The sequence below is a fragment of the Eptesicus fuscus genome, chromosome 22 (assembly GCF_027574615.1).
Source record: "Eptesicus fuscus isolate TK198812 chromosome 22, DD_ASM_mEF_20220401, whole genome shotgun sequence".
Lineage (NCBI taxonomy): Eukaryota > Metazoa > Chordata > Mammalia > Chiroptera > Vespertilionidae > Eptesicus > Eptesicus fuscus.
In genome coordinates, this window is record NC_072494.1 from 9,631,957 (window position 1) to 9,774,246 (window position 142,290).

The 142,290-nt window shown below is 50.1% G+C and overlaps 2 protein-coding genes and 1 long non-coding RNA gene across 4 annotated transcripts; 2 read left to right on the forward strand and 1 right to left on the reverse strand.

Moving 5' to 3' along the window:
* Positions 1 to 17,331: 17,331 nt before the first annotated feature.
* On the reverse strand, positions 17,332 to 19,416 carry LOC114233620 (uncharacterized). The gene is made up of 3 exons (XR_008555142.1): positions 19,228 to 19,416; positions 18,619 to 18,729; positions 17,332 to 18,263 (listed from the first exon to the last, which is right to left on the reverse strand). It is a non-coding gene; the product is annotated as an uncharacterized LOC114233620 (long non-coding RNA).
* Positions 19,417 to 22,265: 2,849 nt separating this feature from the next.
* SLC22A15 (solute carrier family 22 member 15) lies at positions 22,266 to 63,488 on the forward strand. Of its 2 annotated transcripts, XM_054711681.1 has the most exons (12): positions 22,266 to 22,567; positions 31,761 to 31,973; positions 38,917 to 39,049; positions 40,333 to 40,497; positions 42,865 to 42,994; positions 45,473 to 45,688; positions 49,649 to 49,789; positions 51,592 to 51,677; positions 56,630 to 56,750; positions 58,356 to 58,428; positions 60,908 to 61,096; positions 61,635 to 63,488. In XM_054711681.1, the coding sequence occupies exons 1-12, from the start codon at positions 22,481 to 22,483 to the stop codon at positions 61,719 to 61,721; spliced, it is 1,641 nt and encodes a 546-aa protein (XP_054567656.1). In that variant the 5' UTR covers positions 22,266 to 22,480; the 3' UTR covers positions 61,722 to 63,488. The 2 variants fall into 2 exon arrangements, with proteins under 2 accessions (XP_054567656.1, XP_054567657.1); XM_054711682.1 differs by lacking the exon at positions 49,649 to 49,789.
* Positions 63,489 to 67,611: 4,123 nt separating this feature from the next.
* On the forward strand, positions 67,612 to 96,797 carry MAB21L3 (mab-21 like 3). The gene is made up of 9 exons (XM_008147217.3): positions 67,612 to 67,771; positions 76,034 to 76,224; positions 80,264 to 80,374; positions 81,772 to 82,008; positions 86,505 to 86,645; positions 88,049 to 88,340; positions 90,637 to 90,815; positions 91,271 to 91,465; positions 96,030 to 96,797. Exons 4-9 carry the CDS (start codon positions 81,928 to 81,930, stop codon positions 96,384 to 96,386), a joined length of 1,245 nt encoding a protein of 414 aa, XP_008145439.2. The 5' UTR covers positions 67,612 to 67,771; positions 76,034 to 76,224; positions 80,264 to 80,374; positions 81,772 to 81,927; the 3' UTR covers positions 96,387 to 96,797.
* The last annotated feature ends 45,493 nt before the right edge of the window (positions 96,798 to 142,290 follow it).

Sequence of the window (142,290 nt, forward strand, 5' to 3'; positions counted from 1 at the left end):
AGGAAGGGGCGGCTGACGGCCTGGCCGGCGTTCACTGGCAGGAAGGAGATAAAGCCTCCGGATTGCGCTAAGCGCCGGCTCCGACTGCACTGAGCGCCAGTTCCGGGCGAAACCCTGGGAAGCCAGGCGCAGGCTGGGGGAATGAATCTGGGCTGTGGGGCGCAGGCACAGAGGAGCGGGGGAAGGCAGAGCTCCAGAGGCGCGCACGGGAAGGGGCGCAAAGGACGGACTGTTGCCTGCGCCACTGAACTGCCCTAGCGGGAAGGAGACATAAGCTCAGGACCGTGCTGAACCCCAGTTCCGACTGCACTGAACCCCAGTTCCGGGCGAAACCCTGGGAAGCCAGGCGCACGCTGGGGGAATGAATTTGGGCTGTGGTGGCGGAGGCACAGAGAAGCGGCGGCTCCAGACGCGCGCACTGGAAGGTGCGCAGAGGACGGACTTTTGCCTGCGCCACTGGGTGGCCCTGCTGGGAAGGAGACAGGGACGCCAGACTGCGCTGAGACCCAGTTCCAACTACACTGAAACCCAGTTCCAGGCGAGAATCTGGGAGTCCAGATTCATTAGGGGAGGGACTGGACTGTTTGGCAGTGGGCGAAACTCCAGGGCGCGTTTCTCTCAGAGGTGTTTGCAAGGAATACAGAGGGACACAGACACAGGAGCCTCATAGGGCGGGGCTGACAGGAAGCCAAGGTTGTAGGCTCCACCCTGTAGCTCCGCCCCAGCCAAGCTGAGCAGAAGCTTTTTCCTGCTGAGCGCCTCAGGTAGTGGCTGACCCACACTACATTGGAGACCCAGAAACGAGGGCATCTAGTGGTTGGTGGGAGATGACACCAGATTTCAATCACTTGCATAAGGGAGGCATTCTAGAGGCAGACTCAGTGAGCGCCAAGGCATTGCTGCATCAAGACCCGGCCCACAAACATGTCTCCTGCACAGCAACTCTTCCTATATAGACAAAGAGGGTCCTCACGGCCAATTGGCCTGGAGGACAATTCCTCCCAGTGACACCAACAACAATCAAGACTTAACTGTACAAAGGAGGACCAAGATGGAGACATAGGGCGGCAGCCTGATTGTTGCCTACCACAACAATATTGAGACTACGACGGGAGAGCAGAACAGACACCAGCCAGAAAGACCGGGGGGCTGGCTGAGCAGATGCTCTACAACTAGAATAAAAGAGAGGGGTACGCAGGATGATGCTGATGCCGGTGACCCAAAGTCCACACTTTAAGAACTATGGCTCAGGCGACACAATGGTGGCCTGGAACGTGCTCGGCGCAGTTCCCCCGGCGGTCTCCGGCTGAGGGGACGGCTCCACTCGCTGCCGAGCATGGACAGACGAGCCCCTGGGAGACAGGGGGTGGGAGACTCCGTGCTTGCTGACCTCCGAGTCCTTCAAGAATCTCAATGCCCCGAAGTGGCCAGGTGCGCACGCTCAGCGACTGGCCACCGTTGCAGACCCAAGGGCCGATGCAGCGACACCGGACCAGCCCACCGCCGGGCACCGGGCACACCGGAGCCTTGCCGAGCCCGCCGCCCAACGAGTTCTGCGGCAGCCGCCCTGGAGCTCTGAGAAAATGACCGAAGGAATTGCTGAGAGGGAATTGACCAACAGGAATTGGGATCAAGAAGACGAAACCCCGCTGAGACCCGAGTCCAGGCGAGCCTGCGAGCCTCTGGGCTCAGATGTGGTCACACGCCTCTGGGTCTAGGTGAGGCCTCATGCCCCTGGGTTTGGGTGAGGCCACGCGCCCCTGGGTCCAGGTGAAGCTGGATGCCGGGTTCGGGTGAGGCCATGTGCCCCTGGGTCCGGGCGAATCTGAACCCTGGGTCCGGGTGAGGCCGTGGGCCCCTGGATCCGGGTAAGGCTGGGTCCCGAGTACGGGTGAGGCCGTGAACCCCTGGATCCGGGTGAGACCACGCGACCAGGGGTCTGAGAGAGGTAACGCGCCCCTGGGTCCGGGTGGCTTCGTGCACCTAGGTCCAGGTGAGGCCATGTGCCCCTGGGTCTGAGAGAGGCCACGCACCCCTAGGTCCGGGCGAGACCATGTGTCCCTGGATCCGGGTGGGGCCTCATGCACCTAGGCCCGGGTGGGGCCGCGTGCCCCTGGGTCTGGGGGAGGCCAGGCGTCCCTGGGTCCGGGTGAGACCGTGTGTCCCTGGATCCGGGTGAGGCCTCGTGCGCCTAGGCCCGGGTGAGGCCACGTGCCCCTGGGTCTGGGGGAGGCCAGGCGTCCCTGGGTCCGGGTGAGACCGTGTGTCCCTGGATCCGGGTGAGGCCTCGTGCGCCTAGGCCCGGGTGAGGCCACGTGCCCCTGGGTCTGGGGGAGGCCAGGCGTCCCTGGGTCCGGGTGAGACCGTGTGTCCCTGGATCCGGGTGAGACCTCGTGCACCTAGGCATGGATGAGGTCACGTGCCCCGGGGTCTGAGAGGCCAAGCATCCCTGGGTCCGGGTGAGACCATGTGTCCCTGGATCCGGATGAGGCCTCGTGCACCTAGGCCCGGGTGAGCCCAAGTGGCCCTGGGTCTGGGAGAGGCCAAGCGTCCCTGGGTCCGGGTGCGACCATGTGTCCCTGGAGCCGGATGAGGCCTCGTGCACCTAGGCCCGGGTGAGGCCACGTGCCCCTGGGTCTGGGAGAGGCCAAGCGTCCCTGGGTCCGGGTGAGACCATGTGTCCCTGGATCCGGGTGAGGCCTCGTGCACCTAGGCCCGGGTGAGCCCAAGTGGCCCTGGGTCTGGAAGAGGCCAAGCGTCCCTGGGTCCGGGTGATACCATGTGTCCCTGGATCCGGGTGAGGCCTCGTGCACCTAGGCCCGGGTGAGGCCACGTGCCCCTGGGTCTGGGAGAGGCCAAGCGTCCCTGGGTCCGGGTGAGACCATGCGTCCCTGGATCCGGATGAGGCCTCGTGCACCTAGGCCCGGGTGAGCCCAAGTGGCCCTGGGTCTGGGAGAGGCCAAGCGTCCCTGGATCCGGGTGAGACCATGTGTCCCTGGATCCGGGTGAGGCCTCGTGCACCTAGGCCCGGGTGAGCCCAAGTGGCCCTGGGTCTGGGAGAGGCCAAGCGTCCCTGGATCCAGGTGAGACCATGTGTCCCTGGATCCGGGTGAGGCCTCGTGCACCTAGGCCCGGGTGAGCCCAAGTGGCCCTGGGTCTGGGAGAGGCCAAGCGTCCCTGGGTCCGGGAGAGACCATGTGTCCCTGGAACCAGGTGAGGCCTTGTGCAACTAAGCCCGGGTGAGGCCACGTGCCCCTGGGTCTGGGAGAGGCCAAGTGTCCCTGGGTACAGGTGAAGCCAGATCCTGGGTCCGGGTGAGGCCGTGCGCCCCTGGATCCATCCGGGTGAGGCTGGGTCCCAGACCCGGGTTAGACCACGCGCCCCTTGGGTATGGGTGAGGCCATGTGCCCCTTAGTCCGGGTGACGCCGTGCCCCTGGGTTCGGCCGAGACCAAACCAGAGGGAGTCGGACCTCCATTACCACCATTTGTCCACCATCCAGAGCTGAGGGGTCAGTGCTGACATGTACACATAAGGAACTACTGGACATTGAAATTGGGTCTCAAAAGAACTGTTGGTCCAGGGGGAAGCTCGCTACAGATTGATTCATTTGCCTGTCAGCATAACTATTATTGCTCATCTCACATTCAGTTCTTATTAGTATATATCTAGTGACATATGATCTCGCTCATCTAGGGGAAATGATGAACAACATAGACTGAGGAACAAGAACAGAACCAGAAGCAAGGAGGCATCGATCGGACTATCAGGCCTCAGAGGGAGGATAGGGGAGGGTAGGGGGAGGGTGGGGGGAGGGGGAGAGTTCAACCAAAGGACCTGTATGCATGCATATAAGCCTATCCAACGGTTAAGTTCAACAGGGGATTGGGGCATGCGTGGGGAGAGGGGTGGGATGGGAATGGGGGGATGAGGACAAATATGTGACACCTTAATCAATAAAGAAATTTAAAAAAACAAATTGAGGTTTCTCTCTCTCTCTCAAATCAATAAATAAAAATTGTTTTAAAAATAACATAACTACCTAATAAATGAATAGATGCATGATTTTTTCCCTCCAAGTTTGAGAAAAAAGAAAATGTTATATTCATAAATATTACTGAAAATAGTACCTGTTACAGACTGAATGTTTATGTCCCTCCAAAATTTATATGTTGAAGCCCCAACCCCTGAGAGTGATGGGATTTGGAGAATGGCCTTTGGGAGATTATGGCTAGATGAGGTTATGAGGGTGGGGCCCTGGTCTGATGGGATTAGTGCCTTATAAAAAGAGACAACATAGAATGTACAGCATCAAGAGTGAACCCTAATCTCAACTATGGGCTTTGGGGCATAATGATACACCAGTGTAGGCTCATCAGTTGTAACAAATGTACCTACCATTCTGTAGGGGATGTTGATAGTGGGGGAGGCTATGCATGTGTGAGGGCAGCAGGTAATTGGAGAACCTCTTTATCTTCTCAATTTTTCTGTAAACCTAAAACCACTCAAAAACATAAAAATAAAGTCTTTAAAAAGAAGAAGCAGGGGCAGTGGAGAAAGGATTTTTGCAGCAGCCCCAGCGGTTCCCAAGCCAGCAATGCTGGGGGTAGGACGGCCCGGACACCACTATTCACAGCGCAGCAGTGGGTTCCCCATAGGCAGTTCCAGGGGTGCAATCGCTCGTGGTGGTGGCTCTCACTGCCTCACCCATTTATTTGTTCCTGGTCATTTCTGACCAGATTCTCCAGCTCTCCCAGTGAGTCAGCAAGCAGCCCAACATCTGTTCCGTATCATTTTCTCTCCTGTATCTGCAAGAACTGAGTTTTGTTGTTCGTACCTAAGCCGTCTGACCGAAACATGGTTGTTAAATTGATTCATTGAGAATGAGTTTTTCTCTTTTTCCGTTGTTCTTGTTGGGATTGAGGGTATCAAAAGATGGCCCAAGAGTAAATAGTTAGTAGAATGCAGACCATACTTCCCAAGTCTCTATTTTAATGGCCTCCTCTCCCTAAAATGTATACACCCTGAAGGATATCCTGGGAAAAGGGGTCTAGCTGCTCACAAATCCCATTGATGGAGAGCTTACCATGAGCCCGGTGCTAGGAGAAGCGCTCCAGTGCAGATCTAGCTCTCACGTCTTACTGTGAGGAAGACATTGCTGTGTGAGTGTGTCTCTGGATAAGGAAGCTGGTCTGCAGACCGGTCACACATGGTGAGACGTCCCTTTACTTACACCACCAGAAATGAAAGGGGCAGGTTTTCCCTACAAAACCTCCATCAGCCTGCTCAGCCGTGGTTGAGGCCAAGATCAAAGCATCTACCTTGGAGCCCATCCAAAGGATGTTGTTCTGGACGGACCGTAGGACATTGATTACTTTTTAATGTGGAGTGAGGTCAGTGACACAAACTCGGAGGTTGCACTTAAAGTGTGGCTCCGGGCAGTGAGCTTCCCCGCCTGGCACTGGGCTCGGTTGTGGAGCTTGTCCACCCACATGCTTTCTTCTTCTTCTTTTTTTTAAAATATATTTTATTGATTTTTTACAGAGAGAAGGGAGAGGGATAGAGAGTTAAAAACATCGATGAGAGAGAAACATCAACCAACTGCCTCCTGCACACTCCCTCCTGGGGATGTGCCTGCAACCAAGGTACATGCCCTTGACTGGAATCGAACCAGGGACCCTTGAGTCCGCAGGCCGATGCTCTATCCACTGAGCCAAACCGATTAGGGCCACCCACATGCCTTCTAAGAGAAAGTCCCGCCTCCACCCAGTCCCTGTAGCTGAGGCACACATTTTCTATACTGACTGGGCAGCTGATGAGTGACGGACAGCTTGCCCACAGGCCACCAGTGTATAGACCAGCCTGTGGCCTGTGCAGCCTGTGCTGTAAAGGTGGGCCGTTCGGGTAGATCTTTGAGGAACTAGGAATTGGGAGCCTGAGAGCGTGAGCGGGTTTGCAGTGCAGCTGAAGGTAGGGGAGGCTCTGATGTCAACCTGATTCGAAATCACACAAAAGCTAATGCTCCGAGGAGGTAAAGTTTATGCTCCATGAGACAGAGGGCAAGGAAGTGATTGGTAGAGCGAAGAGGTGCAGCGAGACACAGACACCGAGAGAGAGAAAACGGAAGGGGAGGGCTGAGGGGAGAGAGGAGGGCAGCAGAGATGCCAAGAGAGAGACCCAGCCCTGGGGCTTCTGGGATTTGGGGGATTTTCCAGGAAACTGGTGGATTTCTGTTCCTTACAACCATGTGATCCTGTCTGAAACTCTCTCATTAACCTTTGAAAAAAAACGTGTGAACTAATCTGTCATCATCTCTTTGGTTTTACTCCCTTCTTCCTCTTGCGAACTAACTAATCCTCAGGCCGGAACCAAGAGGAAGTGGAAATGGAGGGGAGAACTGGAGTAGACTGTGCTGAGCCTGGGGCCTTTGTAACCCTCTGCTCCCCTCTGTGGACAAAAGCAGAATTGAGGGTATTTTTCATGCTCTGAACTAAACACAGAAGCAAAATGCATTTCTTTTTTTCTCTTTCCATTTCATAACTACAAACGAGACACATCAATCCACTTCCTTATGAAATAGTTTTTTCCCGATTTAACAACCTGCTCCAGTTCTAAACACACACAGCCGGATCCTTTCTGCGGCCAGAGAAGGGTCTCCTGACCCCTCCCTGTTTCTATCCCTTCTTCTGTGCTATGGTTTTGCTTTGCTCAGCACAGCACAGAGCACGAGTTAGCAAAGAAGGAACGGTGGTGTAGTGCTTATACCCCGGCCTTGACACACGCTTCTAGGGCTCAAGTCTTGCTTGTGCCACTTACAAATCTCAGTCTCCTCGTCTGTAAGATGTAGGTAACATATAATCAGTTTCTACTATGGGACCAAGGGAGCTATTATTTGTAAAGGGTCCGATAAATGTCTGCTAAATCACATAGCGGCTGCCAGCCTGGTGGAAATTTGTTTGAAACGAACTGAATTGTAATTGTTTGTTATAAAGTGATTTTTTTTTTTTTTCCTGGCAAAAGAATTCCATTTGCTAATTAATCTCTACCAGGCCACTGAATATGCTAAGGTCAGAAAGAGTTTCCAATGATAAGTAACTTGTTTTTAGAAAAAAAGGAAATCAAGTACCATTTAAACAGAGGTTAATTAACTGGCAATTTAGAGCCCGCAATTCAGCAACAACAAAAGGAACAGAGGACTGGGCAGAAGTTGTGCCAAAAGGCCCGGCTCGATCCCAGCTCCGCATCCTTTTAATTGTTTGACCTTTGGCAAGGCCCTCCCTGGCCCCGAGTTGTGTCTGCATAATGGGGACACTTTTGCCCACGCGCAGGGTGGTCCTGGGGATGAGGTAAGAAACACAGCACAGTGCAGGCCAGTGTGGCACCTCATGCCTCAACACACATTTGAATTTAAATTTAAAAATAGTTTGCACGGTGCTCATGAATCCTGTGCTTGGCGCAGGACCTGCTGACTTCTTCAGGCACAGTTGGTCCTACCAAGACGGGCCATCGGATCTGTGGCAGGCAGTTGAGAACGCTGCAAAGGGGGACATGTGCTGAGAGACAAACCTGAAAGAGACAAGAATTATCAGGGTATCCCAAAAAAATGTGTGTGCACACTTTAACAGCTGATAGCTCAATTTTGAAAATGAAATGTATTTTGATAAACACTGCCTTTAGAATTATTCAATGTGTGTGTATACATTTTTTGGGACACCCTATATAAATTAGGAGAAGATAGGAACTTTTATAAAAATAAGAAAAACAACCCCAGAGTTTAGTTGTCTGGGATCTCAGCGCAGGTCAGACCTGAGTCCTCAGCCCAGTGCAATGACCGACACTCACGTGCTCTACAGCCGGCTGGCAGACCGACATGCACCACGCGTGTCTCTGACGGGTCCTGTCAGGACTGGGTGCCTGCACGGCAGGGGAAAGGGACGCACAGGAGGGACCCACCAGACTGTCTTGGGTTATTTGAAAACGAACCTCAAGAGACTAGGGAAGAGGCTGCTTGAGGCCCCAGGTCCTCACAGCAGGACCTTGAAGGCCTGAGTGGCCGGGAGGACACCCTCTCACTGACTATAGGGTAAGAATCATGCAGAGCCCAGGTAACGTGTGTTTCCATCCACTAGACAAGAAGCTGTCTCCCCCTGAAGAGGAAAAGAAGGCCCATAGCAGAAGGGACTGGCTGGGAAGGTGGGAATGAATGGTCAGACCAAGGGCAGGTCTCGGGAAGAGACAGTACAGAAGGCAGGCAGCCCTGTGCCACAGGCGGTTCAGTGCTTGGCTGCTGCAGCCAGATGCCTGGGTTCAAGTCCAGCCCTGCCTCCTTAGTGTCTGCACAAGCTCTGCCTTAATCTGAATCTCTTCTGCATAAGATAAATACCATGTAGCATTGCCCGGAGGGTAATTGTGTTAATACACACCAGGTACTTAGAAGACATCCTGGCACACTGCAATCATTTGACCAAGGTTAGCATCCCTCACGTAAATTTTACTGGCCTGTAGTTCCAGTAATGGATGATTGCGTTGCCTCAGACTCACTTGCCAAAAACAATGCTGTGCCTTGGCTGGTGTGGCTCCGTTGGTTGAGTGTTGTTCTGTGCACTGTAAGGTCACCATTTCAATTCCCGGTCAGGGCACATGCTCAGGTTGTGGGTTCAATCCCTGGTCAGGATGCGTGCAGGAAGCAACCATCGATGTTTTTTTCTCTCTCCCTCTCCCTTCCTCTCTCTCTGGAATCAATGAAAAAAATGTCCTCTGGTGAGGAATGAAAAATAAATAAATAAAAAGCATGTAAAATCTCTCAATAATTATTTATTTACTCACATTGAAATGATATTTTGGATATATGAGATTAAATAAGCTATATCATTAAAATGAACTTCACTGTTCTTTCTGCTGTTTTTAATGTGGCTACTAAAAAAATTAAGTTATATATGTATTTTTTTAAATATATTTTATTGATTTTTTACAGAGAGGAAGGAAGAGAGATAGAGAGTTAGAAACATTGATGAGAAACATCAATCAGCTGCCTCCTGCACACCTCCCACTGGGGATGTGCCTGCAACCAAGGTACATGCCCTTGACCAGAATCGAACCTGGGACCCTTGAGTCCGCAGGACAACGCTCTATCCACTGAGCCAAACCGGCTAGGGCTAAGTGATGTATTTAAACATAACATTTGAACAGCGCTGGGCTGAAAGTTGCCATGTCTGTGGCAACTGAGCTGAGAAGACTGGGTTCTTTCCAGAACCTAAGGTCTCCTTCAAAGAGCAGACTCTGGAATCAGGCTCCTAATTATGTGCCTTCAGGGAGTGGTCATGGAAGTTCTTTCCTTAAGAGTAAGTACTTTGGGGGGTCTGGGGGGGGGGACAGGTAACTTAACAGGTTTTCAGGTAGATAAAGGCCTAAAGGCAAATTCCATCTAAGTTGATCGTCTAGCACCAGTTCTGTTGAGTCAAAGCAGAAAAGCAGAAACTCCCTCCAGTGAATTTCTTCTTCGTCTGGATCTGTTTAGATCAGAAACATATTAAAACATGTCGCTCAGCACTTTGCCGAACGGAAATCTCTCCACATTTTGTTTCCGACATCTCTAGAAAAACTTGAATCAGATAAATATTTCAGTTTAGTTTCACAGGAGGGGCTTTCAAAAGAGAGGCCAGATGTGAAACAAAACTACAGTTGTTTTGTTGTTTTACAACATACTTTCTTTTTCTTGTAAAAACAAAGTTTGGGCCTGTGAGACATGAGAGGCACTACACTCAGAGTTGAGGTTTGATTAGCATTGGAAATTGTGAGAGCTCTTAAGAAAAAACAACAAAAAACCTTCTAGGGTGCCAAAAATAAACCAAACCAAAACCAAACAAATAAACTTTTTTTTAAAAGAGGCAGTATGATAGACATTCAAATTTGAAATGGACCCAGGATAGGCTAAGTAATGGCCCTCAGGGAAATCCACATCCTAGTCCCTGGAACCCGTGAATGCTACCTTCTATCATAACCTTCTATCAAAAAAGGGACTTCGCAGATGCGATTGAGTTAAGGATCCTAATACAGAAAGATTAGCCTCCATGCAGGCAGGTTATCCTGTGTTACAGGCAGGCCCTAAATACAATCCCAGTGTCTTTCTAAGAGGAAAGAAGGGGGAGACCCGACTACGGAAGCAGAAAAGGCGATGGAGAGATGTGACACAAGCCAAGGGATGTCAGCAGCCACCGGAAACCAGAAGAGGCAGCGAACGGACTCTCCCTGGAGCCTCCAGAAGGACCCAGCCCTGCTGCCACCTGGAGGGCAGCCTCCTGGGACTCCTTTCGGACTGTGCCCTCTAGAGCTGTAACAGAGCAGTTTCTCTGTGAAGTTGTTTCAGCCACTGCATTTGTGACAATTTATTATGGCAGCAAAAGGAAACCAAGACAGGATCCCAGTGACATGTCAAATTTAACCTAGAGGCTGCATTTCCCCCTTCAGTCACATTAGTTTTTACAGGTTTAAGGCATGAAAATAGAAATCTCTAAGACAGAAGCCTGAAGGGAACACAAATCAAAGGGTTAGGTGCTGTAAATGGCATTTGCTCCCTCACCTTTCCTCTCCTACCTTTTACCCCACTCTCTAGCCTTGGATTCTCCACCCCCTTGCCCTTCCGTGACCTCCCAATATCCCTCCACCTCTAGTTTAGCAATCCATCCTGATGTGACTTCAGATTTACTTCTATGTCTGACTTACCAAGCCCCCATAATGTTAACCAAAGCATTCCAATTTTCCTTGTCAAGCTATGTATGATATGATAGTTAGGAACTATAATGATCAGCTCATGGCTATTATAAACATTAATTCATTTACTCAACAAATATTTGTTGAGTACCAACAATGCCCTAGGCACTGTGCTAGATCTGGCAAAACACAATGAACAAGACAGCTGCCTTCATTTATAGATTCTTAGTAAAGGAGATAAACTAAAGCCAGTAAATAAATGACCATGTGTGACTAAATGCTATGACGAGACAGAGCGTGCAGTGACAGGGAATAGCAGAGCTGGTCTCTCTTGGGAAGTGGCATTTGTGTTGCAAAGGAGCTCACCTTGTAAAGAGCAAGGTGGAGGTGCAGGGAGCATCCCACAGAGAAGGACAGCACTCAAAGGACCCAGGTGGGCAAGAGCTCAGTGTGCTCCACGGATGGAAACAAAACCCACTGGTTGAGCACAGTGGGCGGGGAGGAGAGATGAAACAGGATGAAGTCAGAGAGACAGGCAGGGGGCAGATGGCCTAGGGATTCAATGGTAACGGCAGACTTTTCTATTCCCTTTTCTCCAGGTGGACAGCCTGAGGTGTCAGGAGCTGGAAAGCTTCCGGCTAAGAATATGTCAGTCATTGGAGCTTTACCAGGACAGTGCACTTCTTTAGGTTTGTGAACTGTATCTGGATATCCTCCACCCTCCAGGGAGCACTTTAGACCTTGATCACAGAATCCTTTGGTGGGAATGAGTTTTCTGGACTCCTTTCCTTCACCCAACATTTACTGCATGCCCTCTCTATGCCAGACAGCCCCATTGGGGGGCGAGGGGAGGCTTTGTCCTGCGTATGGAGGCTAGGAGAGACCCTGGCCATGCCCTCATAGAGCACAGTGGTGGTGAAGTGCTATGACATGGGGCAAATGAGAGTGGCTCCCAAGAGGACTCAGACTGAAATGGACAAGGGAAGGTGATTTCGAAGAGGAAATGGCAATTGAGCAAGGAACTGAAGGATGACTAGGAGCTGGTCAGGTTGGTGTGTGTGTGGAGAGGGACTGAAGGGTGTGATCCAGGCAGAAGGCGTCCTGTGGAATTAGCTGGAGGTGAGAGAAGTCCAGGGCATAGAGAGCAAAAGGAGAATGAAGGAGAGAGCACCGGAGGGGAACTAGCCAGATCGCATAGGGCCTTCGCGGGCTGGTAAATGGATTTGGACTCTGTGGGCAAAGACAAGCTGTTAATGGATTATAAACAGAGGAGTGATAGGACAAAATTTGCATTTCAAAAAGATCACTCATGTTTTGGTGTGGAGTGGTTATTGGAAGTAAATGTGAGAACATTTAGGGGGTGATTCAGGCAAGACATGATTGTGGCTTGGGTGAGGTGGTGGCAATAGAGATTCCCTCATTACAGAACCTACTTAATCTTTGCATTTGCCCTTGTTCACAATTTAGGTTAAATATCGTCTTTATCAATGATGTAGTTCATATATTGGGTATGATTTTTTATTCCTCTACAAAGAAACAGAATATTCTTTTTTTATATAAGTAAATTTCAGTTTCAAGCTTCCATTCTTCTGAAAGTTGGAAATGTGATTTCAGTCACTTTTTTTTTTTTGGGGGGGGTGTGTGTCTCCCAAAAGTGTATGCTGAGATCTTGTACAAGGTAATATAGTGTGATTAATCTGGACTTGATCTACCCAGAATCTACTGATGCATTCTTGGTCCATCTGACCTATGGTTAGAGGTTTACCCAGGTTTCTGCTGCGCCCTATGTCCTACCTTGACACCTCCTCAGGTTCCCCGATTCCTATCTAAACTGTTCTCCAAGGATCTAGAAAATGTTCTGCTTCTTCCAAAGCATTCTGGCTGCGGGCCACACTCCGAGGCTGTCTCAGCTCTGCTACCTCAGCATGTCCCGGGCCTCTCTTCCTCTCTAGAACCATGCTTGGAGTGCAGGACCAACTGAGATCTTGGAGACACAAACCGGCGACATTTAAAAGAAAAAATAATTGTATGGGATGATTCAGATTCATCGGGAGTGAGGCTTCAAGAATGACTCCTAGATTTTTTTACATGAGAAACTGGATTGTGCCTTTCAATGAGTCAGGAACCTTGGGAGAGGAGCAGGTAGGAGGCAATGGGCTGGATTCATGAGGTCTCTTTAGAACCTGATGTGTTCAAAGTATCCAAGAAGAGACATTGAAGAAGTGGCTGGGAATGGAGGAGTCTGAGCTTGGAAGAGGTCTGGGATTGAGTGGTACATGCACACACGTGTTTTTTTCAGTGTAAATAGATGGTAGCGGAAGCAATGGGACAGCATGAGATGCCCTAGAGTAACAGAGACTATAGACTAAAATTAGAAGATGGAAAAAAAAGCTCAAGGAATATTCAAAGGGTGGAAGGAGAACCAGCAAAACAGCCATGAAAGTAAGAGGAAAATAAGGAGAATGTCCAGAGACAGACATCTCAGAAGAGACTGTTTCAAGAAGGTGGGGTGGTTAACACTGTTAAATGCCACCAACAGATCAAGGAAGATGAGCACTGAAAAGTTCCTTTGGATGGGAAAGTCACTGGTGATCTCAGAAAGCAACCCCAGGATATAGAAAAGGCAAATGTGACGAGTCTACTGTGAGCACCTGGAGCAGGCTCAAGGCTCTTGGAGCCATGCCTGTGCAGAAGACTCAGCTAGTCCTCAGGTAAAGACTACGCCAAACCCACCTCAACAAAGCTTAAGAACAAGCTTCAAAGGTCAAGTGGATGCACAAATAAATTAACCGCCTGCTAGAACAAAGCCTAACACTCTCCCATTAAGACAACAAAATCTGGTGCTCAATAATGAAAACTCACCATTTCTAGCATTCGATAATAAATTATTATATACTAGAGCCCCAATGCACGAAATTCGTGCAAGAGTAGGCCTTCCTTCTCCCGGCTTCCCTCCAGCTCCCCGGGCTTCCCTCGCAGCCCCAGCTTCCTCCCTTCCTTGGGAAGGTTGTCTGGTCTAATTAGCATATTATGCTTTTATTATTATAGATGGGAAGCAGGAAGTTGCTACCCATAACCAAGAAAAAAATCAGTCAACAGAAATAACCCAGAAATGAAGAGATACCAGAGTTAGCAGATTAGCAGACAAAGACTTCAAAAGTTATTATAATTATGCTCATGTATTTAAAGGAAAAAATGAATACGATGAGAAGTGGAAGATGTAAAAAAAGAAATGATAAGCAATCATAGTAAAGTTCTTTCCCCCCCACTAATCCCCAAAAAGCTATAGCCAGTCCTGCAGCCTCTTTTCTGTAAAAGATTGTTTCATGCAACTTTGTACGTTTGTTTCCCTGTATGGACGTATTTTAGAATTGTCTTGGGAACATTATACATTATGTATAATCCTAACGTGACCTTGACAGGTGCTGGGGTAGCAGGAGGAAGGCATGACTGTGACAGAATTCCAGATGCCTTTCTGCCCCACACTGACATTGTTGGTGGAAATGTCTGAGGACAGAGCAGCAGGCTAAGGCTGAGGGATGACCAGGTTGAGAACAGATTGGAATGTCAGGTCCATCTGCCTGTTGGCCCATCTGACTCTAAGGTCTAACAGTCTGAGCCTTATTTTGGCAGACCTCTCATAATTGCTGGCCATAGTATCTTTCCCCCTCTCCTTTTAACCATCCTTTAAGGGTACTTTTTAAGGAACCCTTAAAACTATAAAAGCAATGTTAATTAAAAGCATTAAAGTTCAGGCACGCATAGGAAATATTTGTGAGTCTCTATCATAGCTATGCTGAGTCTCAGTCAAAGCAAGTAATGTAGGGTCTAAGGAGAAGGCCTGGGTCTTCTCACCTAGCTCCGCATCCCCCTCAGGGAGGTATAGGTCTCCCTTATGTTCAACCTGCTTACACTGACTGGTCTCAAGACTGAATTTTCAAATTTGAAATCTCCCATATTATTAGCTTTTTAAGTTTGTTCATATGGTAAAGAACTTATGGGGCTCACAAAATTTTAGTCCATACATTACCTTAGTTTCTAAAACACTACTACCAACTTTAAATGTTAAAATTATAGATGATTGGACCTATTTTTACTTAGAATCGTTAACTGAAAACTCATTTATTTCTGCACTGCCCCATGCCAGTAAGAGAATTGGAGATCGTGTTTTTAGCTATTCCCTGAATGAAGGAAAATAGAAACGTGGGTCTCAGTTGAGTGCCCCAAGCTGTCATGCTTATATTTGGTGCCAGCTGGTCACCTGTTGGCAGGGACAGTAGAGAGCTCCATCCAGCTTCAAATAGAACATCTGGGTCAGAACATCTACTCCCTGTGCAAGCCACTCACTAAATAGAAAACTTCCCTGCTTAAGTGATGTCTCGTTACCAGCTATATTTTAATACCCAACAAATTAAAAACTAAATTAATGAAAAATCTTTCCATTATATGTTGTTTCAAGAGACACCCATCTCCTTGCAAGAGAGCACATTTTTATCTCACAAAACCACACAGAGTTGGAAATAAACAGGGTATGTTTTAAAAATAAAAACATAAACACAGAATGACTCAAATATCTTTATTCTCATGTGTACGAATGCATTTTATGCCATAGACATTTTGCTCTGAAAATCTCTTCTTTCACTTACCTTAGTGCTTCATTTTGTCCTCCATAAACATGTCTCCCATGGGAGGGAGAGGGAAGAAAAGGAAAGCTGGTCACCAGGACACGGTGATGACAATGACACATCAGGAACACGGTCATTGAACAGACCAGGCTGAGAATCCATTAGCAGCCCACACAGATCATCCTCTCCATCATCATCTGAAATTAAAAGGGACCTAAAAAAAAAAAAAACAACCCAAAAAACAACAAAAAAAGAACAAAAACACACAACCATTTACTGCTCTGTCTGCAAAAAGTGCTAGAACAGTAAACCAGAGAGACAAAACAGCCTTTAGTGGATCCTTAGAGCATTTCAGAAGGTGTAAACTGTAATTAGCCATATGCTACCCTCTCACAGACCAACAAGAAATATGCCTGACGGGGCAGGAGCTCCGTGGCTGTTTTTCAGGTCAAAAGCAGAATGGCTGTTGAGAAAGGAACAATCCACAAAGGAAAGTTAGACTAGTCCATTCTTTGGCCTCAAACACAACAGATGAGAACTCTTTCTTCATGGGTCTGTGCTTGTAGCCACGTTGCTGAGTTACTACATATCCCAACTGGAGTCCTGGCTTGGAGACAGGAAGTGCCTCCTCAGCGAAAGCCCCACCCTACAACTGACCTATTTACTCTGTTTACAAAGGAATCAGAGCACAAGTGTGTTACAAAGATAATGTTGTTTTATATTAGTATTTCCAGATTAAAAAAAAGGTTCAGAGGCAGCCCTATACCTGAGAGTGGTTTCAGATTGTAAGACCAACCAACCAACCAAAGAAACAAACAAAAAGCTCCCACACTTCTGAGAACTTGGTTTTACGTGTTGTTCTGCCAACTGTGTGACTTTCAGTAAATATACCATCTAACCTCCTGTAGCCTTAATCTATCATTTTTATAATGTGGGAGTTGGGCTGAGCGATTTTTAAAAAATGACATTAAGAATGTCTATGGGTATGAGGGCACCCTCTCCAGCACCCTCATTTTCCCGAGATAAACCATTAGCTTTCATTAGATTGGCAAAAGGTCCTGTGACTAACAGAGGTTAAAGGAAGAATCTCAGCCCGGTGGGAGAGGAAAATGGAACAGAATATTCACAATCTTGTGCTGGAACAGAAAATTGACAGGAGGATTTGATTTGCTCGTTTGGCTGAGAATAAGACTCTGTTCTCATGCAAATGAAGACTGAAGAAGAAGATGAGTTTATATGGTTTAAAATGTAATATGATCTTTTGGCTCAAATAGCTGTGTGCCAGTACCTTAGGGATTCATTTGGTTCTGAAAATCATGCACATTCTCTTTGTGAATTTGTGCATTCATGTAACTTTCTACTAAGTAGCTTTCACTTTTGGGAGACAAGATTTGGCTACATTCTTCTTACTGCCCATAAACACAGGGACAAGACCCCTTAGAAGACTTAATGGATGATAAAGACTCCTTTATAATCTAATCTACTTAGTTCATGCTGTTATGTGTTGACTTGGGGTTGATTTCATGATCAGATAACAGAGCAGCAAGCATGTAATTTCCATAGTCAACAACTCCTCCTCCTCCTCCTGGCTCTCGCCCCACCCAACCCACCCAGTATTTTGGCCAAGAAGAAAGTTTTCTCTGGAATGCAAGCACCACCAGGGACTGGGAGAGGCCTTGCCCGTTTAATGCTGTAAAACAATGCCCAGTAGAGCTAGCTGCTCAGCAAGCCTTGGTTGAATGAATTTTAATACTTAGGAGTTTCAGAATGGTTAAGGATTGGCGACCTCTCTTTCTGAGACTGAGTAGGTCAAGTGTAGCAAACTTGATTCTCTGAAATCGACTTTGGCTTCCTATTTTCTGAAAGCAATGTGGATTGCTGGTTTTAATTTATACAGCCCATTTGGAGCTAAGACTCTTGATATTCAGGTTACCATCATCTTTGTGCAATACTTAACCAACTGAAGAGGTTCAGGCAGTTCGAGAAGCATCCAGATTTTAATTATAGGGAGCGATGAGGCATTTGTCCTTCTACAAAGCACATTTTCATCCACCCCATCAAATCACAGCCTCAATGTATTGATCCCTGAATATAGTAAATTCACCACTTTGGCCTGTATTACATAGTTGTACAACTCTCCCATATAAGAAATGCCAGCAATAACAGCAACAACAACACTGACATTTTCATTAAAGTTGGCACTCAGGAATGAATTTGTTGAATTATATGAATGTCCTATTATCTAAGCTCCGTGCCTCTTGGGACAACATGTACATTTGGACTTTTAGCAAACAAAACACTTTACCGTCTAAACTCAAACATACTTAATTTCCCCCATATTTCATATCTCCCCACTGTAACTCCTGAAGTTTAGACCTACCTCTATTCATATTCTTTTGTTTTATTGCTAAGGTTTGAGATCTCCGCTTTAAACTTAGATCTGTTTTAATATATATATATTTCACCAACTTAAGGATGGTTTTTGAATGATGGGTGTTGCTTTGAGCGGCAAGATGATGGAGACACGTCCATCTCACTGCTAAGTCCATTTTCTTTTTGCTTCTCCTCCCTTTGTCTTCTTGTTCCTTCCTCCCAGAAATCTACCCACAGAATCTGGCTTCCTTGTGATCTGATCATTCCCTTTGTATTTGCTGTGTTTATATCAACGTAATGCTGGCAGTTATCTGCACTCTGACTATCTTCATTAAGGCATCTCGCTGTGACATACTAACAATATAGGGTCATCTCAGCATGAAGGTTCCTGCAGAAGGAACAACATTCTTCAGATTTCTTAAAAAGACAGTAACTCCAGGTACATTTAGGCTGGTGTTCAACACTGATTCCCAAAGGATCTGATATAACGCTTAATATACACGAAGTCTATTATCTCTCACAGCAAGTTTCAGTACACTTCTGGGACACACATTACCTGTGAAGCAAAAGACAGGACACAGTGGTTAGGTGTGCAGGTTTTATGATAAAACTATAATGATTATGACTGCTTCAGAGCTTTATGTAACTCACCAAGTTAAGCTAACCTTTTTTCCTCTCATAGCCCCAAAACTGTGTATTGGATAAGATACCCTATTCTAAACATTGTGTTGTAATTTTTTACTATTTAAAAAATCCCAGATGTTCATTACTCTTGAGTTATAAAAGAGACAGGTACTGGAAAATTATGGTAGCAAAGACTTAAGAAAGAGAAAAAATGAGAAAAGAATGGTTAGATGGGGAAAATATGCTCTCAAAATGGAGCTCTTTGCTGAGAGCCACAGATGCAATACCTTGAGCCCCAAGAGAGCGTTGGTTAGTCCAGCTCTTCCTTCAGCGCATGCTCAGGAGCTCTGGCCATGACAGTAAATTGGGGCATGGAAATCCAGCTGGGCCTGGGTGGGCTAAGAGGGAAGGGCAGGATCTTAAAGGGGTAGTGACCATTTAAAAAAGCAACCCTTCGCCCTGCCCGTTTGTCTCAGTGGATAGAGTTTCAGCCTGCAGACTGAAGGGTCCCGGGTTCTATTCCAGTCAAGGGCACATACCTGGGTTGTGGGCGTGCAGGAGGCAGCCAATAGGTAATTCTCCCTCATCACTGATGTTTCTATCTCTCTCTCTCCTCCCTCTCCCTTCCTCTCTGAAATCAATAAAAATCTATTTAAAAAATAAAAATAAAAAAGCAACACCTCAAACATTTTTTAAAAAAATAAAAGGAACACCTCTCAGTCCCATTATTCCAGTCATAGGCCCCCCAACCTATCACCACCAACTTATTCCACTTTCTATGTTCCCTGTCTCAGTTAATAGTACTTCCATTCTCCCAGGCATTGAAGCCAGAAACCTAGGAGTCGTTCTTCATTACTCTCTTGCCTCTGCAAAATGCAGTCACTATCAATTTTTACCTTAAATTTGACTTTATTTCTCCATCCCCGGTATCACTGTTCTGGTTTAAGCCCTCACGCCCTCACTGGGTCTGAGGCCTGCCTGGGCCATTACAACAGTGTTGCAACTGGTGCTGTACGTATTTCCCACTGCGGTCAAATCATCTTTAAAAATCACACTCCTCCAGCTTATGGCACGTCAGCGGTTCCCATCACCTGTAGGAAAAAGTTCAAACTCCTTAGCACTGCATACCTAGCCTCTAGCAACCATCAGACCTCATCCTGACACGCTCCGGGTTGTACTTCCTGTTCTCACAATAACCAACTCCTTTATACTTGGGCCCACTAAAAATAAATACACTTTTAGGGAGTAAGATGAAATAACCCAGTTTTTACCTAATACTTAATTTATTAATTTATCTGTAGATCATATATATTTTGTTGTTGTTGTTTTTTTTAAAAATATATTTTATTGATTTTCCACAGAGAGGAAGGGAGAGGGATAGAGAGCTAGAAACATCGATGAGAGAGAAACATCGATGAGAGAGAAACATCGATGAGAGAGAAACATCGACCAGCTGCCTCCTGCACACCCCCCACTGGGGATGTGCCCGCAACCAATGTACATGCCCTTGACCGGAATCGAACCTGGGACCTTTCAGTCCCCAGACCGACGCTCTATCCACTGAGCCAAACCGGTTTCGGCTGTAGATCATATATTAATTTATAATTTTTTTTCACTCCTACACATCACGATGTCAAAGAAAAAGTTTCAAAAGTTAAAAATGTGACTCTTACCAATATAGAATGAACCCACGTCAGAGATTTTATTTTAATTAATGAAAGAATTAGTAGGATGGTAAAGCTGATTCTAAGAGCATTTGAGGAAGTGGTTATTTCAAGGAAAGAAAAAAACGAAAACCCAGAATGTTAAAATAAGATTGCTAGATCAGATACAAAACGAGTTAATGTTTTATAGGGTAATGAAACAATAGATGATCTTTTCTATTGAGCATAATCATTTATATCTCTACCAAACAAAAATCTACAAATTTACACATAACTGCACAGTACCTGGACTCTATAACTCATAGTAAATGGCAAAGTCAAACACAGGGAAATTCCCCTACAGAATTAAATAATCCCGGGTGGGCCTGTTAAACAATGCTTCCTTACTGCATTGAAGGACATACAGGCCTCTTCCAAGTGCCCGATAATTTTTCTTAATAATAGACATTTTTATTAAAACACTTCACACAAATCGCTTCCGTCAGTGTTTTCACACTACAACAATCACTTCTTGAGCCACCTGTCAAAGTTTTCCAGAACATAGCATTTTCATGTCCCCCTAAGTTTTCTCAGATAAAGCACTCATGGAGTCGTATGTAAGTTCTTATGAGTGTGAAAAGAGAGTAGATATGTGAAATTACTATAAACATTGTGAAACAGTGTATAGTTATGTGGATGTTAAAAATGTAAGAGTAATGCTCTGGCTGGGTGGCTCAGTTGGTTGGAGTGTGGTCCCGTACACCAAGACTTCAGGTTCAATTCCCGGTCAGGGCACATACCTAGGTTGTGGGTTTGATCCGTTGTCAGGGCTAGTGCTGGAGGCAACTGATCAATGTTTCTCTTTCTCTCCCTCTCCCTTCTCTCTAAAGGAAAAATAAAAAAATAAAAACACACCAAAAAAAAACTAAAGACAATGAAAGTACTACATGATAAAACAGAGACACAGCAAAGTAGTACCCAGAAAGAAATGCATATAGCCTTAAGTATAATTATTCTTTTTAAAAAAAAATAGATTTTATTGACTTTTACAGAGAGGAAGGGAGAGGGATAGAGAGTTAGAAACATTGATGAGAGAGAAACATCGATCAGCTGCCTCCTGTACATGCCCTACTGGGGATGTGCCCGCAACCAAGGTACATGCCCTTGACTGGAATCGAACCTGGACCCTTGAGTCCTCAGGCCGACACTCTATCCACTGAGCCAAACAAGTTAGGGCAGTATAATTATTCTTAAAAAAAGAAAATTGAAAGGAAGAAAGCTAAACCTTCAAGTCATATAACTAGTTAGAAAATGACAGTAACAAAAGAAGGGGGAAAACTGATAGAATCCATAAAATAGAAAACTATATATATATATATGAAAATCACAAAACTGGTTCTTTAAAAAATAATACCTGGTGAGACTGATAAGAACGGAACAATAAAAATGAACAATATTAAGATTGGAAAAATGGGTCATAAATACAATAGAGCATGATTTTTAAAAATCCTAAGAGAAAAAGATGAACAAACATTTCTAGGAAAAAAAATAATTAAAAGTAAGTCAAGAACACAAAGCCACAAAGTTATGCGATATCTACCTACCTACCTATCTCTGTCATAAAGAGGCTCACCCTGAAAAAAAAAAAAAAAAAAGAGTCCAGATGGTTTCAAGGAGAGTTTTACCAACACTTCCAACTCATTTTACTAAGTTACCATAATTCGACAGCCGAATCCAGACAAGGTGAGTAGGTAGAAAGGATGTAAAATCGAGGCTAGAACATTAGCTGGTCGCATCTTAATACTGTATTGGGGGTCATGGCCTGGACACTGGAATGCTATGCAGCTGTTCAAACCAGCCGTAGGAGGTGGGGGTGGAGGAGGCCAGGCAGGCGGCCGCTGGCCGTTGGCCGCGGGCCCTGCCACACCTTCCCCTTCGCACCCACACAGCTTGGCAGCCGGAGCCTGTCCCGCACATTCATCCCCCCTCTCCGTGCTTCCTCTTCGCCCCGTGCACGTTTGCGTAAGCGAATCTATCAGTTGGGTAAGGCTGGCAGGATTGGACAGAAATGCTGAACAGCACTCTTCTGCGACGGATCTAGAACGCCCCCTCCCCCCTTCTCACATTAAACTGCTTTAAACACAAGGACAAATAATGCTGAGCCGCCACCAGGTCGCCCAGCCTTTCTCGCGCCTCCGCGCCCCGAAGCGGGGGCCTGGGGGAGCCCCGGCTGCGGTTCCCGGTTTCTCCATCAGAAAGGATGCCGCTCGGGGAGCCACTTCCTCTTCCTCTCCGAGCGGCAGCACCAGTTGTTGCTGTTTCTGTCTCAGATACAACTCCGTAACAGGAAGCGCCCGGCCGGCCGGGTACCAGGCTTCCAGCCGACCGCACGTCCCGCGCCCCCTCCCGGGGTTCCGCGCCGCCGCCCGCCCCGCGCGCTCCCCAGCGGCGCCCGCGAGTCCCAGCCGGTGCGGTGCGGGTGCTGGGAGGGAGGGCACGGCCCGCCATGGAGGTGGAGGAGGCCTTCCAGGTGGTGGGGGAGATGGGCATCTACCAGATGTACTTGTGCTTCCTGCTGGCCGTGCTGCTGCAGGTGAGTCCCCGCCGCCCCGACTGTGCCCTGGTCCCCCGCCTCCGGCGGCCCCCTCTCCCCGCCGGGCCCGGACGCAGAGGCTCCGCGGACCCCGTCCTCAGGCGTGGGGAGCCTCCCGGCGTCACCCCGCCCCAGGGCGGGGCTGGGTCCCCCAGCAGGCCAAGGTTGCCGCCGGCCTCACGCCCCAGACCCTGCCACTTTGGCGGTTCCCCAGGCCCATCCAGCCCTCACCTCGAGTGTGTATGTGGCGAGGGGGTGGGGGTGGGGGTGGAGGTGGGGGCGGGTAGTTGGGAGGTAGGGGTGGGGCTACTACAGCAGACCAGCCTGTTGTTACTCAGGGATGAAAATTCTGTTGTTGCCTGTGACCCACTGTGAATGCGAAAGCGAATTGTTGCTCTAACCTGTGGGCTGTCACCTTGGAGTGGAGACAGCTGAGCGCCCTGCCCTGGCCACCGGGTCAGGACAGGTCCTCCTCCTGCTCCGGGCACCTGCCTGCTGCCTTGAACTGGATTCGAGGGGCTTCCTGTTCCTGAGGTTGTCAATGCATAGGTTTATTTTTCTTTAGTTCTTCTGGGTCCTTCTACCCGGAGGCCAGTGTCGGTTGAGACTGAATAAGTCGTATAGTGTCATCTCAGTGTGTGATTATGAAATGGAACCACTTCTTCACTGTACAGAATTCCCAGAGAACACCTGCACACCCCAACCTAAAAGCCTGGCTTCCCCATGCTCAAGGTCACTGCAAGTACACTTTTGCAGGCAAGAGTTACTCCTTTGCCTGCTTAAAGGGTCCGTTTGCCATCCGTTACCTCTCCCAATATTCTTAAAGACATTTTATTCACAACTCCTTTTACTAGTATTTACTATGAGTCAACCATTTTACTTCTTCATTCAACACATATTTGAGTGCCTACTGTGTGCTCAGCAGGGGCTACAATGGTGGACAAATCAAAGCCCCTGTCCTATGAAGCTTGTATTCTAGTGGGGTGGGGTGAGGCAGGCAGACAGGTAAATAGTTACAGTTAACATGTAATGCTAGAGATTCTGCGGGAAGTACAGTTCATCGGTTGCTTAAACCTCGCATAAGGCAACTGCTCAATCGGAAGATGGGGTGGGGAGAGGTAAGGGTGGACTTATTGATTCTGTTTTCCATTAAAGTGTTTGAAAGTTCAGTTGATTTCATCACCAGCTAGGAGAACTGTTCAAATGGACTGGTAGATGACGTCAGTTCTTTCTCTAGCAAAGCGAGTTCTCAGTTGATAAATATGCAGTATTTTATTACGTTTGTTTTAGCTTTATGTGTACTTTTCCTACGAGGAACAAGTATTTGTGCTGAATTACAAAAGTGTGTTTAAAACAGAGAGAATAGAAGTATAATGATGATGCCTGATTTCATTTGTAATACTTTCTCCTTGAGAAAATTCTTTTCCTGTTCTAACCAAGAATTCCAGGAACATGATCCCTCACTGAGAAATCCCGCCTCCCCGCTTCCCCATCCCTGCACTCTGCCTTTGGTGCCATTAGCTTCTTACCTGCCGAGCCAGGTACCTAGCAACCTGGAATAAGTTTGTATTGAGTGGAGTGTGGCACTAAAAAGGCCACTGCTCGGGGTTCGGGACCCGTTAAGTTACCCTCACTTTTCCTTATGGCTGACTCAGTTGGTTAGAGTTTGGTACCAAAGAGGTCTAAGCACGTGACCATGACTGTTCATTGATCTCTAGGCCTGCCATGTGGTCAGTATTTGCCATAGAAAAACTAGGTCCTGAGTGTTGGGAATGAAGTGACTGAGTGTTTATTTTGGAGGTGTGGGCTGGGGAGTGCCTGTAGCTGTGCCAGTGTCAACAGAGGAGGGGCCCCAGTACAGGCAAAAGGGAATTCATTCTTCTCAGCTGTCACACGTGTATGAGGGCCCAACCCCCCTTTAAGATAGTGAGCCAGGTGGCCCTAGGATCGCCCCAAGTTTTCCTGGATGTGGGTGTGGAGGTCCACAAAGCCTCTCTATCGCGTCTGTTGTTGGAGAGGTTTGGGCTGCAGAGGGCCAGTGCTGGGGCGCCATGCACAGTTGTAGCACGGTGCTGTCACCATTCTGGAGGGGGTGCTTCCTCCAGCAGAGAGAGGTCAGGAGTCCTTTTCAGTTTACAAGGAAGGAGGCTGAAGTCTGCTTTTAAGACCAAAGCACTGTCTACCATTGCCCAGGGAAGGTACAGAGCAACCGCTATCAGTACTGCGGGGTGGGGGCGGGGAGGGCTGCCCGAGAGCCCTGCACGTGGTGGATGGGACCACGGCAGAGGGAGGGAGCTCTGCGGCGGCAGAAGCCTTCTTTGCACCCGAGATTGGGTGATGACCAGCCACAGCTGAGAAACACAAAACCGGGGGACAGAGACGCAGACTGCACAGATCCTGTGGTGTGTTCTGCCTTCCTTCTTAAATGGTTTGAACTCCCTTTACCTCAGACACAGCCAAGTTCAAATAGGAGGACAAAACCACATTACAAAGTAAGGCCTTTAGGTGAACTGTTTTCTTGGATTTCTGATGTGGTCATATGGCTCCTCAAGAAGTGACCTCAGTGCTCAGTTACCTTTCTCTGCTGGGAGACTGTCCCGCACACTCCTGCAAGCACGATCTGTGGCGTCTGCATAGTGGTCGACTTCCAGACACATGGATATATGTAGGTTTTATAGATTTCCCTTGTGTGTGATGAGATGCAAATGCCCTGTGATAGTGGTATGTGGTTTTAAAGTCTTAAAAACATTTTTTTAGAGAGAGAGAAACATGGATGTGAGAGAGAAACATCGATGTGAGAGAGAAACATCGATGTGAGAGAGAAACATCAATTGGCTGCCTCCTGCACACCCCCTACTGGGGATCGAGCCCACAGCCCAGGCATGACGGGTGAGGGTGTGGCTCCGTTGGATGAGTAAGTTTCATCCCATGCACCAAAACGCTGCCAGTTCAATTGTCTTAAGAACAAGCAGTAGGATTTACCGTTTTACAGTTAGGAAAATTCTTACCCCCCAAATATACATGCCCTCCCTGGGGTTATTTGTGGTATTTAAATGTGAATAATTCTGTTTATTACTGTTCTGTTTTCTGATGGTGATTCAGAGTTGATGTCATCATCATGTTTGTGTGCATGTTTGCCAGGCTGTCTGGAGGAGGAAGGCTGGAGTACAATTCTTTGTTTTTTGATCTCTAGACGGAAGTGAAAGTGGACGCTATTTCTTTGTTTTAAGCCAGAGACTCCAGCGCCTCCCTTTCCCTCATGATCACGAATCATAGGTTGTAGTATAATTTGCACAGGATTTAAAACATCCCTTAACCAACAGGAACATGTAACCTGTAACAAACATTCGTTTCACCAGCAAAATTGTGATGCGGCCGCGAACCTCAGCTTGAGGCACGGTACTCGTGTTCCCGAATGCATTATTCTTATGTCAGCTGTTAATAACCCCAACACTCACAGCGCATCCACACCCTCCACGCAGGAAGTACCTTCTCATGGTGTTTTAGAAAGTGGAAGGACGGAACAGGCATTTTGCAGAAGATAAAACTGTAACAGTCATGTAAAGATGTTTACCTTCAGTGGTCATATGGGGCAGGCATGTTAAAATGACTATGAAATACCATTTCACACTTATTAGATTAGCAAACATTAAATACTCTCACAGTACAAGTGTGATGCAAACGAGCAGTAGAAACTACTGCCATTTAGAGAACCATTTGGTCCTGTCTAATAAAATCAAAACCCAGTGTGGGACTCCTAGGTACACGCCCTGTACTGTCTCTTGAACATGTGCATGAGGACATGGGTGGAGGATGTTGACTGCAGCACGGTTTGTAGTAATAAAAATTAGAAGCCCCCTGAATGGATCTCAAAAAGGGACTGGATAATTAAAGTGTGGTATAAATTTGTTAGAACCTAACAATGAAAATGAATGGACCAGATCTGTATACAGCTACATGGATGCGTCTCTAAAACAAAATGGAAAAAAAAAAAAAAAAACAAACAGCAAAATATATAAATGTGACACATACTCATAGATTGTAAAAACATGTGGAACAATACTGTATTTGGTGTGTGAATGTGTGTGAACAACATGGAAATATGAGCACAAGAAGGAGCCACGCCCAGTTCATGCGATTGGCTGCCTCTTGGGAAGAAGGGGAGGGAGTGGTCCCCGGGAGGGGAGGGAGGAGAGGGGAGTCGTTCAAGGAGATTTCCTCTTTATCCGTAATATTATGTTTTAAAAACCTGAAGCAAGTGTGATACAACGTTAATGGTGGCGCCGGTTTCATGATTCGTATTTTATTCATTTTGTTTTTGTGTTACTTTTAAAAAATTAACAGATGGTAAAGCGAAGGCCTGCATCCCTAGGAGAGAATGCTGCAGCTCTCTGTATGAGAAGGCGTCCCTCCTTTATTGATACCCCTTTAGCCAGTGATGGCAGTGAATTTTGGTCATTTAACACTTGGGAGGGTGAGGCAGAGTGAGTTTCCCTCGGGCGCTTTATTAAACTTTGTAGAGAATGCTGTCACGACTAATATCGCCCACCTGCTTGCATTGGTCGCCATGTCCCACTCTCCCCAGAAGTTCACAGGCAGACTGCCTTTTGCCGAGGCAGCACTGAGGTGGATAGCTGATGGTTCCAACCTGGCCACCATGGGCAGGTGATGAAGGTCGTGCCATACACATAAGCGAAGGCCTTTATGTATTGCAGTCTTGGAGACCAGCTCTCATGCCCCAGGGGGTTCTCACCACCACCAGGGGCTCAGCCATGAGGAGAAGCTTCAGTAAGTTTCGCTACAATGACTGCAACATGTGACCATCTACCAGGGCTCTCTGCTAGTCTGAGCAAGTTTTATGCGGCCGCTACCCTCTAATTTAGTTCCGTCTGCCCTTAGGCAGCGGCTCGGAGCTTGGACTATCATCTGGGGAGGTTTGCTGGGCGTGCCTTCCATTAGTTTAGGTGAGTGGGGCACCATACCTCAAAGACACCTCGCTGCCCTTGCTCTTAGGATGGCCTCAGGAAGCTATTGTTGTCAGTAGACAGACACTGCCCCCTGGCGTAAAGCGGGTGAAGCTGCAAATCTATGAGACACTCGGATTTCCGTGGGAGGCGGGGGTGGATGGAGGTACAGGAGGCCTCTGGAGGTTTAGGGAGCTCCCTTGAGCCTGGAGCATTTCAAGAATTGGATGTGCCTTGGAAGGCAACTAGCCCAACTCCTCTACAGCACCTCCACTAGCATGTCTGGCCAGGGCCACCCACAGCTGCTTGACATGTGCCTGTCAGAGAAAGGATTATCTCCCAAGACAGCCCCAGGAAGTCACTAAAAATATGACGACAGGAAGTGTGGATGTGGCAGAAGAAGCACTAGGCTCGCACGCTGTGACAGTCTGCTGCAAGGTGGCCGAGCGAACTTCACAGACGACCCCTCGTCCTCGCCGCGCTCTTGGAAGTGGCTGGATCATAAACGTTTAATTCATTTGTTTGCAAGTTCAGAATTTCTTAAAGTTGCCCCGTGCCCAGCAGTGGGCGTTGTGTCAGTGTTGACCTTGAGGTTTTCAGAATACCAGCTTCTTCACCACAGTTAGATGCTAGAATCTTCTCTCTGACTTCCTTGACCCAACCCTCAAACAGAAGCTAACGTCTGCATTCATGGGGACCATATGCTACTCAACAAATAGTATATGACTATAGGAAAAAGGGAAAATATAGGGGGGACGACAAAAATTACCAGAACACTCTCACCCCAAACTAAAAGATGCTCACCTTTTGATGTATGACCTGCCAGACATTTTTATTACACAAATATATACATTTATATTTTTTTGCAAAAATGTATATTTTAACCTGATTTTGTCCATCTCAACAATATTGTGAACGCCTTGCTGAGCTCATAAATGAGCAAATACGTCTTTTTTCATGGCTGTAGCGTAGTGTTCCAGTGTCTGGCTGTCCTGTCGTTGGCTTATTCAGTCCTCTCTTGTTGCAGATACAGGTTGGTGGTTTCCTCTTTTGCACAGTTCTCACACCCACACAGCCCACGCTTTGGGGTCATTCTTTGGCTCCGGCCTTCACATCTCCCAGTTGAATGTTTACCACTCTTCTCAAGCCCAAATTTCTCCTTGTCCCATTCCTCTCATTCTCCCCAGATGTTCTTTGGTCCAACTTTATGAGTGAAATAGAGGCTACTAGGTATAAACTTCCTAAACATTCGTTTACTTCAAAATTCGTTTTTTGTCCTCACCTGTCATTATGTTTCTCCACCGTTATATAATGATCCGAAATCATATTCCCCCAGTAAACAATGCAGGCATCGCACGTTTGGGAATGAAGAAAGGAGACGTCAGCGTAGTCTAGAGTGGTTCATTGACTCAGAAAGAGGGCTGGCTGAGCTTGAGCTGAACTTTGAGGCTTGGGTTTAGGGAGAAATGCGAAGGTCATTTCAGGTGGAAAAACACACGGTTGGAAAAAGTGTGGAAGACGGAATAACCTGTACCCTTGCTACACATGGTGTGGCCCAAACCTGCAGCTTGGACTCGGCAGAGCTTGTTAGAAATGCAGACGCTCAGCTCCCTCCCCGGCCTCGGGGATCAAACTGCATCTGGGAGGTGCTGATACGCGCTACTTGTGTGGCGCTGCTCCCTGTACCGCTGGCTGAAGAAAATTCGCATCCCGCTTGACCCTCAGTATAGGTTAGCTAGGTACGAATGAGTTAGATAAAGGGGTACTACTGTGTGTCCATTCTTTCTAGAAGAATCCATGAAGTTTATTGAGGTTTCGATTTGCTGAAATGAAAGTTGACTAGAGCTGAGCTCCAGACTCAGGTTTACAGATCCCACGTTCTTTTCCCACCCACCGCGCAGTGCGAATTGAATAGGCCAGCAGAAAGCCTGAGCGCGGGTGAGGCAGCAGTGGGGCCATGTGGTGGGGTCTGGAATGCTAGGCCTCTTGTTATTTATCCACGAACACGTTTTGACCAGAAGAGTTTTGTGAGTGTCTCGGGGAGACTGGTCTGGTGGAGGGATGAGAGTCGGGAGGACATAAGACTTAAGAGACACCATTCAGGAAACAATGACTAAATTCTTTTATTAAAATATGTTTTTATTGATTTGAGAGAGAGAGAGGAAGGGAGAGGGAGAGTGAAACATCGATATGAGAGGGAAACATCAGTTGGTTGCCTCCCATGTGCACCTCGAAAGGGACTGTACCTGCAACCTGGGGATATGCCCTGACTGGGAATCGATGGCACTCCACCAACTGAGCCACACCGGCCAGGGCTAAATTTTTTTAAATTCAAAAACTGCGTAGTATTAGTAAGTCACCCCAAAATATTTATGGAATACTCACTTTGTGCTGGTAAGGGGCTTGTGGTCTCGCCTTAGTGATGTGGTCCCGCTCATATAACGCTTTTGGTTGAGTCACTTAGATAACTGAGGACCACGTGCCCGGAAGACTAACAGTAATGACAAGAATAAAATCACCTTTGATTTTTTTTCTGTTTCTTTTATTCTCTGCAAAAAGCTCTGGCCCCACAGTTAGGTGGCTCCCAGGCCCATCCTGGTTTTGCTATTAGTGTTTCAATAACCTTGAATGATTCACTAATTGCTGTGTAGCTCATTGTTCCTGCTGCAACATAAACATCCTACCTACCATGACTTCATTGACGAGATATTGTAATGAGATCATTATGGGAGACATTTTTGGTTTCCTGAGTATTAGGAAAGCTTGTAATGCCATTAAGTATAAAATTACTTGGAAAACCTTCACTTTTTGAAACTTTTAAAATTTCAGTCCCCTAGTGCGTCTTAGTCACTCTTCTCGGAATAATTACACGGAGAGGGAAGAAGCCCAGCCATCTGTGGCTCCTGCTCGCCTTCCCTGGAGGTAGCACTTGAGAAGATAATGATTTATTTGAGGTGGTGTTAGTCCCACTCGGAAGGAGAATGGATGGTGGTTTCTCACTGTGCCTCGAAGGCCCATCTGCTGATGGGTGCGATTCATTAGACAGGAATACGTGGGCACGCGTGTGCCTGGTAGTCGTAGAGTAACAGCAGAGAAGAGTGAGGGAAGATTGTACTGGCGGGGGGTGGGGGGCGGGGGGTGGGGGTGAGCTCTGTGACACTGTCACAGTGGGGGAAGGGGAAAGCCACCCCTGCATTCCGTGTGTAGGTGGAGCATCCCCGGGACTAGATGAGTGCTACACGTTGGACGTCAGATGACCGCATGACCCGTGTAGGTGCTCTGGGGCAGAGGGCCTAACAGTGATCTCTTTGCGGTTTATGCATCACCTGTTCCTCACGGGGCCCCTTCCATGGCGTTTGTCACAGTGTCCGAGCTGCCTGCCGCCTGACTGACTCCCGTACCTGTAGCAAAACCAAGCATGGCCCGGTGTGTCCGAGAAGACAGGCTGGTGCCGTTTTATGGAGGCTGCACCGCACAGAAGAGCTGCGTGTCTCTGATCCTCCTGGTGGCATGAAGCCATGGCCCTGTGTGCTCAGTTGGGGTGCGTGTGTGCACACACGTGTGCATGGAGCGGGCAGCAGAAACCTTGTGAAGGGTGGTGGAGGGTAGACAGCTATGTGCAGATTAAACAATGGTTAAGTCCAGTCAAAGGTTATAAGGGGCTATCTATTCCTGGAATTTTGAATTTCTTTAAATTGTATTATTAGTTTTTATACTATATTTTAAAATATAACCTAGTCAGGTACATATTACTCTTGCTTGTGTGGTGTGTGTGTGTGTGTGTGTGTGTGTGTGTGTGTGTGTGTACACTGTTTGTGGAGACATGTAACTATGCCACAAAAAATCTTCATGTTTAGATTGTGAATTCAAGGCCAAGTCACTCCTGGCTGCTGGTGACTGCTGTCTGGACGGAGGCTACAGTGTGGAGGAGGAGAGCGGGCATGCTAGTCTTTAGATCAGCAGGCGATGTTTCCCCTGCTCCCCTGTGTGACCACGGGGTGCTGTAGGCGGAAACCCTGGGCAAAGCGGCGGGTGCTTGACCAGTGTGGCTGCTGATGGCTTCGTCAGTAGTCCATCACGAAGCTCCCTCTTCACGCTTTTCTCTTCGTTTCTCCTATGTCTCGCTTCTGTGGCTCGTAAACACACAAAAGCAAGGAACAGATGTCTCAAGCTCTGAGCTGATGGGTTGCGTTCCCTGCATAGCTGGTCTTGTGTGTTTGCTCCCCCAGCTCTACGTGGCCACGGAGGCCATCCTCATCGCGCTCGTGGGGGCGACGCCCTCCTACCGCTGGGACCTGGCCGAGCTCCTGCCGAACCAGAGCCACGGCAGCCAGTGGGCTGGCGAGGACCGGGCGCTGGGGGACTGGCTCCTGAGGGCCAACGGCAGCGAGCTGCGCAAGCACGTGCACTTCAGCGGCAGCTTCACCTCCATCGCCTCCGAGGTAAGGCCGGGAGCGGGGCGCAGCGGCACAGAAACCGGCCGTGGTGATCACCAAGCGAACGCATCTCCTTGTCCACACGGACCCACTTTTTTGTCTTGATTTAAATTTCAGCCACATCTTCAGATAACTTGCTAGTACATTTGAGAGTTAAAGGAGGCTATTCTATGAAAGCAGATTCTTTTTCCTTCCTTCTTCAAACGGGAGAAGCTTAGTAAGATACAAACTCCAGAAGAGCTGCACTTTGATGAGTGTCCTTTGGAAAGGTGAAGTAAGACTTCCATGTTTCTTTATTAATGACACAAAAATTAACAAGGTAGCAAGAAATGGAACGACCCATCGGCGACGCCCATGGTTCATGTTGAAGTCCAGTCCCATGTGCAGGCCATGCGGGGCACCTTGACCGTACAACCTCAAATACAAACGGAGCACCTCGTGTGGGCAGGAAGCCTTGCGCTCAAGTGGGCTTTGCTGGCCAAGGAGGTCCTTACAAGGACAGTCCCTTCTGAGCCAGCCGGAGGGAAGTAAGCTGAGGCTGACGGCTGGGTGGAGAGACACCCTGGAACAAGAGGGGCAGGGCCCCAGCTCAGCTGGAAAGCACCCGCACTGGTTGTTAAAATGCTAAAATACCGTGTCCTGTGCCTGCTCCCCACAGCTCTCCATTTGCTCACTGCAATAGAAGTCCCCCTCCCCCCTCCCATTCAAAAAAAAAATTATTTTTTTTTTTAGTTTTTATCATGATTGTGTATTGAATTTTGTCCTGTACATCAATTTACCATTTTCTACATTAATTGTGATGATCATGTGATTTTTCTTCCTTAGCTTCTAATATGGTGGATGACAGTAATTGATTTTCAAATATAGAACCGGCCTTGAATCCCTGGATAACATATAATTATTTTTATATATTGCTGAATTCTATTTGCTAATATTTTGCTAAGGATTTTGGCTTCTATATTCATGATGGATATTGGTCTGTAGTTTTCTTTTCTTGTACTATCTTTGTCTGGTTTTTGTATCAGGGTAATACGAGCTTCATAAAATGCATTAAGAAGGGTTTCTATTTTCTGGAAGAGACTGTGTAGAATTGGTGTCAGTTTTTAAAACAGGTGGTAGAATTCTTCATTGAAATAATTTTGACCTGTAGATTTCTTCTTGTGGAGTTTTAAAATGTGAATTCAATTTTCTTAATAATTTTAGGGCTCTGTATTTAAATGCTCTGTTTTGTATTGTGAGTTGTGACAGTTGGGCTTGTCAAGGAATTGGTCCATTTCATCTAAATTGTCAGGTTTACGTGTGTAGAGTTGTTCATACACACACACATATGCACACAAAGGAATATTGCTTAGCCATAAAAATAATGAAATCTTGCCATTTGTGGCAACATAGATGGACCTAAAGAGTAGTATGCTAAGTGAAATAAGTCAGGCAAAGACAGAGACCATATGACTTCACTTAAATTTGGAATGTAAAGCACAAAACAAATGAACAAACAAAATAGAAACAGACCCATAGATACAGAGAACAGACTGATGGTTACCAGAGAGGAGGGGGCTGGGAGGATGGGTCAGAAGGGGAAGGGACATAAGGGGGACCAGCGTCCAGTTAGGAAGTACATAAGTCCTGGGGAGGCCATGTGCAGCAGGGGGAATGCAGTCAGTAATTCCGCAGTAACTGCAGAGAGAGGCGCTCACTAGACTTACGGTGATGATCACATCGTAAGGCATAGAAATGTCGAATCACTGTGCTGTCCACCTGGACTAACATAATATTTTGTGCCAACTATACTGTAATAAAAGAAAAAAACAGGAAAAGTACAACTTAGAAAAAAATTTATCAAGCCCAAATAAACGTACAGGTTTCCTGAAATCGCAAAAGAATAACCAGGGAGAAGGAAGTAAAATGAACGCTGACTGTGCTGCTCAGGGGCCGCCTGGGTGTCAGCTCCCGGCAGCTGCTGCCCACGTGCTAACAGCACCCCCCCTTCCCCGTCTCCACTTCGGAGTGTATTCAGGCAGACCCCAGGAGAGGCTCGTCTGCCTTCCGTTTTGGTGCAGAATCCCATGTCCCCCAAGGCATTTTACTTTATTCCAATGTACAGGTGAGGTGCCCGCCCTCCGTGCGCCATCCCCACCCACGTGTGTGAGTGGCGCGTGTGTCCACACACCCTACCTCTGCCTTGGACGCCGGAGCCCTAATCGGGTGGCGTTGCAAGTCCTGGCGTGGTTCCAAGAGGCGGGATGGGTGGCTCCCGAGTTTCCTGCCGCCGCCCCCAAATATGCCGGAGCTGGCGGAGAAACCGTGGCAGAGGGAAGAGTAACGGGAACGTGATCGCTAGCAGCAGGGCCCAGGGCCAGGCCGTGGCCACAGAGCCGCCCCGTCCAGTTCCCCTTCACTGCAGGGCAGCCCCACACCCAGCCCTCCACCCCCTCTCTTAGCGTTCATTCCGTTCCGATGCCCTCTCTGTGTTTCAGCGGCTCCTCAAAACCCCCGAGGTGGCAATATTAAAGCTGGTACCCCAACTTGTCGTTAAGTTGGTAAATATCCTTAGTGCACAATCTGTGGTACATAGATAATATATGCTGCTTCCTGAACTTATTTGGTATAAAATTAGTTTAAAAAGCAAGCATAAAGTCTTGTAGAAAGTTTTAAACGTAATTATCCAGATAGAGCCTGCAGAACTCTATAGTTGGAGGTGGTGTTAAGAATACTCATTTTATATTTATTTACTTATTATTTATTTATTTTATTTGTTATTGTTGACACTATTACGGATGTTCATTCCCCCCAAACCCCCCACTTTGCCCACCTCCACCCAGCCCCCACCCTCCACCCTCCCCTGGCCTTCACCACACGGTCGTCTGTGGCCATGGGCTGTGCATGTATGTTCTGTGGCTGCTCTCTTCACCCTCTTTCATCCAGTCCCCCACCCCCTCCCCTCTGACATCTGTCAGTCTGTTCCCTGGATCCCTGCCTCTGGTTCTGTTTTGTTTGTCAGCTTATTTAAAACTCTCACCTGCCCCTTATTACATTCAGGTCAGGCCTTGCAGAAGTTATTCATGGAGGGTTTGGGGAAGGGTGAATTATAAAAGGTTATGTAGATATGATTAACTTGGTATTAATGCAAAAAAACAACAACAAACAACACCCTCTAATTTAAGAGTCTTGACTATTTTAAAGTGAGCTAATAGCCATGGGGGTGAATTGATGTAGCAAATTGCTGTCTGCCATATTCACATTATTCCCCGAGCTCTGACTCATTGAGAAAGGACCAAATATCACGGAGACACGCAATTATCATGCTTAATTAATGTTTGCAACCAAAAAGAGTAAGGCTGGAATCTTCAATATCATTGTAGATGTAACAACTGAAATTGACTGATTATTATCTTGAGATTAATATATTTTCCCAAGTCATACCCCGGGGTCAAAAGACAGAATAGTAAAACTATTGAAAAATGGACTGCAATAATTGCTTTAGGGGCTAATTTTTTAAATGTCTTGCTTCCTTACGCCTGTGCTTCTGACTGTTCTAGACTGCACACTTCACCCATTAAGTGGTAATTCCGAGTGACAACTGCATTGAGATGAAGCAAGTTAGTTAATCACCATGAAATTGTTCCTGAAACACCCTGTCCGAGTTCTTCTTAATCACAGAAGGCCTCGGAGCCCCTGATTTTCTCCCGAAGTGAGATTTTTCCTGCTCCTAAAACTGGAAATATTTGGGGGAGTAATACAGGACAGTGGGGGAATGGAGTGGAGTTAGAATTGTTATCAGGATACTTCCGAATATTTCCCAGAACAGCCCCCAGCTCCCCAGCGGTGCCGAGCGCCCGGGTCCTGCAGCTGGGCGTGGGGAAGCTGCCGTGTGTTCCAGCCCCGCAGCCTCGCTATGCTGACAAGCTGGGAGTGCTGTGGCACTCAGAAAATGCCCTGCCTTCCAGCACAGAGGCCTTAGGTGACAAGACGCTCCATCACTCAGCACGTGCCCAGTCTTGTTAGCCCATTTGGTGGCCCACCCGGGCAGCCCGGGAAGCTGCCTTAGTGTTCCTCGTTCTTTATGATCAGGTAGGCTGTGCCGGACAGCCATGCGGCCTGCCCCCTTGCCAAGGGGAAGGCCGAGCTGGGACTAGTGATGTACACCCGGCTGGCGAACAAACCCACCTTCCAGAAGGTGAGAGGCAGAGGCGCCGCTCTCGCACCTGCCCTGGCCCCTGCCTGACAACAGTTGCCGGGAAGCAAAATCTCAACGGATTGAGAAGGGCGGTTTGTAGCTTATTTTATACATTAGAATCCAAGGGGGAGATTTTGGGGGCGGGGGTTACATGAAATCATTGGTGGTAGATTAGGGAGGTGGGAGAAAGCCAAGTGGGGAGATCTCTGACGTTGTATAGAGAGTAAAACGAATGGACACAGGCTTCTTCCCCATGGGCGGGTACAGGGTAGTTAACAATGAACGTTTACCGCACATGGAGGTGGCAGTTGGGGAACAAGGTGACAATGAGGGTTCTGTGGCCTGGGCTCTGGTGGGAGATTGTGCCCTGAGGGGTTCAAAAAGGGGGATTACTCTGACCTTCCAAGGGTATGTCATCTTAGGTGCAAAAAGACAATAGAGACCTTTTTGTTAAAGAAGCTGCAGGCCTAGCCCTAGCCGGTTGGCTCAGTGCCCCTGGTTGGGATGCGTGCTGGAGGCAACCAGTCATTGTATCTCCCTCATGTTGATGTTTCTCTCTCCCCCCCCCCCTCCCTTTCACTCTCTGAAAATCAAAGGAAAATATCATCAGGTGAGGATTAAAAAAAAAAAAAAAAAAGCTCCAGGCCTAGGACGTGACTACCCACCATGCCTCGCTTTTAGTTAGGAATGTTTATGCTCAGGCCACCTGTGTGGTTACATTCCGTCTAGGTTTGTCAGGTTTATATGTGGCCCCTTCCTCGTCCACGCGGTGCAGTGGCATTTAGTGCAGCACACGGTGCAGCCGGCACCACTGTCCATCTCCACAGCCTTGTCACCACCCTCACTGAAACGGGTGTCCGTCTCCAGCCCCTGGGAGCCACTGTCCACGCTCTGTCTCCAGGGATGTGACTGCTCCAGGCAAAGGAAGAACACTCCTGTGTCTCCTCTGCTGTCAGCCTCTCCACTGCTGACCCTTCTGGCCAGTGTGGGCGAAAAGGGGCCACATGCTAGACCCGACAGCTCAGGGGAGGCCTGCATGGCGGCCTGGCAGACTCAGAGCCCGCAGGACCACACAGCGTGGTCGGGAAGGAAAACTTCGCAGCGGAAAGCGAGTCATGGCGGGCCGTCACGTCCTGGGCCAGGATCTTCCTTGACAAAGGTCGGCCTTTACCTTCACTGAGCCTGTCTGTGGTCCTTTTGCTCTGTGATAACCTCCCTTTGGAATGCCAGCGTAACCTCCTTTCTCCACACCCCTCGCCGCACCAGAGCAGGAGACCACAGAACTCCTCGTCTTCATCTCCATCCTCTTCATCGTTAACTGTTAGCTGTCCCGCAGCCGCCTGTGTAAGAGCAGGGTGTGTCCATTCCTCTTGCTTTCTGCCTGCTCCCTGAGGTTTCCCACTTTGCTTTCTCTCAGCTCCTGATCTGTCACCAACAAGTTCCTGTAACCTCTTCCTTCTCCCCCTTTGATTCTGATGTAGAAAGTAAGTGGTGAAATGGATATTTTCCGGAGCATCTACTAGTATATAATCCATGGAGATTTTGCTTCTTGGCAGTTGTCATCAGTTTGGCTCAAATAAATGCATAAAATGGAGTCACTTTACCAAGCTGCTCAAATTATTAACATCATGAAGGTTAAGGCAGGAGGAAGGATTCCATTCTTGTTCTAACCAGCCTGAGAAATTAAACATTTTTTAACTTTCCAGTCTTATGTCTGTGCCTGGATATACATCAGGACCTCCAGATAACCCGCTAATTACCCTCTAAAAAACCCACATCTTCAGACCATTAGATTACCTCTTGGAGGACCCGTGTATACACCCACCTGGCACCTTTCATCCCGACCACCTGGCATCTGACTCTTAACTCTCCTGGACCAGTCCCAGGGCTACGAATGCAGGACTCATAATTCTCAAGAATGCACTTTTTACTATAAGAACTTTTAACTTTCCTTTCTTCTTTGGACCACTTCTGGACTTTGGCCTCGCTGTGTGAATACATCTTTACCATTTATTTCTAGCAAAGCCGCCAGACTCTTTTTGAGTTTGTTCTCCAGTCTTCTTATTTTACTTAGCATGATGTCCTCCAGGGTCATCCATGTGGTAGCTTGTCAGAATTTTATTCCTTTTTAAGGCTGTATAATATTCCACGGTGTGAACTTACCACATTTTGTTTATCTGTCCATAGCCATTTAGGTCGGTTCCACTTTTGCCCACTGTGAATAATGCTGCCACAGACATTAGTGTACAAATGTCTGTGTGAATCCCTGCTTTCAGTTCTTTAGTGTATATACCCAAGGAATGGAATTAGTGGATCATATGGCAATTCTGTGTTTAACTTTTTGAGAAAAGGATTCAAGGGATTTTAAACCCATGAATCTGTTAGAGAAAAGGGATGTTTAGCTGTTGCCTCTTACATGTCGTGTAGTATGTTAGCTGTCAGAGAAATGGAAACCCAGGGCTCGAGAAATGCAGGGCTTAGCATGAAGGACATGGTCAGCACTAGCTACCGTACACCGTGCCAGTGCTGTGGTGGGTGTGGATGAGTATTGTGGGAGCACATCATAACACTGGCTTCCAGTGTTTCTCAAGACAAGATCTCCTTGTGTGTCGTCCAAGATGGATGCTCCCCTGGGTTATGGCTCACCGTGGCTCATGCAGTAGAGAAGTTCGCGTGTACAAGTTTGGTTGTTCGTTTGTGTTTTTTGTAGCTAACTGAGTCCCTCCATCTTTTTGGCGACCTAAATGTCTCTCATGTTCTTCCTTCCTCCAGTGGTTTCTGATCGCCAACAGGTCGTACAAAGTCAGCGCGGCCAGCTCCTTCTTCTTCAGCGGCGTGTTTGTGGGCGTGATCTCTTTCGGGCAGCTCTCCGACCGCTTCGGGAGGAAAAAGGTCTACCTCACAGGTAACCCACCGGAGTGTTCGAGAACCGAATGAGGACACATTTCCCTGAGGTTCCGGGGAATTGCCAAGTGGACGCGGGACTGTTTTTTTATTACACTGGCAAGAGGCCGAACGGCAGCCAGCGTGGATTCCGGCCAAGGTCTTCAAGTGGCCAGCATAGATGGCAAAGGCCAGGTATTTGCACTGGAAGCTTTTCAGAGATGATGGTGCTTTCTGTCACCCCCAAATTCTAATTTATGCCGTGTTCCTAAAGAGAGCAAAGGTTGAGACAGTCTACTAGGTCCATTTCCTTCTATCTTGTGTTGTTGATTCATTTTGAATGGGCCCTACAGGACTCAGCGTAGCTCTCTTGACAAGCTGAGTATGAGCTAGGGCAGTGGTCGGCAAACTCATTAGTCAACAGAGCCAAATATCAACAGTACAACGATTGAAATTGCTTTTGAGAGCCAAATTTTTTAAACTTCTTCTAACACCACTTCTTCAAAATAGACTCGCCCAGGCCAGTGGTATTTTGTGGAAGAGCCACACTCAAGGCACCAAAGAGCCTCATGTGGCTCGCGAGCCGCAGTTTGCTGACCACAGAGCTATATATACACACACACCCTTGCTCAGTGATGGGTAACCTTTTGAACTTGGTGTGTCAAACTTCACCAAAAAACAGCATAACTCGGGTAGTGTGTCACTTTGAGGAAAAAACATTATTTCGCAAATGTTTCATCCTCAGGAGCAGCAAATGTTTCATCCTCGGCATGCGGCTGCCTCAGCGGCCCCGTGTCGTCAGAAATGGCTACACACGTGTCATAGGTTCGCCATCACTACCCTTGCTCATAATTAATTTGAGAGAGGAAGGGAGAGGGAGAGAGAGATGGAAACATCAATGATGAGAGAGAATCATTGATTAGTTACCTTCTGCACGCCCCCTACTGGGGATCAAGCCTGCAACCTGGGCATATGCCCTTGACTGGAATCAAATCTGGGACCCTTCAGTCCACAGGCCAGCGCTCTATCCACTGAGCCAAACCGACTAGGGCTTAAATAGAATTTTTTAAAAATTACCAGCATTTTTGATAGACAGAAATCAACCTGTGACAAAGAAAGAAAACCTCAGTTTTTGTTTATGGTTTGTAAGAGAAACCTTTTTTAAAATAAATTTTAAAATTTCAGTGTGCACAGAAAATTTCAGTGTGCACAGGTTTACGTTTGCAAACTAACGAATGGGATTGTTTACTTCCCCCAGGTGCTGTTTCGTCTGTGGGTCACTGAATGCTGTTCCTCTCTTTCTAGGTCTTGCGCTTGACATCTTATTTGCTATTGCGAATGGGTTTTCGCCCTCCTACGAGTTCTTCGTGATGACCCGCTTCCTGGTGGGCGTGATGAATGGGGGGATGTCACTGGTGGCCTTTGTCCTGCTGAACGAATGTGTGGGCGCCGCCTACTGGGCACTCGCAGGTACTGCTGGGTCCACGCGGATGTGGAGGGGGTGAGCGGCTTCTGAAAACTCTGCAGGGAACCAGTTTAACCCTGGAGTCTAAGGATGCACTTGGACTTGAAGTGCTCTGTCCAACCGTTAGTTTGCATTCCTGAGTTTGTGCTGTCTGACCGTGAATGAGTCACTTGCATTGCACTGTAGAAAGTCTGCCTCACAGACGGCGGGCGAGCTTGCCCCCGCCCTCACAGAGTGCCTCCAGATGATTGGGAGAGGGTCGATGTCCCTGAAGGGCATTCACTGCCCCCACGCTGCCAGGTCATTCAGATTATTCCTGCCCCGTTGCAACAGTGGAACCAGAGAGTTGCCAAATTCATGGTAGAATTAGAGCGAGTGTGAGAGAGCTCCTGGGAAGCCCGCCCGCTGACCCGCACCCAGGACCGCAGGATTCTGACAGCACCGGGAGCTCTTTCGAGATCCGGGCCGTCCCCAGGGTTCTGTCCTCGGTCCTCAGGTCCCAGCTGGTTTCTCTCCAGCAGCCGTGCACGCCGCTGTGGCTGCAGATAGGCTACTGACCAGCAAGAGGGTGGGGAAAACCTGAATGCTCAGCAATAGGGCATTGATTGGAGGCGGCCTAATGGTTCACAGTAAACAAATAATTTGAAAAATTACACTTGATTACAAAATAATGTTTGCAGTATGTCTAAAATGCTAAGTAAAGTGTTTACAAGAAAGTGTAAGTATAAACCTACAACATCCTTTTTGTTGTTGTTGTTAATCCTCCTCCAAGATATTTTTTCGTTGATTTTTAGAGAGAGTAGGAGGAAGGGGGAGAGACAGAGAGAAACATCGATATGAGAGAGACACGTTTACTGGTTGTCTCCCGTATGCGCCCCAACCAGGGCCCGGGGTCGAGTCTGCAACCGAGTACATGCCCTTGACCGGAATCGAACCTGGGACCCTTCGGTCTGCAAGCTGATGCTCTATCCACTGAGCTAAACCAGCCAGGGCTGGAGCTTATGTTTTCATCAGGAGGGGCAGAATAGATTTGAGGTCATTTCAGAAAATCGTAAGTACAGTGAAGAAAGGGTCTCATCCTGTGGCCTCTTCTTTCTGCCTACACTGTTGTCAGTGGATGCTGGCCCTCGGAAGCGATCTGAGTGACAGCGGCCTCATTTGTGGGAACCAGGTGCTCTCGGATGCGCGTAATGAACCGGTAATAGCTATCGATTATCTTGGTTTCCAGGGAAATCACACTCGCCCATTCCCCTGCTTATTGGGCCACATGTTCTGAACACTGAGCATCGGCTCTTCCTGTGGTTCCCCTTTGCCTCACCAGGGCCCACAGTCTACATGTCGTTATTTTCAGTTACAGCTTGATAATCTGCAAACAGAATAAAGCATTTGTTTTACAGGATTTTTGTAGAGAATTTTTGTAACAGGTTCAACAAAGCCCATTGCTTTGGGATGCCCACAGAAGCCCACCTTTCCTTAGGAGGGCGTTAGGAGAGAGCAACGTAGGCAGTGCAGTCTCATCAGTCAGACTGACCGGGTTCGAGTCCCGGCCCGGCCACCCCGGCCCTGCCACCCGCAGCACCTAACCGTCCGAACTCTGTCCTCACTCCATAGACAGCTAATAATGGTCCCTGCGGTCTAGGACAACATATGCAAAAGGCTTACTGCTCAATAAATCGTAGCTGTTATATGAATAGTAGCTACTTCTGGTACTGTTAGTGATAGCAGGTATGGAAAGTGTGACAGAGGAATAGACTTTGCAAGTATATTGGACAAGCCGGTGGGTTTAATACCCAACTCAGCATTTATTTCAAAAAATACGGGTTTCCTAACAATCCCATGGTTGGTTTTTTCCCTATTTGTGTGCTGACAATAACCCATGCTTCATGGTGCTTATGTTCTACTTGGGAGAGATAGACAAGAAAATAAATATGAAGTGTCATATCTGATGGTGATAAATTAAGTTGGGGAGGGCAAGAGGGAGGATTGGGAGGTAGGTTGATAAGGATTCCAGGGGCAGCGTCTGTGACGAAATGAAGTCCCAGTATTGCACTAATCTCATGACCTAAACACCTCCTGCTCATATAGCAAACAATGTTTCCAAGCCTCGGCCACGGCTCAGGCGCATGCCAGGCCAACAGGCACAGCCTTCAAATCCGTCTTGACCGCGTGGGGGGTGTATTTTTCATCTGTCCTTCCCCCTTTTTCACCCGTTTGCTGGCCTCCCTTCCAATTTATTGTCGGAGGCTCGATGTTTGTGTAGGTTTCTCTTTCCCGCTGAGATCTCACGAGGAAGGAACTGGCTCTGTGACGCGGGTTGGGAATGGTCTGCAGATGGGGCCTCTCCAGTCACAGGTCTCTCTTCCCTGAACCAGGGTCGATCGGCGGCCTCTTCTTCGCAGTCGGCATCGCCCAGTGCGCCCTGCTGGGGTACCTCATCCGCTCCTGGAGGAGCCTGGCCGTGCTGGTGAACCTGCAGGGGACGGCGGTCTTTCTCTTATCTTTGTAAGTAGTTCTCGCGCGGAGCTTCAGCTCAGTCAGCAGAAGGAAAGCCTTCAGAGGGTGCGGGTCAGTGAGCGGCGCTATTCCCTTGCAGGAATTTGCCTGACCTGACTCAGGTGAAGAACTAAATTCCGCAAGCGCTCCCATGCTTGGCAGCTTCTGGGAAGAGAGGTGCTTAAATTAATTCAGAATGCAGGTACCCCTTGTTTAAAGTAACCTCTCCAAAAACTGCATTTCAGCCTTCAAATGATGACATCGGGGTCCAATTTCTTTTTAACCTGATGCCTCAGACTTAAAGATCTTCTGGCTGGATCACAGCGTGGGCTGGGTATGCAACAGAGGAGGATTTTTAAAAAGTCTATTTTTTATATAAAAGACCTATTCATAGTAGTATATAATGTCAACGATTCACCTTACAGATGAGTATAATTTCGGGGCCTTTGCGTGTGGATGCGGGAAAATTCTCAGCTATGGGAGGAACCCTCAGCGAAGGTGCATGGGCTCAGCAGAGTAAAAGGACGAGTTCTGGTCAGGGCAGGGTTTGCGAACGACTCACCCACAGTGCTGCCTTGGTGCTCTCATCCGTAAAAGGCCCGCCGCCAACCTCAGCTGCTTCACCAGAAGTGGTCCGGGGCTGCTGAAAGGGTTTCTCCGAGGTGTCAGACTCTCACTGTGATCATCAAAGTCTTGGGGGTAAATGCAATGTTCAGGCCATGGAACCAGCTTGCTTCCGTGGCAGACAGTGAGGGATAGCGGTGGTAGAATTCTCACTCAGCTAGATCTTTAACGTAGTAGCTCTTAATTCAGGTTCAAAAGCAAGTACGGGAAGGAACAGAGTAGAAATAGTTGACCTCTATTTCAAGTGGCACATTTACTAAAGACTTAAGCAGGCAGCGTACATAGCACCTCACTGTGCCCAGGGCCAGCTGATCTGACAGATGATCGGCACACCTAACGTCCAACAGAACGGGGTTTTACTTGATCATTTACTTGTGTGTAAGTAATAATAACCGAGTGGTAACGAGGACGGAGGTAGAGGGATTTTTCAGGATGTTGTAGAAGGCCGCAGGTCCCGCTTTTTTTGACAGTTCAGCGTTGTACACGAATATTCCCTCCCCATGGCAGAGCTCCTGGGAAAGCCCCTGCCTTTTGGTTTCCATAGTCTTTCCTCCCTGCACCTGCTACCCTGGGGTCAGAGTGAAAAGGCTCCATAGATGGGCACTGACGGACTGGCTGTCCAGGAAGCTCCGAATTCTGTGGCGTTTGCTGCCAGTTCACTCCCCTTCCTGAAAGGCACCTTCAGTAGCCGGTGTGATTTATACAAGTTTCACTTTAGGCCAATCAGGTCCAGTTACATCCAAAGGTACTTGATGTTGTGTTCAGTAAACAACGCTTTGTGCTCCTGCCACAGTTTTGTCTTTGAAAAGTCCCCTAGGGGTGCGTGCAGAACTGGGAGGAGAAGACGGAAGTGCCCGGCTGGCGTGGCTCAGTGGTTGAGTGTCGACCTATGAACCGGGAGGTCACGGTTCGATTCCCGGTCAGGGCACATGCTGAGGTTGCGGGTCCCAGTGTGGGGCGAGCCGGAGGCAGCCAATCAGTGATTCTCTCTCATCATTGATGTATCTCTCTTTCTCTCCCTTCCTCTCTGAAATTATATATATATATATACACATATATACATATATACATATATACATATACATATATATGTATATATATATATGTTGGAAGATATAAACTGTTGGAAGATATCAGTGGCGATATAAATGTCCAGTACATTGTGCTGTAGTAGAAAGAAACTGCTGTTTGTAACTGGAAGTTAATAAGGAAGTCACTTTTGTTTTATAAGATCTTGGGGGATTCAGGAGATATCCTCAGCTGCTTTGAATATTTTGAAGCAGTAAATGCTCCAAAGTAACTGCATAGTGATAAAGCCTGTTTAATTTTTATGTGTGGCCTTCAAATAATCTCTGCCTTCATGATCACATATCACTACCTTTAAAACACTTTGTACGAATTTATTTTTTTCTGATGAGATAATAAAGATTTTTATCTTCTTTATGGGGCTTTTCGAGAACTGAAAATGCCTACTGTCTCCACAGTGTTATTCTGACCACACCTGGCTGTGATTTAGGGCCGTAACTCTGACCCACGCTTCATGAAGCACTGGTATATTTAGTGCCATAGTCTGACCTTGCCATTCACATTAAATTGTCTTAAAAGTAACTGCATACCGTTTACCGGTTTCACTGCTATTTTGGAAGCGTGGTCTACGTTTCCATTCAGAGATCAGATCTCCACTTAGCCTGGGCAGCTGTGAAGTCGCCCACTCAGTCTTCCCTGTGTCTTCGGGAGCGTCAGCTTTAGGCCTGTGGTGGGATCCGTGGTGGTGAGGGAATCCAGCACAGCCTAGGGGAATTGCCTCCGCCCTGTGCACGTGTGCCTGTACGAATATACAGCCTTTAATGACGTCTCTTTCAGATTCATTCCTGAATCACCTCGTTGGTTATACTCCCAGGGTCGACTGAGCGAGGCGGAAGGGGCTCTGTACCTCATCGCCAAGAGGAACCGCAAGCTCAAGTGCACGTTCTCTCTCACTCATCCGGCCAACAGGAGCTGCAAGGGGTCGGGGAGTTTCCTGGACCTGTTCCGGCACCGGGTCCTCCTGGGGCACACTCTGACCCTGATGTTCATCTGGTAACTAGAGCCAAGTGGGGTGGGGGGTGCAGGGGGTGGGGGGGTGTTGATCTCCAGCTCCCACTGAGAAAGGTCCACTGGTAATTTGGTCCTTCAGGGTGACATGCATTTTACCTCTCTTGTCAGCACAAAGTTATTTCCACAGAAACGGGGCCCCCTCCCTGAATGCCTGGCATTGGCCTCTGTTTCACACCCTCCCACTCAAGGAGGAAAGGATGGTGCCTGAAAGCAGGTTTACCGGACTTGATGGCAGAAACACATCTTTGCTCCTGAGATATTTGATGCAAATATTTGTCACCCTGCCCCCAAACAAACAAAACAAAACACCGGACCCTGCTCAGTGTGGCTCCGTTGGTCGGAGCCTCATCCTGTACACCCAAAGGTGGCCGTTTGATTCCCGGTCAGGGCACATACCTTGGTTGCAGGTCCGATTCCCAGTCGGGGCACGTGTGGGAGGCAGCCAACCAATGTTTCTCTCTCTCTCCGCTCCCTTCCTCTCTCTGAAATCAAATTTCTAAAGAAGGAAAGCAAGCGAGCGTAGCAGAAACGGAAGTGTTTCTATATATATAGGCTTTGGTTTTGGCATCGGGCGGTGGGATAGCATTGTGCTTGGGCTGCACCCCGTATGGCATCGCCACTTGCGCACTGGTGGCCCGTCACTGTTTCCTGGACCACTGGGGACCCTGGGAGTGTGGAGTGTGGGACTCAGCACCCCCCCTCCCCCCCACCGTGCAGATCAGTGAATGAGTGGATCGGCCTCTCTGAAGCTGATCTTCAAGTTTGGTTTATTCCAGCCCGCCTCTCAGCGTGCTCTCAGCATCAGTGTACATTGCAGTGAATGGCTCAGGGCGGCTCCGTTGAAAGAAGCTGTGGCGAGGGCAGGAGCGGTGGGCAGTGCGTGCGGTTTGTGGCATGTTTAATGGTGTACGTTCTGCTGGTGCCATAGATGTTATCTGGTCCAGCGCCGGGTGTCAACACCAGGTGTACTGGCCCGGAGGACTGTGTGCTGTGGTTTGTACGTGTTGACCACGAAGGCTGCCATGGACACCCACATCGTCCTGTGGGGAGAAAGGAGAATCATTTTATAGGAACGCGATCTTGTGTCCAAAGCGAAGAGGAATGGGAGGATCGGGAATAAGAAGCTGTGGCGATATTTTTCTATATCGGGATTCTCTTTACTGACTCACCTAGCACTGGCCGCCGCCGCCTGTGTGTGGTCAGGGCCGGGTCACACCGACCGCCCCTCCCTCCCGGTGCCAGTGGCGTGGCACAGGTGCTTGGCACGTTGCACGGAGGACACGAGCGTGGAGGCGTGGAGATGAAGGGGACCGTCGACAGCGTAGCCTGACCACGCAGCTGCTGTCTGAGATCCTCCCCGTTGTAACTGCTCACAGAGCACGGCAGGTGCCATGGGCTTCACACACTCTCCCTGTGTGTGTCCCACAGACGGACCAGCCCTCTGCCTCGAAGGAGCCCCTGCTTCTCGGGGAGTACTTACGTCTGTCTTTCATGTTTTATGTTTTCGAGGCATAGGAACTTTGGGGTTCTGGCCTTCGGGGGGTAAAACATAAACAGGTGAGAAAACACACAGACTGGACTTAGAGCCCGGGGAACACGTCCCTGCTTATATCATGTCTTCCACAACCAAAGGGACTGCTCGCAAATGAACTTCTCTCCCCCGGGCTCAGAATTGTAAAATCCACAATAACAGAGACGTGTCCTTGCACACACCGGTTCTCCCGGAAGGTGCTAGAAAGCTCTGGATCCTTCCTGTGGTCCCCGCCATTAAAGACGGCCACCTGTGATGACTCCCTGTGTTAGCATCTGTTTCTGGGCTTATCTCCCTCCGCGGTGCCTTTTTAAATGGTCGTTTGGCGCCCTGAATATACTGTTAAAGATGGTGCGAGCTTTCTAAATTTTGTTTGGGGCCCGTCACGAGGATTGCAGTGATTTTAATCACTGTCCTCACTCATCCCAGTGACCGGCTCTGCCATCGAGGAAACAAGCAAGCGAGCCCGCCTTGGGGCTGAGGCCTCCCCTCCCCTCGCTGTCACCCCAGCTGGTAACGCAGCTCCTCCCGTGCCCTGAGCTGGCTTTGCTCACTCACGCCCTGGTTGCTACCTTCGCGGCTTGGTTTAACCGGGCGTGTGCTTCCCTGGCTGGGATCCTTCCCGGGGATTTCTGTTTTCTCTGCAGAGTAGATACGCACGAGCTCCTGCAGCACGTGAGGAGCAGCGTCCTGGAAGGGCAGGGTCTCTGCGGCAGGGAGAAGGGATTTTAAAATATTTCAGCAAACTGCACGGGTCCACATGTGTCTGCTTTAGAGCAGGTAGGACTGCAGGTTAGCAGCTCCCGTGCTGTGTGCTCAGGTTTGGCTTTGAAAGGTTCCCTGCATGCCCACGTCTCCCAGCTCGTGTCCTTTGTCCGGGCAGGGTGCTAGGGGACAAGGGAAACAGACAGCTCGGTGGCACCTTGCGTCCTTACCTGTGATGTCCTGGCTACCACACTGCTCGTGGCCCTTAGTACACGCGTGACAGCCCTGCCCAGTAAGAAGCCACGGAAGTAGCTGCTGCGCGGGCTCCCTGGCCAGAGAGGCATGAGCACCAGGCAGTCCAGCTGCAGGTCCCCTCTCCCTCCTCCCTTCTCTCTCCCTCCCCCTCCTCCCTCCTTCTCCTTGTTACTGTCGCCCAGGGCACTTGGGCCACTCCGCGTGTTGGCAGGGATGGAAAGGAAGCTTTCCCTTTCTCCTTGATCTCGTCAGAGCCGCAGCTCATTAGACTCTGTCTGAGGAAAGCCAGAGGGAGCCCGTGAGAACTTCCCCGTAATCAACACTTGTCAGAGCGAATTGCGACATCATAACACCTGGCGACCTTGCACAGCCCAGCGTTTCCCTGTGTGCGGAGGCATGGGCGGTTTACGGAATGTGTGCACGTGTCCTGCAGCCTCGTTTCAGGGGGTGTTTTGTTTGTTCTGCTCTGTTTTGCTTTAAGAATGCAGTTTCCTGGACACAGACGTTGCCATGATTCCCTTCCCTGTGCTTGAGGAAGCGCCGCCCTGCGGCTTCAGGCTGGTGCCTGGCTTAGCGCCTGGCTCTGGTTCCTGGGAAGGGGAGGTGGGCTCAGGGCGGGGACCATGCCTGCTGCCTCGGAGGTGTTTCAGCATTACCACCTAGGTCCTAGCGGGTATTTCAGAGAGGAAGGGAGAGGAGAAGAGAGAGGTAGAAACATCAATGATGAGAGAGAATCATTGATCGGCTGCCTCCTGCACGCCCCCCTACTGGGGATCGAGCCCGCCACCCGGGCATGTGCCCTTGACCCGAATGGAACCTGGGCCCCTTCAGTCCACAGGCTGACACTTTATCCACTGAGCCAGACCGGCCAGGGCAGCAAGACACCTTTTCAAAGGGCCGTTCCCCAGTGGGTCATCTGCCTCCACCATCCCCTGCCGTTTCTCCTGTTCTGTGTCTGCAGCACGTGCACCTGCTGAGTGCCGGGTGGGGCTGAGGGCCTGGCAGGGGTTGGGGTGCCGGTCATTTCTGGCCCACAGGTGACATTGGCAATCCAGTCACTTCTCAGCCCACGTCCTCAACGCCACTCTCTGTCAGCTTTCTCCTGGGACTTCTTTTCTAGAGTCATTTTGATAATCTCACAGCAATTGCCTAGGGCAAGAATTCTATAACTTGTATTAGATAAAGACGAGTCCCTGTCTGCTATTCGGTGCAGAAATGCTGTGTTTTCTCTCTCAGCAAGCCGCGCCTTTGCTTCGACCAGCATCTACACAAGTGGTTTCCAAGGCCCTTTATCCTTCGTCTTTTCCAGCTCAGAAATGTAGATCAGGACGGAAATGTTAGTGGGAGAGTCCGACCCACTGCTTGAGGCAGATCGCAGTTCACTGAACCGGCATTGGGGTCCCCGGCAGATTCCCATGAGCGTTCCCTCTGTCCCTTCCCTCTTCCTGCAGGTTCGTGTGCAGCCTGGTGTACTACGGCCTGACTCTGAGTGCAGGTGACCTGGGCGGGAACCTCTATGCCAACCTGGCCCTGTCAGGCCTCATAGAGATCCCCTCTTACCCTCTCTGCATCTACTTGATTAACCACAGATGGTGAGTATGGGTGAAGATTGGAGTATAGCACCTCTCCCAACCGTCCCCCCCCCCGCCCCCCAACTCATACGTGTAAATCCTTAGATATGACTGTCTTTGCCAACATATAGTATCTGGTAATTATACCACAGTGATTAGAATTCTTTTCTGACTGAACACAGTCAGGATTCGTGTTTTGTACAGGATCTCTAGGCCTTCATGTATACGAGTGCTTATGTGGGCTTGCCATCCAGTGTTAAAAGGCGTCATATCCTGACGGCTTTGGAGTCATCTCTGCGTGACATGGTCGTCCCAGCAGTGGGGTTGGTGGCTCCGTGTAGATGGAAATAGAAGCCCACCTGCCCCATCGCTGTCCTTTAGTTCAGGACAGAGAACTGGAGGAACGGAAAGGGGTTTCCCACCCCTTAAGTGACTTGGTCGAGGGGAAGAATACAGCCTGTTCCGCTGCTCCTTGTTAGTGGACACAGTTTGAAACACTTCTGGAAGTTCTTCTGTAGAGCACCTTTTCCTCCTTTTTTCTCGGATCCCTGCTGTCACGGAGCCCCTGACCCGGGCAACTAGCAGCCCCGCTAGTGTGAGCTGGGGATCCGCTGGACTGTGCCGCTTCTCGTTCTCCAGAAACCGTCACTTTCACCCAAGCAGCACTCCTCCCGCCGTGCACTTGGCGCTGGTGCAAGGAGAGTGGGCGCAGCACATTGGGAACGGGGGGCCTGGGTGTCAGCCACCCCCCTTTGCGCTTTCTGGCTTCCTGTGCGCGCCTCTGACGGCCACTTAAAGTGTTCTCAGGACGCTGTCCACGAGGTCATCCTGGGTGTCTTTGTGTCCCTAGTGCCTGCCAAGCATGGGACCTGTCGCTTGAAAGGCGTTGGATGCTGACTGTTAAATTACGCAAGGTGACCGGGAGACCCACACCCTTCCCGGCCTCCCAGCTCCTGCCACCAGAGTCAGGATTGAAATCGGGGACAGGCGGAAGGGCTGCCGCTTTGGGGTCAGGCAGGCCGGGGTTCCAGTCCAGGCTCAGCCATGTGTTAGTCCTACGACCTTGACAGGTTCCCTCCCTGAGCCTCCATGTCCTCATCCTTAAAGGAGGGGTCGTAACATCCCCCTGGTGAAGGTGTCATGAAAATTACAGGCAACACTGCATTTCCTGACAGAGGACCTCGCAAGCTGCAGCCCCAGAAAAGGGGGCTTACTTATCTGAACATCTTTCTCCCAAGTCTAGAGCTCTTATTTGAAAATTGCTTCTCCCAATAAATGGGCAATAAATGTCACCTCATTCTGACCCACCAACAAGAAAACTTTTCTGTTTATATTTCTAAGAGGGAGAAAGGACAGTGTTTAAAATGTTCACTGCTTAAGGTTCAAGTAACCCGAAATTGAAATGAGCTCCAGGACTCCTATGAGCTACAGCGAGCAGCTATAATAGGCTCTATTTCCCGTGGTTTCGCTCCATTCTCTGAGAGATGGGAACGGAACAAGCAGTACACGCCTTGTGGTTGATTATTAGGATTAAGAAGGGCATAGGTAGGAAGCCTTTAAAACTGTGCCTGGAACATAGTATACACACAAATAGAATGGTTTTCTTCCCCTTACACATTATTCAAGCCTGCCGCCCAGCACCTTTCCCTTTGTCTTACGATGGCTGTGTAGTTTATGTCCTGGGCAGTCACGTTTGCCGCCCACTCCTCAAGAAAAGATGAGCGTGTACCATGAAACAGGACTTTAACAGGAAGGCTGGGGGAAGAGGCAGATGAGTGGGTCATGACCTCAAGAGAAACGGGCCATTGCTTTCTGTTATCCAGGTTTGGTCGGAGGCGGACGTTGGCAGCATTTCTGTGCCTGGGAGGACTGGCTTGTCTCGTTGTAATGCTTCTTCCAGAAAAGAAAGGTAGGCCTTCCGGGTTCCCACTGCAGGGCTCCGAGCAGCACGTTTATTACAATGAATCTCCATCTAGCCGGGAGATTACCATATGCCAGGCTTCATTCCCGTGATTGCATGTTACTGAGCAATTGTGTGGGGTATAATGGGCCAGATTCTTCCCTCGCCTGAACTGCTCTCTGGGTGAATAATGTGCTTCGAGGTGCACTATTAATTCTTTCAGGCGATTAAGCTACCATCTGGGGTGTCTGGGCCGCAGCACTGTGCTGTTAGGATTGCAGATTTGAGGAGGAGGGGGAGCGCTTAGTTCCGTACAGAAAGGAGCTCCGTCCAGGGCCACATGTTACAGTCATTCCAGCCCATCACGAGCAGGGACCTCAGAGTCACCGGTGGTGGTCAGAGGTGGCTTTGGCACCTCTCCGTATCTCCATCAATACTCCCAATCATAAGAATAGCAACAAAAAGCAGAACATGCACTGTTGGTGACGATGGGCATTGCCTGAGTCTCATATAAAGTATGAGTAAAGCATTTTTGGGAAATTGGTACTTTATATACTGAGGGCTTTGCTCTGCAAACACAGCTTCAGAAAGGTCCCTTGAGGCATCTTTTTCTCCCTTACCTGGGCCCGTGTAGGGATGTGTAGCTAGTGCTGTTCTCACCTGTGTTCTGGACTAGCACACCTGAGCCATGCTCCCTAAGTTCAGGAAAAAGCAAGGATGTCCATTCTACCACTTTTATGCAGCATAGTACTGAAGCTACCAGCAAATGCAGTAAGGTGGTATAAAGAAATGAGGAGGGATCCAAATTGGAAAGAAAGAAGTCTCTTAATTCACAATTGTCTCCCTTGAAAATCTTAAGAATACACCCCCAAAAATCTAGAATTAGTGAGTATAGCAAAGTCATATGACACACAATGTTATTTCTAGATATTAGCAACAATCAATTTAAAATTGAAACAAAACAATGCCATTTACAATAAAATAAAATGCACAGTATTTAGGAATATATTCTATAAAATATGTGTAAGACTTATAGAAAACTATAAAATGTAAAACATTGAAAAGATATAAAGACTAAATAAATGAACTGGTGGTAATAATAATAAAATAAATGAAGAGATTACCATGATCAAGAATCAGAAAATATTGTTTAACATACCCATTCTCTCCTGGCCAGCGTGGCTAGTGGTTGAGTGTCAACCTATGAACCAGGAGTTCGTGGTTCAATTCTGGTCAGGGCACAAGCCCAGGTTGCAGGCTCAATCCCTGATGCAGGAGGCAACCAATCATTGATTCTCATCTGTCTTGCTCTCTCTCTCTCCCTTCCTCTCTGAAATCAATAACAATATATTTTTTTAAAAAAGATATCCATTCTCCCCAAATCCATTTTCATCACAATCGCAATAAAATTTCCAGCAGGCTTCATTTTGTTGATTGATAATGACAATTTGACACCTAAAATTTTATGGAAATCCAAAGGATCTAGAATCCCCAAAGTAAAGTTAGAGGACTTACCCTACCCGATTAAAAAAAAATTACTACTAGTTACATTAATTAAGACTGTATGATACTGGCATAGGATTGGTTGTATAGATCATGGAACAGCGTTGAGTACAAAATAGATCCACATATATGGCCAGTTGATTTTTTATTTTTTTTGAGAATGAGGTTGAGATTTTATTCACCTTTAGAAAATATTTTATCTAGTTATACATAGAGAAAATACACATGGTTAGTTGATTTTTAACAAAGATAAGTCAATTCATTGAGGAAAAGGTAATCTTTTCAACAAATGGTGGCTGGCTGATGAGAATGCTCTCTGGGCATGTGGCTGAGCCAGGCTCCCCAGATGCGCCACAGCTGGAAGTGCCCGGAGCCTCACGGGGGAGGGGCACTTCGTCCAGCCTTGGATCGCATGGGTATTTAGATGATAAGCTGTCTGTGACGTCCATTTTCAGTATGGCAGCCCCCGGCCTGTTGTGGAAGCGTAGTGTGTCTCCATACAGCTCTGAAAGATGCCCTCTGGTGTGGGTTGAAAACAGGCCCAGAGTCATTGGCAATCAGGCACATGTATGTGCACATTCCTGTTTGCTTCGGTGCCGCCCAATACCTTTTCCTGACGCGCTCTGTTTTCTGGAAAATAATTGAAGATTTAATCTGCCTACACTATTGGTTTAATTGAAATTGTTAGCTAACAAGAGTCTAGATACAGAACTCGGGATAGATGCGGAGAGGCAGGAATCTTTTTCCAGAAGCACCCCGAGGCTTAACATAATATATCCAGTACTTCAAATCGCAAACGTCTTCTTCCAGAGAGCCTGGCAGGAGGAGAAGCCCAGATGGTCGGGCTGGCAGTGCTGGGCCGCGGTGTGCAGGGCGCCATCTTTAAAGCAAATGAAGATTTATTTCCTTGTCAAGCAGCGGAGGTGAAACATATTGTAGAAAAGCGTGTATGACAGGCCTCCTCCTCACACAGGTTCTTTTCTCTGAATTAGTCCCTCTCATGAGGATTAAATAGTGCATGACAAGTAATATTTTTAAAACTGCACTCAATTGTAGGCAAATGCTAGTCGAACAATATATACAAAATACGTCTTAAAATTAAAAAAATAAGTTATGAGCAGGAGAGATTTTCTATGCAGTAGAATATACTTTTTCTTTCATGTGCTAGATAAAAGTATTTGCAGCCCTGGCCAGTTTTGCTCAGTGGATAGAGCATCAGCCCGTGGACTGAAGGGTCCCGGGTTCAATTCCAGTCAAGGGCATGTACCTCAGGTGCCGCCTCCATCCCTCGCTCATGCAGGAGGCAACCAATCGATGTGTTTCTCTCTCTCTGTCTCTCCCCTTCCCTTCCACTCTCTCTGAAAGTCAATGGAAAAATATACCTTAGCATGAGGATTAACAACAACAACAAAATAAGTATTTGCTACATTATGTTAAATACTGAAATACAGAAGGAACTGCCTTTTAAGGGCCACTCCAGGATAAGTTTACAAGAGAAGAAATCACCTCTACAGGATAAGATTTCTTTTATCAAAATAAAACTTTATAAAAACAATAATCCTTGTTATGGTCCTTCCACCGATTCGTTCAACAAATACGGAGTGAGCATCACTGAGCATCTTACTATGGGAGATGCTGCGAGCAAACTAGACCCCACCTTCGCCTGCGCTAACTCGAAATATATTGTGGGCAGCCCAGATGGAAGAGCCAGCACCTCCAAGAGAGCCTGGAGCGTGCCAGTTGAGTGGGTTGGTAAATAGGGGCAGTGAAGGTCAAAGGAAGGAGAGGACATTGCGTATTGGAGTTATTTAAGGGAACAGTGGTTTGTGTGAGCCATGCACGCAGTCCCAAGGAAGGGGCCAGGCGTGTTCTATTGGGCAGAAATGTCAAGGAGATGTGAGGCAGTTACCTCGGTGATCAGGACATCGCTCTTGACCTTCAAGAGCAAGCGTCTCAGGGGAGGATGGCATTGGGAGCCAGACGGTGGTGAGTGATGGGCACCTGCCTCTGAGGAAGTGGAGGGTGGTCACTCACCGGAGACGTTTGATAGTGAAGTGGGGAAAGCACAGCAGAGACGATGAGCATCTGTTCTTCTCTCGGGAGAAATTGGTTATTTTGAAGGTAGGAGCTGGTGAGTTGAAGAGGAGAGGTTAACTATGTTTGAAAGGGAACAATCCTATATTTTTAATACCGCACTCAATTGTCAGCAAATGCTAGTTGAAAAAAATATATATACAAAATACCTCTTAAAATTAAAAAATATATAAATTATGGAGCATGAGAGATTTTCTAATCAATAGGATATACTTTATATAATAAAGAGCTAATATGCTAATTAGGCTGGACAGCGGAACGACCTTCCTGAACCACCAGTTGGCGGGGCCACGGGGCCTTGAGGTAGCCGTGGCTTTGAGGGTCGAGCCCCTTGCACGAATTTTGTGCATCAGGCCTCAAGTTAAATTATAAAGTCCCAGCGGGGATATTGTTAATAAAGGAAAGAACCACAGGAAAATTGATTGTATTTTCGATAGGGAAGTGAACTGGCATAAAATGTATTTCTTCATGTTATGTGAAAATGGGACATTAAGAAACTCAAATATCATTGATTAGTAACTCAAGTAAGTTGGGGAGGAGGAAGGATTGAAAGTGGTTCTATATTTAATTCTCGTTTTTTCACGAACATTAAGGTTTCATATCTCTGGTAGTGATTTAATGGGATTATTCCTTATTTTTGCAATGAGACACCAAGGATGGCCAGTGGAAGAGGTGTTTTCCTGGCCCTCAGCCCTCACCCCTGCTCATCTTCTCTGTCAGCCTGAACTCTCACTGCCAGTGCTTGTTCTGGACCACCGTTTTATTTTTAATTTTTAAAATATATTTTTATTGATTTCAGAGAGGAAGGGAGAAGGGAGAAAGAGACAGAAACATCAATGATGAGAGAGAATCATTGATCGGCTGCCTCCTGCACGCACCACACTGGGGATCAAGCCTACAACCCGGGCATGTGCCCTGACCAGGAATCGAATCATGATCTCCTAGTTCATAGGTCGATGCTCTACCACTGAGCCACGTCGGTCAGGCCTGACCACGTTTTACAGGATTGATTGTTGAACAGGGTTGGGAAGAAGAGACGCAGTTAACATCTGTGGTCCATGAACCGGACAATTCCCTGAGGCTTACTTTCCTCCCGTAGGGGAGTTTTCGGAGAGCCCTGTGCTTGAGGGAGTGCGGGTTTGGTCACAGAGTGACCTCAGCATGTGAGACCGTGGACAGCACAGTGAGAAACACCTGCATGCGTGTGTGAGTGAGCGCTAACCTCCGCATGCGGGTTCAGTGACAATCCCTCCTGGCTGTTCGAGATCCGCGTTAGTGCCCCTCCCTCCTTCAGAACGAGATGTGTCGTTTTTAAAAGCCTCGTTCCACCAACGACCTCACGTGTGTCACCCTTTGCTCCTCAGACACGGGCGTGTTCGCCGTGGTGAACAGCCGGTCCTTGTCTCTGCTGGGGAAGCTGACCATCAGCGCCGCCTTCAACGTTGTGTACATCTACACCTCTGAGCTCTACCCCACAGTCATCAGGTACGCCTCCCCCAGCACCAATCCCACACACAGCCTCCGTCCCACACACAGCCTCCGTCCCACACACAGCCTCTGTCCCCCACACACAGCCTCCGTCCCACACACAGCCTCCGTCCCACACACAGCCTCCGTCCCACACACAGCCTCCGTCCCACACACACAGCCTCCGTCCCACACACACAGCCTCCGTCCCACACACAGCCTCCGTCCCACACACAGCCTCCGTCCCACACACAGCCTCCGTCCCACACACACAGCCTCCGTCCCACACACACAGCCTCCGTCCCACACACAGCCTCCGTCCCACACACACAGCCTCCGTCCCACACACAGCCTCCGTCCCACACACAGCCTCCGTCCCCCACACACAGCCTCCGTCCCACACACACACGGCCTCCGTCCCACACACACGGCCTCCGTCCCACACACACGGCCTCCGTCCCACACACACGGCCTCCGTCCCACACACACGGCCTCCGTCCCACACACACGGCCTCCGTCCCACACACACGGCCTCCGTCCCACACACACGGCCTCCGTCCCACACACACGGCCTCCGTCCCACACACACGGCCTGCCTTGTGGCCTAGAGGCTTGCATCCCAGTGCGGCCAGCAGCAGGTCAGGAGGCAGGGGGAGCTCAGAAGCTGTGTGTGGGTGGCTCTCGGCTCCTTGGTGAGGGAATTGTAGCTTAACTTGAGCTGAATCCTCATGGAAGTCGTGAGACGAGGACTGTGCTCTGGACATGTCCGGTCGCTCACATAGTGCTCGGATGTCGTCTCATTTTCGTGACTTCATTTCTTAATAAAGTCACCTATCCCGTGTCAAGGTACGTGACAGGCAAGAGGACAAAGTCCCTGTTCTCACAGAGCCTACATTTTAACGCAAAATACACATATTTTAAAAATTAAATTTATTGGAGTAACATTGGTTAATAACATTATTAGATATACAAATTTTAAAGAGGACAACTCCATAGAGTAATAAGTAAATATTAGCTATACATAGTAGGTGGATTTAATGAGTAGGACATGCTTATGTTAAAAAGAACATATTCCACCCCAAGTTTCCCCACATAAAAGAGGCCTGAAAACAAAAACAAACAAATTTGAAGGGCCGGGGTGCATCTTAGTCCTCACAGAACCGCCTCTGTGAGCTGGGCCGGGTTCCCTCAGTCGGCACTTTCCAGGGGTGTGTGTGGGAGGCAACCGATGGATGTGTCTCTCTCACATCAATGTTTCTCTCCCTCTCTCTCCCCCCTCTTCCCTCCCCTCCATTCTCTCTCTCTAAAATAAATAAATAAATAAAAAAATCAATGGAAAAATACCCTCAGGTGAGGATGAAAACAGAAGTTACAAATTCAGTTCCTCATCCTTAGTCCCACTGGAGCGCCCGGAGCTGCGTCTGGTGGCGTCCACGCTGGGCGGTCAGCCGCAGACACCGGCAGCACCACAGGGCGCGTGGGCGGCACTGCTCTCCAGGACCCGCGTGTGTGCTGCAGGGTGTTATTCTAGGCCCACTGCCCCCCCCCACACACACACACCCCAGGGTCTTCACATTGTCCCCCTAGAACTCGCTGAATTTGTACCTTCCTTCTGCCTTTCAGGAACGTCGGGCTTGGCACCTGCTCCATGTTCTCCCGCGTCGGTGGGATCATTGCTCCCTTCGTCCCCTCTCTGGTTGGTTGGTTCCTCCTCGCCCTGTTTTTCCTGATCCTCTGCTTTGGCAATGCCTGTGCTTTAGAGTAGAACGAGGTCATGGACTGCTGCCATTTAAGATCAGTCCGACGCACCCGGGAACGTGTGTGCCTGTTAGAGGCAGGGTCTGCAGGGCCGATGGACTCCTAGGAAGCGGCGGGTGATGAACAGTTGTCCACAAACATCCACAAGCGCCGCCCCAAACCTGCCCCCCAGCCAGTCTAGGCAGGAAGTCCTAGGTCAGAAGCTGCAGAGAGGCCCGGTCTCCGCGGGCTCCGAGCCGAGCCGAGCCCTTCCTGGCGGGAAGGATTCGGGCTGTCATTTCAGTCTAACTCTAACCTTTTAGAGGCAGGGTCTGCAGTGCGGATGGACTCCTACCCAGGATGCTTTCATCTCCCCCCCGGCTCTGATTTTCCGCTCATCCGTGTTCACCGGACACTCAGCTAAAGCCAGCTTGTCCCTTCTTGTCCCCATTCACAAGCTAGTCCATTAGCGAATGCTTATGAGGCGTCTGCCGGGTGCGGGCTCCGTGCTCAGCTCCCTCCGTATGTCGCCTCCTGCGGTCACAGCGACACTGGCGGGCGGCGGGCGACCCTGAGTGAAGGGTGAGGGTGCAGCAGGAAGAGGTTACATGCCTCCCCCAGGCACACCACTTGGAAAAGAAACTCAGAAGAGAAATACGCCTAGCAGTGTGTCTGTTAATACTTTTTGCCATTTTCTAAATGTAACAGTCAGAGCGAAGAGTTAGACTGAAATGACAGCCCGAATCCTTCCCGCCAGGAAGGGCTCAGCCTCGGCTCGGAGCCTGCGGAGACCAGGCCTCTCTGCCGGGTCTGACCTAGGACTTCCCCGCCTAGACGCGAGGGGGACAGGTTTGGGGCGGCGCTTGGGGATGTTCTGTGGACAACTGTCCATCACCCGCTGCTTCCTAGTCCCGGACGTCTCTGAAATGCACCGTAGCTGTTCCTTGTTTTGCGTTTTGATGCACTTCCTTTTTTCTGAGTATCTCTCTCCGTGTCTCATGCTTAATTTGAGGTTATAAGACCCTTCTTTCGAAGGACTCCTATGAGTTCCCTTCTGTAAAGCGTGCCTGACAGGAGGGGTTTATGGTTAAAGAGACCCACCTTCGGCTGCTCCCCTGGAGCATGGAGACCCAGCTCTGGGTCTCTGTTGGCTCCCACCAAGCAGAGAAGAGGCGAGAGTGTGTGTTCACTTTGATTGAGCAATACGTCCATGTGCTGGACGTGTGTTTGCCCAGAGGTGGCCAGAGGTCAGAGATCCTGCTACTCCCCCATCCTGTCTCCTCTCCCTCTCCCCATCCCCCCTCTTCCTTTTCCATCATCTCTTCACTTTTGAAAAATCAGCAAAAGTGTAACTCGAGAGGCCGTCTTCACTAGCAGTGGTCCTGCCCAACCCCGAGGCCCGGATGCGGAGCAGCCCCTGGGCAGGAATTCATGACTCGGGCAGCACCCGCAAGGGCTGTTTTACCTGCGTTGTTATCTTTGAGCCTGTGTGCTGGTAAGGAAGCTCCGTAACAGGGGCTCCCATCACCCCCTGGCCCTCTCCTGTTCTGCGCAGGCAGTTTCCAGCCACGTGCACGCGTAGGGTGCTCTCGGCTTCTCTTTCTTCTCAGGATGTCTGTACCTTTCCAGTGGTTCTCAACCTTCCTAAGGCCGCGACCCTTTAATACAGCTCCTCATGTTGTGGTGACCCCCAACCATAAAATTATTTTTGTTGCTACTTCATAACTGTAATTTTGCTAGTTATGAATCGTAATGTAAATATCTGTGTTTTCCGATGGTCTTAGGTCGCGACCCACAGGTTGAGAATCGCTGCTGTAGAGCCTAAGACCATCGGAAAACACAGATATTTACATTACGATTCATTAACAGTAGCAAAATTACAGTTATGAAGTAGCAACGAAAATAATTTTATGGTTGGGGGTCACCACAACATGAGGAACTGTATTAAAGGGTCGTGGCATTAGGAAGGTTGAGAACCACTGCTTAAGCCCTCAGTTATGGTGCAAAGTGAATCTGTGAGCAGGTAGGGATGGTTTGGCTGATTCCAGGGTTGAGAACGTTCAAGTTCACCAGCAGCTAATATCGGGGGCGTCTCCTAAGTGAAGAGTATGTGGAGGTCACTGTGCTGTAAGCTGCCCCCGCTGGAACGGAAGCTGAGCCCCAGGTTCCCTGCGAACTCTGGCCGTGGGGGCTGGCCTGCCCCGCCCACAGTGGGTGCCCCAGGCAGAGCACAGCCTGCTTGGACCCCCAGTGCTGTTACTCTCTCACTCCCCTCTGCGCCTGAGGGAGCAGCAGCCCAGGGCCCTTCTCTGGGGGAGAGACTTGTTTGTAGTTATTCCCGTGGGGAGGCGTGGGCGGGGCAGGAAGCGGGGCAGGTCATCTCCAGGGAAACTAATGCTGACTTTTTGTTTGTTTCCATTCCACTCCCTGCCCCACAGAAATATGTGCAGTGGTCTTTACCTTTCATTGTCTTTGGAGCCACGGGCCTGACCTCGGGCCTGCTGAGTCTATTATTGCCAGAAACCCTTAACGCCCCGTTGCTAGAGACCGTTTCCGACCTCCAGGTGTACTCCTACCGGAGGCTGGGGGAGGAAGCTCTGTCTTTGCAGACCTTGGACGTCCCACAGGTATGGCCGTGTCATAAGCATTCAGAACCACCACTTAGATGATGATAGTTTTTTTAACATATATTTTTATTGATTTCAGAGAGGAAGGGATAGGGATAGAGAGTCAGAAATATCAATGATGAGAGAGAATCTTAGATCGGCTGCCTCCTGCACGCCCCCTTCTGGGGATCAAGCCCACAACCTGGGCCTGTGCCCTGACCAGGAATCCAACCGTGACCTCCTGGTTCATAGGTTGACACTCAACCACCGAGCCACACGGGCTGGGCCGATGCTGGTAATTTTTCTTTTGGCGGGGGAGGGGGAAGTGTGTCTGGTTAGATGAAACAGATCTGAGCAAAACTGCTGGAAACCAAGTGGGGTGTAATAGCAGCTGCTTTTCAGAGAAATAAAGATGATCGATGGTTCATTAGCTTTCTTAGGACACCTTGGGGCTAATTCTTAGGAGGACACAGAAAGACATGTGTCAGTCAGACACTCGATAGTAATTTTCATTTGGAAATATGACATCCTTTCACGCCGCTCTCCTCTCCTGTTGCAGTCCGTGGACAAGGGGAGCGCTCCGGGGAGTGAGAGTGAAGAGGAAGAATTCTACGATGCGGACGAAGGGACTCACATGATCAAGTGAGAGGCCCCAGGTTCCTCCTCCGGAGCAGGAGGTCATCTTTTGTGCCTCCGGCGAAGGCAGGTTCTGCCGGGAACTGAAGAGAGCTGGGCTCGGACACAGGTCGAAGGTGCTCAGCTTCGGGACTGACTGACTGCAGGCACAGAGCGAGCTGGAGAAGAGATTTCATGAGCGAGGCCATCCTTGCATTGAGGAAATAGACGTCACTGTGTCCAAAATCCGGGTTTAGCCCAGAATCGCGACCTCTGGCCAGACGCTCCAATTCCCAGCCAGAGAGGCAAACCCGCTTGTTTCTAGAAGTCCGATCGGGTTGCTGTTCCTTCATCAGGACCTAAAGGCAGATGTGTGAAAAGTTTTTCTCACCGTCTTAGTAACAGAAGATAAACACCCTTAAGATTTCATTGGTTAGGTCCTTACGATTCATCCTTATACCCTATCTGACCTCTCCCCTTACCGGTTGCTCCGCGCCAGGAATCTGTGAGGCGCGCTGGTCTGCGCAGTGGAAAGCCCAGCATCTGTGTGGCCCGAGGCCCCCTCCCGACATCTGCGTCCTCGGCTTGGTTTGCAGCCTCCTGGTGGGCTTGAGCTCCGCGTGTCTTTAGTCCCACAGATGATCCTCCAGGAAAAGCCAGCTGTACCAACGCCACGTTCTCGGCCAGAGGTGCGCCTGCGACTCCCTGTGAGCCCCCTCAACACTCCGATGGTGGCATTTCTTCCGTTCCCACGGTGTGCTCCTCTAGGAAAATCCCATCTCAGATTTTTGGTGCCAGCAGTGGCTTCAGAATCGCGCTCAGCACGTGACGGGGATTTATCGGGGGAGGGCACTTACCAAAAATGACATGTTGAGCACTTGGATGTTGGAGGTGAGAGGGGAAGGCGCCATCTTTAATAAGGAAGAAGAGAAAGTGACCTTGCACAGATTTTAAATTTGCTTTGTTTCCAGTGTCATGCCTGCAGTGAGGGACGGGGCAACGTTGAAGAACTTGAGCCCTTCTAGTCCGAGGTCCGCCCCGCCCCGCGTGGTCAAGTGGAAGGCACAGTCATTTCATAGGAAAACTTGGTGTTTCACTAACTTTCAAGAAAATCAGAATCATACTGTGAGGTTCCTAAAATCATGCACTGAAAGATCTGTGTCCCCATGAAACTTGAATGTGACCTCAAATCGGAGTATTCTCCTGGGGTCAGTGGGCGTGGGCAGCAGTGCTTTGAGTCACTTTCCCACCCAGGAAAAGCTGTGTTTTCAGATTTGCCATTTCTACTCATCTCTTCGAGAGAAAGAAGCTGCATTGGAAGTAAAGAGGTGATGTCACCACGGCCGCTGCTGGAAACTCGGAGGCATCACCCCATCGGCTCCTGGACTCGCCTGTTCTTCAGCGCCGACCTCTTGGTTCGCACGGTATCAGTCTGTCCTCTGTATTCGCTGAAGTGTTTTCATGTTCCTTATGCCCCTCAGGATGCACTGCGCTCTTCCTAAGTAGGGCCACCTCAACCACGTTTGTATCTCTCTGCTACGCCCAGAACATGGGCCTGGGTGCCGTAAGGACTAGGAAGAGTCACTGTTTCGCCTTCAGGGAAGTGATGGAACTCCCCCCAGTGTTGTAAAGCCCGGGCAGATGCGACCCAAACCCCCAGACCTGGGAGTCCTGCTCGTGTTTCTCTGGAAACAAAGGCCCTGCCCACCACCTGAGAGGAAGAACGTGCAAGGACACTTAGGCGCTCTTCTCCGATGGTCGGGCATTCAAAATAAAATAATAAACTAAGTCACTTGTGGTTTGCGGTTGTTTGGAGCTCTTTCTTTGCATTGTAAGAGTAACACATCTCATTATAGAGAAGTTGGAAACCAGAATTTAAAGAATGTCTTACTCATAGACTCAGTAGCCCGTGACAGCCAGTGTTGACTTGGTTCTATTTGAAGACCAGTTAGGACTCTGTCTCTGGGTTGGCACTGAGGTTCCCTCTGCCCCTGGCTAAACAGATGAGCAGTCCATCAGTTCTGTCCCCGGGGGTCCTCTTTCCCAGCTCTGGGAGCAAGCAGAAGGAGTTTGAATTCCCATATATTACAATCTCTGAAGCTATAGTATTGGTACAGCAATAGACAGGTAATCAGTAGGACATAATAGAGGCTCCAGAACAAGACCAAGCTATAAAACAGTTGGTTGTTGTTGAGAGAGACACATTGATTGGTTGCTTCCAGCATGCACCCCAACAGGGCCAGGGATCAAACCTGCAACCCAGGTACATTTCCTTGACTGGGAGTCAAACCCATGCCCCTTCACGGCAAGGGCCGATGTTCTAACACTGGCCAGGGCTAAAACAATTTTTTTTTTTTAAGATGGTATGACAAATCAGTTATTGACTTGGTAACAATTGGATTTCTATATCAAAGAATATAAAATTAGGTTCTCGCCATAACAAAAATAAATGCCAAATGAGTTGAAGGTCTAAATGAAAAGAATGCAAAACTTTAAAACTATTTTAAAGTGATATCGGAGAATAACAGACCTTGGGGGATAGATGGATTTCTCAGGCGAGAAGTAAAAAAATCAGCCCCAGCTGGTTTGGTTCCGTGGAAAGAGCATTGACTCGTGGACTGAAGAGTCCCGGGTTCGATTCCGGTCAAGGGCATGTACCTTGCTTCGAGGCTGCATCCCCGGCCCTGTTCGGGGCATGTGGAAAGCCAATCAATGTATCTCGCTCACATCGATGTTTTTCTCTCTCTGTCTCTCTCTCCCTTCCACTCTCTCTAAAAATCAATGGAAAAACATCCTCAGGTGAGGATTAATAAATAAATATATCTATATTTTTAAAAAAAAATAAAAAAATCACAAATTTTTAAAAAGAAAAGATTGATAGATTGACTACATCTAACTTTAAATTCTCCTTCTATATGACTAACCACACCTCAAAGTTAACAGAAAAGCAATAGATTTGGGAAAAATATTTGCAACTTCTCTAAGAGACAAGGATTAATATCCAGAATATATTAAAAATTAGTGAAACCAGAAAGAAAAGCTCACAAAAAAATACTGCTAGGCAATTCCTCAGCCTCCCTGGAGAATCAGAGAAATGCAAGTTGAAACATAAAAATATTTAAAAGCCGTAAGATTGGGGGGAGTCATAAAATCAAAATGTGAAGATACAGAGACAAGAATGTACTTATATCCTGATGGAAGCATAAATGTATTCAACAAAGTATCAATAGCAGTCAGTTGAAAGTGTGCATATTCTATGATATAGAAATTCTGCTTCTATGTCTATATTGTGAATCCATTTTCAGATATTTTGACTGTAACCCACCATAAGAAAAATGTTTTACACTATGACACGTACAGTATGCAAACCTACATACATATCCGTGTGTGTGTGTGTGTGTGTGTGTGTGTGTGTATGTCTACAAAATTTTGTAAAATAATACTTAGCCTGTATTCTGTATTGTCTTTTCTATGCTATTTTACTTTAAAATGAAAAGAATTCTGGTGAAAACACACAAGTGATTTCACAATTCACAAGCAGATCAGAACATGCAGGTATTTTCCTTGTTACTTACCTAGTGCACATGTGCAAGGAGGTGTGTACAGAGATGTCCACTGTAGTTCTAGTAGGAAATGACATTAAATACCTTCCCTAAGCAAATGTATAGATACTACTTTATATTCATAGAATGGAATGAGTAACAGGAGTTCTGTGTGTTGAGGTGGATGGATCCCAACAACACTGACCCAAATGCGGCAAGTTTTTGCTAGGTTAAAGTCATTTCAAGGTTAAATTATTTAGTGAATGACTGAAGTCCTTGCTCATTAAAGAGATTCAAGTGCTTTTTATGTCATACTTTACAATTAAGACTATTGATACTGTCTTGTAAAAATATAGAAGTCTCACTATTATCCCCACCCCAAAGAAGAGTTATTCCTCTTCCCTGTGGGTCTGGATTTCATTTGAACAAGAGTTCTGCATTGTGGAAACATTTAAGAAAACTTTTCAGCTGAGACCCTAGAGCTCTGTAGGCTAAAGCTTAGGAGAGATTACTTATCTATTGAAAAATGTCTAAGGGCAGACGAAGCCAAACAATTCTTGCAGTCACTTCAGTCTAGGCCCTGCAGAACAATTGATTTCAAATAGAATAGATTCCAATGGAATCGCTTCGCTTCAAAATATAACTTCAAGAAATTGAATGAAGTGATTGTGTAAGATGGCAAAAAAATGAACACCCAACTTGGAGGGAAGTTTAATAAATGAATGCCAATATGTGGACGGAGCTTGCAGAAACCACAATAGAGGCAGTATGCAGAAGGAAGCCCATTGCTGTAGTCCACAGAGGTCGGCCTGCTGGGCACAGCACAGGGTCAGGAGTGCATCCGGGAGGTAAACAGGAAACATTCAGCACTGAGAGGCACTTGAAAGTAGGTGAACATCAGTCACGTCGGGGGTTGGTTGGTTTTTAGCCAAATTCAGTTAATTTAGAAAAGACTTAATATTAGAACATCGGTTGATGTTATACATTAGGATAACAGACTTTTAAATTTAATTTTTAAATTTAATTTATTGGGGTGACATTGGGGTTTTGAAATCATTGAAGCTAAGCTATTCTTGCTGGTGATAATAAAACAGGTTCATTGGCTTCCTAGAGCCATTTTAATTATTATGAATGCATTTCACCACAGGTAGGAATTCGCTCTCCTATTTGCTGTTGCAGGTGGCACGCATCCATTTAATCGTGTAGCAGGATCAAGCTGTGCATGTCTGAATGTAAAAGAAGCGGGTGCAGAACACATGGCCCGCTGCCCACAGCTGGAGTGTGATCTGACAAGCAGCTTTCCTTCTCCACGCTAGTCCTTTCCTTTTTTACTTTTCTGAAAATTTTATTAAACATGTTAGGGTAACATTGGTTAATAAGATTAGATAGATTTCAAGGGCATACTCCTATTATACATCATCTGTATATCGTATTGTGTGTTCATCACCCAAAATCAAGTCTCCTTCTGTCACCATATGTTTGACCCCCTTTTCCTCCCTCCACCTCCCTTTCCCTCTGGTCACTACCATACTGTTGTCTGTGTCTATGAGCTTTTTTGTTTGTCTTGTTTGTTCGTTTGTTGCTTTCTGTTTTATATCCCACCTACGAGTAAAATCATTTCGCTCTCAACTTTTTCCATCGGACTTATTTTGCTTAGCATGATATTCTCTAGGTCAGTGGTACTGAAGAAATACTAACAACATCTCACTGATGATCCTTTTTTGAGGAAACAGATTGGCTGTCATCAGCAAATATGTTAACGTCTCACACCTATGAGCTTGATAGTACAAAACGAAAAACAATGACCTGCAATGAAGTATGTCTATCATATGCTTGCTTCTAGTGCAACATAGTTAGATTGGAAAACTTAATTCTAAAATTTATAGGGAAGAAAAGCAGAGAACAGTTCGTTTTGAGTAATACTCTTCCCATTTCTTATTGTAATTAATTTTTCCATTATAGTTTCCTCTGATCGGATACTATAACCGAGGGAGAAGAGGAGGATGAAGATCATTCACTTTTACAGGAAGAAGGGCAGCAGAAAACTGAGGTTAGGAAGCCACAATCACACTGACTTTTCCATAAAGACTCCCACGGACCTTCTTAATTTACATCGTAATCGAGGGTTGTATTAGTTTCCTACTGATGCTGTAACAAATGACCACTGACCTAGAGAATATCATGCTAAGCAAAATAAGTCCGATGGAAAAAGTTGAGAGCGATATGATTTTATCGCACAAACGTATTCTGTTCTAGTCCCGGAGGTCAGACGACAAATGACTCTTACGGGGGTAAAATGATCATGTCAGCAGAACTGGTTTCTGCTGGATTCTCCAGGGGGAAATCCATTCCTTGTCTCTTGCAGCTCCTAGAGGCTACAGCATTTCCTGGTCCTGGCCTCAGCCTTCCAGTCTCTGCTTCTGTGGTCGCTTAGCCTTCTACTCACTCTGGTCTCCTGCCTCCCCCTATAAGGAAGGGCCCACCGAGATAACTCAGACCTATCTCTCCATTTGAAGATCCGTATCTTTTGCCATAAAAGGTAACATTCAAGGGTTATGGGGAGTAGAATGGAGATCTCTTTGGGGACCATTTAGCCTATCCCAGGTGTCTTTTAAAAAATTAAATTTATTGGGGTGACATTGGTTAAAAAGGTCATATAGGCTTAGGTGTGGATTTCTGTGTTACAAGATCTGTGTACCGCACTGTGTGCCCACCACCCAAAGTCAAATCTTCCTCCAGCACCAGATATTGGGCCCCTTCCACCCCCTTCCCTCTGGCACCGCCACCCTGCTGTTTGATAGCACAGGTGTCTCATGTGCATCAGCAAGAGATCCTAACTAGATGGAACCTGCTGGAGTCTTCAGTGCATAATTATAAGTTTTATAATATAACCTCGTCATTGTCAGGAGAAGCCAGACCCAGACCATGGGTAACAGCCTCAAGTCTACATCTATTATTGATCTTATTGATTCCCACTTACTGTGGGAAAGGATGAATTTTAACCCTACTTTGCCTTCATTTCTGAGTTTTATTTTTGCTGTATCTTCACAATTTCCAGCAGTTTTTTTTTAAATGAAAATCAGTGCTGTTATTACCTCTACCTTTGCTGTGTGCTCTAAAGCATCCTCAAGTTTCCATTATAGTACTTACTGTGATTTAATACATCATGATGTCTCCCCTGGTAGGTCATAAACTCTGTGAAAACTGGGTACATGTCTTCCTTCACTCCTACAGTAAGGACCTAGTGTGTCATAGGCATTCAAATGTTTTTGAAGGAACGCATAAATCTTTCACCATTTTCCCATCTGAGCGCTATTGCTACCTCACATTGAAAAGCAAACAAAGACTGTATCGTATTCATCTTAGTAACTCTAAGAGCTAGCACAATATCTAGAACACTGTAGGCATTTATTAACTTTTTAAATGAATGCATGCCCAGGTGCAAGGCAGTCAAGATTGACTTAACTGGTCTATCAGGTAATGTACTCAAAAGGGACACTCCCCCAAAATCCATTTGAGAGGGAGGCCTATGGATTACTTAGCTCCAGGAGAGCGCCTTATAGATAACTAGAACCCTTCATTCCAACGTAACCTTCTTATTCCTTAATCTCACCATTTTGTGCAAAGTTAGAGTTAAGATTAGAATACATTTAAGAGAGAAAGGATCCCTTTTAGCAAGGTCTCAGGTTTCTACCTTAAAAATGGAAGTAAGCAAAGAAGGATTGATTATTAAATAAATTGTCCATGCACTTTTAGACATGACTAAAGTACCATTCATCCTACTGGTTGTAGAATAAATGAATTTGATGGTTTTTTAACGGAGACCTCTCCCTGCCCCCACTGAGAGGCAGTCTACCCTATGAAGGTATTCTTGAGAGGAAATTTTGGCACAACCATCAATGTTATAACATTCAGTTCTCTTAAAATAATTCATCAGGGAAACAACACGGAAAGAGTTTGGAAATGCTGTCAATTGGACTCCAGGCACTTGAGGGATCAGCACGTTAAGAAAAAAAACACACAAACATCAGCCCTAGCTGGTTTGACTCAATGGATAGAGCGTCGGCTTGCAGACTGAAGGGTCCTGGGTTTGATTCCAGTCAAGGGCATGTACCTCAGTTGCAGGCTCAATCCCTGCCCCTGGTTGGGACGTGTGTGGAGACAACCTATCAATGTGTCTTTCTTATGTTTCTCTCTGTCTCGCCCCCTCCTTTCTACTCTCTAAATATTAATGAAAAAATATTCTCGGGTGAGGATTAACAAAAGGAAAAAAAATCATTAGGTATTGGATCAATGTCTCGATTTTTCTGTTTGCTAGGTAGCTGAAAAACCGACTCTCCTATGTTGACTAAAATGTAGGTCGCCTTTGATTTATCAGAGAAATGCTTTGTCGGAGGAATGACTGAAAGTAATGCCTTTGGGGAAAGTTGGCCAGTTATGGTAGTTGAATTTATTTCTCTCTCCTGACACATCTCAGAAGAAGCCCTTTATTACTGAGTAGTTCCCAAACATCTTCAAGCAGAAACGTGACAAAGCAGCATAGTTCTCTCAGTGAAAGAATTTATGATCTTCCCAACCCGGTCCATCAGGGGAGGGGATCAGGCTGGGAAAGGGTCCAGCTGACTGGAGAACAGTGACTGTGTAACAGGTGAAGACCTGGGGCAGTAGCAGAGAATTTAGGGGGGTGGGGGCGGGGATTATTTGTCAAAGAGCAAAGTCCATGTTGTTTTTCTCTTGTGCAACTAAGTATTTGAGTTAAGGGATAGAATCATTAGCAAGTTGAGCTGACAAAGGTGTCATAAAGTGACATCCCAGGAGAAATGGAGTGGCCACCTAGACTTTGTCCAGCTGTCAGTTTCCTTTCAAACATTTCAAACCGCCCCATGTAGCTTCAAGTTTATTGTAGGAAGACGTTCACAAAACATCAAAAGATTTCCTTAAGTCGTTTCTCATAGTCAAGAGATTGTTTCAGGGGAGGAAAGGTCACATTTATTTATTCATCAAATATTTTGAATACCTGCTATTGCTGCGTCCTATTTGAGGTGCTGGGTTAAAGGAGAGAACGTGTACTGAGCATTGTTCTAAACAGTTTATACTCCTTGGCACATCCAATCCTCAGAAGAAAACTGAAATGTTTACTGTTGATTCCATTTTATGGATGAGAAACTGAGGCCCTAATTAAGTAACTTTCCCAAGTCAAAGCCTCGATTGTCTGACTTCAGATGTCACTTCTTAAGTCACTGTGCTATACTGCTATGATTCTTGAAAGATTCTTGCCTTTCAGCCAGGCCTGCTTTTTCTATGGGTTGTTTTGATGATAATGATATTGATGGCGATGGTAACTGCCTTGCATTCATTGAGTGCCATGCACCGTGTTGCCATGTTAAATACATTCATTCTATGGTTATGTCATACAGTCCTCACAAGTCTATTAGATTAACAATCTCTACTCTGTTGATGAAAACAGTGAAGCTCACGGGCATTGAATAACTTTCTCAAGGTCCCAGCTAGTAAGTGGCAATGCGAGGTCTAGATCCCATTTTGTCCTGTGCCACGACCCGTGCACCTCATTCTCCCTCTGACCTGCCTCCTGGGAAGGAGAGTTAATTCAGGAGAAGAGGGGACACTTCTCATTCAAAGACCGTTAGAAATGGTCCCAACTTCTCCCTGGCTTTCAGGACAAGGACAGGAAGTTGAGAGGAGGGGACACTGCTGGAACCCTGGTGAAGCCAAACTCAGATGTTTGGATGAGGTGCCCCCTGGGGCAGACCGTTGTAAGGATTGTAAAGTAACGATCCTCTGTTTTACAACCACTGAGGCTTTTTTCTTCATAATTAAATCCATCGAAATTTAATTTTTGTCAGTAACTAACATGGGTGGAGAAGTTTGTCAAAACTCCTCATTTTGGGGCCAAATCCAGTTATACAATCTCATAGAGAAGATGAGAAAAAAATCTCTGGGGTGCCGTTAGGCTCCCTTTCGTTCTTTCCTCCTCCTCCTCCTCCTCCTCCTCCTCCTCCTCCTCCTCCCTTCTCCTCTCTCTCTTCTCCTTCTTCTTCTTCTTTTTAGTATGTTTTTATTCATTTTAGAGAAAGAGGAAGGGGAGAGGAATAGAGAGAAACATTGATGAGAAACTTCATCAATCACCTACCTCCTGCACATCCCCTGCTGGGGGTTGAGCTGGCAACCTGGGCATGTGCCCTGACTGGGAATTGAACCCACGACCTCTTGGTTCCTGGGTTGATGCTCAACCACTGAGCCACACCGGCCAGGCAGATTAGCTGCATTTTTTTAAGCCCAGAGCAACTGCCACCATGTCTCACGCGTGCGTGCATGTGTGCACTTGCGCGCGCGCGAGCACACACACACACACACACACACACCTCTCATTAAACTTCTTTATTTGATGCTTAATAACTTTTAGCTCTGGAGTAGTTTAGAAGACATTTTAAATATCCTCTGAAGTCTTCACAATATCTCATGAATATAGTTTTAGAATCAGGGAGACTTATTTCTCATTCTCATTTTTCTCTTTAACATGAAATGTTAACCGCATTTTTATTATAAGTCTAAGTCTGTTGTGTTGATTTCCAAGTAAGATATATGTAAAAGTCCAGCTGCCATGTGGGGCAGCTTCAATAAGTCGTACCAATTAGGAACTACCAAAGATTTTAGAACATGGATTTAATTCACCCATTAAAAAATTTTTTTAAAGTGAATTCTCATGGTGCCATGTTTTTCCAAAACTGAAATTGATATGACATGTTTCAAGGAAACATATTTGCACCTGATCCACTTCATTTGCTAACTAATGAAGAAGTAACTGTAGAAATATGACTTTTATGAGACCACTTTCCTCCTCTTTATTGTCCTTGAAGATTTGCCATTTCCCATAGAAAAATGCCTGAAACCTGACTTCCCCTTTCCCCTCCCACTTTTCTGAAGTCCTGGGGTGAGGGAGGGGGCAGGAGCCTCTGGTGGGAGGAGTGGCCGGATTATACAAAAGCTCTTCCTCTAACCCTGGGCAGCAGTTTTCTCTCCTTGGAACCAGAGTGGGGTGCTAAGTGTGGGACCGAGGGACTTGGGGAGGGTGTGTGTTTCCACGTAGAGCTCTACCGGGAAGTGGGGAGAGGGAGCTAGGGGCACTGTCTGCACCGCTCTCTGGGCCTTGGGGAGAGAAGGTGGTTCCTGAGGCTTCTTTCTGGCCTCAGTTGTGCTCAGAAAGAGGGACCCGACCAGTGTCTTCTGCGTTTCAGTCATGGAATCCAAGGGAGCCTTAGGTGAATGAGCAGGAAGCAAACTCAGTTACACGGCACATACACCACCCTGATGCTGGTGGACAGCTCATTGCTCTGCGGGCACAAACGTATTAGCAGACTCACTGATCTGTAGCTGGTCACCTGGGTTTTGTCCTTGGCCCTTTGCCCTTCCTACTTGCTCCCTGAGCAATCCGACAACCTCTACTCTGACTGTGGAGTGGTATTATTTGTATGTTATCTCTTTTTTCTGATTATGAAAATAGAAGTATGTTAATTGTAAAAAAAAAAAAAAAGTCAGACAATTAAAAAAAGCTAACATGGAAAATAAAAATTAGATGTAATCCCACCACCCAGGGAAAACCGTTCCTAAACTTTTCTTCGTGTATGGGTAATGTTTTAAGTCTTCCATCATATGGATGTATCATTAGCCAGTGTCCAATTGTTAACTATTTACTTTAGGTCCAATTCTTCCTATTGTAAAGGAGGCATATAGATGGAGTTGGCATACCTCACGTTTCCTTTTGATACATTTTAAGATTTTAAAAAAATTTTGATGAACATTGCCCTATTACTGCCTCATAAGCACCATTACCTTTTTCTGACTTTTGCCAGAGTATCAAATTGGTGTGTGTCCGGGGTTAGGGCTTAATCTGCATGTTTCTGTTGTAACTATAGATATAAGAGTTTTTACGCTTATTAACTCTGTGTATTCCTGTTTTTGTGGACTGATTGCCTACTTGGGTTCTCTACTAATTCTATATTATGAAATCACGTTTTCTAATTTTGAAGTTTTGAATTTTTATTTAGTTAAAGTTTGCAGGACCTTCGGCATATGTTCCTCATACACACAAGTGGAGGTAACCGTTCCTCTTCCTTTTCTCCTGGTTCCCTTTATGATTTGTTTTTATATTAACTCCTTAATTTACTTGGAATTCAGTGTTTGGCAGGAGCTGGGACCTGGCTTTCTTGTTTTCTGAACAGCTGAGCACTTCCTTTCCTCCATTTGCCCAGTCGTTCACCTTGGCCCACTGACTAAGGTTCTGTTTTGAATTCATTTTCAATTCTTGTTGTATTTCTCATGCTCCTTCAACTCAGTGCAGCCTGATCCCTCTTTGTCTGTTTCGTTAGAGAGTGTCGTCATTGGCCTTTTATTGAATCAATCCATGTTTTCTCGAATTTTATCCACACCATGCAGACAGAAACTACCTGTCTTCTTTGTGATAGTAAATCCGTTGATAAATATCCCCATGCCCCATGTCCTGGAGGATTTTTTTCCTCCAGGTTTTTAGGTTATGTAATATTTTCATGATTCCATGTTAGTAATTCACGGGATCTGTAACCAAAAGGACAAATCCAATTCTGACGTTTGCCAGCACATTTGAGGGGTTCTAATTGGATCCCCTAAAATGAGAATTTTACTCCCTGGATTTGAACTTTGGGAGATGGTTGGTAAAAGTTCACCTAACTGATTTAACATTCCAGGACCCGAAAGGCAGGGGACAGGGATGGGGCTGCCGGCCGCTCCAGCAGGGAACTTGGTCTCGTCCGGGCAGCACCTCAACAAAGTCTGCTTTGCTGAGTTTAATTGTCTGTTCGATTTGGTATAGAGTTTCCTCAAAAAAATAAAAAATGGAACTCCCATTTGACCCAGAAATTCCACTTCTAGGAACATATCCCCAGAAATCCGAAACACCAATCAGAAAAAGGATGTATGTTGCTTTGACTCCAGGCCAGACGGTCGATGTGACTGTATCTGGGTTCTTCCTGGTCCGCGCTCCCAGGTCTGTCTGGCAGGATCACTGGCTTCCTCTCCAGAGGCTTCCGATGCAGCAGCTATGGCAGTGGCGCCCACATGGGGACCTGGGAGGCCAAAACACCTCTTGTCTGGATCTTTCCACAATGGGGAATCTTAATGGGTTTTGGAAGAACCCGATCTACCTAGTATGTATAACACATGAGGGCGCTCAGGGTCTTCCGATTTGTATCGCTCTGCAGTTGGTGACATAGTCATAGTATCACCCCTTAGTTTCCATGTGAATTTTATAAACCATGTATTTTTTTATTTGTCATTTTGTTGTTTGGGGTTAAGAGGGGATGCCTCTTATTTTGCCATTTGATTGGAAATCTGCTGTTGTTCAGTGGTCCTCTAACTGAACATTTCTATGCAGCTGCTCAGAGAAATATATTTCTTTTTCTTCATTCATCCATTTATTCATTCTTCCATTCAATATTTATTGAGTGATTCTCTAAGCACTTGGGATAAGGTGAACAAAATAGACCAAAATCTCAGCTGTAGAGTAGCTTAGGTTTTATCCGCTATTAAAGCAACCGATTCCATCATTATTTTCTTTTCAGCACTTATCGCTAACTGAAAATATCTTGTTTATTGACTAGTCAACTTGCTTATTATTTTCTCCTCCCCCTCCAAAAATGAGCTGGAAACCTTTTTAACCTTACTTCTTACTGTATCCTTAGGGCTTCAGAATGCCTGGCACAAGGAGGCTTCTAATATTTATTTGCTGAGGAGTGAATAAGATATTGTGGAATTAAATTTCAGGAAGAAAAAGCATATTTAATGCTAGAACCTCCAGAACAGTGTTGAATAGAAGTGGTTGGAGTGAACATCGTGTCTTGTTCCTAATCTTAGGGATAGAGCTTTCAGTCTCGTACCATCAAGCATGCTTTTAGCTGTGGGTGTTTTATAGATGGCCTTGTTAAACTATAATTTGTTGATAATTTTTTATCATGAAAATGTGTTGGACTTTTTGTCAAATACTTTTTTTTTACACCTACTGAGATTATGTGGCTTTGTTTTTTATAGTGCTAATAACGTGTGTTACATTATTTGATTTTCCTATGTTGAAACCACCTTGTTGGGATAAATCTGATTTGATCATGTATATGGTCCTTATTATATGTTGCTGGATTTGGTTTGCTGGTATTTTGAAGACTTTTGAATCTATATTCATAGGGATAGTGGTCTATAGTTTTCTTTGCTTGTGATGTTTTTGTCTAGTTTTAGTATTAGATTAATACTGATCTCATAAAATAAGTTGGGAAGTGTTTCTTTTTCTTCTTTTTTGGGGGAAGAGTTTGTGAATGACTGAGGTTCGTTTTTAATTGTTTTATAAAATTCACCTGTGAAGCCATTTGACCCTGTGCTCTTTTTTAAAAAAATTATTTTTCTGGAAAGTTTTTAAAAAAAATATTTTTATTGATTTCAGAGAGGAAGGGAGAGGGAGAGATAGAAACATCAATGATGAGAGAGAACCACTGATAGGCTGCCTCCTGCACGCCCCCTACTGGGGATTGATCCCATAACCTGGGCATGTGCCCTGACCAGGAATCGAACCGTGACTTACTGATTCATAGGTCGACACTCAGCCACTGAGCCACACCAGCCAGGCTGGAAAGTTACTTCTTGGTTGCTAGTGTTCTGGCTGCTTGTGACTGGTTGTCATGGTGATGGGAGAGAATGAATTGGGAGGTGGCTGTGATAGGCATTGTACTGTGGACTTAACCTACATATCCTTTGTTAATAGGACTTTGTCGTAGCCTTCCTCTGACCTGGACTTGAAATATCTTGTTGTCCTTCATGATGCTAGAGTGCAAATGAAGACAGTAAAAGTATCCTACCATCCTGCAAATCAGACTTGTTTCTGTCCTCACTCCATTATTCCATGACCCCATGGAGATTTAGATACTGAGGCAAAGACTTGGCAGCAAGAAAAATGTAAGTGTTTATATGACACGTTTAGGAACTAAAGCCAAGTGTTAACGAGTTATCTCAATTGTTACCGTCACTTGGCACTTGGTTCCACCAGGTTGTGTGGTTTTTGTTTTGTTTTTCTTATGAAATGTTTAATACTAAAAAGACTCATTGATGTTTAAGTATCAAGCTGCATTTACGTCTTTTCTATTCTTTCTTATTGTTGTTATTGTTTTGTCTGGCTGTTTTGACCTTGATCACTTTTATTGGAGCTCCTGCCCGAGAGGTCAGATTGTATTTTCTCAACATTGATTGTAGATTACAAACTGCCATAAGCCTATGGGAGAAAGCCACGTGTTCCTTGGCAGTTGGTTTCCTTAATCGTGTTTCAAGAACAAATATTGTGGTTCCTGAGTAGTGAGACAGAGAGGTGGGGCCTGCATGTCCCGGGTGCCACCTCCAGCATGCCTTTGAGCGGGTTTCCCTTTCTCCGGGGAAGGCCGGGGGCTGTCCCGGGCAGCCTTTGTGGGCTCCCTCGGTTTCCTGGAGTCCTGAGGGAGAGCTCCGCAGACCTTCCTGTGGTAGATTCCTAATCTGGATGCCTAAGCTGAGAACTCTTGTTCGCAAGACTGATCATCAGGGAGCTCATGTGAAGAGCTCCTGCTAAGCCTCCTGAAGAAAAATAGTGAAGGGGCAACTGGGATGCCGGTATCAGTGAGCTTTCTATGGTTCTAGCATTGAAACTCGAGAGTAAAAGAGAGAGATAAAAAAGCTGGCCCAACTTCGGGTGCAGGTAGGAAGAGTAGCAGAAACGTGTCCCAGAAAAGCAGGAAAATCAGCCTTCAGAAGACGCCCTCTGAGAGTTATTGCCCCTTCCTGGGGCAATTGGTTGACTGGTAGCAGGGGATGCAGCAGAGGGTGGTGCCACTGAGATGTCTGTCTGTCTAGATGCCTCTCTGTCCAGCCCTGGGAAGCCCAAGGGAGTCCTTCAACCGAAGTGTCTTAGTCGGCTAGAGCAGCCATGACAAAATACCACGCCCTGGGTAGCTTAAAACAGGCGTCCTCAAACTACGGCCCGCGGGCCACATGCGGGTGTTTTTGCCGTTTTGTTTTTTTACTTCAAAATAAGATATGTGCAGTGTGCATAGGAATTTGTTCATAGTTTTTTTAAAAAACTATAGTCCGGCCCTCCAACGGTCTGAGGGACAGTGAACTGGCCCCCTGTTTAAAAAGCTTGAGGACCCCTGGCTTAAACAACGAAAATTTTTAATGAGGTTAGAAGTTCAAGATCAAGGTGTCATCAAGTTTGGTGTCTCCTTGGCTTGCAGTTGGCCACTTTTCTTGCTGTCCCCCACTCATGAGGCATTTGTACCTCGTTTCTTTCTTTAATTTAAAAAAATATATATATTTTTATTGATTTCCGAGAGGAAGGGAGAGAGAGATAGAAACATCAGTAATGAGAGAGAATCATTGATTGGCTGCCTCCTGCATGCCCCACACTGGGGATCGAACCCGTAACCCGGCCATGTGCCATGACTGGGAATTGAACTGTGACCTCCTTGGTTCATAGGTCAACGCTCAGTCACTGAGCCATGCCGGTCGGTCTCCCAGTGTACTTTCAAATATTTCTGTTAAATGCTTGCCCTTGAAGTTGTGTAGCTACCTTGAAAATATAGACGTATACCGAGAAATGATTTATGAATGTTCTCTTACTGCCTCTGACCTACATATATTTTTGTTTTTTTTTCTGCCTGTATCTGTCTCAGCGTGATATGTCTTAATAAAGAAAACTAACACAGATATATTACTGTACAGTTGGGCTAATAATAATTTCCAGCTTTCAGATGTTTATGTTATAAGATTGACTCTCTTCTTATTATGCAGAATCACGTTGGCAAAACTAGTCAACGGGAGCCCCTTGCTGGGTGTTATCAGAGCCCAACTGGCCTGGGGGAAGGGACATAGCCAACTCTCCTACGGGCCAGCCTTCCCCGGGGGAGAGGAAAGCAGCCAGCTGCGGCCCCCTGCAGCCCTGCCGTCCCACTCCAGGAGGGAGGGAAAGGAAAACCCGAGCATCAGCAGTGAGGCTCACAGACCAGAAACGCACTAAAAGCCTGAGACCTCATCCTGGGACTAGAGAACGCTTCCCCTCCTCTATAGCTCACACCCATTACCGCAGGCCCGTTGACAGCAATCCTTTCACCCGTGCATTAGGTCCGACTATCGGGGAGAAACTGCCAGGCATATGAAAGGCCGTAAATCACAATGTGTATCAAACGGGGCCGGATGTTGGGGTTATCAGATACGGAATTTGAAACCACGATGATTAAATGCCGAGCGCCCTAGTGGGTGAAGTAGACACGTGCAAGAACAGATGGGCCACATGAGCAGGGAGATGGAAGTCCTAAGAGAGATCCCAGACAAAATGCTTGGATTGAACTGTGACCTCCTGAACATGCGATACATGCTGGAGGTAGAAGGAGAGATGAGGAATGCCTGGGCTTCTTAGTGGACTGGCCGAGAAAAGAATCTCTGAGCCAGGGGCCATCTCCGCAGACACCTCCAGAACCGAAAAGCAAAGAGAACCGAGCTTGTAAAACACAGACAAATATCTGAGGGCTATGGGACAGCTACACAAGGTGTGACACACACATCATGAGAAGACCAGAAGGAGAAGAAACAGAGAGACACAGAAGAGATATTTGCAACAAGAATGACTGAGCGTTTCCTCCAAATGCGCGATTCCCCCCTTATCCACGGTTTCACTCTCAGCGGTTTCCATTACCTGCGGTCAGCCTCTGTCTGAAAATATTAAATGGAAACTTCCAGAGATGAATAAAATATAAGTTTTAAATTGAGCGCTGTTCAGAGGAGCGTGATGAAATCTGACGCCATCCCGCGCTGGGCTGCCTGGGATCTCCTGCCTGGGGAAGCCACTCCTCATCCTTTTTTCCGGTGTCCGTGCGGTACACGTGACCACCCGTCAGTCACTTAGTAGCTGTCTTGCTTATCAGATCCACTGTCAGGGTATCTCAGTGTTTGTGGACAGGAAACCCTTATTTTCCATAGTAATGGCCCCAGAGCAAAAGAGTGCTGATGCTAGCAATGCGGATATGCCAAAGAGAGCGTCCTTTCAAAGAAAACGTGAAAAGGTTCCCAGCTTAATACTTTATAAAGTGATTCCATGCATCTCAAGATATTTCATCTATAAGGATGACACGTCAATGTGTAATGCAATCAAATATTCACCACTATTAACTGAGGGTCAGTCCCGTGTTAGGTGCTCAGCTACCCTGGGGGCAGGGAGCACACAGGTTCCCTGTCTCGTTCAAGGCCGGGGGGCTCCCTCCGGCCGGCATGGACCCTTATCTCTGTCTGGGCCTCTTAACTGTCACAGTTGAGTCACCCCAGGATTCAAGGAAAACTTTGAGAGAATAAGTCAGAGTTTGTAGCCTTGGTGCACTTTGCCGAACGTGTGTCTTTAAGATTGATTTGGATCAAGCCAACCCTTCACCTTCTTGGAATAAGTACCTGGGCCACTAGGTCAGTCAGTAACAGACGCCCCTGCCGGTGGGCCGGGGCGCACGCCTGCCTGGGACTGCGCATCTGGGCGGGTCAGGCTTGTGAGCCCCTTGTTAAACGGCCTTGAAAACCTAACTCCTTGGTCCTCACGGCAGAAGCTGAGTCGAGCTGGTTGACCTGTGCCTACTTGCGTCGTGTGAGTCATGAGAAGTGAGGAGCCATATTTCCCGAGGAAGGAGAGGGATCTGAGTCAAGGTTGAGTCCCTCCCAGGGGCCCAGCGTGGTGCCTTGGGCACACTGTTGCTCAATGCATAGTTGCTGACCCAACGTCCAATTAACCAGAGATCGGTATCTGCCAAGAAAGTGTGTCTCTTCAGCTTGTCAGAGGCCCCGTGTGCGATGTTTGGAACCTTTGCCCGTAAGGAACCGTGTCATAGAGTAAGGAATGGGCTGTGTTTATGCAACACGCCTATTTTCCTGGTCTGACATCTAGGCCTGTAAGCCACCCTGACTGAGCACCTGCCTCTTTCTTCTCTCCCAGGCTCCTCCGCTGGCCCTGCTGGTGGTTTTCCCTGCTCACATCTGGCAAGTGCCACTGGCCCCGGCGCCAGAGAAGATTCTCTGTGATCAGCTGCAATCTGGAGCAATCTCGGTAGGAAAGCCGCAGGCACATAGTAACCAAGTTTGCGCATCTGGGGACGAGTATCTGGGGTGACGGCAGAACGAGAGGAACGGCCCTGCCAGGGGAGAGAGAGTCCAGTTAGTGACCAGGATGAAACAGAAATAAGGACAAAAACAAGAGCACCTGGGAGAAACGGGAGGGCTTGGGTCCGGTTACAACTAGGGTGGGGGCCGGATTCTGAGCTGCTCGAAGCCCCCAGTGGGAGGCTCTGGGCCATCTGCTGTTGGGAGCACCCGGCCAGTGGTAAGAGAGCTGAGGAATACCCGGAGCATTTGATGGCAGGAGGAGACGGATGACAAATGGGAGGAGATGGAAACTGGAGGCAGTGCTGAGGGTGGCTTTCCCCGTCCCCATTCCCGTCAGAGGCAGGTTCGCAGAGGGACCTGTGGGAAGCGGCTGGGCTGCACCCTGGGCTGAGGGAGTGGGTGGAGCACAGAGCGGCCAGGGGGCTCTGTGGTGGCTTTCCTGCCCCAGGGCAGGGCGGGCCGGGCGGGCCGGGCAGAGGAGGTGAGATATGCAAATTCTGAGGCTCCAGAGGGCAGAGTTGCTGGGCAGCCAGCCCCGCTGAGCACTGGGAGGCGCATTGGAGGGTTTGGACACCGCTGGGCTGAGTGGGGCTCCTGGCACGCTGCTTCCTTAGCAGACCTAATGTTTACAGCTTCGGGGAGATCAGATCAGACCATTGTGGGGTTTTTTTCCGTCAGGCTGGGATTTACCGCCTGAGCTGCTTCCCAGCACGGCTTTGCAGGCCAAGCCAGGCGTGATTGCTTCCTCCACTCTCTAGGGGCCTGTTTACACTGACTTAAGTTTGACTGCCAGCTTTCAAGTGGGAAGAGGGAGGTTATAGTGAAAGGTCAGCAGGTGAGCAGAGGGTCCCTGCCCTGCCATTGGTGGGTGTGTGTACGTGTGTGTGTGTGTGTGTGTGTGTGTGTGTGTGCGCGTGTGTGCACTTTTCTATATGCAGATCGTGCCCTGGTCTGGTTGACAGGACCTGATCCCTTGTTTGTGGGCACAATGATAGGTGCCAGGCTGGTTGTTGGGCAGTTTCCTGTTTTGTTTATTGTAAAGAAGGAAAATCAATCTGCGGGGTTTTCTGGGTGGAGGGCAAGAGATATTTACTGTCAACAGGAGAAGGACTAGGGGATATAAGATACTGAGTCCCGGGGGGCACCTGTTGTAGGACAAGAGCGTGAAAGCGGGGAGACGCCAAGTGCAGGGCATTCTGCCCCCACGTATTGGATGGGAAAGACAACCTGGAACACTGCACTCCGGCCGAAGCACGGCGCTAAGGGGAATACAATTAGGGTGGGCTCCAATTCCATCTCATCAACTCTCCTTTTTAAATGATTTTTTAAATGCTCCCAAAGATAACAGATGGATGCTCACTGTTTGGAAATAGGAGCTTAAGGGAAGAATTGCGAAGGCCAGTCTCTGGTCCACGTGCACGTCCCCGGAGACTCTAGCAGAGGCTGGCACTGCGGGGAGAGCCGCTCCCAGCGTTGTCCTCCCCTCGAGCAGCCGGGATGGAGCCTCCACTCGGGACGAAGCAGGGAGCCATGCAGCCCCTGGTCGCGGACAACTTCGAAGCCTGCCTGCAGGATAAGGTGAGGACGGGTACCCGTCTCTCCCACACACCCCTCCTCACCCTCACCCTTCCTCACCTTCTACCCCCTTCCCACCCCTTCTTACCCCTCCTCACCTTCTACCCCCTTCCCACCCCTCCTCACCCCTCCTTACTGTCTACCCCCTTCCCAACCCTTCTCACCCCTCCTCACCTTCTACCCCCTTCCCACCACTCCTTCCCCCTCTTCACCCCTCCTCACCCCTCCTCACCTTCTACCCCTTCCCACCCCTCCTTCCCCCTCTTCACCCCTTCTCACCCCTCCTCACCTTCTACCCCCTTCCCACCCCTTCTCACCCCTCCTCACCTTCTACCCCCTTCCCAACCCTCCTCACCCCTCCTCACCTTCTACCCACTTCCCACCCCTTCTCACCCCTCCTCACCTTCTACCCCCTTCCCAACCCTCCTCACCCCTCCTCACCTTCTTCTTCCTTCCCACCCCTCCTTACCCCTCCTCACCCCTCCTTACCCCTCCTTACCCCCCCTCACCCCTCCTCACCCCTCCTCACCCCTCCTCACCCCTCCTCACCTTCTACCTCCTTCCCACCCCTTCTTACCCCTCTTCACTCCTTCTTACCTCTCCTCACCCCTCCTCAACCCCTCCTCACCCTGCAGGGGGCTATCTTCCAATCCTGCCCCACCAGAACTATTCTGAAAAGGTCTCAGGCCCCAGATCCCCCCCAACCCCGCCCAGGGGAGAAAGCCTCTCTGCTCCCCACTTTTCTGCCCCATAGTCACCCATCAAACTCAGCTGTGTCCACTTTCTCAACAGCAATGTCCCTGGCACCGCAGCACAAAACGTGTTTGCCTTCCCGGGGACTCCCCTCGCATTGTTAGTGAACATATTTATTTGACAATCAATTGTATATTGACTCCTGAGGCTGTTCTTGTTAGTATCTTGGGGTGGTAACTTCAATGTTATATTGTTTTATTGTTGCTCAGTTTCTGGGGCGAAGAAGAGAGTCTTGGATATTTTTATTCCCCTTGAAATTCACACGTATCTTTGCACATATGTGGCCGGAATTATCTCCAGGGCCCATTGAAGACAATGCAGGAATGGTGTGAGAGGTGCTGGCAGGTTGAGGCCCGTACAGTATCTCATGTAATCTAACCAACAGCTATGTGATGCACGCCCACCGCCTCTGTGTTCGCAGAGGAGGGGACGGAGGCTCGTCCAAAGTCACACAGCCGGGCAGAGAGGATGCCGAGGTTTCAACCTGTTCTTTTTCTACCCTGAAGCCATATTTCTTCTGCTAAACCCCTCTGTGCGCCTCTCCATAAACACACTGGGCACCTGCTTTGTGCAAAACACTGTGCCCAACACGCAGGTCTGGGACGGGTCTGCTACGAGAGAGAAACTCTGTGCTCTGGGGCGAGCCCGCAACCTGGTCATGTGCCTTAACTAGGAATCGAACCAGGACCTCCTGGTTCCTGGGTCGACGCTCAACCACTGAGCCACACCGACCGGCATTTAGAAACAAACTGGTTATTGGATTTAAATGCAATTCCAGAATTAAAAGTCTGACTTCCTGTTGTCGGGAAGGAAGTTCTCAGCGCTTTCCCCAGCGTCACTGATTGTGGGTGACATCTGCACGGGCCACATGCTGGGGGTGTGACCAGGCCTGTGTGACATTTCGTTCCTGGCACGCTAGTGAGTGCCATCTCCGTACCTCTCTCTCAAGGAAGCATGTTGCAATGCCAGCGGGTCAGAATGTTGTTATAGGGAACCATCTTGGCGTCCAAATAATTTATATTTGAAACAGTAAAAGTTGTCCACAGACTTGAGCTATCAATAGTAGCAAGTGACATGTGGGACAACAATGGGCCTGACACTGGTTCGGGGGGCGGGAGGGTCGTAGCCCGGGTCGGGGACACGTACACAGAGCTGCCCTGGAGAGAGGGAGGCCCTTAAGGGATGGATGGGCGCTCTCATGGCTGCTTTTGCATAAACTCTGCTCAGTGAGAGTGACTAATCTGCATGCCGTCACTTACCCACGGCCAGGGCAATGGGAGGGCTGGCTTAGCCTCAGTCCTCTCAGCCCTCTGAGAACTTCACTGTGAGAATGCGGTTCCCAGCCACTCTAACCACAGCATTCTATGGTCAGCCTTGGGTTACTTTTCCCTGCTATTCCTGGTCAGACTTCTGGTCATCCGATGTCCCTAACCCGGCTTTGTCCATTCTCTGACCAAGAGTGTGAGACACGGAAACCCTCCGCGGAAACCCTCCCGTGCTCTTATCTACCTGCGGATCTTGCCCAGCAAACCCCAGGCTTAGCCCCTCAGCTGTTACCTTTGTGCCGAGAGCATCTTGCCGTGGGGCCCACTGGTATCCCACCACCGCAGGGGCCCACCCCCCGCTGTCTTGGTCACTGCCTGGCAATCGCACACATGTGCCCAGACAGCCCGTCCTTCCTTAGAGAAGCTATTTCCAAAGTCTGTCACCCCGCAGTCCCTCCCTTCCACCTCTCCTCCTCCCTCTCAGCCCCTGGCCTGGACTCCTGCTCATAAAGAAAACAGCCATCAGACAGGAAGTCTCGGATTCCCCGCATCCCCTGCCCTTTCCTCTGTGTGCACCCATCTTTCCTTCCTCCTGGCACCCGGTGGATTCCTCACCAGGTTTCTGCACTTGCCCAGCTCTTCCTGGCTGGGAAATCCTTACTCAGTGGCTCTGCCCTCCTCCTCCTCCACCGGCTCTTCTCTGTCAGCATTTAAACGTGCTTGAACCTGCGTGGCATTTTGAAATACCTGTCGGAGTCCTTGTTTGTTTGTTTTTCCTTCCCTAGCCAGCTTCCTGGAGGAGTCACTACCTCTGTCTTCACTTGCTTATCTCCCATTCCCTCTTTTAAAAAAAAAATTTTGTAATTGATTTCAGAGAGGAAGGGAGAGGGAGAGAGAGATAGAAACATCAATGATGACAGAAAACATCGATCGGCTCACCCCCTACTGGGGATCGAGCCCTCAACCTGGGCATGTGCCCTTGACTGGGAATTGAACCGTGACCTCCTGGTTCATGGGTCGACACTCAACCACGGAGCCACGCCTCTATTTCAGAAAAAACTTATAGACTTTCCATGCAAAGATTATTTGGATTTTTCTGTCTCTCCTAGAGTTTACTAAAAATTCCATTGTGTTTTCCACAAACATCCATTTCCCTAAGCCTTACACATCTCTAAAGGCATATATTTTTGGTGTTCAGTTTTCTGGGGGTATTTCCCAGTTTGGGGAGACTTGCTGTGCCGAGTCAGCAGGTCCAGGAGGGGTGAGTTCCGAGGAGAAGGGAGCCGTGGTTTATGGACATAGCGGGAAGCAGTCGCTGGGCGTTAAACTGTTCAATCTCCACACGTGCTAACCCGTTTCATAGTCACCAACCTGGACAGCAGGCGCTATCGCCCCCTTACGTCCTAGTCTCCCCACAGCCCACAACCCCTGCGTGACGGTCTGGCCCTGCCATCCTTTCCCAGCCTCCAGCCCCAGGGCACCCTTGCTGGCCCCCCTGGCTTTGGCTTTGCCAGGCGCGCTCCTGCTTTGGGGCCTGGGATTTGCTTTCCCCAGCTGTCATCAGGGCCCACTCAAACGTCACCTCCTTAGAGATGACTTCCCTGGCCACCCGATTCCAAAATAGTAGCCTTTTTATTCTCTAATCCCTCATCCCATGTGATTTTTCTTCAGGGGACTTACCCTACCTGGAAACACATTGTACACACACACAAAGTACGTATACACACATATATACGGGGGGGGGGGGGGGGCGGGGGAGCAAAAGTAGGTTTATAGTTATGAGCATGCGAAACAGAGTTTATCCTTGTATTATTATTATTTATCAATTGTATTATTTTTCCATATGAACAACTGTAAACCTACTTTTGCCTCACCCTGTATGTATATATACACGTGTGTATATGTGTGTACCTGTGCACCTAGGTCCTGTATTGTCAACTGGAGGGCAAGTATCCCTGTCTTGTTCGCTGTTGTCTTGTTCATTGTGTGCCAGCATTAAAAATGGGCACCAACCACATTTCAGGGGACGTCTGTGACCCCCCAAGTCTGTGAACTCACACTTGAACGCATGCTTCTATTCTATTTTTTTAAGTTTATTTTTATTGATTTCAGAAAGGAAGGAAGAGGGGAGAGAGAGATAGAAACATCAATGATAAGAGAAAATTATTGATCAGCTGCCCCCTGCAAACCCCACACTGGGGATTGAGCCCGCAACCCGGGCATGTGCCCTGATCAGGAATCGAACTGTGACCTCCTGGTTCATCGGTTGACGCTCAACCACTGAGCCACGCCAGCCGGACGAATGGATGCTTCTATTTTAGAAGTGAACCCCGAGGCACTGACAGGTGCCATCAGACCTGAAGTCACCTCTCCCGGAGCCCTGCTCCTGTGGTCACCCCACTGTGTCCTGTCCCGTCCCTTCCTTATGCCAGTGCCCGGGCAGCCCCGGAAATAACCCCCGTGCTGCTTCCCGCCCACCAGGTGGACCAGAGGCGCCAGTGGGTTTCCCAGACGGTGGAGGAGGTGCAGAAGGTCGTCTACCACCTGACCACAGAGATCAGCAACCAGGACATCCGCTTCCAAGCCATCCCTTACTCGCTGATGTACAATGGGAACATCACGGTGAGCGGCCTCCCTCGCCTCTGGGCGCCCGCCCGGGGCCCCCGGGAACCGCAGGTGACAGGCGCTGACACCTCTGAGAATGCTAACTACGGCCTGTTTCCTCGGGGACTGAGCTTTCCTCACTTACACACTCGTGTGAGCGCCCGCCTTCCAATTTCCAGCTGATGGAGACTGAGACAGGGAAGTGACAGGGCGCGGTCCGTCCTGTGGGGCGTGGAAGCCAGAACGCACCCTGGGCCCTGAGCCAGGGCTGTGCCTCTCTCACCGTGACAATAGATTGGGGCTGGGCAGAGGGAATTGTCCAGAAAATAGTAGAAAGTATTTTGTGGGTTGCAGGTGGGGGAGGGGAGACAGCGAGAGAGGTGGCCTTTAGGGGTCGCCTTTAGACACTGCAGGGGTCGCCTCGGAACCCCTGTCCCTGCCGAGGAGCCCCCAGAGCTGTAAGCCGCCAGGGTACCAGCCCGAGTTCGTGCACCACTGTGGAGTGGGCGAAGCCGTCCTCACAGAAGGACCTCACCTGCAGACAGTCTCACGGAACAGACACGAGGGTTCTCTCCCTTTCAGGGACAGGTGAAGCGAGGCTCTGGGTTATTTTGGATCCCCGCGCCCCTTGACCTGGATTTTTCTTACGGCGCACAAGAACCCCTTTCATTTGGGTTAAAGTTATCTGTCTTCATGCCCCTCTCTCATGAAGAGGGACTTACTCTCGTTTGTAGGGAGCATGTGTGTTGATGGCTCCGTTCCCAGCACCCAGCAGGGTGCAGCCTGCGGTAGACACTCAACTTCTGTTGAATGAATGAATGAATGGGCAGAGGAATTAGTATAGGAGCACATGATGTACTGGTGCAGTACACTTCGAGGTCATGGGCGTAGGGACCACCCATAAGATTCTGGGACTTGTTGCATCTTGAAACAGTAAGATCTTGGGAAATTCACCCCAGGATGCAAATGATAAAACTGGATTAGATCCTGGAGTGTCGGCACATCTCTGCCCCCCTCTCCCACCCACTTCCACTGCCTCCTAAATTAGACAAAAGTAGACCCGTGACTAGGAATAGAAGCATAACGTTCCTTTTCCTAGATCTGCCGTACATCCTGGGGAATTTCCTTCGGGGAGAAAACGCCTCCCCGTAAACATGAGGTGCCCTGCAAGGCCCCGGTTTCCTTCATGCCTCTTCCGCGCAGACTCACGAAGCCCGGGGCTCGTGACTTCATGTGCTACTCGGGGCATCACAGGGGGTTAGCGGCAGGACAGGACGGGCCCTCTCGCAACAGGCAGGTGCAGTTCCCGTCCACCTCGTCACATGGCTGAGGGCTGGGTGGTTAATGGAGCTTAGGGGACGCCTGTGGCCTCCCAAGTCTGTGAACTCACACTCGCTCTCTCTCTCCTCTCCGGACCCCAGGTGTTGTCCCCCAGCCAGTTCCTCGTCACAGTCCCAGTGAGAGGCCTGGCCGGGTACCGGGAGGCCAGGGAGCAGCGCTGGCGGTACTACACGCTGCAGGGCGCCAGGCTCCCCTGCCCGCTGCGGAGCCCCGAGGGCCTGCAGCAGTGGCTGGAGGTGCAGCAGTTCGTGAAGAACCTGTGGCAGTGGCACGAGACAGACGTGAGCATCGAGGGGGACATTGTGCCCGCCAAGGTGCTCCAGGTGTTCCGGAAACTGGTGGAAAACGCCATCGAAGCCTGTCACCTGTCAGGTGAGAGGATCAAGAGAAGTAGGGTCCACTTTCTAAAGGGTAACTTGTGACCTGGTTACTTGGCCATTCAGTCATTCCAGTTCTAGGCAGATACACAAAGACATATGTACAAGCCTGACTGGTGTGGCTCAGCGGATAGAGCGTCAGCCTGCGGACTGGGGGGTCCCGGGTTCGATTCCAATCAAGGGCATGTGCCTTGGTTACAGGCACATCCCCAGTGGGGGATGTGCAGGAGGCAGCTGATCAATGTTTCTCTCTCATCAATGTTTCTAACTCTATCCCTCTCCCTTCCTCTCTATAAAAAATCAATAAATTTAAAAAAATATATGTACAAGGATCCCCACGGTCATAGGCTGTGTAGCAGTGAGGAGCTAGAAAGGGTCCGGAAAAGGAACACTGACCGAGTAAATCCTGCTGCCTCGGCCGCGGGGACTCCCGTGCCGCCCTCAGAAAGGAGGAGGTGCCTGGGTGTGCAGACAGGGGTGAAAACTGCCCGCGCCGGACAAGTAAGTGAAGAGCCAGAGCGCTGAGCCATACCTGTTCCATCTGCACAGAAAGGAATGGGAGTCCGTGCACATTTCCTTGTCTAGACAGAAGGATTCCGGAAGGTTCCATGACGGAAATAGCCCATGTTTAATGGACTGTGACCATGGAGAGAATGCTCCCGTGGATTGTTTAATTTAATATGCATAGCACCCCTAGAGAGTAAGAATTATTTTTTTACCTGTTTACAGATAAAAAAAAAAAAAGAGATGTAGAGAGATGAAGTACCACGTGGGTGAGCGGAGCCGGCGCGGGCCAGGCAGGCGGGTCCGGCAGTCGCTGTCCGCAGCGGGAGTGGGATGAGAGAGGCACACCCGCGGGTTGAGGAGAAGCCGTCAGTACGTCATGCTGAAATGCAGGCGTCCTCTGTTCGCTCTGGGCGGCTCTGAGCGGAGACAGTAGGCTCTTCCTCCCACCCCAGCGAGGAAAGCACGTTCCCTGTGGAGCAGCCGACAGGGCAGCGAGGGAGCTTTTGCTCTTCTCCAGGCAAGGAGCAAAGTGCCAGCTCCCCACCACGGGGCTTGGCCTTCTCTCATGAAGGCAGACAAAAAGCCTGCATCCAGCCGGCGTGGCTCAGTGGCTGAGCGCCAACCTCTGGACCAGGAGGTCAGGGTTCGATTCCCGGTCAGGGCACATGCCCGGGTTTTGGGCTCGATCCCCAGTGTGGGGCGGGCAGGAGGCAGCCAGTCAGTGATTCTCTTTCATCATTGATGTTTCTGTTTCTCACTCTCCCTCTCCCTTCCTCTCTGAAATCAATAAAAAATATATTTTAAAGAAACAACAACCTGCATCCTGTGAAAGAAGTGGGGACAGATCAGAAATGGATCCTAGCCTCTGAGCTGGAAAACTTGACTGGGTGCGTTTCTCTCTCTCCCTCTCTCTGCCTGGTTGGAAGTGACGGCGTGCGGGCTTCCTTCTGCTCACTGGACTCTCTCTCTCTCTCTCTTTTTTTTTTAATATTTTTATTGATTTCAGAGAGAAAGGGAGAGAGAGAAAAGAAACATCAATGATGAGAGAATCATTGATCGACTGCCTCCTGCACGCCCACACTGAGGATCGAGCCGGCAATTGAAGCATGTGCCCTGACCAGGGAATCGAACCGTGACCTCCTGGTTCAGAGGTTGATGCTCAACCACTGAGCCACACCAGCTGGGCAGCTCACCGGACTCTTGAAGCCAGTGGCTGGAAAGCAGGTTATGGTTGCGAGGGCTTAGGATGGTAATGCAGCTGGGGGTGGGGCTGGCGTGATGATGGTGAGAACAGATACCACCTGAGAGCCTGTGACTCGGACAAGAGACGGTTAAACAGAATGCCACCACAGGCCGATGAATAAGCCAGGGGCCGAGGCTGTCTCAGACAAGGTCAGCTTCTGTGGGGAATGAGGGATGTAGAAGAATGGTCGGATTTCATCTTACAGCAGCGAATACTCTACCTTTTGTTTGTATTCAGCCTCTTTTTCAGTTGAGCCTCCTGAAAAGAATCTATTAATTTCAAAGAAAAGGCACCATAACAGCCTCGGGGGAGGGAGGAGAAACATACAAGAAAAACCCACCAACCCTGAGATTTTTCTAGCAATCCTTCTGTCGATATTTACTCGGCTAATTGTCTATAGTTTGGATATAAACCGTGCCCCCCTGGGTGTGCTATTGACACTGAAAATGGCCCGGCCTGCTGCGGGCGCTGGTCAGAGTCGCTGCTCCCAGATTCCCTCTTTGAATGCTTTTTACTGAGCCTGTTCGTCATCTCCCACCAGGAAAGGTCAGCGTGCTAACCACCAGCATTGCAGTCCACGTTGCCATGGAAACATCCGAAGGGCAGGTGGAGATAGAGCTGGCCCCCGAAGTGGAGATCCCCACCGCCTGGTCCAAGAGAGCCCCGTGGCCTCGGTGTCTGTCGCGCTGGCCCTCCTCGGAGAGGGCGAAGTGCATCAAGGTACCGGTGAGCAGGGCCCCTGGCTGGGGTACAGCCCTCACAGTCGGCCCGCCGCGGCACCCGCGGTCCCCAGACCCGCGGTTCTCCGGTGGGGCCCACACCTGGGAGTGGCACCCGAGGACCTGTTCGACATGCCGATTCCCGCGCCCCCTCTGACCTCCTGGACGAGGCTGGGTGGGCAGGCCCCGCCCTCCGGGTTTTAACAAGCCCGCCAGGTGATTCTGGTGCAGGTTCCAGTCGGAGAACCCTCCCCAGGGCAAGTGAACGCAGCCGCTGCCATTAACTGCCCACGTGCGAGGGGCGGGCCCCGAGGCTCCCACTGTGTCCACGTGGGGTGCGCCGCCTGCCCCGGGCTGGCCCCCGGGCTAGTGGATGCTTCGGAGATGGCTTTCTCCTCCTTTCTCCCCGGCCAGCGTCATCCTTCTCACGTTCCCGCCGTTTCCCTCTCCCGCCAGTCGTTCGGATTTTCCTTGTTGGCCCGTTGGCACTATCACTGGCAGCTGAGCTTCCTGCAGGCCGAGCGGGTGCTGCTGGAGCAGCTGGACGAGGACGGGGGCTGCCGCCGGCGCTGCTTCCAGGCCCTGCGGCAGATGAAGGAGGACGTCTGGTGTCCCGGGCGGAGGCCCGTGATCACGTCCCACCACCTGCAGGTGAGTGTGCGGCCCGGGTGACCGCGAGCGACCGGGGTGGGTCACCTCTGCGTCTGGTAGGGCCTGGCCTGGCCACACGGAACCGGCGTGTGTGTGTGTGTGTGTGTGTGTGTGTGTGTGTGTGAGAGTGTGTGTGAGATGCATCCAGGATGGGCTTCCAGTGTCCTGATTTGCCAACCACAAATATCACTCATGGAGAGAGAGAAACCAGCTGTAAGCGTGCCCACAACTCCCCTGGCCAGGGTACCATTTCCTCTGTCTCTCCCTCCCTTTTCCCCCTCCCCCTCCTTCCCTTTTCTTTGTGCCTTTCCTTCCTTTTTCCCTCTGTCTCTGCCTCTCTCTCTCCTCCTTTTATTTCACTCCACAAACCATGGGTGCCCACTGTGCGCCAGAAGCCCCGCTGAGCGTTAGGAATGACTTGCAACACGTGGCCTCTGCACGTGAGAAGTCTTCAGTCTGGGGAAATCGGTGCGAGCTGCTCAAACCTCAGATAAAGTCCTGTTTTCCTCGTGTTTTGACTCAGCCCCCACCAGACCAGGTACAGCCACTCACGCACACACACACGCTCTGTGCAGAGAAGAAAACCAGGAAACGATCAGGTTAGACCAGGACCGTAACTTCCGGGTTCCAACATCGGGCGTGGTTTCCCATCACTCTGCCAGCACCTGCCCCCCCTTGGCCCAAACCCAACATTGCACCTTCGGGACCGCCTTCACTCACTCACTCGCTCACTCAGCAAAGGTGCACTGAGATGACTACAAGCCAGACCCCTGCCCCGCACCTGGAGGGCCCTGGGGAGACGGGCGTGGATCAGGCAGCTTTGCAGGTGGAATCACATGATGCAGGGAGCACCAGGGAGAAGAAGCGTGTTGCTCCGGGAACCAGGGCGCCCCTCCTGGAGAGTGGCCTTTGATTACCCTCTCCCACTCCTCTTTCTCAAATTTCCGACCCAAACGGTGAACTGGACGCTCAGGTGGCACCGTGTGCAGCTCATAGGGTTGGGAGGTGTCAGACTCTGACGGACAGCACAGCCCCAGCCCAGCTAGTACATTGGGAGCGGCAGGCTTCTCCCCGAGCCCTACACAGGGGAGCACCGGTCGCTGGCGTAGTCACCTGTCTGTGTGGTGCCTTCCTTGCACGCTCCTACCTGTGCCTCCTCCTACCTGTGCCTCCTCTCCTTCAGTGGACAGCGATACCACGCTGGTCTCACTCCGGAGCCCCTGTCTCGCCCAGTGCTGCGCACCTAGCGGGTGCTTGGTCAATATTGGTTGGCTGAGTGCATGAGCGACTCCGCATCTGATTCGGCTTCCCCACGCCCCTCACAAAACCACTGGCCTTTGCTCCGCCTTCTTATCCTTTCTGGTAATCTGTCCTCCTTGGTCTGGCCGAGCGTCTCTTCATATCTGGGACCTTTCCCTCAAGTGTCTACATTCTTAACACGTCCTCGGGCACATGTCCCTGAAAGCACACACCTGTGCTGGGGGTGGGGCACGCGCTGTCTGAAGACAGTCTAGTCCAGGGGTCCTCAAACTTTTTAAACAGGGGGCACTGTCCCTCAGACCGTTGGAGGGCCGGACTATAGTTTAAAAACAAACAAACTATGAACAAATTCCTATGCACACTGCACATATCTTATTTTGAAGTAAAAAAACAAAACGGCAAAAACACCCGCGTGTGGCCCGCGGGCCGTAGTTGGAGGACGCCTGGCCTAGTCATTCTGCGGCCTCACCTTCTCTCTTGCTTGGCGTCCTACACTGGGAAGAGGTAGAGCTGAGAAGCAAACTCGAGTCTGTCTCAGAGCAAAACCTCAGAATCTTAACCCCAATGGCCTTGCTCCACAGTAAGATGGATAGAGACACTTTAAGTGGCATGAATATTTTAGGCAAGATGGACGAGGGCGCCGTGGGCCTCCCGGCTGTGACTGCATCCCGCCCACGGACCACTCTCAGCCCAGGGGCTTCTAGTCGTAGAGTCTTAGGGCAACTCCCTCAAGGGTTTCCGCTTCGGTGGTCCCTGCCCACCCACAGGACAGAGCAGGACTGGGCGCTCAGGAGGGGCGTGTAAAAGGGAGTCGGGGTTGGAAAGGTGGGATGAGCAGAGCAGAGCTGCCTTGTCCTCCGGTCTGCCCCTGGGGCAGCGGGCAGTGCGATGGCCGCGCCTGGTGGCGGATGGGGTCATTGCAGGCGTCCGTCTGGGAAACGTGGAAGAGATTGGGTTGCAGAAGAGCCAGTCACGCTCACCTCACCTGAAGCCTGGCCCTGTTGTATAGGGCCCGCCCCTCCGCCCCCAAGAGGCTCTCCCCCAAAGCGTGAAGCAAGAGCTTACCTTTCCCTGGCTTGTTGAGTCCTAAAACCCACTCAGAGGCACGGGGCCTCGATGGGCATGGGCTGACTCGCTGCAGTTTGCCTGGGAGGTGAAAGGCTCACGACAGGAGAGGAGCGAGTCCCTGTCTTCTGTATCCGGGTTATCGTGACCAGCATGAAATTACCTCCAACTCTTCACTCCAAACAATTTAAGTCAAAACGTAGTCAGGATCTTGCCGTGACCCTAAAACTGTTCTTTCACCTTTTAGTCTAGACTGTATGTTTAAACATACCCAGCGTCCAAACCACCACATTAGTTCATTCTCTGTTTCACTCAGTCAGCCAGCATTTCCTGATGCCTCCCGTGGTGGGCCAGGCCCCCTGCTGGGGGCTGGTGACACAGCAGTGACTAAAAGCAGGTACAGTCCTCCGTCTCAGGGAGGTCACCGCCTAGTAGGGACCCCATAGTACGTAAGAACATGAGGTCTACTGGGCTCATTGCTGCTTATGAGAAACAAGTGACAAAGAGGGCGTTGAATGGGTGTCAGAGGGCAATTGGATGTGATGAATGAGTTTCCTGGGAAAAGGGGTGGCAGTGTGTTCCAAGTGGAAGTAGAAAGTAGGGTGTGAAAGGCCCTGAGGGATGAGAGAGCATGAAACGAGGCCAGTGTTGCCCGGTCGGCATGGCTCAGTGGCTGAGCGTCCCCCTAGGAACCAGGAGGTCAGGGTTCGATTCCCGGTCAGGGCACATGCCCAGAATGCGGGCTCGATCCCCAGTGGGGGGCGTGCAGGAGGCAGCCAATCAATGATTCTCTTCACCATTGATGTTTCTATCTTGCTCCCTCTCCTCCCTCTCTGAAATCAATAAAAATATATTTAAAAAAAAGAAAAAACTGAGGGCAGTGTGGCTAGAAGGAGAAGCCCAGGAGAACGTAGGGCCAGATGAGGCTGGAAAGGCAGGTTAGACCAAACCTATAAGCCAGACTATGAGGTTTATGTTTTTAACTAAAGCAATGAGGAGACTTGGAGGTGCTTCAGACAGACTTACATTTCAGAAAGACCACGTTGGCTCCGTGTGCTTGGCGACAGGTGGGAAGGCTGTTGTGCAGGTCCGGGCGCGATGTGGTGAAGGGAACGGCAACGCCGCAGATGAGACACGTGGGTGGATTTGAGACCTACGTCGGCAGCAGGATCGGTAGCAGGATCAGCAGGACTTGCCTGGGGTTGGCAAGGGAGGGGGTGAGCCCAGGTCAGTGACTTGCATGACTGACTGGATGAGCAGCTCTGGAGGCAGACCAGGTTGGCAGGGGGGTGGGGGGGTGGGGGGGGGGGGGGAAGCCATGAGCTCAGCTGGGACATGTTGAAAGGTGACTTTCAGATTTTTAAGAAATACCAGATAAAGAGGTCAGTGGAGCAGTCTGGGCTGGAGAGAGAGAATTGGGAGTCACCTGTGTCTCATGGGATGAAAGCCACTGTTGTGGAAGGAAGGGAGAGTAGGAGGGCCTGGAGCTGAGGAACGCCATGCTTCAGGAGGAGAAGCCTGCCAAGGAGTAGCTGAGGTGCTGGGAGAAACCCGAGGGTGTGGTGGCTTGGAAGCCACGTGAAGAGTAACCCAAGAGGAGGGTGTGGAGGGGAGACTCTGCAGCTGGCCGGGTGAAGCGAGGGCTGGAAGAAGCCTGCGGGGTTCAGCCGTGTGCAGTCACTGGCCCTTGAGGAGAGCAGCTTGTGGGGACTGACGGTGGGAGAGTCCACCTGCAGGGACTGAGGCAGGGAGTCGGTGCAGAGGAAATGAAGACAAAGACCTGGATCCGCAGAGGTGAGAGTTAGGGCAGCAGGAGCCGTGGGATTGGCGGGGAGCAGGAGCGTTTCGAACAGGTTTAAAAGCCAGCGAGGAAGCGGGAGATCCGGCACATGCAGTTTCTGAAAGGAGAGGGATTCGGTCCGCTGGGAGGAGCAGAGGGGCAGCGAGGAGGACCCTGATGTCTGGGCATGAGGGTTTCCGTTTTTCCTGCAAGGCAGAGGCAGAGGGGTGGGGAGAGTTGTGATCACTGGACGTGTTAGTGGGGAGCGAAGGAAGGAACGGAGAGGCGCAGGAGACCGACAAGGCTGAGAACCCGCTGAGGCTGGGGATCCGGAATTCAGGGCAGAACCAGCTGGCCCTGGGGACACTTTCCCGCCTCCTCCAGGGTCACGTGAGCTCAGTGTTTCCCAGGATATGCTCCTCAGGGGCCCACGTGTCTGACCCCCTCCTCCCTCCGCAGACGGTGCTCTTCTGGACTTGCGAGAAGTATCCGCACGCCAAGGACTGGCGGGTCTTCAGCAAAGGGCTCCTGCGCCTGGCGAGGAAGCTGCACAAGTGCGTGCGCCAGCGCTTCCTGAAGCACTTCTTCGTGCGCAGCAGCAACCTCCTGCAGCACGCCGCCCCCGCCGAGCTGGACGCCGTGGCCCAGAAGCTGGGCCTCTTCCTGAAGGACCCCGGGTCAGCCTGCAGGCTCCTGACCTTCCACTCCGGCTTGATCTCTGTGGATGGGTCCAGTCAGGTGCCAGGTTCCTGCCCAGGAGAAAAGCACTGGGCGGCAAAGGAAATCACGTCGAGCACTAGCACATCAGAGGCCTGACCAGGCCTCCCTGCGCCACGCAAGCGTTTCTGCCCTCGCTGTCGCGAGCTACCTCTCTTGGGGACAGCCCTCATCAAGCTGCCCCGAGCCGCACATGGCAAACTGATGACCGTTCTGAGTCTGTTTCCCTTGCTCAGATGCTGATGGTCTGACAGGGAGGATGGAGACAGAGCCCCTGGGAGCCAGGCCTCAGCCTGCTGCCCAGCCCCGGTCCTCCAGCCCGCCAGCCACGGGCCCATTGTTTCCATTTGTGAAACGGGACTGTGACTAGGCCTCCCTGAGGCAGGGCCGAGAGCCCGTGGACGGTGCAGTGCCCTTCCGAGGAGAAGGCATCGGATCAGCGCTCCGTGTTGCTGTTGGTTTACAGCCGGTGTTCGCCTCCTGGATGAGTGCCTAGCCGCTGATTAAATGAGTGCGTCTGTTGCATTGGCCTGCGTGTGTTTCCCGCCAGCTCTCCTTGGGGTTCTGTCTGTCTCTCTGGTGGTCCCCCAGTAGAGAAAGAGAGGTTCGATGACAGGTGTCAGTCAGAGGTGAAAGGGCAGATCTGTCTGCCTCCTGGATCCCAGCCACTGGCCTCTCCTTGCTTCCCACGCCATGGGTCAGGGATGGGACCGTCGTGTATTTATGAAGGAACTCGGTACGGTGACCAGCATGGAATGACTTGGGTGCCACTCACCTCTCAGCACCTTCCTTTGCTCACGTCATTCACTCCCTCATTCACTGGTCAATATATGCTCCTTAGGCTTTGGGAATGCGGCAGAGAGCAGGATGGACCAGGCCCACCCGATGGCTGATGCCCAGTGGTGGAGACAGGAAATGAACAGTGAGATAAATAAACAAGTTGTTATAAATTAGAGCGAGTACCCCGGAGGAAATAAACAGACACTGAAGTAGAGCCACAGAGAGATCCAGGAGGATGAGGAGGCAGACACTGACGGGGAAGGAAAGGGAGCCAAGTGCAGGCATGGAGGGGCCGCAGGATCAGATCCCCTGGCCTTGGACTGCTGGTAAGGAATTTGTATTTTATTGTCAAGTCGAAGGTGAGGCATTTGGCCTCTCCTGGCATCGTGATCCGATGTGCATTTTAAGTTCCCATTCTGGCATCTGTATAAAGAGGGTGGGGGCTCGCCCTGGCGTCGGGCATGGAGGGCGCTCCAGCCCCACGTTTTGAATCTCACTGAGACCCCGAGGCCACACACCCTGTGCAGCACGTGGGCCGGGACTTCTAGGAGTTCTTGGTGAGCTCAGTGGTTTCTCCTGGCATTTATGTGCTGCTTCCCAGTTCAAGGGAACCCTTTATTACTTAGAACAGTGGTCGGCAAACTGCGGCTCGCGAGCCACATGCGGCTCTTTGGCTCCTTGAGTGTGGCTCTTCCACAAAATACCACGGCCTGGTCGAGTCTATTTTGAAGAAGTGGCGTTAGAAGAAGTTTAAGTTTAAAAAATTGGGCTCTCAAAAGAAATTTCAGTCGTTGTACTGTTGATATTTGACTCTGTTGACTAATGTGTTTGCTGACCCCTGACTTAGAACATTTCCCCCAAATATATAACAGTGGCATTCCTATAAGCATGAACCACTGGTTTTTAAAAAAGAAAAGTCACATCTGAAAAGGAAAACAATTATTTTTACAAAAATACTGTAACCAAATGGTGGGGTCCCTGGGCTATCAGATAGGAAACCATGGTTTCACAATGATGGAGGTCTTTCGAAGCTTAAGTTTATAATTTTGACAACATGAACCGATGAGCAGACCAGTGTTTTGCTAAATCATCCAGACTTGCATTCAAATTCTCCTATTCTTAGATCTTGGGAAACAAGAAGGTAGCAGATATAGCAAGTTTTTAAAATGTTAACGATGAAAACAGCTGAAGCAAGTTTCGAAACAGCTCTGCAGTCACAGAACGCAAAAGGTGTAAGTCGCCTGTACCACTGAGAGAGGGTGGGCCTGGCACACTGCGCCGGCTGCTTCCGGTAGATTCTTCCCACCTTCCCCTGCAGATCTGGTTTCTGGAGGAAGGAGGGCTGTGGGCAGATTCCGGAGTGTTCCGACTGCTGGCCAGCAGAGGGCAGGCGGGGACCACACGTGAAAGGAGCTGGGTTCCCACCCAGCGCCTTGCCTTTTCAGCCAGCAGGCGTCACCCTCCTCAGCCTAGAGCCTGGTTCTCCAGAAAGGGACGCAGGGATAGAGGATTCAGCTGATGCAAAATTGTTTACCTTTCCGGCCATTTTGGCTAAAATCCACAGTCTTTCTGCTTAAAGCTCAGATTTACAAAGGGAGCCTATGCAAGTATAGTCCATCGTGGGGTTCTGGAATATTCTGCTCATAGTTCTGAAAAGCCTGGTAATATTATCCTTTATTCTGGTCAGCGTTTTGTTTTGTTTTGTTTTTAATTCTCCAAAAGGCCTTTTCTGTGCATCTCCGGTCTTCTGGGTGCAGGGCTGTTTCATGGTGGAAAGCTCGGTGGTCAGCCGCGGGAACTGCCCTCCTCGATTCCGCATCCAGCTCTGACACCCTAACTGCCTGTCCTGAGCAAGTCGTCCAACTTCCTAAATCTCGATTTCTTTGTGGACTTCGTTATGGCTTGAATGGTGTCCCCCAGAATTCATATGTTGAGGCTCAAACTCCCAACACCCCGGATGTGACTGTATGTGGAGTCAGGCTCTGTGAAGAGGTGGTTGAGTGGAAATGAGGCCTGTAGGGTGGCGCCCTAATCCAATAGGACTGGTGTCCCTGAAGTTCAGGAAGAGGGATCCTGGGCAGGCATGCAAAGACACCAGGCCGTCTGCAAGCCCAAGGAGAGAGGCCTCAGGGGCAGCCGTCCCTGCTGGCACCTTGATCCTGGCCTCCAGCCTCCAGCGCTGGGAGAAAACCGTGTGTGTGTGGTTTAAGCCACGCGGTCTGTGGTGCTCTGTTCTGCTGAAACGGATGCAGGCCTCGGGAGGGAAGCCGCACCTCCTCACTGATGAGGAGAACCAGTGGAGTAATGGTGCTTAGTCGAATACATGTTTAGTATTGTAGACACCTATCCCGCACGGCTGTCCGTCCAGCTCTGCCATTCCTGGTAACTAACCCACCCCATGTGTAAAACCATCACCAGGAAAGCAGGCACAGCATTCCAATACGAACCCCGTACACCCATCTCTTCCCTGTCCCTCTTGCTGACGTGGGGAAGCATCCCTCCTTGAGGGGAGTTCTCCGCCTGCGGTGGACCGACGCCTGCGAGCTTCTCAGGGCCCCTTCCCTTTAGTTCCTGGCATCGCCACGTCCTCCTGCGGCCCCCGCCCCTCTCTTCTCTCCACGATCCAGTTTCCCGAGTTATTGTACGTGTCTCCGCTTCCTCAGATCTTCATACTTTTGTTTACTGAGAGAGTCTGAGCTGTTTAAAGAATCACAGGGAACACCATGCTCACTGTCTGGGTGGAAAAAATGGCCCACTACCAGCCAGAACTTTAGAATTCTCCCAGGTGCGCCTCTGTTCCCTAGCCCCTCCCTCCCTGACAGGTAAGCATGGTCCCCTATGATGGAGGTCTTTGTAAGCTTAAGTTTTCTGGCTTCCGTTTTTTGCTGCCTGCTGGTCAGTCATGAGACTGTTGTTTCTTTGCAGGGTGTCTGCTTTTCTCTCTGACTGCTTTTAATTTCTCTTCTGCCTCCTCCTCTTCTTCCTCTATCTCTCTGTCTCTCTCTCCTCGTAGGCTTCCTTTGTCACCGCTCAATTGTCTCCTCAGCTCAGTCCTGCCTGGTTCCCTGACATCTTCCGTGGATTGCTGTTGGTCTCAGGATCAGTCCCTGCTTGACATCCTGCTGCCCTCTCCACGGCAGCTGCTCTGCAGAGAGCCAAGCTAGGACACATGGACAGTCCCCTGGTGTCCCTTTGGGACCCAGCTCTGCCACTCACAGATTTGTGATCCTGCTCACGTCTCTTTGTTTTTCAAAATGCTTTTCCTCGTCTGAAGACCAGTCAGCATTGCGAATGTTGGTTGCCTTGTCTAGAGTCAGACAGCCCTGGGCTGGAACTCAGCTCTGCCACGTACTAGCCCCATAGCCTTGGCTATTACTCAACTTGGCGAGACCTCAAGTTCTTTGTCTGCAGACTGGGTAGAGATTATGCCTTTTATCCCCGGTATCCCAGGTACTCACCGACCCTACCGCGGATGAGCAGATGACGCTTCCAGCAGAGACAGCACGGGTTTCTCACCGGGGCCAACGATTTTGGTTTAAGCATTTGCTGGAACAAATATGCCTGAGAGCTTTAGAGCTTTAGGCATCTCAACACGATGTCTGGTATCCCAGGGACTCCCTTGTCTCCGTGGACCACTCAGAATCTGGGGCCTCTTTCAGTTGTTCAGGCCACGTAGCCCTCTGCTCACAGTCCTCCAACCATTGCCCATCCCGCTTATGCTAAAGCCAGAGCCCTGAATGACCCGAGCCCCGAATGACCCGAGCCCCACCTCTGAACCGGCATCCCGTCCCTCACACTCATCCTCACTCATACTACTTCCTCGCTTTTCCCAGAACACGCCAAGCATGACTTGGGACTTCTATGCTTATGGCTTCCTGTGTCTGGAGGCCTTCCCTAGTTGCTTTATATAAAACTAGAGGCCCGGTAGGTACATGAAATTCATGCACAGGGGCGGGGGTGTCCCTCAGCCCAACCTGCATCCCTCTCACAATCTGGGACCACTGGCTCCTAACCACTCACCTGCCTGACCACCTGATCACCCCTAACCACTATGCCTGCCTGCCTGATCACCCCTAACTGCTCTCCCCTGCCAGCCTGATCTCCCCTAACCGCCTCTGCCTCAGCCCCCGCCACAGTGGCTTTGTCCAGAAGAAAGTCAGGAAGACGTCAGGTCTATCCTGTGTAATTAGCATATTACCCTTTTATTAGTATAGATAGCATATTTTATATACCTCAACCTGGTCTTGACATGGTCTACCCTCTTTCTCTGCTCGATTTCTCTCCATAGCACCCTCTGGACAGTCTAGCTAGCTGTCTGTCTTGCACCCACCAGAGTGAAAGCTCTCTGAAGAAGAGACTGTATCTGTATTTTCAGGGTTGTATATTTACAACCCGGGCACATTGCAAGTGTCCAGTACTTAGTACGGTGAATGAAAATGATGCAAAACTCCTTCAAAAACGATCCATTCACGTCTCAAGCTCCTTGGACTTTTCCATGTATTTGGTTTGTTTCTTCCCTTAAAAGCAGCAGATTCACGGAATTTCTAGCTTGCAGAGATGGGGGAGGTCTTTGCCTGCAGCTTGGAGGAGAGTGGGGTCCCGGCAGGTTGAACGACTGGCCTCAAAGCCCAGACTCGGAGGTGGTTTGCAATGGAAATGCTAAGATGTTTGTCCTTTCAGAAGCCCTTGAGCTTCTGCAGTGCAAACCTGAGACCTGGAGGAAATGAAATCTCAGAGCCTCACTCGAACTTTGGCTCTTCTTCCTCATCTGTGCCTCGGGCTGGGACTTTCGCCCCTCGCCCTCCACCCTGCGCCCTCCACCCCACTTCCTCTTTCCTGGTTGTCAGGACGGCAGCGTGGGCGGGACCCCTTGTGGGAGGTGGGGACTTGCTGTTCTCTCCCCACTTCTCCTTCTCTCTCTCCTGAAAAAAATATTTAAAGAGCCCCATCACTTCTTTTCTCTGAATTTGGACTATATTGGTGAGTTCGAAAGAGGTGGGAACGTGGAAAAATAGGGAAAAATAAGCCTAATCACCACCTAGAGGTTCTGTTGACCAAGTGGGCAGCCCCGCACTTTACAGATGAGAAGGCAGAGGGCAGAAGAGAGGAGAAAAAGTTATTTGTTCAAATATATCCTGTCCCAAACAGAACTCCTCTTAAATATATAGATTTAAAGGAAGGAAGGGGAAGAGAGAAACATCATTGATGAGAGAGAATCATCAATTGGCTGCCTCCTGCACGCCCCCTACTGGGGATCTAGTCCGCAACCAGGGCATGTGCCCTGATGGGGAACGGAACCATGACCTCCTGCTCAACCACTGAGCTACACCCAGGCCCAAACAGAACTCTTGATTTCTCCTCTCCGGTGTGCCCCTCGCCTCAGTAACTGGAGTCATTATTCCTCCACTCGCTTCAGCCAGAACCCAGGCCTTACCCTTGAACCCTCTCTTTCCATCACCCGACACCTTCAATCCACCAGCAAATCCTTTTGGCTCCGCTTTCTAAATATAGTGCAAGTCTGACTCGCAGCCCTCAGCTGCCTCCACCCCCAGGCCACGCCTTCCTCCTGTCCCTCTGGACTGCCGCAGGGGCTTCCTAACTGGTCTCCTCACACCCACCCTCACCCCACCCATCCCACCCAAGTGTCCCCCACACAAGAGCCAGCGTGCTCTTTTCAACATGCACGTTGAGCCATGGTGTTTCCCTGCTCAGATCCTTCCAGTAGCCCCCTTCCCTCTTAGGAAAACATCTGAAACGCTCTACGGTGGCCCACAAGGCCCCCAGGGTCTGCCCCCTGCTCTTCTCTCTCTGCCCTCGCCTACCACCGCGCTCCTTCACTTCATTCCAACACAGCCGCCCTGCTCATTCCTGCCCAGGGCCTTTGTGCTTGTCTGCCACATGTCAAAGCCCCTCCTCCCTGGCAGTCAAACACAGCGCCCCACCGCCGGTCCCTTGCCCGGGTGGGGAGCCCAGCCCCCTATTAGAATGTAAGCTCCCGTGGGCAGGGAGGTGTCTGCTTCGCTGCTGGTCTCCTGCGCCTAGAACAATGCCGGGTGCATAGCCAGCGCCCAGGGAGCATTAGCTGAAGGCATAATTGGAGGGAGGAAGGATTTGGCTTCGTGACAGGCATCTGCTTCGTGGCAGGGCCCGGACTTGAACCCAGGTCTTCTGACTCAGGCCAGGCTCTTTCCCCTACAACGTGCCATCCTGAAGGTGGAAGAGTCCCATCTTCAGCTGCAGAGAAAGAAAAATGACCTTGGCTCCGGCAGCCTTTGTTCCAGGCGGGGCCTGGCTCTCCTTGCCGCGGGATGCACACTCATGCCGCAGGGGCCCGGCCTCCCGGCCTCCGCCTCCACCAGCGGGGACACAGGCACACGCGCTGTGGCCGGTGCTGCTGGACATCGCCAGCCCAGCCAGGTCCGACTCCTGCGTTCTGTGCACTGTTGGAGCAACACACGCGCACGCACACACACGCACACACACACACACACACTTTGCATGTAAACAAAGCAGGTCAGAAAGGAGTTCAGGCCCAGCCCCTCCCTTCCTGCCAAGCGTGGGGACAGACGGTGGTGGTCTTGGCCGGAGGTCTCCGTTGCCTTCTCTTTGTCTCCGAGTCTAGACCATTCATTTCCTCTCATTCAACCTGCTTTATCTTTGGCCGTGGGACTTGCTTTTGTGCACTTAAATGTTCGGTTCTCAGACTTTGGAACCTATGCACCTCCCGCCAGGGCCTAACTCCTGAACACTGAGTACAAGCGACCAAGCGAGGAGTGTTCCTGTGAGCGCCCAGGCCATTGTGAAGGAGCAAAACGCCTTAACATCCAACGCAGGCTCTTCGTGATCATGTAAAATGTCACCCCCTGCCTGGCTGGCGTGGCTCAGTGGTTGAGCATCGACCTATGAACCAGGTTCGATTCCCAGTCAGGGCACGTGCCCAGATTGCAGGCTCGATCCCCAGTGGGGGACGCACAGGAGGCAGCTGACGGATGATTCTCTCTCATCATAGATGTTTCTCTCTCTCTCTCTCTCTCTCTCTCCCCCCCCTCCCCCCCTCCCTCCCTCCCCATCCCTCCCTCTTCCTTCCTCTCTGAAATCAATACAAACAATTAAAAAAAAGTCACCTCCCTCTCAGGGCACAGAGGGATGTTAGGATATTTGGTGGAGCACCCGACACATAGAACACGTTCACGAATGAGTGCCCCACTGGGTGGTTTCGGACCTGAGAGAGGAGCAAGCCAGGCTGCCCTGAGGTGGTGAAAAGCTTGGTTTGGGACACTTAGGGGTCGTGGTAGTCGGGGGAGGGGACAAGGGAGCTGAGCTCTGGGCTCCTGAGCTTCTCTCCATCATCACAGCCCCCAGGTGGGGCCGTCCTCTCCTCTCCTGCCTCCTCCCAAGGCGTTCTTTGTCCTGTGAGGCATCAGAAAGCTCTCTGCCCTTGACTCTCTGTCCAGGGGCTACCATGACTGACTTGTGCCCTTGGTGACCGGGACATGGGCCCTGGAAAGGATGAGGAGGAGCAAGAGAGAGGGTGGGGAATGGGCGTCCGCCCCACTGCGCAGGGCGGGTCCCGGTCACGTCCTCAGCCAGCCCCGCTGGGATGGAAAGGGACAGGTCTGGGGAGCGCTGCGCATTTGCGGCAGCAGGGGGCGCCCGCGGCTCCTCTTGCACCAGCCGTGAGTGCGCAGAGCTCCAGCCGCAAGGAAAATTCCGCCGCCGAGAGCAGGCCGGGACACTGCGGACCTCGCCAGCCCGCTCTGCAGAGTCACCGCGTCCCCGCGCCGCTCGCGGGTTCTCGCCAGGCGGCCTCCGCCCACGCTGGCTCTTGAGGGAGCATGCAGCACCCGCCCACAGCGGCCCCCACCGAGCCCGCACCTGTGGGGTGACCCTGCATCTCCCCGACCCCTCTTTTCAGTGGGGGGTGTTTATTGCACGAGGGGATCAAGGCCACACCAGCACAGACGCGGGGTCCTGCGCACACATCTGCGCCACCGCAGCAGCCTCAGCCGCCTCCCCTGCAGGCTAAGGGAACCGGGAAAGGGCAGAAAGCTGCGTGCTGGGCTTACATGATGTCAGCAGAAGAGGGGAGGGAAGAGTGGCAACCCGGGTGTCCTGGTTGGGGGTGGGGGGTGAGAAGGGAATTGGGGTTCAGGGGTGAGGGGCGGCTGCTCCAGGAAAGGAAAGGTGGTCAGATGCGCTGATGCGTCCTATGTGCCAGGCACATTTTGGGAGCGCTTTATGCTTGCTCTCATTTAAAAAAATATATTTCTATTGATTTCAGAGAGGAAGAGAGAGATAGAAACATCAATGATGAGAGAGAGTCATTGATTGGCTGCCTTCTGCACACCCCACACCACACCACACTGGGGATCGAGCCCACAATCCGGGCATGTGCCCTGGTGGGGAATCGAACCGTGACCTCCTGGTTCATAGGTCAACCACGGAGCCAGGCCAGCCAGGCTGTGCTTTATCTCTTTTCACCCCCTCGGCAGCCCTTCCAGGTCAGTGGGCATCAGAAACCCCTTTTGCTCCTGAGCATTTGGAGCCACCTGTACGGTCACCCTGCTGCCGGTGAGCAGAGCCAGGTTTTGTGCGTTTGTCCTAGGAATTCCTCACAGAGCAGGTGACAGGAAGGGGACAGACAAAGCCGGCCAGGCCCCAGGTTCTGGAAGCCTCAGCCTTCCTGCCAGCTTTGCAGCCAAATGAGCTGGCAGGAACCAAGGGAGCCGGAGCTGGCCGGGAGGGGCCTCTGCTCTGCCATAGGACACGCCTCACATGGACCTGGGTCACGGTCCTCGGGGGAGCGCATGGGGCGATGGGTGGGAGAGGGAGCCGCTCTTAGAATTTGCCCTGGGCGAACATTTTCTAGCTGCACCTTTGACCGCTGTAAAAAACAAAATCCTCAAAACTCACTTTCACGGGCGTTAATTATTGACTCTCTCCGCGGGCCAGTTGACCTTTGCCATGTGCTTGGGGTTTTGTTTGCTTTTCTTAAAAGTCCTGGAGTTTGTCATTGGACCGATGTCCTTTAGGTGAGGAAGAGAGGGACCCGGGGTGCAGGACGCGGCTGGGTTTTCTTGCCGCCCTCTGTCTCCCAGGCGTCCGCAGACATTTTCTGAGAGGTTATGAGATGAACGCAGGCCTGCAGCGGCCGCCTCTGGGGGCGCTGCGTGCCCGAGACGCTGGAAGACAAAGGCAAACCCAAACCAACATCCCTGCCGCACCCACCCTGCCGATTCCTTTAGGGCCTTGCTCTCTTCTGAGTGGCAGCTGTGTTTACCAAGAGATCCTTCTGTCTTTTTTTTTTTTAATTGAACTCATTGGGGTGACCTTGGTTAATAAAATTAGATAGGTTTCAGGAGCACAATGCGATCACCTGCATATTGTATTGTACGTCCACCACCCCCAGTCAGGTCTCCTTCCATCACCATTTATCCCCCCCATCCCCCTTTCCCTCTGGCAGTCACCCTGCTGTTGTGGGTGTCTGTGGGTTTGTTTGCTTCCTGCTTTGTTTTGCTTAATCCCTTCACCTTTTCCATCCAGGCCCCGCAAACCCCCTCTCCTCCCTCCCCTCTGGCAGCTGTCAGTCAGAGAGCATGCTCTTTATTTCATGACTGCCCTCCCCGAATCAGCTTTGCACACAGGGTCTTCCATTCACCTGAACGTTAATTCTAAAACCCAGGGAGGGCACGTTGGCTGTGTGACCTTAGGCCAGTCACCCCACCCCCCTAGGCCTCCCGAGTCCCCTTCTGTGCAGAGGAGGCGTGAGCACCGAGGTCCCCCCCCCCCCCAGTGCTGCGCAGGCTGCTGTCAAAGGCCAGCCGCGCTCCGTGACTGTTTCAGGCCCAGTGATTAGCGCGCTCAGGCCACACCCAGGTCTCTGCATGCTGACAGCTGGACATTCTCACCAGGCACCCCACCGGGCGCTCCGACTTAAGATGCTCCAACCAGACTCATCGTCCATCGCTTCCTCCCCTCCCTTCGCTAACTCCTCCGACTACTCCTCTTACCCTCCCGGCTCCGAGCAGGGCACCCTTGTATCCGCTTTGCAGTCCTGATGTTCTTCAGCCTCCACGTTCACGTGGTTCCTGAGACCTGACATCCTGGGGGTGAACTGCTCTCAGCGTCTGCCCCGCTCAGACCCTTGTCACCTCGCGCGTGGGCTCTCGCTGCTGCCCTGAACGCCCCGATCGGTAGCCCTGCTTTCATTCTCCAGGCTGACCCCCACAAAGGATCACCCCCAGATCCAGCGCATACCCCACAGCTCTGGCCCGCTTCTCCCCCGCTGTGGCCAACTGAACAGTCAGCTGCCATCCGGGGCCTCCGTGATGGAGGCCCAGCCTGGCTCCCCTCCCACTCGTACCGTACCCTACGCTCCGGCCGAGCTGACGTCCTCGCACACAGCCCAGCTGTTTTGTCTGTCCCCACATTCTCATGTTCGACACCCACCTGCCTATGAACTACCCCTTCCTCAAGGCCCCTGCAAATGCTGCTATTTCCTGGGAACTTTCCCGGAGGCCCCAGTGAGGACCCATTTCTCATTCACGCATGCAGTTCACAGTATTTGTGGAGCGCCAGCTACGTGGCCGGCACTGGGAGCTCCGTGGTGAGTAGGACGGATGTGTCCCTGCTCACGGGGAGCTTGCCGTTGGTGGGTTCCCTGGCTTTCATTAGGTCTACTGGTAAGATGCCTGTTCGTGAGCAGATACTACCTGTGAGCCCCCGAGGGAAGGATCTGAGTCTCACTGATTTCTGTAACTCCCACAAGCCGAGCATCAGCTCATCGTAGCAGTAAGCGCTCCCCCTCCCCCGCCCCCCGACCCGCCGTGCGTGTTTGTGGAAGGAAGGGAGGGAGGAGGACGTGGACTTGGGAAACCTTTAGACAGTTACCTCCAGCCATCGGTGAGGTCTCTATTAATACCGTTCCTTGTTAAACGCAGAATTAAAACAAAAGGACTTTCTCATCTTGCGTTTGTCAACTTCGCAATCCCCAGGGATGGCTCTGCAGCGTGAGAACCGCCCTCCAGAAAGGAGAGGTGACACAGGGCAGGGGAGGAGGCAGGCCTGAATTTGGTCTCTGCTCCACCACGTCATTGCTGAGAGGGTGGAGCACGTTCCCTAATCTCTCTGGGCCTTAACTTCCTCACCCGTAGAACGGGGATCACAGAACCTCCTGGAACCGGGAAACCAAATGAGACAGCGTTAGAGAAATTGCTGCTTAAGCTAAACTGAAGCACCTCGCCATCATGAGCTGCGTTCGAGTCATCCCGGGACCTTGCACTGGCTTCGTCCGGGGACACTAGGCCAGGCTGACTGTCCCCAGAAGAAGCAGCCTTCTGGATATAGGGATATTTTAAATTATTTCAAAATCCACCCTTCTGGACCCTCAAGGAAGAAGGGCTCCCCGGCTCCCGGGAGAAGCTCAGGCTGCCGGAGAAGCACCTGGCTCCCTCCTTCCCTGAAGTGTGTCCTAGGGTTGTGCCTCTTTCAGCCATTAGGGTGTGTGGCTTCAGGCACGGGAGCCCACAGTTGCTTCCCCAAAAAGCATGCCCAATGCCTCACGCTCCCAGTAAAAATAAAGGGATCGTCTCGTGCCCTCTGCCATGGTTTGCTAGTGTCAGTCTGCGATACCTGGCCTGCCTGGACTCTGCCCGCCAACTTCTCCCCTAGCCCACGGCTCCCTCCAACAGAGTCTCGCACTCAGTTTGACATCTCCCGTGCCTTCCAGAACGCACTCATGCCCCACGCCAGACGCATTCCCGTGGGGCTGGAATGGCAGGGAATGACTCAGTCTCGGGACGTCACAGCCAGAACCAAGCCCCCGGAAGCCAACAAAGAGTGGTTGCAGTCGGGTACCGACTGCGCTGGTGGCCCCTGGGAAGCGCACTCGCCCCTCGCTTGGCCACAGTTTCCCGATGGCTTCCAGGGTTTTGGCAAAAGTTCCTGCTGTGTCTTGAGCTGTTACTCTCTTTTAAAATGAAGTCCCCTACAAATGGCCCTTGGCCATCAAGATCCACTTCTCTGATGAAGAGGGGATACACATAATTGCTGGGACACATACCCCTCCATATAGATGATAAATGTTAATTGAATTGAAAGACGGGAAGAGAGATACAGATATCTAACAGTTTTTCATTAGCACAATTCTCATTCTCGCGTTGCTGGTACATCACCCACCCTTCCTGGCCCCTTCAATTAGCCAGGACCCCAGTGGGCTGTGGCTTGGCTCTGCTCACTAATATGTGTGAGGACAGTCCACCTCTTTAAGACTCAGTTTTCCCGCCTGTAAAAAAAGAGGCCAATAATCCATACCCAGCATGATTGCTGTGGAGGAAGCTCTGGGAAATGTATTGGAAAGGACTTTGTATTGAAAGGATAGGACAAATGCTAGTGACCGTTATCACAGAGCTAACACGTATACACACACAACGCAGCTTTTTAAACTTTATTTTAGGAGTTAACTTACAGTAAAACTGACTGGTGTGTTTGTGTGTGTGTGCGTGCGCGCGCGCGCGTGTGTGTGTGTGTGTGTGCATGTGCATGTGTGTGTGCACATGCAGTTCTATGACTTGTGTAGATTTGTGTAACCATCACCACAGTGAGTATATGGACAAGTGTCATGGCTCCATTTACTCACTGAAGGACGTCAGTCCTGGTATACTTTTATTTTAATATGTCACTTGATTTAATTCGCTAATATTTTGCTAAGGATTTTGCATCTGTGTTTATGAGGGCTATATACATTCCAACCAACTGAGCCACACCAGCCAGGGCTCTGAGGGATATTGATTTGGATTTTTCTGGATTTTTATTCTACTGCCTTTGTATGGTTTTGGTATCAGGGTAACACTGGCTTCATAAAATAAGCTAGAGAGAATTTTTCTTGTGTGTTTTTTAATTTTTTGTTTACAGTTGACATATCTATATATATAAAAGCCTAACATGCTAATTGTCCCTCTGACCCACCGTTCGACCAGTTGCTATGATGCCCACTGACCATCAGGGGGCAGACGCTCCGACCAGTAGGTTAGCTTGCTTCTGGAGTCCAGCCAATTGGGACTGGGCGAAATGGGCCGGACTGCCCTGGAGCCCTCCCAGAGTCCCTCCCTGTCCCCAATTGTGCATTAGTGGAGGGTCCCTTGGCCTGGCATGTGCCCTCTTGCAATCCGGGACACCTCAGGGGATGTTGGAGAGCCAGTTTCAGCCCAATCCTGGCAGGCCAGGCCGAGGGACCCCACTGGTGCACGAATCCGTGCACTGGGCCACTAGTAACACTATAATAGTTTTAGATGTACAACATAGTGACTAGATTATATACCTTACAAAGTGATCACCTTGCTAAGTCCAGTGTGTTCCTCTTCTATTTGCTCTCATTTCTTCTTGAAATGTCTGCTAGAATTCACCAGTGAGACCGTGTGGGCCTGGAGATTTATTTTTTACAGGGTTTTTTACTATCAACTCGGTGTCTTTACTTAGTATATGACTATCTAGATCTTCTATTTCATCATCACTGAACTGGTAGTTTGTGGTTGTCGAGGAATTGGTCCATTTCATCTAAATTGGCAGATGTGTGTGTGTGTAGGTTATAATAATTCCCTTATTATCTCATTGATTAATGTCTACAGCACCTGGAGTGATATCCTTCTTTCATTCCTGATATTGGTACCATGTGTGTTCTCTCCTTTTTATTAGATGTTTATCAATTTTATAGATCTTTCTGAAGAACCATCTTTTGGGTTCCTTGCGTCCCCTATTGTCCTTCTGTTTTCAATTTCATTGATATCTGCTCTTGTTTGGTTGTTTCCTTCCTTCTGCTTGCATTAGATTAATTGTGTTCTTCCTGTTCTAGCTCCTTAAGGTGTAAGCTGATTTGATACCTTTCTTCTTTTCTAACATAATCATTTAATCCTATAAGATTCCCTCTAAGCCTTGCTGTAGGTACAACCCATACATTTTGAAATGTTATGTTTTCATTTTCATTCAGTCCAAAATAGTTTCTCATTTTCCTTGAGACCTCCTCTCTAAATAAGGGATTTTTTAAGTGTTTTGTTTAATTTCCAAGTACTTGGAGATTTCCTGACAGATGCTTTTATAGCCATTAAACCTAGGGAAACAGTAGATAACTAAAGTAGCCATTATTTACAAAACTGGATTAGTTATTGAACAATTTTTGTGTGCAGAGTACTAGGGTAGGTGCTGTTGGGGGACCACGGCTGCATGAGATTTAGCTCCAACCTTCAGGGACCCGACTGTCCAGGAGGGAAACCAAGATGCTCATGCAAACAAGTGGGATGCATGCTGGTCGCTGATACATGCATCTTTGTAGTGCAGTTCAACGCAGCAACTGAGGTGGTCAAGGTCAAGAGTGTGAGGTGGGCTTTGAGAATGGGTAGGATTTCTATTGTGAAGGTCTGAGGGGAGGGCCATTTCTGGTTAGAGGGAACCTTGCCTGGCAATGGACACCTCTCCTCTCAGAGTCCAGCTGAGCCTGCTGCCACATGGCACACACGGCCTGCTCCATTCACACTCCTCTGGGGTGCGAACTAATCGGACTCTCTAGACCTGCGGTCAGCAAACTGCGGCTTGAGAGCCACATGCGGCTCGTGAGCCGCGGTTTGCCGCTCTGTTGACTAATGAGTTTGCCGACCTCTGCTCTAGACCAAGGCTCTTCCAAGAGTTGAAGGCCTCTCCGAAAGCCTGGGGAGAAACGGGTATGGTCAGTGTTTTCTGCGCCCGCAGAGGCGAAGGGGAGGGCACAACAGCAAAGGAAGCGTGTCCTGCTTCCCTCACAGATGTCGTCCGGTCTTCCCTTTTGTCCGAAATTAAGCTAAGAAACTGGAGTTGAGGACTCCAGACAGTAAAGCTACTCCTCGGCAGATCCTGGGGCAGGCCCCCCGGTTGTGAACATGAGTGGAATTATCGTTGGGACTTTGGCCTCTCTGGCTGACAGGAGCCAGGATGGCGCAGGGGTGGGAGAGAAACATTTGCTTCAGGCCTGAGGGCTCTTGCTCCTTGGATGAGGTAGAAACAGCTTCCATGCCTTAGAGACCCAGGAGAGACCAACCAACCTGAGGAGAGAGAATGAACAGCTCAGAGTCCTCATTACCAAGTCATTTTCACACGCCCCCTGAAGTGTTCATACATAGTTCACTTTCCTATTTTGCTTCAAAAACGGATTTGCAGACCAAACGCAATGTTTCTGAATGTTGGAATTTGCATTTTCCCATCAATTTCTTTTGTACTTGCACACACACACACACACACACACACACACACACACACTGAGTGGCCAGATTATTATGATCTCTGAACATATAATCTCGCAACTCAGTGTATATCCTATATAATAAAAGGCTAGTATGCAAATTGTCCCCTCTACCAGGAGTTCGACCAGCAGGCAGGCCGGCCAACTGCCCATGTCCCCTCCTCTTGGCCAGGCTGGCCGGACCCCACCCATGCACGAATTCATGCACCGGGCCTCTAATATATATTCTGAGTGGCCAGATTATTATGTGTTCAGAGATCATAATAATCTGGCCACTCAGTGCATATATATATATATATATATATATATATATATATTTTATTTATTTATTTATTTATTTTTAACTGAAGAATGATTGTGCCTACTACTAGTATGTTGGTGATTTAACAAGAAGAAAATACTTGTTTTACATCTTCTAGCCAAGATGACATAACTAAACTTAATTTCATAGAAAATGGTTGTGTATGTGTGTGTGAGTGTGTGTGTGTTGAATTTCCTTGGACAAGTTAAACTCTCCAAGTCTCAGTTTCCTTATCGGTAACAGGGAGATAGTAGCCACCTCACAAGGTTCCTCAGAGCGCCTCGCACTGCGGGGCACACGTCGAAGCTCTGAGATGGAAATGGACGGCATGAATACATCCGGGACAGAGCAAACCCTCCCAGCGCTTTATGAAAGTCCCTCCTGGAACTTCCAAACAGCGCAGCGAAACTGGAACTGATCCTGGTGCCTTATTTCCTGGTCCCAAAATCAGGTCGCTGTGACCTGAGTTCTCGTGCAAATAACAAGTTTGGTTCAAAGAGGAATAATTCCAAGGCAGAAAGGGTTTTCAGGAAGAACCAGATTGACTCATTTCCAAATGAAGACCTCCTAAGGGATTTCATATCTTTATGGTACTCGATAGTTCGTAGAAGCTCCTTAGCGGGCCTCATCTCTCTTGGGTTACCAAAATCACACCCGGAAAAAAGGCTGGAAAATGAAGATGCTACGCGAGTGAAGAACTCACCCATTGCTAAGAAGGGCTGGGAGGAGCCTGGAATCCTGTCTTCCACGCCCAGGTCTAACCGGTCTCTATGGCCGAGGGGGGAGCACTCATTAAAGCTATTTGAGAGGCGATGGAACCCTCTTGGACTTGGCACATTTTTCTAAAGTGCCTCCAAGCACTTGTGGAATGGCGTACGCTAATATTCGATGCGTTTTCATGGTGAGAGTATGTGAGGGTTTGCCCTAAGTTCCTTCAGTGGTGACGTGTGCATGGAGTCCAGACGTGGAGTGGGATGGAGTGAGGTAGACAGAGGGACAAGCTGGCTCTCCGCGGGTGCCCGGGGCTCCCTGGCTGCCCGCTAACCACGCCTCTGCTGCGTGGCTCGCTCCTGCGTTTCCAAGGAAGCCTGCCAGCGTGCGGCTCAGCGCCTCCGAAACAGCGGGCCCGGCCTCCCAGGTGGACCTGGCCTCCCCTGGACAGACGGGGGCCCGGAGCCTGCTGCCCTCCAGCCTCCTCAGGTGACATCAGCTCTTCAGGGCCAGCCCTGCTCCGGGCACTCAGAAGACAGAAGCTACAGCAGTCTTGATGCATTGCAGCTGGCACAGGGGACCCGCCGTCATAGCGCTTCCGGCCTGGGTTTCTGCAGGTGCTAGGCCTCACGCGGATGCCGTAAGACAAGTACAAGCACTGTACACTGTATTCCCAGTGCTTAACTGGATGCGTAGTGCCCTCTGCCACACCTCAGAGCACCATGGGTGACATTCACAGACACAGAGGCCACGTGTGCTGGCGCCACGTGGGGGGGGACCCGTGGAGAACCACGAGGGGCCTCGCCTCAAGGCGCGTGTTCTCATTTCTCCTCCCCTCCTGCCCCCCGAAATAATGGGATCTGAGAGGGAATTGCTCCTCTAATGTCTTTCCTTTCGGCGAATTCCCAAGGCGGTGTCATTGCTGCCGGGAAGCGGAGGGGAGTGGCAATGGTAGCTGCTCCTCGGTGAGTCGCTGTCGCCGTTCTGCAGGGCTGCCCGGAGCACGGGTATCCAGGGGGCAGGCACCACATGTGGCTGACCCTCCCCCTGCCCCGGTCCTGTGACAACCAAAACTGTCTGCCCACCCGCTACCCCATTTCTGAGATGCCTGTGTGGCCCTCACAAGGAAATCACTGCATTGCTTTGACTGGTGATTTTTGTTGGGAAATGTCTGAACCCGTGGCCGTGGAGCTGGGAGACTATGAACCACGGGCACAGCTGGGCCCAAGGCCTGGTTTTGTGTGATCCTCGTGCTAAGGATGGTTTTGATGTTTTCAAAGGGGCGAGGGCGGGGGGAGGAGGAGGAGAGGAAGTGGTAGGCTCTGCATGTGGTCTGCAAAGTCTGTGTTTACCCTCTGGCCCTTTAAAGGTCAAGTTCACAATTCAACAAGCAAGTACCAACCATCCTGCCAGGTGCTGGTGAGGCCGTGATGGGTGAGAGGTCACTGTGGTCCTGAGGGAGCGATAGCTATGCGTGGGAGAGAGAATAAAATAACTGCACCCTAATAGCAAGTGCAGCGTGTGCAATGATGGGGTCATTGCACCCTAATAGCAAGTGCAGCGTGTGCAATGATGGGGTCATTGCACCCTAATAGCAAGTGCAGCGTGTGCAATGATGGGGTCACACACACGTGCACGTGTGTATGGAGGCACCAAAGAGGGGCGCCCCACTCGGCCTTGGGGACGGAGGGAGTTCAGATCCGGGGAGCCTTCCAGAAGGGGGTGGCAGGAATCTGGGAAAGGAATTAAGTATTAGCCCAGAGAAGAGAGAGAAACGGACAGGAGCTGCAGCTGGAGAGGGGACTGAGCGGCTCACAGCGAAACGCCTGGACTTTACTCCACAGCTGTGTGGCCTTAAGTACACAGCTTAGCCTCTCTGTGCCTCAGCTTCCTCATCTGCGTGTGTCCCGGGGTTGCTGGGAACATTAAATGAGATAATACACTCAAGCGTGCAGACCTGTGCGGCCCATAATCAGCACTCAGCCGATGCTGGGCACTGTTGTTGCTGTCAGGGTCATGGCTCTGATTATGCTGTCGGCGACGGGAAGGCCTCAAAAAACATTGAGCGCCTACTGTGTGCCTGGCTCTAAGCACCAGGAATACAGTGGTTGTACTTGTCTCATGACATCCGTGTGGACCTGGATTTTGCAGAAATCCAGGCCAAAATGTTATGACGGTGGGTTCCCGGTGCCAGCTGCAACGTTCAGGAAATGGTAGTGGCCCATCCATTCTTCACGAGTGTTTGCATCTGAGAGCCCAGGAGGGCAAGGCGGGAGGCACGTGCTTCTCTCTCTCCTGCAAGGAAAGTATCGACTGTGGCTTTAATAGTGGAGGAAAGTATCAAGTCCTCACTGCACCAGACATGCACTTGATCCTGGACAGCTTTTCTTAGCCTGTGCAAGCCGGGCCCTGACTGTGCCACCTCTAACCCGGGCTCTGACTGTGCCACCTCTAACCCGGGCTCTGACTGTGCCATCTCTAACCCGGGCCTGTTCAAGGCGAGCCCTGACTGTGCCATCTCTAACCCGGGCTCTGACTGTGCCACCTCTAACCCGGGCTCTGACTGTGCCATCTCTAACCCAGGCTCTGACTGTGCCATCTCTAACCCGGGCTCTGACTGTGCCATCTCTAACCCGGGCTCTGACTGTGCCATCTCTAACCCGGGCTCTGACTGTGCCATCTCTAACCCGGCCCTGACTGTACCATCTCTAACCCGGCCCTGACTGTGCCATCTCTAACCCGGGCCCTGACTGTGCCATCTCTAACCCGGGCTCTGACTGTGCCACCTCTAACCCGGGCTCTGACTGTGCCATCTCTAACCTGGGCTCTGACTGTGCCATCTCTAACCCGGGCTCTGACTGTGCCATCTCTAACCCGGGCTCTGACTGTGCCATCTCTAACCCGGGCTCTGACTGTGCCATCTCTAACCCGGGCCCTGACTGTGCCACCTCTAACCCGGGCTCTGACTGTGCCATCTCTAACCCGGGCCCTGACTGTGCCACCTCTAACCCGGGCTCTGACTGTGCCACCTCTAACCCGGGCTCTGACTGTGCCACCTCTAACCCGGGCCCTGACTGTGCCATCTCTAACCCGGGCTCTGACTGTGCCATCTCTAACCCGGGCTCTGACTGTGCCATCTCTAACCCGGGCCCTGACTGTGCCATCTCTAACCCGGGCTCTGACTGTGCCATCTCTAACCCGGGCTCTGACTGTGCCATCTCTAACCTGAGTCTGTGCAAGCCGGGCCCTGACTGTGCCATCGCTAAGTGCTCTGGGCTGCTCCGAGGAGGAGGACATCGTCTTCTATATTATTATATAATAACGAGAAAATGTCCCTGTGTTCCGAGCACACTGTGTTCCATGCTCTTATTTATTTTCTCTCCAGCATATCCGAGTTGACAGCACAGAGACACAGGTCTGCAGTCATTTCCAGACCATTTATCTCTCCCACCCCGCCCTCCTCCCCTCATCAGCCACCTGTCGCGTGCCCGTGGCCTCGGGCCTCTCACCAGTGCCCTGCCCTCCTTGGAGGGCCCCGGGGCGCGCACTGCTGCCGCCTTTGGCAGATGGGCTCCTTCAGTTCTGACAAGAGCCCCGGGAGGTGGTGGTTGCCATTGTTCTCATTTCACAGTTGAGGAAACGGAAGCCCAGAGAGGTTAAGTAACTTGCCCAGGGTCACACAGCTGGTGAGCGGCATTATCAGATGTGTATTTCTTGAAGGTGTGCTTCACTGGGTTGCGGAGTGTGTGTGTGTGTGTGTGTGTGTGTGTGTGTGTGTGCGCGCGCATGCCCCCAGCAGTGCCCACAGGCGACCCGGGCCCCCCCTGTAGAGGGAGGCAGCTGGTTCTTTGTGAGCAGGGAAGTCCTGCAGGGAACGGACCCTCCAGCTTTCCCTGGGCCCACACTGGTTTCTGCTCTCCTCTCCTTCTCCGTCCCCCTGTGCGGATCTCCCACCTCAGGGGGGCACATGTCATGGGGGGGGGGCCTCCCTCTCTAGTCTTTCTGCCTCTCGTTTCCCAGTGGGAGCATCACCCCTCCGAGCCCCTTCCCGGCTCTTGCCGGGGTCTCGGGATTTCACGCGCAGCCTCCGCACTGCCCTGCGCGGCTGGGGAAACTGGGGCTGCGGGGGCTGCTGGAGCCGGTGACGCTGGAGGCTGATGGACAGGGAGAGGCTAGGCTGCTGGTGGCTCTCAGGAGAGGAGTTGGCAGTCCAAGAGGCAGGGCGATGGCTCCGCAGCCTGGCAGCCGAGGCAGCTCCTGGCACGGCTCCAGCCGAAGATGCACAGTCACTGCCTCTGCAGCAGCCCTGCTCCGGCCTCCGCCTCCTCCATCCTCCTCCCCTCCTCCCCGCACCTGCTTCCTCCCCTGTCCTCAGCGCTGGGGCCCAGGTCTCCACTAGGACTGCCCCCCCCCCCCATTGCTGTTTAGCCAGGAGGGCTCAGCGGGGTGCCTCCAGGCAGGGGGCGGGGCTCTCCTATGATGAGGAAAACAATCAGAAAGCTCTGGAGAAATTGACTTTGGACAAACTGTTTAAGCCCTCTGTGCCTCCATTTTTAATCTGTGAAATGGGGGTGGGAATGGGGTGATGGTGAGAATTAAGTGAGTCACTGGCAGAGCACGGGAACAGCGCCTGGCATGTAGGGTGCCTGGCATGTAGGGCGCCTGGCATGTAGGAAGCCTGTGATGGCGTGTCACTATGAGACCATCCCAGAGGCCAATCTGGCCTTTCCCAGGGTCCACTGGGCATTGGGGGTAGAGGAAGGGATGGGGAGGGGAAAGGACAGGGGGTAGGGTTTCTAGGCTTGGAATTGGGGAGGGGCAGTGCCTTCTCGCCTGGAAAGGACCCCTCTGTCCTGGCTGTGTGGGCGCACCCAGGAAGCCTGGTGGCCCCAGGCCGGGGCTGCTCCCTGTCCGGGCAGGTGAGCTGGCAGCACAACAAGACCTGTTCCCCCCGGGGAGACTGTTCTTAAAGGTCACAGAGCAGAGACCCCTCCAGAATTGGTCTCTGGTGATAAGGCCAGCAGACGCAGGCTCTAAAAATAAACCTTAACAAGATTGTAAGGCAGCGCTTTGCACCACAATTCCGATCACGATTATTGTCTCTCCCAGAGCAACGGGCCCTGCAGCGCAGCCCACCCCGCAGAGGACACGTCAGACTCGGGTGCGGGACTGAGTCTGGATACGGCTCCGCTCCGCTCTGGGCTGGCCTTGGCTGAGGACCTGCAGACTTAGTGTGAGGGGCCCCCTCCCAGCCCCAGCCCCAGCCCTGGGTACCCACACTCCTGCCCCCGCTGTGGGCTGAGCGAGCAACCTGAGCCCTGCTGGGGTGTGTCCCCCCAATTGGGGCCTTTCTCTTCCCCAGCATGGGGCTCTGGGGGTGGTCTCTGGGGACCACCAAGCCTGACTGGTTTCCTGGGGCTGGGGGCCAGCCTGAACTGAGCACACAGGGCAGTGCGGGCTTGGAACCCCAGGAGCGGGCCCTCGGGTCCCGGCAGCAGGCGCAGGCCTCCTGGGCCATGGCCGCCAGGGCTGGCTGCCAGCTGTCTTTCCTGCTGCCTCTCCCTGCAGAGCGAGAGAACGTCAGCGGGAGCTGGGACCGAGGGTGGTGACACCAGCCTTCTGGGGCGGCCAGGCTGCGGGAGGCTGCAGAGGAAGGAGAGAGGAAGGAGGAGGAGAGGGGAGGAGGGGGAGGAGGGGGAGAGGAAAGGAAAAAAGGAGGAGCCAGGGGAGGGGTGGGGAGAGGACAACAAAGGAAGCACCTCTCTGGTACACCCCGCTCCCTGACCCCCACCTCCCTGACCCCCACCTCCCTGCAGTCATGGGCATCTCTGACCCCCATCCCCCTTAGGCACCTGGAGAGGGGGCGCTGGAGCCGAGGGTGGGGCGGTGGGAGAACAAGGAAGGCACAGAGGAGAACAACAGCGCAGGGAGCTCATAGCTGGTGCCCAGAGGCTGGGCTGGGGATGGCGGGGTGGAGAGAGGATGGAGCTCGCGGCAGGTCCCACCTGTGCCCTGAGAACCAGGCTTGCACCCGGCCAGTGTGGGTCAGTGGTCGAGAGTCAACCTATGAACCAGGAGGTCACCGTTTGCTTCCAGGTCAGGGCACATGTCCGGGTTGCAGGCTCCATCCCCAGTAGGGGGTGCGTAGGAGACAGAGATCCATGATTCTCTCTCATCATTGGTTTCTATCTCTCTCTCTCCCTTCCTCTCTGAAATCAACAAGATACACATATTTTTAAAAGGGATTGGGGCTGGCTCAGTCACGCCTCCTGCCACAGCCCTGGCCACCCTGCCAGGCCAGCCCCAGCGCTGACCTGCCTCCCTCCTGCTGGTCCCTCTAGCTCTCGATGGGGGGGGAAGGGAGGAATGGGGGATGTTTTCTCCCTCTCCTTCCTGGGCTGGGGCCTAGGCTGGCTGTGGCTCGCCAGAATGATAAATGATTATTGTTCTCTCGCTCCTAGCTCGGTTTGGGATTTGAGGATGGAGAGGCTGCTGTCTCTCATCATTAATTTAGATGGCGGCCACTGTGGTCACCGCAGGCCCCAGGCAAGGAGCAGAGCCTGAGAAATCGAGGTGAGGAAGGGAAGCAAGAACCACAGCCGAGATGGGACTTAACCAGTGGGGAGCAGTCAGCACTGCCGGGCCCTCACCCAGCACCCACCGGGCCGGCAGGGCAGCATGAACGTTGTCTAAGCACTGTGTTCCCAAGCATATCATTCAGTCAGTCACTCAGTCAGTCGTTCCTCTTTATTCCTTTTGCTGTGTGCTCCCAATCGGGAATTGACGGAGCAAGGCAGGACAGCGAGGTGCTGCGTGGTCGTCCGGTAGTCACACTGTGGGCCACCAGCACTGAGGACCTGGCCAGTTCCGCCTGAGGGCAGGCGTGGGGGAGTGGAAGGGCGTCAGGAAGAAACAGAAAATCTTTTGAAAGAGACCGTGGAGCAGGCCTTTTCCCCCCTCCCCCTCCCCCTCCCTCTGCTGCCCCAGAAGCACTGTGGCCTGGGGCAGGGCCACCGAGCCTCTGAGGGTCCTCTTTATTTTTATTTATTTTTAAATATATTTTTATTGATTTCAGAGAGGAAGGGAGAGGGAGAGAGAGACAGAAACATCAATGACGAGAGAGAACCATTAATCAGCTGCCTCCTGCACGCCCTACACAGGGGATGGAGCCCGCTACCCGGCATGTGCCCTGATCGGGAATCGAACCGTGGCCTCCTGGTTCATGGGTCAATGCTCAACCGCTGAGCCACGCCGGCCGGGCAGACGGGGCCCCTTTAAATGCCCCTGACCCCCCTGCTCTGGGCCGCCCGGCTGAACTGCGGCATTTTGAAGATTGTGAGATCCTTCTGAAGTGTCTTGTATGTCTAAATGGACCGAAACCATCCTTTTCTTCATTTCCCATTTCAACAGAGGATGGTTTTCAAAATATGTTTAACTTATTCTCAAAACTATTCATGCTCATTCATATTTAGCATTCTTTATTATCTAAGTTTATTTGGGAATAGATAAATTGTGTGTCGCTTCTTAATTAAATTATAAATTCCTAACAGAACAAAAAAAATAAAATATGCTTCATGTAGAGGATAAGGATTAAAAAAAAAAAACAAGAACAAAAACCCCAACAATGTGGGAGCCTGAGGTGAAAATGGAAAACAGATGAAGCCCAAGGAGTTCTCAAGGCGTCTCTCCCCGCGTTTCCACCGGGCAGGGTGCGGGGCAGAATGAGCGTGGGGAGCAGCGGGCAGCTTCTCTCCCGCGGCCTCTGCATAAGAAGCGCTTTCAGGGAAGGAGGCTGCGCTTCTGCACGTGTCCTCGTCCTGCTGCCTGAAAAGCTCCCTGGGGGCCCGAGACGGTGGAAATTAGCTGGGGAGAGGAGGAAACCAAACCCCCCTTTTCACATTGCAAATCTCTCCCCAGCTGAACATTTCACCCCGGGAAATGGCCGCACTGTGTTCGGGAGCAGACAAAGCCCTCTTTGTGTGAGGGCCCCACCTCCCAGCGCCGTCATGGCAGTTCCCAGCTCTCCGGCGTCCTCGGCCAGCCCGCCCTTGCCCTTGGCGCTGGGTCACAGGCCTTGGGCGCCACCGCCCAGGAGGCGCCGTGTTTAGTGGTTGTGCGTGTGGCTGTAGAAACGTATCCACAGGCCATTTAATCGACTGGAGAAATCAAAGTCAGTGGAACTAGCACCCAATGTCACGCACGTCCACAAGCCCATGTGATGTACGTGTGTATTTGTATATATTTCCTCTGCCATGTGTCCAATATCCGCATGTTAAGTGGCACAGAACTTCACATACAAGAATGACGCTGTGTACACAATGCTCTGGTTACCTCTTGCTGTGTAACAGCCTCCCCGAAGCTCCGTGACTTCAACAGCAATTGTCTTGCGGTGTGTTGTGATATTGTACACCAGGGAGCAGGGCAGGGCTCAGCAGGGTGGCTCTCCCGTTCTAGGTGTCATTGACTGGGATCACACGTTGGTGTTCAGCTAGTGGTGGGGCTGGATTGGAGCGTCCAAAACAGAATTACTCACACAGCTGGCTCCTTGGTAGGGATGGCTGTTGGGCTAAACTCCATGGGCACCTCCTCCTACGTGTAGACTCAAGGCCTCCCCACACAGTCTCTCCAGCAAGGTGGCCGTCAGGGCTCTAACACCAAGTGTTCCAGGACACAAAGCCCCCGGCCAGACCCTAGGAAAGGTCTTTCTTTGGAGTCCCAGCATTTCCAATTTCTTCCTCACCTTCTACCTCACCCTGACCCTGCCTCAGACACCCATTTCCTGTGCCCAGAACTGGCACAGCGTCCCTTCTGCTGCAGGCGAAGCAAGCCACCGGGCAGCCTGGAATCAGGGGGCGGGGACAGCGAGCCCACGTCCCTTTGGGAGGATCAGAGAATTCGTGGCCATCTGTCACCCAGTGGCCACCTGTGACCCGGTATCCGTGGGGTGAATGCTTATGTTGGTGGCAAAACACGGCACCAGTTGTTACCAGTGACAGGACCTCGGTTCAGCAACCTGGGTACTTGAGTTCTGGCTAAGAGAAGAATGCAGAGCCAAGACTCGAACTAGAAGAGAAGGTTTATTTAGAAAGTCACAGAGGTGGGAGAAGTGAGCTGGAGAAGAGAGAGGCTCAGGAAACAAGTTACAGCAAGAGAAGGGCCCTTGGAGCTCAGGAGCAAGAAAGGGACAAAGAAAACACGTAACTGAGTTTACAATGATGTTTGTTCGTTTGTTGCCTCTTGCAGTTTACGAAGCACCGTGAGCTCAGGCCAGGCCTCCATCTATTCAGAAACGTCCCGCACAAGTAAAGGAAAACCAGCCCTAAGAGCTTCCCCACCAGGGGCACCCGCTGCTTCACTTTCCTCTCCTTCACGCCTCCCACTCCCACTCGGGGCCCCAGGCCATTCTCACTGCGTTTGGCCCAGTTCCCGTCAGGGTGAGCCTGCTATTTGGCATTCCGGTGTTGATTACTTCTTCCACGCAGCTCAGCTCCCTGCTCAAAACTGAATGTCCCCAACTGGCTCTTAGTTTCTTGCCGGAAGGGTTGGAGAATTAATGACCCGTACACCGGAGAGTTCACCCCGTGAAAGGAATTCGCCTTATTTTCAGGTGACTCGCTCCAACGCAGGGTCACCTGTGCATTTCCACGGGCAAGATAATAAAAGCCTTCCCACCCCCTTCCAGCATCCCAGACCCCTCGCCTTCGCTTCCAACCCAGTTCTTCAGTTCAATCCCTCTTGGTGGCGGTGGTGGGGAGCAGCAGGGGGGCAGGCCGACACCCTGCCTCATTTCCGGTCGGGTGCCTCTGTCTCTTCCTGCCAATCTCATGATCTTTTGGCTTGTTCCCAAACCTGAAATGCAGTCTTTCACAGGAGGGGGGAAAGGTCACCTGCGAGGTCACTCCAGGTCGCGCAGGCATGTGTCAAATGCCACACGGGCAAGGCTCTAAGCAAGACCATTCCACGTGGGAATTCCTGCCATTTGCACAGGATGCTGTCTCCTTCTAATTTTATATATATATATATATATATATATATATATATATATATAATTATTGATTTAAGAGAGGAAGGAAGAGGGAGAGAGATAGAAACATCAATGATGAGAGAGAATCATGGATCGGCTGCCTCCTGCAAGTCCCCCACCTGGAATGGAGCCCACAACCCAGGCATGTGCCCTTGACCGGAATCGAACCCGGGACCCCTCAGTCTGCAGGCTGACTCTCCATCCACTGAGCAAAACCGGTTAGGGCTGTCTCCTTCTATTTTTAACCCAAGAACATCATTGTCTGGGGATGAGGAAAACACGGGCGCACATCAAAGAAGAAAGTCACCTCCCCGGCCGTGAAAGAGTGAGGCCAATGGGTAGAGCGACCCACGGGCTTGTCAGGGTGCACATGGTTTGACTGCAACTAGACACCGTCGTCGGAATGGTCCTAGCCTGGCTTCTCAGGCTCTTGTCACTGAGTGTGTGTTTCCCTGTGGCAGGAAAGGAGAGGGTGGAGTATGTTCAGCCCGTTGCTTGGTGGGCGCATACCTGTGTAGCCAGCTTGGAGGAAAACAACGTACCCGAATGAATGGTTGTGAACTCTACCAATCAGGGAGCAGTTGTCTGCATCGCAAAAAGAATTGGCCACAAGTGTCTTTACATACCAAGGGCCCAGGACTTGGGGAATCCGAGACAAGATGAGGGGGGCTGGCTGGCTGGGTCTCTAGGCATGACAGCACCTGCAGGGGGATAACAGAGTCCAGAGTCTGTTTCTTGGCCTTGATGATCCAGAAGCTCAGTCTAGAAATAGAGGACCGACTACCACCAGTCTAACTCATAAGAGTCCAAAGTATAACTTAGTTGCCAATTAGTTGGTTCACTCTGGGAGCTCCTTTTCCCATTACAGATTCCATTACTGAGTCCTGAGATGGGCTCAAATCCCCTGTCCTCATGCTGCATACATCCTGGGAGGAGAGACACACGATAAGCAGCCGTGTCTGTAATAGATCAGGGGAAGAGAAAGTGATGGGGTACACGTGCAGATAGGGGTTTGTACTGTTTCATTTAGGGATGTCAGGGGTGTCTATCTCTTTCAGGAGACATTGGAGCAGAAATGGGAGGAGTTGGACCCAGAGGTTTCCGCAGGAGGGGTACCCGGTGGAGCCACAGCAAACAGAAAGGTGAACTTGCATTTGCTGTGTTTGGAGGCCAGCGTGGCTGCGGGGAAGTGAGGAGGCGATGTCAGAGAAGTATCCAGGGCCAGCGCTCTTGCAGGAGGACCTTGGCTTTTGCTCTGGGTTCGATTTCAAGCTGAAGAATGAGCCCTAGCTGGTTTGGCTCCGTGGATAGAGCATTGGTCTACAGACTGAAGGGTCCCAGGTTCGATTCTGGTCAAGGGCACGTGGTTGGGTTGCGGGCTCAATCCCCAGTAGGGGACGTGCAGGAGGCAGCTGATCAATGATTCTTGCTCATCATTGATGTTTCTCTCTCTCTCTCTCCCCTTCCTCTCTGAAATCAATTAAGGAATATATATATGTAAAAAAGAATGACATAATCTGATTTATATTTTAATGGCATCACACTGGCTGGCTGTGTTGAAAATGGATGATGGGTGGGGAGAGGGAGGCAAGGGCAGAGGCAGGGAGACGAGTGGAGGCAGGAGGCGAGAGTGGCTTGGACCAGAGTCAGGGCACCAGGAGCTGTGACCTGGGGTCAGAGTGTAGATACATTCTGAAGGCAGACATGATGTATTTGCTGATGGTTTGGATGTGGTGGGAGAGAGGAGGGGGGTCAAGGATGGACCTGGAGCTTTTGGTGCGAGGACCTAGAAGAATGAAGTCTCCCTTTGCTGTGAGTGGGAGAACTTGGTATCCATGTGTGTGTGTTTCTGGAGAGCGGCTGGAGCCGAGTTTGGGGGTGCTAACGTTGACATGCCCATTATATATCTGCAGATGGAAGGTAGGCCCTGGGATCCATGAGTCTGCACTTTACTGGAGAGATCTAGGCTGGAGGTGTAAATTAGGGAGTCATGACATGTCGGTGGCATTTAAAGTCCCAACAGTAGATGAAGCTACACAGAGTGAGGGTGTCGATGGACAGGTCTGAGCTCCAGGACTCCCCAGCCTTCCTTGGTCAGTGCTATAGAGAGAACCCAGCGGGAAAAGACTGAGAAGGAACGTCCGGGGAGAACAGTGGTCAGAACCATGGAACTGTCCCAGGCCAGAAGTGGCAGGTGTGTCGGATGCTGCCAATGGGCCGAGTAAGATGGGAACGGAGACTTCACCACTGGAATTAAGCGCGGGGACGAGAGCTAACCTTGCCAAGAGCAATGAAAGAGCGAGGCCTGCTGTTCCAGAGAGAATGAAGAAGAGGGAGTGAGGAGGGCGGGTACAGAGATCGCCTGAGTTTTGTTGTAAAAGGGAAACAGAATTGAGGTAACGTTGAGGAGGGCTTGGGTCAAGGGAGTTTTGTTTTGCTTTCTGTGGTTTTGTTGTTGTTGTTTTGGGATGGAAAATACCAGCGCCTGTTTGCTGGTGCGGGGAGTAGTTTTAGGAGAGATGGTCTTGGATAGGTGAGAGCTGAAGGTCGAGTGCGCAGATGTAGGGATCGGCCTTAAAAAGGAGCAAGGCAGTGCATTCCCAGTCATTGAAAGGAAGCCCGCAGGCACAAGTCCCGTGTGAGGAGGAGGTTGTCTCCTGTTCTCCATGGAATGGGCAGCCTGGTATCAGTGGAGAGTGGGGAGCAGAGAGAAACATCGATGTGAGGAAGAAGCATAGGTTGGCTGCCTCCTGCGGGCACCCCAACCGGGCATGTGCCCTGACCGGGAATTTAACCAGCAGCCCTTCAGAGCATGGGACAGGGCCCAACCACCCGAGCCACACCAGCCAGGGCCGGAGTTTCTTTTACTTCCTTAGTTATCTTTAAGGCTCACTTTCTATACCTAAATCAGCCCCACCCATTACCTTTGAGCTCAGCTCGTCAATCCCTTTAGCGCAGCAGCTCAGGGTGTCGAGGGGGTGCGGGGGAGGCAGGGAGAAGGCAGGGAGGGGAAGATGGACATTGAAAGAAGCAGAACCCCTGGGCCTGTATAACGAAGTTTAGACTTCCTCCCTCGCGCTGAGCCGAAGGGTCCTCTGCTGCTGCCCCCAACAGGCGGACGCGCAGGCCACTGGCATTTGAACGGTATTTTATCATTCCCTCCTTTGTTGTTCCCGCTCCGTGCTTGGTGCTGAATGTGGCTAGCTCTGCCTCTGCCCCCTAGGAGAAGCCTCTGAGCAAAGGTGACGTCAGGAGAGACACGGGGAGTCCACCCAGGGACGGAGGCATTACCGGTCCCGAGGCCGGGAGAGGTGGGAGAGGGAGAGAGCAGATTGCATGCAGTGCCCACAATAAAGCAGGAATATTGCAACAATAAAACAATCCACCAAAGGAACAGGGGACACAGCTATACGCAGAGGGCGGGTGCCCCATGGACTGTTGGAGATTTGGCCCAAGGGACTTCAACCCATCCTGCTCGGATCTCCCCACGCCTGTTTGCAAAGAGCCACTCAGAACAGGCTGGTGCAGGTGGCAGCTGGATGTGAGAGCCAGCCCATACCCAGCCCCGGGGCACCACTGCACATGCCTCAGTGCTGTGCCCTCCCTGGGATCATGAATGACTAGGACCCTCTGCAGGGGCCACCTGGCCTCAAACTGGGATCCCTCCACAAAGTGGGGGTCCCAGGATGGATAGGGCATCTCTGGGAACACAGCCCTAGCTGCTCAGCCTGCGTGGCCTTGAGCCCTGGGGCCTCACAGAGGCAGCACTTCTCTCGTCGGGGTACCCAGGGAGGAGCCCAGAGCCTGGCCCAGGCCGTTCTCATTGGCTGTCGGGCTGAAGGCCTCGGCCGGGGATGGGCAGTTTTTCTGTGAAGGGCCCGAGAGGACACAGTTTGGGCTTCGTGGGCCATTGCGGCTCCATTGCAGCTCTGGTCTAACTGTGAGGGCAGCTGCAGGCAGAAACGCAGGGGTGGGCGATGTTCCGATAAAACTTTATTTTATGGACATCGACATTTGAGTCTCATGTAACGCGGACATGCCATGAAATAGCCTCCTTCCGAGTTTTCAACCGCTTGAACATGTAACGACCCTTCCTAGCCCGTGGGCTGTGCAAAAAGAGCACAGGTTGTCGTTGACTGACCTCCGGTCTAACACAACCAAAGGACCCGCCTTCCTGTTTCCGGCGGAAGTGCACATGGATCTTTTAGCCTGTGAACAGCCATTGGGGTGCACAGTGCCCCAACAGCTGGGTGGCCCCCATTCCTCCCTGCTGTGCGCACACACGCACTCCCACACGTGGCCGTGGCTCTGGATTCCGTGTGCGGTGGGCAGTCTCCGGCTGACATGATCCCTGCAGACACACTTTCAAGGCCGCTGCTGCTTCCCAGTAAGAGGAGATGTGCCGACTGTCGGTGACTCGAGGCTGATTTATCTGTCTGCCTCCCCCAGCGCCGTCACTCCAGTGCAGATGCCGTTCACCTTAGGGAACCCCTCTGTCTTCCCTGATGCAGGTCTGCCCTTGGCCTTGGCCTTGGCCTTGGCCAGGCCCGGAGGGACAGGTGGGGTGTTCCAAACGTGTTCCAAAGCGCGAGGTGCCCGGACACGCTTCCTTCCCGCAGGCAGTGTTTGAAGTGAGCCGCTGCGGAGGAATACAAATTGACGTTCACAGTAAATGGCTTTAAATGTCACGGAATTCGGTTTCCCATGTATTTTGTTGACAAGTGATCTTTGGGGGACACTTCCTGACCTTTACTTAAGCTTGCGGCGTGTCCTTTCCTGTCTCGCTGTCCTCCCCCCACACCTTTCCTTTTGTATCCACCAGGTTAAGCGCCATCCCTGTGACACTAACCTTTTGGCTCTCCCGGTCCTGCCCCTCTTCCTGTCCCCGCCCCCAGCAAGGCTCCGCCCACCGCCACCTGGGCGGCTCTGCTTTCTCCACCTCCGGGGAACAGTGGTCCCTCCGCTCTGGCCAGGGGCTCCTGCCTCTTTCCTCTGGCGTCTGGCCTCAGCTGGATGTACTGCTTACTTAGCACTTAGGTTTCCCTAGCTGACGCCTTCAGATGGGCTTTGGAATGATTTGTTGTGCATCTGACGGTGCTGTCTTCTGATCTAAAATATTAAACCCCTCTCTGTTTTGGGATTTACAGCCTGGCTGCTCTAGGTTCATAAAGCTTTTCCATTAAAGATCTCTCCTCTGCCAATATTTATTTCTAGAGTCACTGTTTGCCCAGAAGCGACTGGCTGCTGCATCTTCTGGGAAATGAAATTGATGTCTCCTGGCATCCACGGGGGTGACATCACCGAAGCACTGTTTACATCGCCCAGCGGCATAAACCCTGAGCCCGGCTCCAGTGGGTGGCAGAGGCAGGGGCAGAGGGGCAGGGAGCGAGCAGACTGGGTTTACACCAACACGCCTGTGTCCTCTCCCTCCCCTCCCTGCACCATCCCACCTACCACTTGTATTGACAGGGTCATTATGTGATGCATGGAATCTCTTCCAATGGACACCCCTCTTACCATCAGTATTGAGGGGTTGGGGTCAGTAGTGGTGGAGGGATGGACAGGAGGGGTTCTGCTCGAAGGACAAGGACCGTGTCTTCCCCTTGTAGCGCGTCACCCCCATGAACGGTGACGGAGGCTGTGCTGGCTCCGTGGACAGGTGAGCGCAGGGACAGGGATGCAGAGTTGGCTGGTCCCCAGCAGAACTGGGGTCGGAACCTCGCTTTTACAGAACAGAGCGCTCTCTCTCCTTTGCTCCACCGTCTCCTGGGTTGGTGGCATGTGCTTTGATGAGGGGTGAGTGGAGTGCTGTGCCCCAGCCCCTCTCCCACTTGCCCTACGTGAGTCACTCCAAGGCAAGCTGGCCCGAGAGAGAGAGAGAGAGAGAGAGAGAGAGAGAGAGAGAGAGAGAGAGAGAGAGGAGAGAGGAGAGAGGAGAGAGAGAGAGGAGAGAGAGAGAGAGAGAGAGAGGAGAGAGAGAGAGAGAGAGAGAGAGAGAGAGAGAAGATGCTTGGGCAGCAGTTTGCTGGGTACTTGTAGCCGCTCCCACTCTGTTCTCTCCTTCCCGACGTAGCCAGCTTTTCCCATGGCATCAGCAGTCTGTTTTCTCCCAGGAGTGTCACTGCCTTCTCCAATTCTTCATCATCCTCTCCTCAACCTGCTGCGTTCTCCTCTCCTCCCTTCTTCCCACTTCACCTGAACTGACCAATGAACTCCCACGCTCCAGCTCCATGGACAGCTTCGGGTCCAGGGCTGGCTTTGTGGGCATGGGACAAATGCAGTGGTACGGGGCCCGCATTCAGAGGGCCCCACGCTTGTCTCCATGCTTCCCTGTTGCCATCTTGAAATTCTCAGTACATTTTGAACAGGAGATCCTAAATTCTCATTTTCCACTAGCCCCCCACAAATTACTCAGATGATCTTGTGACTTCTGAGAAAAGAAAATTATGTTTTGGCCACTGATGTAGCCACATGAAACCCATCTCATCATCCTTTTCTGGTCTGGAGCTGCTGCCTCTAAAAGTGCCATCTCACTGTGCTTTGTATCCGTTCGTGCTGGAGAAATCTTGAGTAGTTTATGTACAAAACTGGCCTTAAATTTATATATTATTTTGAAACTTTGCTTCTCTGGGGTTGGGGTGTGCTGGCCACCCCATCTGGCTGGGAGATCTCGCTGAAGTCCGGGCTGGCAGTGTGCTGATCTTTAACAGCTCCTTTTCCTAACAAATACCCCCTCATCGGTGAGGTTTCTGTGAGGTCTGTTAGGTGGGCACCCTGCAGCTTTTTGGCTTAAAATGTACTCTACTTTGGTGTGGTCTCTTTGGGGGCTGATGGGGAGAAAGAGAAACCAATGGTGCAACTGTTTTGATAGTGAAAATTGACAAGAGTCTTTTAAAAAAATATTCTTATTGATTTCAGAGAGGAAGGGGAGGGAGAGGACATAGGCGTGTTTGTATAAACCCAGATAGAAACATTAATGATGAGAGAGAATTATTGATCAGTTGCCTCCTGTACACCTCCCACTGGGGATCGAGCCAGCAGCCCAGGCATGTGCCCTTGGCTGGAATCGAACCTGGGACCCTTCCGTCCGCAGGCCGATGCTCTATCCACTGAGCCAAACCAGCTAGGGCGACAAGAAGCTTTTTAAAATAAAGAGCCAGCCCTTCCCCACCTCCTCCCCAAAAGTAACTTCTGTAGCAGACACCATTCATTGTCTACCCAACATGCATTGTGCCTTGTTCCCTCCAATAGAATCCTTTTTTTTTTTTTTTTCCAGTCACCATTGGAAACCCCTTGTCTCAGGGACAGGCCCTTCCTCAGCCACAAAGAATGAATCTGATAGATGGGATTCAACAGTGATGGGATCTTAAGACTTGTGTTCAGAACTTGATCTAAAGGTGACCATGTGACCTAGATCTCGTCAAAGAGAGGGAAGTGAAAGCTTGTTCTGAGATAGTTTTGGTGTTCCTGAGAAAAAGCAGACATATGGCCAGCCTGCTCCTTACTATTTTGTTGATCCCCCCACTTCTTCTGCTGTGGATGTGGACACAATACCTGGGGGTGCAGCAGGCATCTTGTAACAGAAGAAAAACCAACACACTGCAAAAGGCAGAAAGAGAAAGAGGAGCTGGGCCTCTGATGGCATCATTGAGCCACTGCCCCTGTCTTAGACCACCTCCCTCTGAACTTCCTATTATGCACCAGACAAACAACAGCATCAAGCCTTACTTCTTTCAGTCATTGCTATGACCTTTTTCTTTTTTACTTCCAGTGAACTCTTTTGTCACTGCTACGACTTCTCAGCAGCATGTAACACAATGTTGTCTACCCCCTCCACTTAAACCATTCTTTCTTTGGTAGTCACGACACCATATCACTGGACTTTCTGATCACTTCTCATATTCCTCTCCTTAGCTCAGTCCTCATTGGTGGGATTCAGTGGTTCATTCCTTTATTCATCACCAGACATTTACTGAGTGTTCCTGTGTGTTGGGCTTTATACCAAGTGCTACAGATGCAGCCATGAGGACAGATGAGGCCCCTGCTCTCACGGTGCTTACCCTGTAGTCCTAGTCCACTCCCTACCGCTGGCCACACTCCTCCTGGGCAGTCACATTAACTGCCTCAGTTTCACCACCTACAGCCGTTCCGTTCCACCACAGGACTTCATGTTGACTTGCCTAATTAATCAGCAGTCTGCAGATTCTCCTGGAAAAGAAAGAGAGGAGATCGAACCGCCCTTGGCGAGTCAGTCATGAAATCATCTTCACATCCCCAGCCAGGATCTGATGTGACGAGAAGGCAGAAGAGAGCTGGCTACCTGTCCTCAGACCCACGCTCTGACTTCACTTTTCGGCAGCACTCGAGCTGCCAGGGGATTCTTTGGAGGAAATCCCCTTGACATAATCCTGCCGTGCGTGAGGACTTTCTGTTATTTCCCATCAAACGTACTGAAAATTTCCATCAGGTTTAATGGTTATTGTACTGTCAGCGCCGCCAGCCTGTCTCTCACGCACAAACGTCGAGAGAAACAATGGGAGGCACCAGGAAGGGAAAATGTGTCAGACTCCCCCAAACCACCAGTGAAGGAAGACTGCTATTTAAATAGTTTTGTCAAAAAATCGTGTTTCACTGGGAAAAGTTGAAAATGAAAAAGCTTATATGGCAACCCACTGATTCCATTTATGAGAATGTTAAGGTTTCTGACCTCAGGATATAATCCAAATGACAGAACAGAATTGATCTATAGATATGCTTATTATTTATTCATGATAAAAAATTGGGAAAATTTTTACTTGCTGCTATGCATGTAATTCACTGCTACTTAGATTAAAGGAGAAGCACTATACGATCATTTTAATAGATGCTTAAAAAGCGCTTGTTAAACTTCAGTGACCACTCCTAATAAATATTTTAGCAAGCCAGGGATAAAGGGACAGCCCTTAATTTACAGCGGATATATGCAAACCCACAACAAACATTCTTCTGAACAAGAAAACGGGAAAAGTCTTCCCTTCAGAGTTTGGTAAAACACCCTCCAGGTCCTTTTAGAGCTGGGACCGCAGTTAAGGCGAGTGATGAGCTTACCGGAGGTGCAGAATTTAACAGCATGTCAACAAACGCCCGAATCCGTAAAATACATGACATTATGATGCAATATTTAAAAATAAATAAATAAAAATCAATGCAAAAACTCCTTGAAGAACAAACTGTGCAACTTTTAAATATGGACAGGACCAGGATTTCCCCTGATTTTTTTCCTTTGGCCTTCAGCTGTGATATGCTAGAGCATTCATTAAAATATTCTTTATCTTGATGACTGAGCTTTTTGGTAGCTCCCCAAATTTTGGGCCCAGGGCAAGTGCCTTACCTCACCCTGGAGTTGACTGAAATGTAAATGACTTTCACGTTAGGTGGTTTGTGCAGGACAATACCCATCAGGAGAGGCTTGGCCCAGCCTGCCTTTTCTCTCCACCCCCTCATTCTTCAGTCCAAGACCTGAGAGGGGCCTAGAGTACTTACTAGGCACTTGTCCGACCTCTCCTAGTTGCCTTTCCTTTGCCCACGGCAACTTCCCATTCCTCCACCACCCACTCCCTCCTGGCCCAACACCTGCCTCAGGAAGGACTGACCCCCATCTCCTCCGTTCCTCAGTATCTCCCCTGCGTTAGGTCCTCAGTCCTGACAACGTGTCTCAATGAATTTCAACTTTTACTCAAAGTCTCGATCTTTCCCAATAGACATAGCATCCTAAAGAAAGGACCCAGTATTTTGTGTTTATGTCCCAAGGACCTGCAACTGTGCTTGGAACATAATAGATGCTCATTAAAGATTTACTGAGCGGCCGAAACCGGTTTGGCTCAGTGGATAGAGCGTCAGCCTGCGGACTGAAAGGTCCCAGGTTCGATTCCGGTCAAGGGCATGTACCTTGGTTGTGGGCACATCCCCAGTGGGGGCGTGGCGGGGAGAAGCAGGAGGCAGCTGATTGATGTTTCTCTCTCATCGATGTTTCTAACTCTCTATCTCTCTTCCTCTCTGTAAAAAATCAATAAAATATATTTAAAAGAAAAAAAGATTTACTGAGCGCATGCACGACTGTGTCTACACACGGTCACTCAGGGCAAGCACCTGAGGTTGTCTGAAGAGCATCTAACGTCAGAAACGGGGACCCCATTTGTTTCTGAAAGGGCATCTGACCAGTGACAGGATCTTAGAAGGACAAAAGTCCCATGTTTACGAATCGCTTATTAATGTTAGCTTCAAGTTCTAAATTCTTATTTCTACTTATGTTGCCTTTTCCCTTTCTTTTCCAAGCTCCTAGCATCTGTCCTTGCTTCGGAAGCTTGTAGCTCTGCTTCTCATTAAAAGATAATTCCCAGGCAACATTCTGGTTCTCCCATCACATCAAATTAACGTGATGACCGCCGAAGCTGCTGGGGAAACAGCGGTCATTACATGCTGCTGTCAGTGACACTGACAGTGACATTGAAGCAGGACAGAGGCCGCCTTCATGAATAATTGCTTATACACAATCAGAGCACTCTAGAGGTTGAAGTGCGCTTAGAGAGCCAGTCCTTTTGTTTATACAAAAGTGGAGATCGAGAATTTCCCATGATTCCTCAGCACTGTGAGAAGTTGGATTGCGAGCTCATCTCCTCCTTCTTCAGGTGGGAGGAGCCTCTTCAGCCAAAACTCTGAGACTTCCTAGAGCCCAGTGCAGTGGTAGATGCATAATGAGCAACTAACCACATGTCAACTGGATTCAAAGTGGCTTAAGCCAGGGGGGCATTTGCTATTCCATAACATGGAGGTTGCAAGGAGGGCGGTTCTTTGGTTGGTTAATTCAATATTTCATCAACCTCATCAAGGACTTCGGCCTTTCCTATATTTCCTGCTCAGCCCTCCTCTCCGTGTTGGCCATTTTTCCTCATGGCCACAATATGACTGCCATGGCTCCAGCCCTCATACCTGTGCCCACCCATGTGCAGAGGTTGATGATGATTTATGTAATTTTTAAACTCTGACCAATGGACCCCTATAGTTATGCAGAAATGCTTTAGAAACCCACAAGTACTTGATTCAAATTCATTTAGGATTTTGTTCTTATCATTTAAAAAAATTACAGTTGAATGTTTCACACGCCAAACATTCATATACTAGAAATAATCAACAATATATTACACTGAGTGGCCAGATTATTATGATCTCTGAACGCATAATAATCTGGCCACTCAGTGTACTTCTCTTGAGTACTTCATTTATTTGATATCAAAGATACTATCAATCGTGCACCTGATCAGTTTTCCCCTTTGCACTGGCTGGTAGAAAGCTCAGGGCAAATAGGTGGTTGATCTCCAGCAAAAGTCTAGAATACTTTTGGTGCCCATTGGAGATACAAATACACGGAGTGGCCAGATTATTATGCGCTCAGAGATCATCATAATCTGGCCACTCAGTGTACATTGTTCTTTCATTTTTACGGGCTTCTGTGTATAGAGTTCCTGCCTTAAATATTTCCCCATGTTCACTGATGCAGAGCGTTGCAGCTCTGTGCTGGTCCTCACTATATTATTGTCATTTCTCATGCAGGTCTTCCCGTCTCTGTTCACATAAGGTGGAGCACACGAGTATCAGCTGCAGCTTGCGTGGGCCTTCTGGAATGAGATGCCAGGTAAGAGGTACTTCTGCTCAGCACCACGTGTGAACATGGTGCAGTCATTTGTTTCACCGTAACACTGGGACAATATATGTCACCTGCGGCGTCGTTTCGGCACCTGTTGTGAGGTCCGAATGCTTTTCTCTTCCTCTTAAAGGCTAGGCTCCTTGGCAAGGGAGAGCCTTTGGGTGCATGCTAGATCGCCGATCAGAACCTGAACTCTAGCTCACTTCGCTGCATCTGTCTTTGAACAACAAAGACTCACTTGGTTGACACAACTGTTCCCTGACCCCCTTCCCCAAGGCTGGACGCTCGCCAGTGAAGGAATGACAGCGGGTCTGACGTGCTGTTACTGACTCCTCTCTGAAGGGGATTGTCTTTCCATCCCTCTTTCATGTTTCGTGACCTGAAATCGTAGGGTGAACAGACTCGTATGTTTGCGACCACTCGTTGGTGTGACGAGGATTCTCTCCATACCGTGCGGCTGAAACAAAATTTTAAAAAAATAGGTTGAATGGGAGGCTCAGACTGCAACTGTCCTTGGGTTTCCTTGTTTCTGGATTTTATGTACTCGCTGAAGCAACCTTCTTTAACATGGTGACATTTCACGATACAAAACTAAACACAAAGGTAAATTAATGGGCACATCTGTCATATTTGATAGAATTCAGGCCCGTCCTTCCTGGTTTGGGAATGACCTTAAGCGGTTTCTGCAGCCGGTAGAGAGCAAATATTAGAAAAGCATTTAAGAGCGAGGGAGAGAAGCTCGGTGGCCTGAACAAAGAAGGCTTGTTTCTCCCTCATAATAAGAAGTCAGGAGGTAGATGGTGCTGGCGATGGTTTGGCAGCTCAGCAACATCAGGGCCAACATCTCTGCAATTTCTTGGCCTTTCTCCTCCGGGCTCAGGAGACTAAGATGCAGGTGCAGCCAACACAGTCACCCTCCGGACAGCAAAAGGGCAAGGATGGTCCTGCCTCTTTTGTCCCTTCTCCCGGGAAAGCAGGCTTCTGCTTCCACCCCACGGGCCAACCGACGCCTCACGTCCAGTGCAGGGAGGCCGGGAAAGGAGGAACAAGGTTGGGAGTGGATGCCGAGTCTACAGCGATATGCACTACCTGCCTCGAAGAGAGGCAGATTTCCAGGTTAGCTTGCACATGCGCCTTTCAGGACCCAAACAATACTGGCTTTGAGGAATTTAATGAGTAGCACATCCACGCAGCCATGCAAAAACCATCCCATGGTCATAATAACTGCTTTTTGTTATGCTTTCCCCAAATTTTTAAATTTATTGGGCTGCCATTGGTTAGTAAAAGTGTGTAGGTTTCAGGTGAGCAATTCTATAACCCATCTGTGGGTATATCGTATTGTGTGTTCACCACCCCGAGTCGAGTCTCCTTCCATCACCATTTATTTGTTTTCTTTGTCAACAGGGTTTTGGGGGCACAGTTTGCGTAGGCCCAAACCAAAGGTTATCCTGCTCTGTTTTAACGTTGCGAGGGTTGAGGCAAAGGACATGTGAGGCGCTTCTCAGGCATGACCTCTCCTGCTGCATTCTAAAGGGGCTCCGTTTGGCACTGTTTGCGAAGGGATCTGAATGTTTTTCGTAGCCTAATGCCCGGCCATTGCAAGGATCATAAAAAGCTTCGTTTGGAGGGTGTTGCGTTGTGCTAACAAGGAATTTTGCTTTGTGGCGCACTGCTGTGTGGAGAGGGCAGGTCCTGGCTGCAAAAGGCACGTTGTGCAAAGAGCTCTGCCTTTTATCACGTGTGTTTAACGCTTGGGGCAGCAAGGACACTCCTGAATCTGCTCCCCCTGCGGGCCCGCTCCCCAGAGAAAGCCCAGCTGCGCTCTCACGCAAATTCTGCGAACGGTTTTAGGAGATGCCCGATATCCTTCCACTCATCCAGGCCCCAGGTCGTAGCCTGGCGACTTACTCGGTTGGTACAGCGGCAAAGGAATTGTGTGAGGAAAGAAGCAAAACAAAACAGCAAAGTCAGGCCGTCTGATGGGCATTCGTTAGCCGTGTGGCTTCTTTGAATCTTTTTTAAGATCTCCCTTTTGCCTCCATAAAATGGAACCCGTAGAATTCTCTCAAGAACCCAGTGGATCGTGTGTAAGACGGTGGGGAGGTACACAGCACTTGACAAATGTTGGGTTAAGAACGTAATTGCCCACAAATCCAAAGAGCACGCTGGCTCTTACTGCCCAGTTTGAATTGACTGAATTCAAAACAGAGGCCCCATGAGGACGTGCCGCAAAGAATGTCTTGAGGTTTCAAGGAGCGGAAGGTTCCTTCTCTTTCGGCAAATGTTGTTCTCAGACTCAGGGGTTGGGCCCCGCACCCTTTTCCAGCCGCGCGTTTGAAAAGGGGCACCAACCGAAACACCCCTTGCCCGCCGCCCAGCACTCCTCCCAGTAGCTGGAGTCAGGACACGCCAACGTGGCTGGGAGACCAGGGACAGAGAGGGGATGGAAGGGCCTTCTAGAAGCTTCCTCCCCTGCCCGGCCCAGACCAATGCCCACCCTGGGACTCTAATGACGCTCACATGGGCACCCTCCAGTCTTTGCTTGGTCCCCTCTGTGGATGCCGTCCAAGTCCCCCGGGTCCTTCAGGCAGGAATGCCAACTCCAGGTCCCTCTCTCTTCGCCCCATCCTCCCTTCCGTCCCCCCTTCCTCTCAGTGTGCGGCCCACCGTCCCCTCCCGTTTCTCAGATTTTCATAATGTTCCTTCTTTCCCACGCCCAATGCCTTGGCAGCCACCCGCTCTCCACCGAACAGCAAAATGTCCTCTTGCGTTGCCCCAGGGAGCCCTCAGCAGAGTCACGGGGGTGGCAGCCGGGGGGCGGCCCAGGGTCCGGGCCCCGCAGACCTGGCTGCTGCCCCCACAGGGCGTGTGGTGGGTGGCGGTCAGGACTCTCCCAGGCCCAGCAGACAGCTGACCTGCGTGCAGAACGAGGAGATTTTGTTGGGTGACACAGAGCATCCTGACTGTCCCCACAGACCAGTAATAAGACACCCAAAGTCATTCCCAGTGAGACAGACAGGGAGAGCATCTCAGATACCCAGAGCCCTGTGCTGCTGCTGACAGGGCAGGGTCCCACCATCACAGGGTGGCCGCATCGGGGAGCTCCTGGGGACACGCAGAGCAGCCAGACCACGCAGGCTCAGGGGGCAGGGCGCGGAGGGTGGCTCCGGCGTCCCCTCCCACAGCTGTCTCTGACACAAATGGCTCGTCCCCTGGGCAGGTCTGCACTGGGCTTCCTTCATGGCGCCTGGCGAGGGAGGGAGAGGAAAGATCTGGTGAAAACGGGCATCCTTTCGCTCCTCACTGATTGCTTCCGGACTTAATGCGATTTCCCCTGGCGTAAGGTTACACGGATACAGAGGTTATCATCCTAACAGCCGGGTTCACCTTCCGAATCACTTTCACTGCACTGCGCAGGCACTGCAGGCCACCCAGTGGCCCTCTGCTGTCTCTCCCCCACCACCTCCCACCCCCCACCCCCCACCCGCCACCCCGGCCTGCTTCTCTGGGGCCTGGGATGCACTGGCGGGTGGATTCCAAGGGAGCTCTGATTATTGGTTCGGTTTTCCGTCTCTGTAGGTAGCTGCGGGTTCTTTGTTTCTTTTCTTTCTTTCTAGTTTTTTGTTTTGTTTTGTTTTGTTTTGTTTTGGGTCCTTTTGGGGTTGTATGGAGCCTCCTATCTTCCATCTCTTCCACATCTGCTTCGTTTGGGTGTGTCTTGATGTAATGTGTTGCAATAGCAAAAGCACGGCTGTGACTTTCCCTTTATGATGCCCCTATTCAGGGTTCTAGTTCTTTATCCCCCCTCCCGCCCCCCGAATTATGAGGATGCTCTCGGATTCATTGAGTGACTGTAGGAGACAGGGCACTGGCTGGGAAGTCACTACGCCCACGTGAGCTCGGTCGACCACTGCCACTTGCCAGTTAACGTCCCTGCAGATGGGCGGTAGGAATAAAAGACCCTCTCCGTTCTCTCTGAGAAGGATGTCCTGAGGATAAAGTGAGGTTATGGGAGAAAGAGACCCCTAAAAAACAGTATAAAAATCATATTGCTTCCCATGCAGTGAGTGTTACTCCGTGCTGGGCACCAGGCTGAGCTCTCTGTACATGCTTTCGCTGCATGCTCGTGATGATGCATTAAGGGCTAGTATCATTACCCCTCTGCTGCTGGCGAGGAGCTGAGGCTCGGAGAGGGCCCCAGGTCACACAGCCCGTAAAAAGGGAAGGACCAGGATTTGAACCACGTCTGACTGGCTCCAGACTGTGGGCTCTTAACCACTACACCATCCTGGCACCCTCTGTATCCAACGTCCCATCATTCAGCTGGATGCTGGGGATGTCTATACAACTCCACGCCAAGAAATCCAGTGCTTGGGAGACGATGAAATTCCCAGTATACTGAATTATTGAATGCATGGTGGGCTGAAGAGAAAGCCCTTTGCAACATTTTGCTTGAGTTTCCGGAATCAAAACTCACTCACGCTGTTGACCAAGGGGGCAGCCCGGTGATCTGGTAATCAGCATCCTTATCTGAAATTAACGACGCAAACTATGACTTCGGGCAAGTCTGTCTCTTGGGCTTTCTGCATCTGCTTAGACAAGAAAACCATTCAGATCTCTGTAAGTCACAGTAATGGTGACAGCTAACGTTTGTGAAGTGCTTACTCAGTGCCAGGGCTTTTTCTGAGTACCTGATGTTCAGTTTTTTCTGATTCTCACTGCAAGAGCGAGGTGTTACCGTTCTTTTCCCCTTTTCGTAGGTGAGGAAACTGAGGCACAAGGAAGTCTGCCCGAAGTCACACAGAGTAGGGGGGAAAGCTGGGGCTGCACACCTAGCCATTCAGCTACCTTTCCTTTCTAACTCACAGGGATGATGTTATTTGTCGCCTTGGATGGGGGGGTCACCACACTTGGTCACTTCTGTATAGCCTGCCCCGGTCTCTTCCTGCTCTAGATAAAAAGCAGTATGTGTTTTTCGGTACCCCATCACACTTTTTGGGACATAGTGGTGCTCGGTAAATATTTACTGGCCTGGTTTTCTCATCATTAAAAACATTGTGTGAAAAAGACATGGAAACAAACAAGAATAAATCAAGAAATAGAAAATAACGAGGCTGCAGAACTGGGAGAGAGGATCTGACTCCGGCCTCCTAATAGGAACTATCTCATCAGAGAATAACCCAACGATAAAGCACACCGTGAACCCCTGCAGTGCTTATCTCGATGAAACAACAGCCAGGCAAAAGGAAATCGAATCATCCCGGTGGCAGAGACTTGATTATTGACTCTGGCAATGCTTTCTCCACCTCCTTGTGCCAATAAAGTTATTAGAATCGAATTGAGAGAGGCAGACGCACCAGAAGAGCTGAGACAAGATGCTGAGCAGTTGAAATCAATGACTCTTGGAGTTGATCCCCTGCCAAAGGCTACACCAGCTCCCGGGAGGGATCGGCCATTCTGTCCAGCAGCCCAGCGCTGCAGGCCAGGTTTCTGGAGGGGACTCCCAGGTGGCTGGGGACCGGCAGCTGTGGGAAGGAGGCAAAGGGCGCCCTTCCCACTACCAAGGGCCAGAGAGGCCAACACCCACCCGGGTGGGGAACAGTGAGACGTCGTTAGTCTCACCATCCTCCCCAGACTGTGGAAAGGGAAGAGGAGGCAGAGACGGAGGATGGGAGAGAACACAGTGTTTTTCACAATCTGTTTGTGACAGGAAGAAAGAGTGGCTTAATAACCCAGAGCCAGATTAATGGAATATTCCTCTCTCCCCTGGCAGAGCTGGTTCTTTGGTGCCATTACTCGTAAAATGGATGACCACCGGCGGAGCCATGGAGCTGATTAACACATCTGCCCCCAAGTGTGCCAAACAAAACCCATTCCACCAGAACTGGAGAGCTGGAAAGTGTTTAGACACCAGTTTAACGAGGAAACCACTAGCATTCTCTGGAAGCCACCAACCACTTCATCTCTTCTAGCTACTTCCTCCCTCTCAGTCAACTATCTTCCCACCCTCTTGTATGTGGGACCCAAGCATCTTCCTTCCATTCATTTTCTCCATCATCCATTATAGCTAACATGTATTGAGCACTTGCTATGTGTCAGGCACTCTTTTAAGCACTTAGAATTCTTAGTAAATCTGTGTAGGTCAAGAGAGACATAGGAAAACTGGGAATACTGACATAGGAGATTCTCCAAAAATCCTACATTGCAGCACAAAGTCCACAGGTCCACCCACTTGACCAGAGTTTTGAATCAGCTTAAGAATTTCCAATCAGATTAATTGTCCAACACTCTTAATCATGACCAGATATCCCAGTACTGCCATGCATCTGAGAAGAGCTGATAATGTGGACAATTAACATCAAACAAATAAACAAACAAAAATAATAGTAGTTTGGGGGGACTGAGAACATGCAAAGAGAGAATTAAAGTGTATGGATATTTTAATGGAGATAAGTAAATATACTACATGGGGGTGAAGGGAGGGAGTGAAACAAAAAAGGAACATTCGAAGGCCAAAATAGAATTCTTCTTGCAAATTAGAAATAGCAGAAATGAAAAACCAAATAGTAAATTTCCCAGAAAGTACAGCAAAACATCAAAGAGAGAGAGGAATTGGAGAGACAAGAAAGAAAAATTAGAAAACTAGTCTAAGAATTTTAATATCTAAATAATAGAAGTTCCAGAGAGAAAACATAAAAGAGAATCACAAATGAAATTTGTCCCCCAAATTTCCCAGAAATAAAAGACAAAAGTTGCCAGCTTTAAAGAACACATCAACTACCCAACATAATGAATAAAAATAGATCCACATTAAGGCACCTCACTGAAAATTTTCAAAGAGTGGGGGAAATCGTCTACAAGATTTCCAGAGAAAGAAAAAGTTATATACAAAGGATCAAAAATTAGAATGGCTTTATACTTCTTCAATAGCATCCCTGGAAACAAAAAGAAAATGGGGCAATGTATTCAAAATTCTGAATGGAAATGATCTCCAACCTAGAGTTCTATACCCAGCCAAATTATCAAACAAGTGCAAAGGTAGAATAAAAATATTTTCAGATATGCAAAGTCTCAAAAATGTATTTCCCATGCAACCTTTCCCAAGACATGGAAATACAGCACAAAAGTTTCAACATAGGAGAAAAGTAAAAGGGTATTTCCAAGGGGAAGAAAGATCCCAGACACCATCGATGGAGGACAGCAGCCCAGGTTGGTACAGCACCAGTCAAGAGATAGTCA

Excerpts from the sequence above, each read along its gene's own strand:
- SLC22A15 (XM_054711681.1), top strand. The coding sequence starts at position 22,481 with ATGGAGGTGGAGGAGGCCTTCCAGGTGGTGGGGGAGATGGGCATCTAC. Across the intron at positions 39,050-40,332 it reads GAAAAAGGTCTACCTCACAG|GTCTTGCGCTTGACATCTTA; the intron begins GTAACCCACCGG and ends CTCTCTTTCTAG. Across the intron at positions 42,995-45,472 it reads GCGGTCTTTCTCTTATCTTT|ATTCATTCCTGAATCACCTC; the intron begins GTAAGTAGTTCT and ends CGTCTCTTTCAG.
- MAB21L3 (XM_008147217.3), top strand. The coding sequence starts at position 81,928 with ATGGAGCCTCCACTCGGGACGAAGCAGGGAGCCATGCAGCCCCTGGTC. Across the intron at positions 88,341-90,636 it reads CGAAGCCTGTCACCTGTCAG|GAAAGGTCAGCGTGCTAACC; the intron begins GTGAGAGGATCA and ends ATCTCCCACCAG. Across the intron at positions 91,466-96,029 it reads TCACGTCCCACCACCTGCAG|ACGGTGCTCTTCTGGACTTG; the intron begins GTGAGTGTGCGG and ends CTCCCTCCGCAG.